Raw genomic sequence first — 144,179 nt, 5'->3', positions numbered from 1 at the left:
GCCTCTTCCTCAGTGGCAAATTTCCATCTAAGAATTAAGCCAGCATATGCTGTGTTTTGTTTAAGGAAGTTTTACAGTTGGCCTTTTGCTGCTGAGCTGTAACACTCCAATTTAGCTACCTGAAATATAACTGCATTGGTGTAAGTGATGTTTTCATTTCAACAATGCTTATTAATAAAAGACATTGTCATACGCTCTGAAAAACTGCTTGTAATTTGCTCCTTTTACCAGTTACCTTGATTTTTATAAATAATCAATTTAGACCTTTTTGATCAAATAAAGGCAACTTCTCCTTTTTGTATAAAAATTCTTTTGTTTTTGGTATGTAAATGGCTGGCCTTCATAAAGGCAGGGTACATGCTGTGCATGTAGAGTACTATTCTTTTGCAACTATTTTCAGTAATTATGCATAACTATTTTCTTTCCTTTTTCAGAAGTTGCAGCAGGATGAATGCAGCAAATTATAAGGTTATTTTAATCGTCTCTTAAATGCAAATTGAGTAGACCAACCTAGTCAGATATAAAGGCAGTTATCAGAGATGATACTTTCCTGTTAAAACTGTGTTAGATTCTTTTATTTCCCCAAATAACTCCCTTACAGGTTTCCCCCCTTATAATTATTCAGTCTAACCTAAAAGCCAGCCATTTGAAGTGATTGATCTAAAAAGCTCACAGTCCACAAACCTTTATTATAAATTGCATGCTTACTTATAGTCTGCCTTGTAACCTTTACTTCCTGTCCCTGTCCTAGCCTCAGGCTCTGAAAAGAGGAGTCATCTGCCATGCAAATCCTTAAATTTTCCAAATTAGCCTTCCAGTAACTTGTCATAATTTATTGAAAGTGTTTCCAACCCATAAACTTCACAAGGGCCATATAAAACCCAGTGTATTTATGTAGTTAACTAGCAGTACTGACAGTGAACATCCACAGGTACAAATCCTTCCAAAAAACAAAGAAAATCATCTGTGTCTGTGTTTAATTAGTTTTTAAATGGTTACTTAAAATTAACTTTCTTACCTTATAAACTCACATATTTAAAAGGATGCTTAAAAAAATATCTGGAGGTTAGAAAGTTCAAAAATTAATTTCTATATGTTATCCCACTATCTTACTACATGACCTGTTACTAGAAAAGTGCTACATTCACTTTTGATTTTTTAATAATTTACAAAGAAACAGCAGATCCAGACATCATAGGTATGCATCCCCTCTATGTGCTCTCTGCAATCCAGCCAAATAGTTTCCAGTATATGTATCACCTGCTGCCATGTTGTAAGCCTGGTTCTACTAATGTTTAAATGTTTTCTTAACACAACTAATCTCATGAACTTCAGTGGGCTACTCACATATCTCAAATTGAAAAATGTATAGAACTGGGAATAGTCAGGGCTTCACACTTCATCTTGCTTTAAACTGAAATATCATTGGCTGGGACAATACATGCCAATTAAACTCTGATGTGTCATATGTTCAGTATTGATAGTATATTTTGACTTAGTTTTGTAGCCTATAATGAGCATGATGAACTGTATAAACGAATAGAAATGAAAGTTTTACTTCTTAACTATAATGGGAAATTTTTTCTTACAAAAGGTAAAAGGTAGTATCAAATATCAATTTTCTTTATTTCTTAAAAGTCTAAGTGATCTGTGGTTGAATGGCTGGAATATAGAAAATGGATGGTTCACAGGAATAGAATTGTCCTAGCATGAGCATAAGTTTATCTGAGATATATAACAGAGAGTAGCTGAGAATGAAAAAAGAAAAATGATTGAAGAAATCAAGCACCAAAAACTCTGACATTAAAATTTTTAACCTCATTGTTCTGACTAGCATGTTTTTAATTAAGACTATTGCTTTCTTGTGTGATATTCATAGAATTTTTAAACTGGTTATGTATTAACAGTTTAAAAAGAGTATATAAGTCAAATGTGCATAGCTTTAACATATATATACACACACACACACACACATACATATATACTGTTTTTGTTGAGATGCCTACAAACTAATGTTTGATGTGGTTATCCCACTACATTCACACTCCCAAAGACCAATCTTTGCCCAAAATTACAACATAGACATTTCTACAGATAATAAGAAAATACTGTCATTTGAATAACTATGTTACTTGGTTTTTATTTGGCTTCTATTATTTTTAGGCTCAAATAGCTAATATAAGACAATATGTAAAATGGCACCAATGCTGCAAGTACTGGTGTGAATGGGGTGTCTTGCAGAGCTGGGGCCCTGATCAGCAGAATTACAGAATAACAGAATCATTAAGATTGGAAAAGATCTCCAAGATCATTGAGTCAACATCTGATTGAACACCTCCATGCCAACTAAACCACAGCACTAAGTGCCATGTCCAGTAATTTCTTGAACACCTCCAGGGAGAGTAACTCCACCTGGGCAGTCCACTGCAATGCTTGAAAACCCTTTCCATGAAGAAATTCTTCTTAATGTCCAAACTGAATCTCCTTTGGTGCAGCCTGAGGCTATGCTCTCTTGTCACTAGTTGACTGGGAGAAGAGACCGATGTCAACCTTGCCTCCTTTCCTCCAGGTTAAACAACTCCAACTCCCTCAGCTGCTCCTCATATGATTTAATCTCTAGACCCTTCATGAGCCTTGTTGCCCTTCTCTGGACATGCTCCAGCACCTCAGTGTCCTTCTTTGCTCCAAGAATGCACAGATTCCTCTTCTAAGTTCGGGAGAGAAGATGGTTATTCTTCCTCAGAACTGGCACAGCTCCAATAAAGAAATGTAATGCAATACACCTAGACCAGAGTTGTTTATTGACCTGTACTAAAGCATCACATGATATGTGTGGGATAACTGATGGTCTTTTCACAGCCATAAAGGAGCAGCAAAGGAGAAGACCCTCCACCATATCTGCAGCAAGAGCCTTGACTAAGCACAAAAAAAGATTCCCCAAACTGAAGTTGCTTTTTCACATCAGCGCATCTGAGAAATACCCTCTGCCATTTTGCACCAATACTGCATCAACCATATTGTCCTTCTTAAGAATGTGGTGCTAATAAACTAATATTTTATTTCTCTGCTGTTTTTTGTTATTGTCTAAAAGTTTCTGATCCGTGCAGATAGTTACCTGCAAGTAGAAGAAGACTACAGAAGTCACACAAGAGTGACTTGTTCATTTGTCTTATAATGCAGATAAGTTAAGAAAAAGCAATCTATTACACACAAACAATTAAAAATATTTCTAAGTTGCCCTTGGCAAGCAGGTGCAAGCAGGTGTGCACTTATCCCAAAGATAGCTTAAATTTATGTATGCTTTACCCCTAAAAATCTTGAGAGACAACCTAAACTCAGACTCCCCTTTTTGCAGGATTCCAGAGGTTTGCACTTACAAAGTCAAATTTGAATTGCAGATCTGTAGTACAACAATGATCTTTATTACTCTTCTTGCTGTTGGACTGTGTGTTTTGCATCTGATTGTGTTACTACAGTAGATTTAGAGATCCTCAACCTAGCAACATTTAGCTCAATGTGTGTAACTCCAGGCATTAGTTCAGGAAATTATTTATGTGAGTACATGGCAGGATACTCCTTAAACCTGTAATTAGTCTATTGAGAAGGTCTTCCAAGCTTTTTAGGTTGTTTCTTTTTTTTTTTTTAGATTAGCCTTTAAGTTTCTTTTAAAATTCTCCTTAAAATTCCAGTTCTTCATCAGCTTCACCATAACTTGATGATGTCTGTTCATACACATTTTCAGAAAAAAAAATTACTCATCGTAAGAAGTTAAATTGTACTAATTCTTACACCTTTCATTTTTGGCCAAAAACAGAGAAGGAAGCAATTATAAACACTCTGTTTGGTCATTTTATGATTGTCTACTACAGAGAGATAGCTAGATAGATGAAATAACTGCCCAAAGGGGCTGTGGTATCAGTCATGCACAGAAAAAAATAATGCAAGGGGTAGGCTGTAATGGTATTGCATGAGTAACTTGTCTTAATTTTAAGTATTAAGCTTCAGCCCTTCATATCAAGTTCTGGCCATGAGTACTTGTCCTGTAACTGTTGGTTTATTGTGACAACTTGAGACTTACCATGAGCATGTTGTACAAATTTTGCTTGAAATTCCTCTAGTACGTCTTTACAACTCCTTGAAATTCCATATAACTTGAAGTGATATTTCATTACATATCTGTCTCGTGGGTGAAGTTCATTCTGAAGGCTGAAATATGGTATTAGGACAGCATCCACGCATCTGGAAATCCTGAATCACTTTCTAGATAGGAAGATATGTAATTTCTATTAAATCAGACACTGCAAGTAAACAGTTTCAAATTTTTCTCCTGTAATTGCATATTTATAAACCATGCAGCAACTTCCATATAATCATCTAGATAAGCATCTAAAGAAGAGCAGATGAGATAAGCTATCAGCTGCTGTGGTTTTGATTTGACTAAACTGTGTCATATAAAACTGAAAGTAATCTTGTGAGCTATCTGCAGACAGTTCCTGCTCCTCTGAGGTTTACAGAACTGCCAGGAGGTGTGATCTGTATGCAGTTGGAGTGCAATGCCTCAGAGGCAGGTTCCCTACTCTTCTGTTGTGAATGCACAACAGAAATATTTTCTTTCCAACATTTTTATGGCATCTTGTAAACTGTTCATGTTTCAAAGACATGTTCATGTTTCAAAGGTCTTCTCATAGAAATTGTCCCCATGGATTTGGGTAAGGGTGGCCTCATATGTGTAGTCAGCCAGCGTGGCTGACGGAAGTGCTGCCTGGAGGTAGTTTGGAAGGTAAGCTCTCCGTGCTGGGGGTATCACTGCTCATCTGTTGGGAGGGCAAAGTGGACCTCAGGTTAGCTGCAACCAAGTTTATTAGATCAGCTGCAACACCATAAAAAAGACCTGAGTGTTTATCTGGCTGCTGGAGGGCTAGGAGGGAGAAAATTAAGTAATCCTACATCGAGAGTATTTGGTCATTCCCGGTCTGAGACTAAAGAAATGACAATTGAGGTGAACTCTAAAGCCAACAGAATAGATTCTGTGTATTCACAGTCAATCAAACCTTTCATTGTTTTAAAATTTGCTATGGTGAGATACGTCTCAGGTAAATTTTAGATATTACAGTGCACTGTTATTAATAGTTCTGCAGGTACTGCACAGTTAGAAATAAATGTACATAATTTAGGTGTACATAAATAATGTACACCTTGATTTGAGACCTGAAAAATATGGCTGTGATTCTTCTTTTTTCTTTTTTTTTTCTGGGAAGAGTGAGCTCTTCTTCATATTCTATGACTTTTTCCAATCCCAAAGAAGAGATGGCGTGCTCAAGAAAAGACTATTCTGTTCATCTGATTTAGTATTTAGCAAAATTTAACTTTCACCCTCCTGTATTGACATGTTCAAGTATAGCCTGTAGGGTTTGTTTTTTTCATCAGCTTCAGAAGACTTTCCAAATACAGTAACATCACTCAGATAATATTAGATTCTGAGCTTGTTATTAAGAATTATTAATATTAATATTTGAAAAGCTCTGGATGTTGATTCGGGTCCATATGGCGTATGATTAAAAGAGAACAGTTCCATTAAGTGTAATAAATGCTATGAAACTCAAACTGTCTGGATACTTGAAAATAGACATTCTTTAAATCAAGAGTATAAAATACACTACAACTATGACAGCAGTATCTGTAAATGGTTAACTGTCAATCCAAATGGCTTTGGTTTCCCTAAGTCCACACAAAACCAAATACTCTGGTTTGCTTTCTGTCACCACTGTGCTGACACTAATTTAGGAAATGCAATTTCTCCATTAGTATCATTCTGGGATATTTTTTTAATTATCTTGTTACTCAGCATCTCTTGTTCAATTGTAGAGAATATAATTTCCATTGTAGAAGTAGCAGATTAGATTGAATTGCCATGCTGTGAATAAATCATTCTGCACACATATGGCATTTCCATGTACCAGCTGATACTACTTCTTTTGTAAGAGCTGAAACTGGAATTTGCATTACAGCAGTGTTTCATTGTATTGAAGCAATGCATATTTTTATGCATATATATATACTTGCATAAGTAGTCGAGTTCACAGATTTGTATGAAAAGGAGTATTACTATACACAAAAATAAAAATCAACAGTACTTATCGAAAGTAATTTTTCTATGCACGGAACAACAAGAACAGTGTTCTTCAGGTAGCTCACTAGATGATGTCAAGCCTCAAACTTCTATAACATTTCAGGTAAATGCATTCACTGGGTACTGCAGCTCAGAAACCAGCCTCCGATGTTATTTTAGTATCATATGACGGTTCTACTGACACAAGTAACTGAACTCAAATGCATCCATAATAAATAACTGCTTCCATCTGTGGTCAAAAAGTAACATCTGGCACTGTAACATCACATAAATATTGGTTAGGTAAAAATTCATTATATATTTTAATGTAACATCTTTCTGCAGTATTTGCAGGTTATCCAATCTGGTTTACAATGTGCTGTAAATATTTACACACACACACATATACATTTATATGTGCTACATATACTGAGCTTTTAGCCATAGTTCCAATGGCTGCAGTTTGAAGGCAGTTCACCATTTCTCAATTTTCGTATTGCTGATTCAGTTAGAGAAGCAACAGTCACGATCTCCTGTAGTGTCCAATTCATGCAGTAAATACTATCTATAATCAAAAGGAAATGCTTTCTTCCAGAAGATGAACTTGACCTTTTTCTGCTGTGCTTCTAGACTTACATATAATTTTTAATTCCCTCAAAGCAGAACTGAACTGTTCTGTTGAGGCACTTGGTTTCTGTGTATGCTTGAATGGGGCTCTGAGCAACCTGGTCTAGTGGGAGGTGTCTCTGCCCATGGCAGGGGGGTTGGAGTTAGGTCATCTTTAAGGGTCCTTCCAACCCAAACAATTGTACAACTCTATGAACTTACAAGCACGTGGACTGTGTAGGAACAATGTAAATAAAATAAATGACAGCACAACACTGGCCTTGTTTATTCACCAGTTGAATTGAAAGGATGTAATACTAAAAATATTATTCCAGTTGTCCATAGAAATACCAAATGAAAGTCTAATCCTGACTGCAACAAGCAATAGTACAAACCAACTGAATCAAACAAAAAATCCACAAAGTCAGATTAGCTTTAGGAGTTCATTGAACTTATTTTTCCTGACAAATGTCCTCCTCTGTCCAACACCAACCCTGCAACACCAGAGGTCTCATGAGTAATAGAAGTTCATGTTACGTACGTGAAGCAGCTACCCAAGAATAGATGGGAAGTAACGCAGAATATTTATTTAAGACTTATAACAGCCAGTTACGATGGGAGTGACTGATAAACCTGCCTGAGCTTTTTTATTTTGTCATAGCTTCAATACTTAAAACAACAGGAGTATTTCAAAAGCAGTTTCAATGAGGTACTTAATTCTTACATACTTAGGATTTTAGCATGGGGGATGAGATGTGAATAAAACCTGTATGGTTTGGAATAAAAAGTTACTAAAGGTGAGCAAACGCAAAGGGAAAAAATGGAAGTAGAAAAGACACATAAAAGGTTGAAAATAAAGTCAAAGAAACAAAACATAGACAAAGAAGTGATATTAATAGCAAGCATTTCCTTTCTAAATGTTACTAAGGTGACAAAGAAGGCATTCAGTAAATAAGAAAGGAATATGTAGCTATTTCGACAACTGGATGATTGTAAAATTTTTACACCTCATTGTTGAACCTGAAACATTGCAGTTGCAACAACACTTTTCACAAGAACATTTCTGAGGCATACTCAAATCCTCTGATCAATATTATAGAGCCTGGAATCAACCCAAAATTTAGAAGCAGTTGTTTTAATATAATTTTATTTTGCTAACATTTTTAAGTGGGAGTGAATTTTGAAATCTGGAAAGGTGTTACGGTCATGAACTATCTTTCATGCATCATTTCCTCTTAAAACAAGGATGATGAGGAAGAGCAAAACCATCACAGGCTATCTGAGTGCTCTTTTAGAGTGTTTGGGTAATGCTATCAGGATGTCACTTCTGCTTCCTTCGGGGCCTAAAGGTTCCCAGGGTTGCCCTGGTCCTTTTCTTGATAGAACAGGTTGAGCACTGTCGTAGCTGGGCATGATTCCCCCCCCCTCCCCAGCAAACTGCGTATTTGTGGAAAAATAAGGTTTAATGTTACCAAAGGAACGCAGCAAGGCGGAACACGGGTGCTGCTGAGAAAAGGACTAAGGAGGGATCAAGCACTGCATCGATGACTACACAAAACCCAGAAAAATTTCTAACTCGTTTCTCTCCAAACAAAATACCAAATGTATTTCAATAATATACCAAATGCACTTTAATATCTGGTCGAGAAGAATAAACGGGGATGGGAGGGGAACCCTCATCACAATATCCTGCAACTCAGGAAGGTGTGCCAAGTCCCTCTGCTTCGCATTTCGTGGGCATCTTAATCCTGGGTCATCCAATTAAAGAAAACCTCCTTCGGCGGTTTTACGAGCGCAGCACATCAACTCCCTTTGTTTACACACTGGAACAAGATGTTCTTTCCTGTTCCGACAAGGGAAGGAGCTGAGGCGCTAACGCGCGATCGCTGCGAGCTGGCAGGGGCTGGGTTTGGTTCGGCACGTTTCGGTAGCGGGTCCAGACGGAGCGACGAGGGCACGGGCAAGCACCGCCGGGGCGACGCTGCCCCAGCCGTTAAGTAAAGCGCCAGCAAGGAGGTGCGCGCTCGGGAAGGGCCGGGCGCTCCTGTCGGGCTGGGTGTTGGTTACGTACGGCGGCGTGCCTGAGTCGGGGGCAGGGCAGTGAGGGGCGGATGGGCCGCACCGCCACCACCCCCTGCCGCCGGCCGGCGCTCCCAGCCCGCGTCCCTCGGGAGCCGCCGCGCCTGCCCGGCGCGGTGCACCAAACGGGATTGTTAAGCGCGGCGGCGGCGGACGGCCCACGCGCATCGCCTCTCCTGCCTCGCGCCCCCAGGCCCGCGGCCGCTCTCATGCGGAAGCTTCGGGGGCCGCGGCGCGCGCTTGGGGCGGTGGGGCGGCCGCCGCCGCCGCGGGGGGATGGTTGGGCGCGGGCGCGGTCCCCCCGCGTGAGCGTCAGAGGCATTGTTGTGAGCGCGCGGAGCATCCCTCAAAGCTGTCACATGCTGTGCCGGCCGCGCGGGGAGCCCTCCCCCCACACCTCCGCCTCCTCGCCTCTGCCTCACTCTCTTCGCCCTCCCGCCGCGGGGGCATCCATTGAGCTCGTGTCAACCGTATCATTGTCCGTGCGGAACCCCTCCGGGCGCCGCGCCCCCCCGCCCCTCCTGGTCCGCCCTACCCGGCCCCCCCCCGAACCACCATGAAGATGCAAACATGAAAGATGTCAAGATAGGAAGAAGAAGGACGCACCTGGCCGAGGCGCCCGCCTGGTAGGTGCCCGCGGCCAGCAGGCAGGCATTGTGTGTGTGATGTATACGTACGTTATGTGTGTTTGTGTGTTCGTGTGTGTGTGTGAGTTGTATGTTGGCGAGTGTATTGTGCGTGTGTGTGCCGGTTGCGAGCGCGTCCGCGCCGCCGCAAGCCGGCGCGCTGCCCGCCCGCCGCTCTTGTTGCCGGCGGTCCGGGGCCGCTGGGGACGGACGGGAGGGGGGGAGAGGTTAGAGAGCGAGAGAGAGTGTGTGAGAGCCAGACTGAGGGGAAGAGTGTGCGAGGGACTTCGAGCGAGAGGGACGATGAGGGAGAGCGAGCCGGGGTGTGTGTGCGAGGAGCGGGAAGGGGCGCGAGAGTGCCCGTGCGGGAGAGCGCGGTCGGCGGGAGGGTGCGGGTGCGAGTGCCGGGCTGAGCCCGGCTGGCGGTCCGTGCAGCCCGCGACTCTTCCTCCCGTCCCTGCCTGCCTGGAGAGGGGGAATAGCTGCGTCCCTTCCGCGGTGTGTGCGTGAGGAAATTCCTCTGTTCTTTTCTCTTCTGGTTTTTTTTTTGCGCGTGTGTGTAAATGCCTAGGGATTGTGCTTATCTCTGCGAAGTTCGTGCATAAGATATCCCAAGGAAATCCCTCCTTTTAATGTAGAGAAAAGTGAAATAGCCGGGAATGGCGTTTTTATCCCTTTAGTGCGGGCAGGAGGACCGGGGTGAGGGGCGTTAGACACAACTGTCCTGGGATTTCGCTTCACCCTCTCTACTTCTCTCACCGAGCCTGCAAATATCCAGGGCAGTCAAACCCGCTTTTGAAAAGGCTCCGTGGCTCTAGAGAGCTAGTCCATTCCCACTTCATTAAGAAACTGTCTCCCCTACCCTACTGTATCTGTTTTCATGATTCTGTATTACTGTTTGCTAAATGTAACAGAGCACATTGTTTATGTTGTTTTTCCGTTTCAGAGTATGTTCGGGTTCTCTCCGTTCTAGGAATTTTAAAACCAGTACTTATGCACAGTACAGCACGTATGGTTGTACACGTTCGTATGTGTGTCTTCTGCGAAGTTGGGATTGGTTCAGCTTCAGCCGAGTGTGTAGAAAGATGACGAGGCTGGAAAGACAGGCTACTGGTTACATTGCTTTTTGTATCTACACCAACTTTATCTTTTATTCACCTCTGATACAGACTGAATTGCTTAAGTAACGTGCCAGTACTAATGTTGCATCTCTTTCTGGTAATGGATAGTGATATCTTATTACTATTATTTGTTTAGTTAATTTGTGAAGCACTTTTCTGGTAAAAATGTTTTCACCTTGTTATATGAATTCCTAGATAGGAAGTTCAGCCTCTCTCCTATGTAAGTAATTATAAGGTATTAGACAGCCACTACCTATAGATGTCTCTGTAAGCTGTATCGAGGTATTCTCGTAGGCTTGGGCAGCGCTAAATTCTGATGTGGCTCACTGTACATCCCCCAACATTTTGTAAGAATGCAGCATTAGTGAAGATGTTCTGATATGGTGTCGCTACTGTCCGCATGTCTTCTCACGATCTTAACAGAAGTTTAACTGCAGTAAAACACTCACCTTTGCCAGAATAATTTTGGCAGCGGATGTTGCTACAGTACTCGTTTCTCTGTGCTTTAAACTGACATGTATTCAAAAATCTATAAAATACATCAATTGCTATCCTAACTTTACTCTTTCGAGTTGCTGCTGCAGTTATCACTGTAAGCTGTATTTTGTTTGACAAACACTCATAAAAGGACTTATTGTGTATCAAGTAAAATTGCTATTCCCATGTGGTGGAATACATGGAAAAGTTTAAAGCCTCTGGAGAACAAAGGCTGAGCCATTGCTTTGGAGAAGGGCTAAGACTCTTATTTCATGATGTCGCATTACCTCACATTTGCCACAGAAGAATCATGATTTGCTAAAATTAAGTAAAATGTAAGCTGATACAATGCTGTAAATAAGTGGTGGAGGTACACAAGGTCCACAGTGTGGTTTTGTCCAGCCTCTTGGGGTTGTCAAGTTCTGTAGAGCTTGCCCCAAGTCTGTTATGTAAATGTGTTGCTGCTCAGACCAACTTCAGTGTTGCACTGGGCTTTACTACTTTTGTGGTCATGTATGTTTGCAAATCACAATGAAAGATTGAAACCAAAATTGCTGCTCCTTACAGTGTTTTATGTTTGGACCCTGATGGTTCATTATGACTTTGTTTTCTTGGGGTACATCAATAAGGTGTTACTGCAAGGTTTGATTAAAATCAATTTCTTTTCACAGACAAGTAAACGATGAAGTGATTGATACCTACTCACAAAAAATGACTCATGAGTTACCTAGATCAATATGTTGTAAAACTGTATGCTGCTGAATTATTTTTAGGAAGAAGAGGGTGAATTAATACATACAGGAGCTGTACGAATATTTATGTGTTAATTTTTTACAAAAGCCCTTACATTACAACAATATTGAGCTTTCAAAGTGAAGTGCTGAAAAGTGTGAAATGACAGAGGTAACGTTGCTGGTACTGTTTTATTACTCTGTTGTGCACTTTAAATGCTGTACTTGCATGCTAGTTTCCCAAGCATTTTAAGTTCACTCACTAGAGCTGCTGAATTTTAATTTTATTTTCTTTGTTTGTTGTGAGGTGTCGTACTTAATTTTTATACACCTTTCAGACAGTGCTGAAGCAGATTTTTGTTTTATATTTCAATCGTACACACGCAGTTGCTATTGGCAGCACCCAGTAGCTTCCCAAATGCAAATGTTTCTATACTTGCAACATGCCTGTGAGGTTAAGTATTTTGACCTCTGCTTTACCCATGCCGAGTTGAGGCATGGAAAGATTAAGTACCTTACTCAAAGCTGTTCAGGAAATCTGTGGGAGAGGTAGTTATGGTACCAACAGCGTCTCTGTAGTAGTTCTGTTTCATAGTTGTAAAATCATCTTCCTTCTGTGGCTACACTTTTGCCTCATTCATTCTCTATTACTGCTTCTCTCACAGTAATTATGAGAGAAATTGATATGGTCATCTCTCTGTGTTCAATCTATATTGAAACTCATAATGCACCATGTAATAGTTATGGATAAAAAGTAGTACAAAAACTGGACTCGAGCCCGAAATCATTACACAGCGCTCCAATTCCCACATTCACAATGAAAAAAGCAGAAGTACTTCAGAAAAATATTGGCGGTCTTAAAATACATTGTAACTTGGAAGTGGTGAGGCTCCAAACTGATAGTGTTGTATTTACTAATTTTTAGTATTTGATTAAGGAGTCTTTGAAAGCTTAAGTTCCTGCAATGCAGTGTTTTTTCAAACTGTTCTCTTAATTTTTAAAACATAACCAGGAAAGGACTGCCCCAATTTTAATCTCTTGCTGTAAATACCACGTGTGTGATACAGGCAGTAAAGCAGGAACCACTGGCATGTCCTGTACCAGAACTTGTGTTTTATGGAAGAAGTCTCCTGCAGAGAGTTGAATCTTTCTGTCTGCGACATGCTGCTTTTTTCCTCATGCAAGTCTGCTTATCTTAGGGCAAGGCATAGCCGAGCTTACAAGCATTCCTGAGAAATGAACGCATGTGCGGGATCAATGGAATGGTGGCATACCACTAACAGTTCATGTTACAGAACCCATTTTGTAGAACGCACATTTTTATGGACAAAGTTGCAACCTGTCTTCGCAACCTGCCAAAGGGCATATCTTTGATGTAGACCCAATATGTCAACTTTGTACTTTGCAGCAGACTACAGCAGTGCTTATGTATGACAACGGCATTATCTCCATACGAGTTTTCTGCTCTTTGTATCTGATAGACTAAGATAGAACACTTAAAAGAACAAAAGAAAATCTTTCAAGGAAGGAGGAGAAACATCCTGTCTTTTAGTTGATCGTCATTTGATGTAACTGTATTGTTGTTTTCTGGTCATACATGGAACTCATTAAAATTGAAAAGAAACGTTAAACACTTGAGTAGCTACAGCAATTTGTAGTGATTCCTTTCAGTTGAAAAAACTTTTATACATTTAGTTTCACAAGAACTCTCTCAAGCTGTTACCTAAAGTCCTGAAATAGCGAATTCTGCCTCTTAATAATTCAATACCACAAAATTCTGCATAAAAAATAGTGAAATGAAAAATACTGAAAGGATACTATGCCACACAAGTGGCAAATAGGTTTTAAGTAGGTTGCAGTGATCCAACTTTTATTGTTTGACTTCTAGACACGATCCTTTTGTTATTTGTAGAAGGCGGAAAGAGGCCTGAACAAAATGAGTGGAGGCTGCTCACTTCGGGAATGCAGAGCTGAGAAGCACAGACCATCTGCCTACGAAGGGTGATAGTTTATGGCAACATTTTAAAAGGATTTTTCCTTTTCTGAATAGCTTACCCTTATTATTGCCCTTTCCTGTAAGTCGTATTTTGAAATGCAGTTCAGTCCAGTCTCTGCAACTAGCTGACAGTAAAGCTGAAGAAAATCCCAAGAGTGAGAACAGTAGTGCTTGTTTGGTTATTCATGTGTTGGATTGCCTCTCTAGTATTTTTGCTCTTCTCCAAATTTTGTTCTGAAAGAAAGGTTTTCTTGTGTTCTTGAAGACTTGTGTGATTTATGGTGCTATGAAGAGTCCTTGTGGTTCAGTTGACGTGCCTAGTGTTCATACCTAAATTCTGGTGTTTTTCGCAGTAGTCTCCTGACAGGATCCAGCTCTTAATTGAGGGCTATTCACTTGCTCTTGTAAACTTTAAGAAAATTATACTCATTAAATAAGCAAACTGATGCTGGAAAAAAAACATGAAAAACAACAAAAGCCCATTAGAATTGTTAGCTTGCATGCTACTGTTTAATGTGGCTGACTGTCCAAAAGCTGATTGTTGCTTCATCTGGTATGCTGAGATAGTGTAGTTGAAACAGATCGTATTGCGGTATGGAAATATTTTTGTACTACATCTTCATATTTGAAGACTGCAGATGAAACAAAAAAGTAAAAGAGTAACTTCTGTGTAGCTAGACTAGTGATGATAATCCCTTTGACTTTTATGTTAAGTCTTCACTTTTCTTACTATAAATAGCATCTTAAAGCATTGTGAGAAAGGAGCTTCGTGTATCTTTAAAAATGGGAGATTTGACGTAACCTTGTTTTATGGTATTAAGGATTTCTTTGTTGTTGACTTAACAGAGACCTACTATTATTTCCATATTTGTTCCAAGTTAATTCTTTTTCAGACATGCAGAAACATTGTGGCTTGGGAAGTTTTGATGGCCTTTCCCTTTGATCCACAATCAATGCTGCTTTGAAGAGCTATATTTTACTTTGGTTTGCTCTAGGGTTTCCTTCAGTTTGTTTTATTCAAAGTAATTTTTGCACTTGTTAGACAAGGTTGAACCTGAAGTTTTTTTTTCCTACCTTCTTGGTAGTTTTTTTTGTTAGTATGAAATAACACTATTAAAATAAAAAATATTAAACCCATGCTTTTTAAAAGGTGATCTACAAACAAAATAGGAATTTCATCTATTACAGCTCAGCTTTTGCATTTTTCTAGGGTAGATGGAGAAAAATGAGATTTTAACTCTTTGTCTTGAGACAGCCCTTTAATCCTTGGCATCACAGACCTTTAGGTGGGCAGGAACCTGACCCAGGAATGGAACCTGTTCTCAGTAATTTCACATTATTTCTATCAAAGCAGGGTTACATAGAATACCCTTACAGGAACCTAAATATGAGCATTCCTCAGTAGTGTGAAGGTGTTCTCAGTGCCTTTAGGTATGATTTAACGTTTAGTGAATGTTTCCAGTGTCATCTGACTTGCCTTTCTCTGTAGAAGAGCCAGTATTTTCCTGACATATGGCACGTTTCTGTTGAAGTAACTGATCTATTTTCTTCCAATAGATTTGGTCAGTTGCATGTGGAACCTGTGGAGCCACAGTGAAATAGTTTCCACTAACCACACCCTGCTCACCCTTCACAGCTAGGTTCCTTTGGATTTGCTAGCCCAGCTCACCACTTCCCTGGATCAAAACATGTCATTGCAGCATCCTAGTCTGGACTAGGTAGCATGCTGTCCTCAAGGTGAAAAGCCAGACTTAACTGTCCTTCCTGATGAAGCTTTTCTTTGTTCTTTATACTGTGATCAGCAGTCACTTGGAGAATCATTTGCTAAACTTGACCTCTTGGCTTTGGAGTAATAGGTTTTTTTTTCTTCTTTTTTTAATGTTGTAAACTTCAAGGTGTTTTCCCTTTTTTTGGGTATGATGATGATAATATTGGAATTCCCTGTAAATAGCAATAACTAAATAGAGGCCTCCTTTTGTGCTACCAAGACGTTGGAGAGGATGTGATTAGTGGAAGTTATTTCATTATGGTTCCATGGGTTCCACTAGAAACTGAGCAAATCCTCCTTCTGAGGAACTTGCAGACTGAAGGAATTAAATACCTTAGCATTCACTCTGGGTCAGCTTCAAATTTAAAGGCAGAATAATAGGCAGCACATCCTGGTACAGCCCATTTGCTCATCCTTTTAGTTCAGGTAGCAAATCCTAATGCTGCCCCAGTGCAACAGTTTGTTCATAAGTGACCCATTTAATCACTTGACAACTTTGAATTACAATTACCCTCCCCCCAGATCGTTGGTGTACTGTCCCTCTGAGGCTGCTCTGTTTTTGCAAAGTCCTGCTGGATAGTTTTCTGTTGCTGGAGTTGCTTTCTTGGGAGGAGATGTATTTGCTGGGAATGGAAAAACAGTAGAGAGGTGCCTGCTGATTACCCTGAAGCTAATCTTAGTTTGAAAGAATGACCTATGACTTTCAGAATGGTGGTAGTGCTTTAGCACAGGCATCATGAGTGTCAGGAGACAGTTAATAAGCCATCTGGCAGTGCATGATGCCTTCATGGAGCTTCTTTGGTGTCTCCACTGATTGTGATTAGGGGTGGCACTTAGTGTCGAAGGGGTCTAGAGCAGCTCCATCCACTTTGGTTCAAGCAAGTTCTGGTGTTTCTGACGTTGGAACAGGAATCTCTGGGTGATCTAATGTTTCCATCGTTTGACTGTTAACAGTTCAGCTCTTTCTAATCGCTTGAGCTCAACAGGACAAAATCTGTGTGGACTCTGGCCTGTAACTTTCCTCAATATTGGAGGACCTTTTACATGAGTTTTTTAAGATACGGGATCCAGCTGTTAGATTGCAGGTTATGACTGTCATGTGGCCTCCTGTACCTCAGGTGTCTGAAAAGACTTGCTTTGTAGTGCAACATTGAGTTTAGTTTTCTGTCTGACGGCATCTGCCAGGATCAGCAACCACAGTTCAGTCTATTGCTCTGGAATCATCAGACTCATCAGAGGGTTGGGCTATAGTTCTCTGTAGAAGACATTCCAGGTCATGTCCTAGATTATTATTCACGATTTTGGAGCGTCAGAATGTAAGTTATTTAAAAGGCACGTATTACATGCTCTGTTTTAAAACTTGTCTTCCTATATACATAGATTGGTCTATCCAAGCCTGTGATGATGAGAATCTTCTCACTGATTGTAGAGCTCAGCTTTAGAGATCATTATCCTGTGGATGACAGTTGCATCCTATAAAGCATAATCTGACTTAGAGATAACAACAGTTCCTAAACCTCTATGACTTCGAAAGTGTTCCTTGACAGACAAGATCTTGAGCTACTAGATTATTTGTTTCAGAGAGCTCAAAGCTGTTTTCTTTCTCTATTCTGATCTTGCCTAAGTATAGACAGGATCAGGAATTTAGTGAAGCAATCATTCTAGTCAGGGTTTGTTTGTTTTATCCTAGTTAACTTTCTGTGTAACTTGATGTCTAGAGAGGGAAGAGAGTCTTAACTAAAGTATATATCAAACATTGAAGGTCAAAGTTTTACTCCATTTCAGCTGACACTTAGAAGTCTAGAGAGCCTGCCTAACTGTGTAGTGGTTCACATAGGTGGTGAGATGCCTTGTAAAATGTCCAGAACTCTAATAAATCACAGTCAACTTTCATATTCCATATGATTTTTTCTTGTTTTTGTGATTTGAACCTTCTTTTTATATAAGATGAGGCTCTACCAGTATTGTATTGCCAAAATACTTAGCTTCATTCTTCATTAAGTGTTAACTTCCTGTTTTGATTATTTATCTTTCTGTACCATCAGTTGTAAGTGAACGTCTGTTATATCTGGTTTTGGATAAATGTTAATTTTTTTTATGCCTCAGAATTCTCAGTTATCCATCAGCTGCTGGCATTGCTGTATCAGAGAAGCAAGTGACATTCCATGTCACTCTGCCTGCCTGCCCATATTGCCTAGCAAGGGTAGTGGGAGAAGATAGACCCTTACTATCCATAGCCTGCTGTCATACTTCTGAAGCAAGACTCAGATAGGCAGCTATCTGAAAATCATGACGTTCCCTGATCATACCAACTTCTTGAACCTCATTTGACATTTCTGTCATTTAGAAATTCTAGACAGGTAAGACCAATGTGAACCTCTTTGGAATTTGGTTTCGAGAGTGAGAAAAGCATCTTAATTAGAGCGTTACTCTGATAATTATAGAAGGTAACGTTGGAAAGGGCCTGAAGGTCGCCTTGTCTGTTTAAACTTGAAAAGAACTCACACTAGTTACAGTTCTGTGAAATCAGTAATATTTCTTGGTAACTTACATTACCCATAGAAGCTATGACTTGTGTGGCCTTTGCCACAATCTGATCTTTTTTGTGAAAATTCACATTCTACTTAAAAAAAATGAGAGAACTAGGAAAATGAAATGATTATGAAAAGTTGTCCAATGGGTATGATTTAAAATTCAGATGCATTGCTAAGTCTTTTTTTCTGACAGTGACCAGATAGAAAACATCAATTTTCTTGTACAGATTGAGAATTCTGTGTCTGGTTAGTGGTTCTCATTCATATTCTCTGTTTATTTTGAGGCATTTTGGACTTAGACGCTTGATTTTTTTGGCAGTTTGATGTAGCAATGCTGCAGCAGGTTGTATCTAGAGCAGTAGTGCTTAATGCATTCTGATCTGTTTCATAATTTGTGTCATTCATAATGCAGATTTTTGAGACATCTTGCAAGCACTCATCTTCTATTTTGGGAAGAAAAAAAGTATAATAACTTAGTGAGGCTCACTGTCTATCTGTGGAACAAGCTCCATAATTCACTGTTGAAGAAATCTTCAAATAAGTTTATATTGAAGAGATGTTAATACCTTTTTATTACTGGTTTCAAGATGTTCCATGGCTCCACAGGTGTGTATCTTTCTGAAGATGTCAGGGACTACCAAGTGTTTGCCCAGATTGTTCTTGTATTGAGGTCTCTTGGTTTTAAAGTTTGGGTTGGTTTTTGTTTGTTTGTTTGTTTGTTTTTGGTCAAGAATAAGAAAAATAGCCGATTTTGCTACATTGACAATCCTTGTCCAACAGGTTGCTTGTCTTTTTTTTTTTTTTCCTGTTCCTGGGATGCTGTGCTGTCAAGTTGCGTTGCATTGCTAAACATCTCCTGTCTGTTAAGCACATGTCAGCAGAATGATTGGGCAGTTCAGCAAAAGCTTGGGTCCATCAGGCCAGATCATAGAAAACAAGAGGGCAGTGATACCGTAGAGCATGAGCTGCCTTTGATAGGTCTACTGATCTCTTGAAATAATGGTGGAGATTCTTGTGATGATTTCGTTTGCCCTGCCTTGTACATCTGTGCAGCTGGAGACTTTGAAATCAGATCACAGTACAACAGTGGCCTCCTGGGCAATAACTAAAGTGCTTTCTGCCAGGTATCCCAAAAGGAAATATTTGTTGGGAGGACAGAGTAAGGATTGAATATTTTGATATGACCCCTTGAATTCCTGACTTAGCAGACCCAATCTTTTCTACATACATACATATATATATATATTTTTTTTTTTTTCCAAGTATTGGGTTACAGGTCTGTAAAACTGACTTGGAGAATAGGCTACATTACTGGACATTTGATCTGCTCAGCATCCTTTGGGTAGACAGTTATTGATACCAAGAAGTGGATGCTGTTTCCACCTCTTGGGTAGGTCCAGTTTTGTGGTTGTTTTGTCTTGCCAGTCAAATTCTTCATGCTAAAATGCTGTTCCTCCAGTCAGTGTTGAGGGATCAGCTGGTACACTTCCAATTTCCCCTATCGCTTTTGGAATGAGAGCTACCCATCTGAATGGAATGTAAAGGATAACCAACCTTATGATTTTGTCTTGGATTGATGCTCCTTGTCTTTACTGAAAGTCTGTTAGTGAACTCTGTCACTTTTAGAGCATGGGATGGACACCCAAAGAGCAGACACTGAAAGAAAAAGGAATTACTGCTTTAAGCTAGCTTGAACACTGCAGTTATTTTATGAAGAAGGATCTTTCCTGCTCTTCATGAGACAGAGTTCTAACGACGGTGAGCCCTACTAAGTGGTTGTGATGTTAAAACATGCTCTGGTTTAGATTTGTAGAAGCACTTAAGAAGTAGAAGGCTGTGGCTTCTTAAAGTAAACTCGGAGATTTTTATCAATCTGTCTGTGCAAGTTACTGCATGCTTGTTATACACGCGTCAGGGATGATTGTTGCGTTTACTAAGTAACTCCATGGGAACTTCTCAGTACCTGTGCTATTTATTGGTCAGCTCTTCGCAGGAAATGTTTGATGTTAACTGTAACCATGGTGGCTTGTTAATTTAGCCTCTAGGTCCGCAGCAGCATTGGCACCTGAAGAGGAGACTTCAGAACTCGTATACTGCTGTATGGGGAGTTTTCCAGTGAAAGAGATTATAAATGTGGGATAAGTGAACAAACAGATGCATAACTGACTGAAGGGTGCAGGATATAGGGCAAGAGATAAGCAATAATACAATTGGGCAGAGTGAAAGGCCTTGAGGATAAAGTGAGTGTCTGAGCAACAATTTGAGCTATTGTGTTCCGTGGACTCCAAAACGGTGGTCTTTAAACTGCTCTGTGAACTACACAGTGAAACTCCAGTAGAAGCTGGGGAACTAGAAAAAATTAGAAGTAATAGAGTCCAAAAAGTTGATCAAAAATGTTTTGTATGAATTTTGAAAGATAGAAAAGCATTGTCTTACTGACTTAATCTGTTTAGAAAAAACAACTAACCAAAAAAACAATCCAAGATACTTTAGTAAAAGTAGATAAAATTGTAATAAAAACATTTTTTTTTCTTCAGGGACCTGTTAGATTTTTTTTTTGGTAGATTAATATTTAATTAAATAATTGTTATTTTGCGAAAAACGCCACTTCTGTCTCCATTAATTCATAGAGTTACCTACTTTGCTTGGAAATACTGTTTGATGCATTTTCAAAACATTCTCATCATACTGTACAGGTTGCCCAGAGAAGTTGTGAATGCCCAATACCTGGAAGTCTTCAAAGCCAGCTTGAATGGGCTTTGGGCAATGTGGTCTAGTAAAAGGTGTCCCTGCCCATGGCAGGGTCTTTGAAACTATATGATCTTTAAGGTCCCTTCCAACCCAAACCATTCTATGGTTCTATAATTCTCAGAGTCTTCAACACTTCCATTAAATAAAAAAAAAAACAAAACAAAAAATAAATATCAATCTGTGCAGTAAATTTTAACTGTCCTTAATGATGACAGACTCAGTTTCGTACTGTAGTTTTTTATGTACTAACTCATTATATTAGTGTCTGAGCTTGTAGGAGAAAGTTTCAAGCTATTTAAAGTAGTGTTAAGTAGACTGAAATAATGCTCCTGTCATCATTTTGAGCCAGATCTACAAAATAGGCTACCTAGATAAGTGAGGTTGGTATATATGCATGGTGGTTGGAAAATGGTTCTAAAGGAGCTACAAAGAGAATAAGAGGTTTAAGAAAATTAAAAAACCACTGCACCTGTTTGCTGTAATCAGCATTGTTGGAGCTGTTATGACAAGAAGCTTCATGTGTTAAAGTGTTGTTAAATTTTGGACTTAATTTTATAGAAAAATATGGGTGTGGAGGAGGAGGGAAGGGATCTGGGGAAAGCATTCTGAGATTTAATGTTCTGAAAAAAAATGAGGTTTTAAATGCTCCATGCATACATAATAATAGTTATGAAGCTTATTACTTTTAGTACTTGCATACATTTTTTGGGATTAGTAGAAGATAATGAAACTGGGTTTATGTCTGTTGGCATGTCATGTGGTGAAAAGAGTGTGTGCCTGGGTGATACTGATGTAATCCTAGGGAGAAAAATGACAGGACTGCATTGGGAAACTGAATAAAATGGAGATGTTGTAGCAATGAGAGGTAGAATAGCCAAGATACTAAGGGAGGAGAAAATCTGACCGACAATGAAAAAATGAGAAAAACCCTGACTTTCTCAGTTCAAGGATAAAATTGCATGTAATTTGTTTATTTATTAATTTTGCTACCATTTCACTTTATTAGATAATCAGCAAAAGTCCCCAAACCTTCATCTTTAAAGTTAGGATTTTTCTCAGGCTTTGGGAGTATAAGAATTGCAAGGAAACACCAAGATGGAAAAAAAAAAAATCTGTCTTCCCTCCTTTGTAAAAGACAGGGCCTTTGTCTTAGAAATGAAATATTATGTTTACATTATGTTGCATTCTGTTTATTTTTAGAACAAGTTACCCTATGGTCTAACTTAGCCAAAGGAGTATTGTTGAAATTATAGGTAATCCCTTTAAAATAATTGAAAAAAAAACAACCAACAGTTTGTCATCTGAAATATTTTCTCATTCGTTTGGTAGTAAAAACTATTGGAATTTGCAGAATTGTTTTCAATTTATATTGCCTAGGTTATTTCTAGAACAACAACAAAAAAAAAAACCCCTCTTGTTGGGGATTCTAGGTCTGAGGCTGTCTTGGGTGTAGTGACCGTGATATGATAGAGTTTTCATTTCTCAGTGAAGTAGGGAAGTGGGTCAACAAAACTTCTGCCTTGGACTTCCAGAGGGCACACTTCAACATGTTCAGGACACTGGTTCAGAGAGCCTCTTGGGAAACAGCCCTTAAATAACAAGGGGGTCCAGGAAGGCTGGATATACTTTAAGAAGGAAATCTTAAAGGTGCAGCAGCAGGCCATCCCTGTGTGCTGAAACATGAGTTGTTGGGGAAGAAGACTGGCCTGACTGAACAGGGAGCTTTTGCTGGAGCTTGGAGGAGGGGGTGGGGGAGAGTTTGTGACTTGGGAAATATGGGTAGGCAACTCAGAAAGAGTAGAAGGATGTCATTAGGTCTTGTAGAGAGAAAATTAGAATGGCGAAGGCTCAGCTGGAACTCTGTCTGGTCACTGCTGTGAAGGATAATATAAAGTGTTTTTATAAATACATTAACAACAAAAAGAGGGCCAAGGAAAATCTCCATCCTTTATTGAATGCAGAGGGGAATAGTGTAACCAAGGATGAGGAAAGGGCTAGAGTACTTAATGCCACCTTTTCCTCCATCTTTAACTGAAAGACTGGTTATCCTCAGGGCAGCCATTCCCCAGAGCTGGTAGACAGGGATGGGGAGCAGAATAGACCCCCTGCAATTCAGGAGGAAGTAGTTAGTGACCTGCTGTGCCATTTAGAGACTCAGAAGTCTATGGGTTCAGATGGGATCCACCTGAGGGTACTGATGGAGCCAGTGGAAGAGCTCACCAAGCCACTCTCCATCATTTATCATCAGGCCTGGTTAACCAGGGAGGTCCCAGAGGACTGGAATTTGGCCAACGTGGCGTCCTCCTGCAAGAAGGGTTGGAAGGAGGATCCAGGGAACTACAGGCCTGTCAGCTTGACCTTGGTTTTGGGGCAGGTTATGGAACAGATCATCTTGAATGCCATCTCGTAGCACGTACAGGACAACCAGGGGCTCAGGCCCAGCCAGCATGGCTTTAGGAATGTGAGGTCCTGCTTGACCAACCTGATCTTTTTTTATGACCTGGTGATGAGCCTAGTGCATGAGGGAAAGCCAGTGGATGTTATCTACCTGGATTTCAGTGAAGCCTTTGGTACTGTCTCTACAGTGTAGAACACATTCTTATGTAGAAACTGGCTGCTCATGGCTTGAATGTGTGTATTCCCCTGGTTAAAAAGTGGCTGAATGACCAGGTTCAGAGGGTGGTGGTGAATGGTGTTAAATCCAGCTGGTGTTCGGTCACCAGTGGTGTTACCCAGGGCTCAGTGTGGGGCCAGTCTTGTTTAACATGTTTATCAGTGATTTGGACAAAGGGATAAAGTGCATCCTCAGTTTGTAGATGACACCAAGTTGGGCAGGAGTGTTGATCTGCTGGGGGGCAGGAAGGCTCTGCACAGGGATCTGGACAGGCTGGATCAATGGGCTGAGGCCAATGGTATGATGTTCAACAAGGCCAAGTGCTGGGTCCTGCACTTTGGCCACAACAACCCCACACAGCACTACAGACTTGGGGCAGAGTGACTGAAAAGCTGCCTGGCAGAAAAGGACCTGTGGGTCCTGGTCGACAGCAATCTGAACATGAGCCAGCAGTGTGCCCAGGTGGCCGAGAAGACCAATGGCATCCTGGCCTGTATCAGCAATAGTGTGGCCAGCGGGACCAGGGCAGTGATTGTCCTCCCATACTCAGCAGTGGTGAGGCTTCACCTCAAGAACTGTATCCAGTTCTGGGCCCCTCACTTCAAAAAGGACATTGAAGTGCTGGAGGCGTGTCCAGAGAAGGACAACAGAGCTGGTGAAGGGTCTAGAAAGTAAGGCATATGAGGAGTGGCTGAGGGAGCTGGGGTTATTTAACCTGGAGAAAAAAAAGCTCGGGGGAATCCTTATCGCTCTCTGCAACTACCTGAAAGGAGGTTGTAGCCAGGTGGGGTTCGGTCTCTTCTCTCAAGTAATAAGTGACAGGACAAGAGGCCATGGCCTCAAGCTGTACCGGGGGAGGTTCAGATTGGACATCGGGAAGAATTTTTTCACTGAAAGCGTGGTTAAGCATTGGAACGGACTGTCCAAGGAGGTGGTGGATTCACCATCCCTGGAAGCATTCAAGAAACGACTGGACGTGGCTGTGGTTTAGTTGGCATGGTGGTGCTCACTCAAAGGTTGGACTCAGTAATCTTGGAGGTCTTTTCCAGCCTTAATGATACTGTAATTCTGTGATTATTTCAAAAGTACAGTGTTAGTTCAGTAGTTACACTGGAAGCCCAAGTCTTGGCAGTGTAATTTTTCCATACAGCTAAAGCATATGTTATTATCAACTTCTAAAACTTTAAATATAAAATTACATGCCTAAACCCCACAGACATTCAATTTATTTGCCAGTAGCATTTCCTAGGAGCTGACAATTTTTAGTGCTAGTTTGCTGAGGAGATGAAACTTTGGGAAAACTCAGATCCTCATGTGTACCTATGTTGTTTCACATAGAAAAAGAATAAAACCCATAGTGGAATATGCTGTATAACAACCATGTTTTACTTTTTCTTTGTTTGCTTTTCTTGCTTTACAGTCACCATTCCAACAGGTAACAGTTTATAGTGAGGGGTCTTGGGATAAGAAATGTGCTGTGGTGTTAAGGGCCCTTAAAAATAGAAGCTTGTCTTGGAACAGGAAGCCTAGCTTTATGAGAATTCTCGGTATTTATATTCCCTTATAAAACCCTCTGTGATTCCTCTCAGTTGACCAATTACTTTGTTGTGATTCTGGCATTCAGTGATGGTAGTTGCATTATGTGTGTGGCTAATGCCCGTCTTGCACTGTAACCTGGTCAGTGCTTGTCCAGCTTGACTTGAAGGGCTCAGCCAGTCTTGCAGCTCAAAATAATTCCTTCAAGTAGGGTCAGGAGTTTGGAACCTTCACAACAATTGCAGATATCCTGAATGTTTTCAGTTTGTACCCCCATGGGGGAAGACACGTTCTGTATTTTGTTTCAAGATCTGATTACAAACTGTAGGTTTAACAATCAGCATTTTTATCTCTTCACAAAATCTGGCTTTGAAGTCACTGTTCACTTTTCTTCTCTGTAGGCTGGGTGTCCTATTGAATTTGTACACCTGTGCCAAGTGATTGCTCCTATTGGTTTTAATCTCTAAGGGAAATCAGCATCCAGCTGGTAGACAGTTGTACTGATGAGGACCCATTGATTTTTCTCTCCTATCCACTTACCATCAATAAGAAATGTCCTTAGCTTTCACAATACTTTTTTCCTGCCATAATGTTGCCCTGTTACCTGTCTGGTCTCGCTGTCAGGACTGGTCTCATTTGCTGTTTGCGTTGAATGTAGATGTGATCAACAGCCTGATAAAAATGTTTAAGTCAATATTTGAGAAGCCTAGATAAAGATAACACTTTATAGTGAGAGCTTTTTAATAATGTGTCCTGTTTGATGTACACCAGTGGTAAAGAATTCTGGTTTTAACAAAAAGACCCTTTTATATCAAGAATATTTATGATTTAGCAGTATCCAGAAGAGATGCATTTAAGAAAATGCAGACAACTCGTGTGCCATTTCTGGAGAAAAATAATTATTCCCTTTTTAACAGAACTTTTGCTTATGATGTTGGTACTTTTTTTTTCCAGCACAGTATTATTTGAAGTATTTTCTTTCATAAGAAGAAGCAGGCAGCATGTAAACAAAATATTCTGTGTGTATTTCTCCAACGTGATAGGCTTTTGAAAGATTATTATCTTCAATTTAGGATGTTCAGATTATTTTACAAGGTTGCTGGGGAGAGGTGAGCATGTGACTTTTCTCAAATCTTGAGGAAAGCTGTTTGTACAGCTTATACAGAGCCATTATTTGTTCTTTATAATCTGCCTGTATTGTGACCAATGTTTCTTAGTAATAGTTGTTAAATAGTGTATTTTTTAAACCTTTAAACAGATGCTACCAAAAATTGCTATAAACAACCAATATGGACTTCAGTTCTCCAATAAAGGGTGTATTTAAGAGGACAAGTGTGGGTGGAGTTAGGTGATGAGATGGGGAAAAGGGCTGTGTGGAAAGACTGCTGAAAAGGACTGAACAAATAAATGACACAAAATGGATATGAGTTGTTGAGCTGCAAAATATTCTTCTGTTTTTGAAAATCTTAGATGACTAATTGTCAACCATGCCATATGTAAGTAAGTAATGTGGGCTTCCAAATTTGTGGCAATTAAAACTGCCTAGCATCCCACTCCTGCCCTGTATTTTATTCTGTATACGAGTCAGTACTGAAGACTAATCTCTTATGACATTAATCGTCTCATGAGGAGAGACAGAATAAATCACAGTAGCCCTTCCTCTCTTCACTCATGAAGATAAATGCCATAACACAATGGCTGATCTTTGTTATGACACTAACCATTATATATTTAACAGAGATAGCAAAATCTCACTGACAGCTAACAAAAGAATTCTCTCTTTACACATTCTATGAGAAGGCTGTATTTCTTTAGTTCAAAAACATGCCTTATCATATCTGTTCTCAGAGCAATTTAGGCAGTAGATCTGAATTGTGCCAGTGAACTCTATTCTGTACATCATGATGTCATGATTCAGACTAATAAAACCCGATGTGAAATAATTGTGCAAGCTTTGGAAGGAAATGGTGCGCAACACCCAAGGACTCTTAAGACTCTGCGCTTTTCTGTTGTCTCTTCTGACAAGAAACAATAGCTCTCCTATGTAAAATAAACAAACAAACGAGCATCCTTCCCCCCCCCGAAAAAAAATCAAAAATCAAACCAATACCGAAATCATAATTTTTCATTTTGTGGAGGTTTTGGTTTTCCGTTTTGCCTCCAGTATTTAAACAGGTGGGCTCAGGAAACTTAAAGAACTGAAAGTGCCTTTTTGCTGTGTCTGTGATTGCAAGGGACTTTTATTTTTTCCAGCTTTACCGCTTGCTGTACACCTCTTAGGAATTTCATTCCAGGTTTTGCATGCGTTAGATACATTCTGGTCTTTCTTTCTGGGATAAAATTACTAAGAAATATTCTTAGTTATTTTCTGCATCTCTATTTGCTTATTATTTTGAAGAGAGTATCACCCAATGAGTAAGGAACAATCCAGACAAACGAGTTGTGAAGTTTATGGACTTCCTTTGTGAGGTTAAGAGGATCAGTGTGACTTATACTGGCTGTTCACTTAAATATCAACATGTGCTGTAAATTTCATGAGTTAGTTTCATGCCATCTATCCCACAAAATTAAAGTGGAAGTATAATTTTTACAGTTTTATATTTGCTGTCATTAAATGTATTTTAGAAACATAAATGTATTTATGGTACATTAATGGAGTCAATGTCAGTTGCATTATGAAACTTCTCTTATGTTTTTAGTTGTATGAGTTTTACCAGGATGAAATACTCAAAACAGCCCAAACTAATATGTAAGAATATTTATGTAGAGTGCATAGTTTAAAATATTTTATTTGTATTCTATTTGCTCCTCTTTTTTCCTTTTTTTCTATTTTCTTTTTTGCCTTCTGGAAATCTTAGGTCTGTATCTTTAGGATACTGTCTAACAAGATAAGCTCTGATAGTAAAGCAGTGGCAAGAAAATCGACGCAACTGTCACCTCCTGTTAAATTTGGTACATTCAGAGAGTAGCCAGTAGGAATTTTATTTCTCACATTAAAAGTAGCCCTTACACATTATGTTTGCCTGAGGAAATTAAGCGATGAAAGCTTCTGAAATAAACACGTATTCGTTCTCTCTGTTGATTTTTCTGGGAAGTTTTACTCTTTGTAATTATTTTTTTTTTAATTTTTCCATGATGAAATGTAAGTTATACAGCAAACCTTTCAGAAAAAAATAATCTGTATCATCTTTCAGTAGAGAAAACAGCATATATGGAAGCAAATATGCTTGAGGTTTGATGTTACTTAGTATTTTGGGGGTTTTTTTTTCTTCCCTTGGTAGTGATGAATGTATTCACACTGGTGGTAGTTCTTTCTTCTGTTTTCTGTAATATAAAGGCAGCTGACAGGGCCCTCATGTCCATTCAGCTCCATTAGTTCCAGTCACCTAAGCATGGTCTCTGATTTATACAGGGGTAAGTGCCGAAGGAGAATTTTTATCCCTGCTGGAATCAGAGGCATTTCAAGATTGTGGCCTTTGTGATCACCGAATGAGTACAGTTTCAGTAATATTTTTGGGCAGCAGAGCCGTGTTTTGCTCATTGTTCCTTCTCTGGAATAATGATTCATAGTTTTAAACAGCTTTGACCCATGTTTTTCAGCTGGAGGCACTGATGAAACTTCTACTCTAAATTAAATAGTCCAAGAATATGGTCCACAAGCCACAGGAGGTTGACAACACAATTTGTCCTGTCAGCACCTAAGAGGTACAGTGTGCTGTTGACAAGGTATTCAGTGCTGACTACCTGGGCAGCACTTGCGTACCTGTGTGTGGGTTTTGGGGAACCCATGGCAGTGAACTGCATCTGTATGAATGTGCTCATGTTTGAGGAGGTAGAGGACATGGGAATATCCCAGTACAAACTGTGGTAAGGACTAGGGAAGAAAAGGTATTTTGGTAGGGATGTGGAAAGGTGGGAGATACGGAAGTTAGGGGTATTGCAACACCTCAGAAGATGAGAGTAGCACTTGGAGAGTAGGGAAATGCTGGGCTGAGGGAGAGGCAATGTAGTGTTGGAGTAGAATGCAAGAAGAGATATGTCTTGCAGGGCTAATCAGAAATCTTGAAACTGGACTGAGCCTGTCAGAACTGAGCTGTCATTCTGGGAATCTGGATGCTTGAACTGAAATCATCAGTGGTAATTCTGTTGCTAATAGTGGAACCCATACCGACATAGCAAGTTTGAAATCATGCTGGGGTATCTTTGATCCTGATCTTACAGAAATCTGATAGGATTCTGTGTGCTCACTAGGTTCATGCTGTTACAGTCACAGAGGTGTTTATGGGTCTGTGCTGACAGAGCCTTTAAGTGGAAGTTCCTGGTTACTTGGACAGGCTGATTGCATTAGCAAAGAGAGAGGTGCGAAGGTTTCCATTTGTTTCAGTATGTCAGAGCAGATCAATAAGTTGTTGTAAGTCAGTTGTTTAGGGTTGAAAACTTTACATTTTCTGGCTTGATCTTTGAGACCACTAGCAATGGCAAGATGTCACTGCTGTTAGAGCTTGTGCCTTTTAAAGGAATAGCCCGACTGTATGTTTAATTTAAACTGAATTTTAATCCAGTTCATTTTGAATTCAAAATGTCAAGTGTACAGTTTACCTGGAATTTCCAAAGCACTGTTGCTGCCTTTTTATCTGTTTGAAATATGACATTATAAATAAATTTTAAAAAGAACAATAAACGTGTTCAGACATCTCAGAACAAGCCTTAAATGATCCAGTTAAAGCAATGGCATAAACAAAGAAGTCGTTCAGCTTCTTTCTTGCTCTTTCCTTTCGTTCAGTGTTTTAGGAGATGATCATGCCTTACATATCTTACAGCAGGTTAGCAAAGCTAGACAGTTTCAGACCATCTTGTAAGCAAATTCTGAAGTAGAAATTCTCTTGCAGGAAATACTTTACCATTTGTTCCTTCTAGTTCCCATTGAAGTACTTCTGAGTGAAAGAGAGTTGGAGAAAATTATTTTATGAGTGTACTTTAAACCATTTAAAGTCTACGGGTCAGTAGCATTACCTCTGAAACTAAAAAAAGTGTGCACTAGCAAGTATGCACGTAACTGCTGTTAAAACTTAATATATTTCAGCAGGTTATGGAAATTTTGTGTTGCTTTCTTATTCATGTTACGTTTTTGTTCCTTTCCTTTTTTTACTTTTCTTGTTTATCTGTAGGTGTCACATGGATTACAAAGACAAATTCATAGTACGGGGCATACTATGAAAGACATGTCTTATGAAATGCACTTTCTTCTTCTTAGAATGTATAATTTCCTTATTGTAATTGCAACTGCTGAAAGACAAAAGTCCTACCAGAAGAATTATTATTCCCATTTCAGCTTCTTTTAATATTTTAGTATCTGGAAACTACTCTTTACCTTTCTCTTGATCACCATCAGCAATAGTTCTACTAATATCTATGTGAGAATTTGTGTTAAAATGGATCATAGTGCATCTTCCCTTTTTATCACCCCTCTTTTTCATTTATCTTGTACTCCTCCTTACTGTTTTCACCTCCTTATCCATCTCTATGCACTTCCTTTCTTCCCCCACTCTGTACCCTCCCCTCCTCTCTGAACCATTTACCCATCTTTCTTCACACAAAGGGCTTTGAACTTTTACCAGGCTGCTGATAATTCCCCAATGACTAAAGCTGTTAATCAAAAATGAACACAAAAGATTTTAGTGGGGCATTTCCCACAATAGAAATCAGTCCTCCTGTTAACCTCACATAAGCAGCTGGATAGGACAATGCTGGATTTTTTCCAGGACACTGTTCTTGTACCCTGTTTGATACTCCATCTTTCAATTCATTAATTTAGTAATGGGTGGCTAGAAAATATTTTATATTTTCTGCTTAGGAGAAGGAAAGTTATTTTTTTTGTTCTTCTAAATTCACCCTGCTGTCTTTGGGCAGTCAAGATTGTCCATTGTGCAGTTCAGCCTGACTCATATTTAGCTGATGAGTAGGAGCACTGGGAATAACTGTAGTCTTCCTCTTTCTTCTCCTCCTGAGTTAATTTAAATAATGTTTTAAGGAGAATAGCTTCAGTTTATGACTAGTGGCTCAGACTAGGTTTGACCAAGCAGATGTGATAAAATGATCCTGATCTTTGTCAGCTATCTGACCTTCAGATCCCTGCCAGCAGCTTCCAGAAACTGAATAAGCTTTGGCCCCTTCCAGATAACTATAGTCTGGTCACACAATCAGGATCATCAAGCCCACTAGACTGATCTGCCTGCTGCTTTTGGACCACAGCACAGTATCAGGCCACACTTGGTTCTTGTTTAGAAGAATTGTTTTCTGTCAGTGTAATAACTGATAGCTGCAGGCAAAGCTTCCCACTTTCTGCAGGAATGTTTATGGGTGGCAGGAGGGCTGATTCTCTGGTTTGCCTTTCTTCCCTCTGTCCTTCTGCTGTGTTCCCTCTACTGGTTAAAATGCAAATGATTGGACCGATTTTATTCAGGTAGTCAGTGTATATAAATTAGACGAACAATTCCATCACTTATATGGAGGTTCTCTTCCGATTCTGAGGGCAAACTGAGCATTCAGGATTTCTCTCTTATGCAAAGCTGAAAGTCTTGACTCTGTACTAGAGTTTTCTTGTTAGCAGTTCACTGGAAAGTGTTTTTCCCCTGGTGTGGCAACTGATCTTTTTTGAGCAGTTGTCAACACACAAAAGATGATAGATGCTATGGTGAGAAAAGGAATTTGTATTTTCTTCTTGTCCCATATAACTGACAGGACTTTTCCAATGAAACTGGGAATTCGTGTGTTTGTGGCATTTGTGTGATTATTTAATATGAAGTTGTGAGTTGATACTTGTAGGCGTCACAAATACAACAATTTGTCAGGCTGCTACCATTTGCTGGGAGGTTTGATTTCCACTGTGCTTGTTAGGATCTGAGCCATCTTCTCTTTGAACCATTAACCCAGGTTTGAATGAACACCAAGAATGTGTTCTGTGCAATGACTACTTCTGTTCTCTTTCAGATTGTCCTGATGGGTATCACATTATTTGTCCCAGTTATTTAGCGGCTGTCCCTTTTTAAGGCTGTGGTTGAATGGCAGGAATAAATAGAGCATATTTGATCCTCTGTGATAGAGGTTGCAGTCAGTGCAAACCATTCTTCTGTCATTGTCCTTCTTAACAAAATACATTGAAACAGTCATATTCTTCATGACAGTACTTTGGCATGCTTTAATTTCAGTGTTATTAGTCACTGCCCATATACGATATGAGTGTTGGTGGATGGAGTGGGAGGAAGGAGAAAGATATTTAAAACAGATTAGAGCTTTCTCCCCCGATGTGCATTAGTTTTTCTGACCAAGAAGCCTGTGAGCCTGTGACTTAACTACACTACTGCATTTTAGTATGTTACTTGCCTTAAGGCACAGTTAGTTATTCAGTTTGAATTTCTAATATTATTTTTAAAAGTCTTGGAAATGCAAAAGGGATTGCAGGCTTTTAGCAGTACTAATGGTGAGACACAGAGGCAAGATAGGCTAGTGTAATTATCAGTTCAGTGTATTCATTTGCTCACAGAATTTTAAAGAATACTCTGACGCTGTTTTCCGTAACTGAGGGAATAAAGTGATGTTATCATTGAAATGTTTTTACAAGTAATTATTTTTATTTTCTTACTGTGATAAACAGTGAACTTAAAACTGGGGGCGGGGGTGGAATAGAGATGAGGACAGACAGGATAGTGGGAGGGGCAGAAAAAACCCCCATCCTTACTTAGGTTCTCTGCTAAATTAATCTTCATTCTGATAAAGAAAACTTAATCATATGCAAAATAACACTATTTTCAATTTAAGCAGTGTTTGAATTGGAGAATTAATGCTTTTCCGTTAGGGTATGAACAGTTCTTCAAATAACAGGGTTTAAAGGGTTAGATGAACAGAATTTAATTCATGGGGTATATGAACTGCAGCCCACGCTACATGTCTGGCGTAAAGCAAGTCCACACAATGGGCAATTGTTTACCCCAGCACTTTCAGCCTGTCTAACATACTCTGCATTTCAGTTTGTCATTATACCCTGAATGTGTTCACTTCATTCTGTGGTATTTGAAATCTGCCCTGTGGGTTTCATTAAACTTTCTGTAGTGGTGTTACGCATCCTACTTGTTGCTTTCATTGTTGTTTGGTGATGATGATCTTCCCTATCCATATGTCTGGCCATTGTTTCCACAGCCAGTTCAGTGCAGCTTCCTCAGCACAAAGTGCTCTCCCTTCTCCCATTGTCCAGGACAGGGTGACTTCTGATGTTTGCGTAGCTTTATTGTTTCCTTACTGTTATTGTTGAACTCTCATGGTAATACTTGGCACTTTACTGACTTTATAGAGTAGGATGTGATGTCGTAGAGAAGGGGACAGGGCTACCCAAATTTTCTCAATTGCAGGGAGGAGCTGCCCAGGTGTGCTGAGGGGCCTGTACTCAGGAAGAGAAACAGGGAATCCTCCACAGTGAGTAACCCCACTTTCAAGTGCACACAGTTTCCTTCATAGCCGTGTCCAGTACAGTGTAGTATCCTCTTTTGTCCTTTCCAGTTTGCTCTCTGGAATGTTCCCAGTTTAGTTCTTTTTTTCCCTTTATTTTGGTATGTTCTCATTTTACCTTGTCCTTCTTCTTTGTCTTTTTTCTGAAGGTTAAAGTTTCCACTTTTGTTTCTTCACACCATTAATCTTTTCTCATCGTAGTCTTAATCTTTATACACATTGTCATTTTTCCAATGTGTCATTGTGCTTCTGTCACTAATACATCATATCATTTCTCTTCCCTTGCTGTGCAGTGGCCCTCTTCCCAGCCCTGTGTGCAGTTCCTTCTGTCCTTACTCATTGCTGTACTCTTACTCTTTCCTTTTCTCCTTTCAAATCACCTTTGGATTTTCCTTTCCTGATGGATCCCTTTTGAATCTTGCCTACTAATGTACATGAGATAAGCTCAGTTCAGCTCCCAGACCTTTCTAGTGCAGCCCTCACTTCTAATTTTCCTTTATGGAACTGAAAGATAAAGGATACAAAGCTCATCTCTAACAAAGAACTGAAGGATTTGGTAAACTGTGTTTTGGCTGCAAAAGAGAACAGGCAGTAAATCAGAACTGTAAAATGGCAGGAGAGGGCTGAGCTGGTCAAGTTGTAGTGAGTAGGGAGGCTTTGGTTTTAGGTGAGCTAGTTGAATTACAGCCCTGGCTAGCACCCTTCACAGCTTGATTTGCTGATAGGATGTGGTGATGTCTCTAGTTCCTAGTGGGCAGGAATCCATGTAGTAGTAGCTACTTTCACATTTGCCATCATTTGGTAACTACTAGAGAGAAGCTCAGGATAAATAGAATTGGACCAAACTGCTTTCATATTTGCACAGGGTAGAAATGCAAGTTCTGGCTGAGATACATGGTCAAGATGCTCTGGGAAGCTTGATTGCCGTGGCCTGTGCAGCACCTTTTACTGCTGATTGAAAGGTTTCATTTTCCAGGGCTGTCAGTCTGGCACGTCACATGAGCAAAAGAATGGCTGTTTGTTTAACAGCATAAAACTGATGGGGACAAAAAGGAAGTGGAAAATCAGAAAAATCCATTCAAGATGGTTCTGTCTGTAAAGAGGAGTGAGTTACTTTGGGCTCAATTGGAAAAGGCAAAGAAGTGGAAAACTGAACTGAACTGGAAAAATATACTGCACTCTGTCATGTAGCATCTTATGTGCTGTGACTGTTCTGACTGCTTCATTTTTCATTGTTTTTAGAAGCAAAAAGCATTTTAAAATTGAAACCTCACTGTGTCAATTCTCACAGTAGCTCCTGCTCTACAAATGGAAGGTTTTAGCCAATTTTTTTCGGAGGTCATGGTGAAACCTAAGTGTAGAATATTCAAATGACCTCAAATAGTTCTAAAGTAATAAAAACCAAAGAAAGTGCTAGTCTTTTTTATTATTATTATTTTTTCCCTTGGGTTTTTGTGGGTTTTTTTCCCCCTTGTGCCTGAAAGAAAATCTGTTGCTGTGTCATAAAATTAGTTGTGTATTTCAATTCTTGTATTTGGAACCTGGTAAGAATTTTTCCCAGGCAGATGTAGCAGATGATGTACAAAAACAGCAAGTAAATCTTTTTCTTGCTGCAGTTTTCTGGGTTGTATCTGGCCTTCCAACAGACAGAGGACTCCAGTCTCAACACTACCATTCCCTGCCTTTCACAAATGACTAGATAAAAACTGCATGATCATATAACCTTTCAGATTCACAGGACAGCTGTGTCTTGTCACTTACACATTTATTATTTCTTTCCAGGCATTGGAAAAGTACCCCAACTCACCCATGACTGCAAAACAAATATTGGAAGTCATTCAGAAAGAAGGGTTAAAAGAAACAAGGTCAGTGTTTATATGTTCTGTATTTTTGCTATATTTTTGAAAACCATCCAGGAGTGGTATATAATCTTTAAAAAACTTAAAAGTGCTGTCTGAATTGATTTCCAACTCCAAAGTGGGAAATATAGCTGGTAGGTTTATTAGTTCAAGGCTTTTAAAATGGTGGCTGGCTGGTTTAACTTTGTACCTTCCAAAAGGAGTCTGTGGGCCAGCTTAAGTCCAGTGGCTTTTCTTTACAAAGAGGGTGTGATCTGCTCAGACAGCCCAGTGCTACATCTCATTTTTGCTTAAGTACTGAAGCTTGACAGCTGGGTTACCTCTGCCACTGTGTGCATGGAGAAAGTGCAAGGTGAAGCTCGGCACACTTCTCCTCTCCCTTGGGTTTGTGGTCTGGCACTTAAATCACTGTTAGGACATGGTGGTGTTGCCTGTGGTTACAGGGGTTATGCTGATAAAGAACTGGGAATGGAAGGATAGGGGTGTTTGAACACTGGGAGCTTATCTGTGTGGCTGCAGAGGATGGATACAGCAACTGATAACTGATGCAGCAACTCCACTGCAGAGTTGCTTAATAACAGCATACTCTGGATGTAGATTTCAGCAATAATGATTAGGCTTTTAGGGGGAGAGATGGGTTATCCAGAACCTACAGAAATAAACAGTTGTCTTCCATAGACACCTGGTTCAGATGTGCACACAGCTTCTTGTTCTGAAAGGTGACTGTCTACTTGGTAGCTCCTGTAGTGACCTGCAAATAGAAACTTGAGCAGGAAGTAATAATAAGGAAAAATTGGTTGTTTGGTGGGGTTTCCTACAAGATGCACTTTCCTCTTCTCCAAATGTTATAGTAAAGTCTTTCTGTTTTAATAAATTGTTTTAATACCTGTTGCTGTATCAAACCAAAGGTAGAAATCTGCTTTTATTTTAATTATATCCTTCTAGTGTGTAACCTAAAGCCTAGGACAAGAGAACTTCAAATCTCATGTAAAGGTGAACCAGAAGTAAACATGGGACATATTTTTGCTGAATTCACTGTTGTTCCTAAGAAACAGAGCACTCTGTGTGATTGTTTGCACTGCATAATGGTGCACTACTTTGTTGGTAGCCTCATAACATTCTCATAATAGCTGTATTTTGGTAAAATTAAAAAAGAGGTGGTGTGCGAGATGAAGTTGAATTTACCACCTTTTACAGATTTAAGAAGTGCATTAGTTCCTGCCAAGAAACTGCTTCAAGCATATTTGGCAATGATGCCAAGGAAACAAGGGGATGAAAACTTTAGAAAATGAATGTCCAAATGTGTGTTATGCTGCAACGATTTGCATACAAGAACAAAAAAGCAAGAAAACACAATTTTGAAAATCTGTTTTACTAAGATACTGTTTCTTACAGCAGTGATTAGATTGCTTTCTTCTTCTTACGTCTTGTGATATGAGACAACTGCATGGGAGGGGCTCAAATGCCTGATAATAGCGCTTCTTTGTAATTTTAAAAATTCTTGTATCCGTGATCAGAACATGAATAAAATTTGGCGTGGAAAACCTATGGGAGGGAATGAAGGCAATGTTTTATGTTTTAAGTATAGAAAATGTCAAAGCCCTTTTTAATTGTTGCAGAATGGATAATAAGAGAAAGATTCCTTTAAAGAGGTTCAAAGCTAGAACTTCTTTCATTTCTTCAGTTACTAGGAAACAGAATTGCAGAGAAATGGGAAAGAAATTCAGATTTGTTATGATTTTTATTCATAGTATAATATGTGCAGATATGTGTGAATGTGTAGTAGATTGCAGGATGCTATATGTGGTCCTGAGTACCTACAAAACTGAGAAGGATAAATTCAATATTCTTTTCTCCATACTTGAAACATTCTACTATGTTATAGGCTTGGTGATCCTAAACTCCTTAGCCTAAATATTCTAAATTCTGCAGTTGTAAAATGAAAAAATGTTGATTCTGTACTGATTTTTTGGATTTGCATTTAACTTCTGATTTTATGTTAAGTTGTTTCTGCTGCATTTCAATATTGATTTGGCACAAACTTGCAAGGTTATCTTCTTGCCTAACTCTTAGTAGGATCCAGTAAGGTATTTGACTTCGTACATGTATTCATTGATTGGGCCTCAGTGTGTATGTAATGTTTTCACAGTACTTGAATTTAAAGTCTCCCGTTCAGTTCATCCTGCCTGCAATCTTTTTCGGTACCTTTTTGCCAGTGTGGTGCCTTTGCTTTTACTAAAGATGGTCTTTCCTGGTCTCTTTGCTGCAGCCAGCTAAGATGAGCAAGGGATGTAAATTTATGATGTGCAGTTACCTGGCCATAAGCAGCAGAATGGCATGAGTGTATTTTATTCTGTATTGATTTGTGTATTCTTCCAAGTCTGAACTTGTGCCAGGAATATGTTACTACTTTAATATACTTTACTTATTCCTTTATACTGATTATCATTGTCAGGAGAACCTTGGTAATTCTAAATGAAGTTCTTCAAAAATTCTCCTCTCTACTGTTCCATTTTTAGATGAATGAGATTAATTGGCTTAGTCATTTTTCATATCTATTGCAGCATTAATTAATCTAAAGCTTTTTGCTGTGGTAGTAAATCTGAAAAAATAATGTATGATTTTCAGCAATCTCATTGTCATTATGTATAATCTTTAAAAAGACACTGTCAGACTATACAGCCTCTTTTTTTCTGTTTGCCATAAAGACATCAAGTTGCATATTTATTTTTGTATTACTCAAATAATTAAATGCAAAAGGAGGAAAATTCCTGAGTTACAAAGCAGATATATGTTAGAAACAAAAATAAAAACTTCACTGATACATCCTGTGAGAGGTTATAGCCTACCTGGTTTTCTGTGTCTTTGAGGGGGTACTTGTTAAATACTTTTCCTGGTATGGTGGTTGATTGTAAAATGGTCGGCAGGTAGGTCTGCTACCTAGAAGGAAAAAAAAGTTTTAAGGCAAACATTTTGAGGATATAGAAAAAGCTGGTTTTCTTCTGTGAATGGTGGGGAGGAGGGGTGTTTATTTTACACTAACACCTGTGAACAGTGTCAGACCAACAGTCCTGGACATTGAAATCTCTTTACAAGGAAAACAGGCACCAGCTCACTTCAGTGCACAGTGCTCTGGATTTTCTATCCTAGAACCTGCTGTCCCCTTGTTTTGAAAACATTTCCCTCTCCTGTTGTAAATTTCTAGAGTTGCAACCTGGTGTGTATGCATCCAGGCATGGGATTTTGCTAGTGTACCATAGACTACTAGCCAGAGTATGATCCACTCTAGCCTCAGTGCTCCTTTTCACTGGCCTGCTGCCTCAATAGTTGTTCTCCATCTTGTATTTCTCCTGTTACTTGTTCCTGTTAAGGTCTAGAATTTCCATTACTGAATTTTGTTCAGGTTTTCTGCAGACCGTTTCTCTAACTCAATAAGATTGCTTTAACCATGTACTCTCATCTTTCAGCATGCTTGCAGCTCTTCCAAGTTTAGTGTCAACTGCTTATTAGAACTTGTTTCCTTTTGCAACATGACATATTTCTCTTTTTTGCTTATGGAAGTCCCATGAGAAACAATTTCCAAACAATCATTAAGTCAGGCTGTAGGTTGCCTGCTTGGGCTATAGGATACTTACTACTGCTTCTCTAGCTACGGGGTCTGCTGCTATGTCACAAATAATATTTTGATAGATTTGAAGTAACTTGTTCTTGACAGCTCTATGTATTACTCAACTTCTTATTTGCTAAATGCTTCTAAATAATTTTTATTCCATATTTGAGGGGAATTGAAATTCAGTTGTTGCACGTCTACTTCTTTGGACCAACCTTCTTTCATCCTTTTTTTTTTTTTTAAGCTATTCACTAAGTGTTTTCCAGCCATTTGGAATTACTGCTATCCTCTACAAATTCTCAAAAATGACTGTTGATAATTCTGAGACTGATCCAGTCAGCTTTAATTACCTATGGTGAATTTCAGCAGATTTAACTGATTTGAGAATATCTAATTTATTTATTTATCATCTAATCAGTTTTTCCCGTGTTTTTTCCTGGTGTTGATTTTAGCAACCTAATCATAGACACCTTTCTGATTAGGCATTAGCACCTCTGTTTTTGGTATAAGTGCTCAGTCATGGAAGAGCAAGCCAGCTTCCTATCTGTTAGTGTGCTTACACAAATGTGTTTATCCATGTTGTGTGAGTGAGTTTGCTGAAGTTTAATTTCCTAAAGCCAATTTTGGGTTTTTTTTGTATTCTCCCTTAATTTCCTAAAAATGAAGAATCATTCCTGCACGACCACTCAATGTTTTCAGCTGGCTCTTCCCCACGGGTTCAAGTCAAACCTAGTACTGCCTTCCTTTCTAACTGCTTTTTGCATCTTCTGTTCAAGGATTTTTTGTTCCTAACACAGGCTCAGAAACTTGCCAGATGCTTCTCTGTCTCTGTCTTTCTTTTCCCAGGAGATGCCTGTGTGGTCATAATGGGTATATTTAACTAGGTCATCATGTGTTTGAAAAATTTTTGCTGATTCTCACAGAAAAAAAAAAAAAGCTTCTCTCTAATTCTCTTAGTTTCTTGCTATATTAAACTCTGACCCAAGTATCATCCTTGGTTTTGTCCTTTTTTGTCATTACCTGGAAATTGCCTGGAAATCACCAGAAATAATCTATCTGTTCCTTTCTGTTTGGGGCACTGCACCTTCATGAAGAATAGGACCAATTGAGACTGCTTAAAATTATCAGGGAGACAAAAATAAGACAGAAGTTGGTATGAATTAGGTGTTTGGATTAAGGAAGAAAAGATTGACTATAGACATAGTGAGTCTTCAACTATATAAAAGATACGAAAGAGTGAGGAATGTTATCTTGAATGTCTGATATGGACAGAACAAGAAATAAGGCCTTTTAAAATTGTGGTAAGAGAAGATTCTGATTAGACAGTAGAAATTTTTTTTAAATTTTTTAATTGATTTCTGTCATGAATTGTGGGAGAGATGTGAGAGATCTCTACGTCTCTCCAAAGCCAATGTAGATACATGTCTGTCAGGAGTTATGCAGATTTGGTTGATCCTGCCCTGAACTAGAGGAATGAACTAGCATATCCCTTGATCCGCGGTTTTCTATGAAGTTTTTTAGATCAGTTTTCAGTACTTGGGCCGTACATATTGTTTGAGTCCTAGGGGAGAATATCCAGCCAAACTCTGATAAATGTTTGATGCTAATAACCCTAGATTATGTCTTGGCTTTCTGTAGTTCCTTTTGTCCTTTGCATGGTGAGGCTGGGAAATTGACTTGTCTGGATAAGATTAAAGCCAAGGTTTCTCAGTCCAAGTTAAAAGCCAATAAAATTTCAAAATGGGACAAGCACTGTTTAATTTCTTGGAGTACTACTTTAGCCCACAGCTATGCTAGCTATTTACTTTCCTCCTCCATTAGACTCAGGATTGTGACTGGAATGGGATAATTTCATAGTGGTTTTGCTGTTCAGCTTCAGCTAGAGTAACTGACCTCTGTATGGTCAAGTAACTTTGATTCTGTTCAGGTAATTCATAGAAGAGTTTAAAAGAAGTCCCTTTGTCTCATTCTGTTTTTCATTTTCCAATAAGAGTCTTAAACTTCTTTCTCTTGATGTTTCTTTGTTGATCTTAGTTTCAACTGTGGGAATCGAAGTCAGTCCTATCTCCTCATCATCAGTTTTTTCCTCTGCATGTTTTGTCTTTTGCTCCGCAAGACTAAGCTATCTATTGACTTATTGTTGTGACAGTAGTCTTTCAGAAGACTAAGAGGTGCTTGCCATTGGCACTGGCAATAGTGCTGTTTCTTCTCCACTCCACAGTGTTGATAATATTTATCATGAATGATATCATAACATATTAAGTCTTCTGAGCCTAGGAAAGCAGCAAAGTATGACGCTAATAATAGTCTCGAAGACACTCTTACTAGATTTACACACTTTTTACAGAAATATGAAACTAGTGGGTTAGCTAGAATTAAACGCACTTTGAACTGCTGAGTGGAGTCATCAGTGGAATAAAACACATGATCCGTGCAGGGTCTGTATTTAGCTTTGAAGTTAGAGGGGACTCCTGAAAATATTACCATCACTTTTGAATCCTTTGATCTTTCTGACAGTGTCTCTTTAAGCCTTTGCATACTTCATCCTTAGAGCTATTGACTTAAAAATAAAATCCCTTCTGAATGCTGCTGTTTCTGTAAATAGGCTAAATGAGCTGGCAACTGTCTTCTGTTGTTTATCATTTTAAAGTTCCTTGTTTTATTGTGTATGCATGTAGACAGAGAATTTTTTGCTTTCTTTCTCTGTAAAGTCATTCCAAGATGTCATTATGATTCATAATTAAGTCATAGTTTTTATCTTTCACTAAAAAAAAAAAGAAAAAAAGAAAATGCTCTCCAATTACCAAACACCCTTAAAAAATTAATTGAAAGAACCACAGTTTTTGTCTTAAGGCTCTGGTTGTTAATAGAAGAGCACGTACAGTTAAAAGGCTTCTGTGGTTGCATATGTCTGATAGAATTTATTTGGGAGCCTCTTCAGCTGAAGGGAGTGCATTGTTTTGTCTGAAGATAGTTATTCCCTGCAATGGACTGAAAGGAAGCCTTGATGGAAAGAGAGAGAGAAAGCTATTCAGATTCTTTTGCCTGGCATTATTAGGTTGATTTTCATGCATCTACAGATGTGGCTTTTGGCTGTAGAGTAGTGAAAGAAACAAGCTTTCAGTACAACCTGTCTTTCTGCATAAATTCACTTCAGACACCTCTTTGAAACGCACTTCTTCCCAGTGTAACAACAAACTGCCTAATTTGGTAGGCCGTTTTGATAGCAGCAATTTGCCAGCTGAAAATCTCAGGCTTGCTCCTTCTTGCTTAGGCATTCCCAGCATTGTTATGCACGGTGCAGTTTAGCCTGGTAAAAATTGGTGAATTTCCTATATTACTGCGTTCCAGCCTTGGCACTTTAACTTGCATAATCACACCCTTGCCACCTCTGTGGTAATTATTTCACGTTTTAGAGTGATGGAGCCCTAAAACAACTATGGTATTAGCTCAAGCCAAACGTCAGGGTTGTGAGTTCTGGACTCCATGTTGCTGCATTGTGATTACTGTTAGTTTAAAGCTAGCTTGCTTATGTCTGGACAGCAGTAATCCCACCTCTGTATTGATTTGGAAAACTAGTTTTGGATGCAAATTAAACAGGTGTAAAATAATAAAACCTCAAACGTTTTCCCTCAGCTAATGCAAAGATGACAGAATTTTTATTTATTAGTGATGGTGAATCTTCCATTATGTATATTATACAAGATACATTTCAATATAAGACATTTTACTACCTTGAATGTACTTTTTTTTTTTGCTTGACCCACCATTGACCTAATTTCTTCTCCATATTTCTAGTATTTTAGAAATTATCTGGGCTGTTGTGTTAGCTTCAATGCTGCTCTTCTTTCCTTCACAGGACAGTTGAATCTCTGTCTAGAGACTTTAATAAACAGTCCGGTAGAATCAGTCTACGTGTCAGCGTTTTTTATAAAATTACCTTTGTTTCATTTTGGTTCTTTTAAGTAACAGGTACCCCAGTTGTTACAGGCAGGCTAAAAATCATGCTTATGTCACAGATGAAAAGTCTTGTGTTAGTTTTATTAAGTGGTGGATTTAATTTTAGAAGTATTTCAGATGATAAATGACACAATGTGAATTGTAAGAACCTTTTGAGTATGACGCAGAATACTTTGGAGGATACTGCTCTTACTTTTAAGAATATTAATTGAGCATATGTAAAAAGAGAGTGGAGACAGAAGCAAAGTAATATTTATCAAAGCCAAATGCAGAGATATGAATATATCCTGGTCCTCTGCTCCTCCACTCCCAATATCTTGTCCAGTAAGGAGGTGTTGCCAGTGCAGTATCTACTAGTTCCCATCTATATGGAATCCCTTGTCCCAAGAGTTTCTGCAAGGTGAATCTTCACTCTTTCTCATACTGCATCTCCTATCCCATGGTCTCCAGTTATCCTAATCTGCTGTCATTCTTTTTCCATTACTTTGAGGACTCAAACTCCATGCTGTGTCCCTGCAATTTTCCTAAGTATTACAGTGTAGACATCCCAGTATTTATTTCATGTCCTGACTTGGGAGCAATCAAGTGTCCTTCTTTAGTTTGATTCTAGGACCAGTTATGAGTAAATAGAACAATTCCAGAATTTTATTATGACCTTCAATTGATGGTTTAAAACAGTTTAGAAAAGTTCATATAACTTCCTTTCTAGATTTCAGAACAGTTGATTCTCTTTTTTTTTTTTTAAGATTAACATGTTGCTGCTGTATTTTCATATGCATTTGTGCTCACGAAGTGTTCAGGACTTCAGTTTTCCATTTGGTACAATATTTCTCTGTGTTTGTGTGCTAAAACATACATTGTAACCACTTTTCCACCTCTCATGTAATAGGAAATAGTACTGTTTGATTTTTTTTTTTTAATTTTTTGAAAGATCTGCCAAAAACTTGTTTGCTTTACCTCTGATAGCAGTTCTGCAAAACACATCTGCAAAGATTGTGAAAACAGGAATCCAGTATGTGTGACACGCTTGCTTCCACAGTGCTATTAAAATATTTTTATTTTACTTGTGCAACCATTTAGATTTTTATTCCTTCCACACAAACCCAGTCTGTATATTCTCAAAGAATATTATGCTTGTGCACTGTATAAACCTTTGTTTTATTTCTTGATTGCTTTACTGGTAAGGAAGAGTGACTTGTAGGATTGTTAGATATTCAAGCTACAATAATTCAGAGGATATGTGAAAATTTTAAAAGTTCAGTTGTTTAACTGTAATAGGAAAAATTGTGGTGTTAGATTTTGTGATGTGATAAACATATTTCAAATTGTAAAGATCTGTATGGGGAAAAATATTTTATTTTTGAATGCATACCCAAGTCTTCTTTATGACAGCCTAATTTGCTGAAATTAAGATCTCCATAACGTGTTAAGGTAATGTTAAAGATATTCTTTTTTTAATACAAGTGTAAATCCAACAACTTAAATGTAACAAATAATGGATAGCAGTGCAGATGCTGATGATCTTAAAAGATTTACTGTTTATTTTGTACAGTCATGAAAACACTTCCTGTAAAGGACATTTTATTTTGAAGTAGGAGACATCAACGATTTCAGTGTTGTTTTTCATAGTGTAATGATTCTTTTATCAATATATTTTGATATTTAATGTAAGAGTTTGTTTTGTCTTTTTTTTATGTTGTGTCTCAGTGTAGACTGCTATGGAAAGAGACTGAAAAGCAATAATGTAGTTCAGGCTGATGAAAAGAGAAACCTTCTGCATTATAAATTGGTGTTACCATATGTGTAACATTATCCCAAAAGAGTGTATTGTGTCATATCTGTCTTCTCACATTTCTCCTAGACAGCGTAACTACGCTGTATGCTACAGATCTTTTTTCTTTAATGTTTCGGTATTTCAAAGAGTAATTCTGCTTTAAAAATAATGTCTCTCTTTCAGAGAGAGAGCAATTAAATAAAAATATCCTGAACACGTTCAAAACAGTTAGATACTCGCAGAAGTTACCTTATGAAAGTTTCACCAGATCTTCAGTGAAAGTTTTTTTGGTTGGTTTATTTGTTTGGGGTGGGGGCTTTGTTTTATTTGGTGGTTGTTTTGGTTTTTTTGTGTGTGTAGTATGTTTCCTATAGTATAGTGCTTTAAGACTGATTTCTTTTTTAAAAATGACTGAAGAGATGAGATCTTCCAGTCTACAGAGTGTTTTCTTATTCTTTTATCCAAAGTCTGCCTGCAGTTCCTATAAACTGAATCATGACTAGATTGAATACATTCTTCTATTTTACTTCCTTTATCAGATTGTTTTGCTAGCATCTTTTCGAGGAAAGCAAGGACATAGAAGAGCTTTCCAATAATAGTTGTCCATTGTTGTCCATATGCAAAATTTTCAAAAATATTTTGGGGAAACTGAGATTTGACAGCATGTGTTCTTCTTTCCATCATTGTTCTGAAATGAAGATCTGCCACTTATTAACATTATAGTACATAGGTACTTGTATTTTAAAATAAAAGTCAGAAGCAAGACCTGCAAGAGAGTTTAGTATCACTGTATGCTGATTAGGGGCAAAATGCAAGAATCTTTCTGAGTAGCCAGCAACCTTGTTCAGCTCTCTTGTGCTTGGAAAAGGCAAGAATAATCTCCTGTATTTACTTTAGATAGTATTTGGACAAATGCGATTCAACACATAAGCCTGTCAGGAGCAGCCGTATATATAAAAATTTCAAACACAGAAGAATACAGACACTTTAGCTAGAAGGAGTCACCTTTTGAATGTACACTCTGATAAAATATTCTTAGGAAAAGGGTTTAATCTGTTGAAGGCTTAAAACCTGCAGTCAAAATTGAAGTCTGGCTGGGAACTTGAAGACATGCCTTCATTTAATGGATTTATGAGCTTTTGTTGCACCATCTGAGTAACCTAAGAAGCTGCTTTTCCTTGCAGGTGTAAAATGAATTACTGTAGGTTTCAACTTGCTAGTTGCTGATTGAGATTTATTTGTTGGGGTTGAATTTTTTTGGCATTTCTGTTTTGTTCTCTGTATTTCTCTTTTGCATTGAAAAGTTAGTACTTAAGCCTATTATTTATTACTGCTTTGAATTTCATTTATCCCACAGCTGACTTTTGTCTTTATTTCTAAGCATTCTGTCTTAAGGGACATGCACAACATCCCACAAAATAGTATAATCTTCTTTATGCTATTTCTAGTATTCCATAGCAACTGAGGAAGAAAAATGAGCCTAAACTGAACACTACAACACAGGCAATTCATTACAGATTTTCCGCTTAGTATTCAGTAAATTGTCAAGTCCTTATTTTCATCATTAGCATATTTTTCACAGAACAGAAGCATAGCCATTTCTGGCAGACTGAATTAAATCTGTTTTACTTGAATGTGAAAGAAGAAAACATTGTCAGGCTTTCTATGAAAGCATAATTTTCTAGTAATAGTTTATTTTTCTGGAACAGTTTGCTGTGGATGTCTTTGTTTTTATAAAGACATGGGTGTATATGCTTCAGTTTACCTGTAATGAAACCATTTCTTAACTGAAGGGGAAAAAATACAGAAAAATCTAGGATTTTTCTTTTCTTTTGTTTTTTTTTTTCCTATTTGTACTGCATGAGCTGAAACATTTCCTAGTTCTCTTTTAGCTGTGCACTGGCACATTTAATTTAAAATTTTGAAGTACATTTTTTTAGAATCAAGACCCCCCAAAAAAACCCTCAGAATTTCACTGTCTAAGGACAATGAAAAAGATCAGGTATAACTGTTCAGAAAATTTGTTATGTACATGAATTTCTTTTCTATCTAAGTCCAGCTGATAGCAATTCCATTTTATTAATTTTGAGTCTCATAGGTAGTCCTAATTACTGTGAAATTAAATTACGTGCATGCTCTTCATTTCAAAACAGAATTTAAAAAGTACCTGAACATATTTTCTTTGCTTATGTACTGTCATGTTAAGAAGAACATGTTTTATTCAAGATTTTATTTTCTTTCAGCAATATAGAAAGCTCCTATCTTCTGTTTGTAATCCCAATAAACTCTGCATTTGTCAGTGAGTCTGTTTTATGATAGCTGTTTGCTAGAACCGGTAACTGTGTGGCTGGCAAATATTTTCAACATTAACAGAGAACAGGGAACCAAAACATATACTTCAAATCAAAGTATAAATAAAAGAACTTAAAATTTGTATGTATGAAACTTGTGTTTATGGGGTAGTATGTAAATACACCTGCAGACACAAATTCACCTCACTACTCATACACGTGCCCTTATATAAAGTTGTAAATCATAAAATTATTATACTCAAATGTGTCATTTGCTCAGTTGCTCCAGTAGCAAAGAGTATGGGAAAGAGCTCAAATGATCCCTAAGAACCGTTTTGCTGTCTGCCCTCAACAGCTAAAGAGAGGACAAATTGACTTTTTTCCCCTAATTTCTTTTGGTTTTCCTTGTATTTTATTATGAGGAAAGGAAAATGGGATCTCGTAGCTCTTTTTAGTAAATACTTCCTTCCAGCAAGAAAATACCAAGCAAACACAGCTGAGTAACCCTATTTAGGATCTTACAGCTTCTGTAGCTACTGCTGTATAGTTTGTGTTTCAATAAGCTTATGATATGTTTATTTGCTATCAGGAATCTGTCAAGATACACCATTCAGAGCTTCACTGGCAGGCTTTTATATTTAATTAGAAAATAAAACAAGTGTGGGATCCAGACAACTAATCTTTCTTGCAAATGTCCCCCATTACTTGCTATTCCTTCCTTTCTTTTTTTTTTTATGTTACCAGTACACCTGAAGTTATTGTCCTCTAGACTGGTAACTACTTTAGGTAACCATTATCAAATATGAAATCATTTTGTAAAAAATATGTGTCCCCTGCAGTAATCACAAAGATAAAAAACCTGACCTGTAAATGACAACAAGGAACTCTTTGGGAAGATATGAAGAATCAATGACAAGCAGGAAGTTGTTGTTTTGGTTTTGTTAGATTCAGTCCAGGAATCTTCTTGGCCAGTGAAGATTAAGCAGTCAAACTGTATTTATATTCTTAACTCTGTCCCCTTCATCCAAAACATAACACCACTAAACCCAATCCAACCATTAACCTTTCTCTATAGTAGTAGCTTAATGGTATAAATGTAAACTTTTGCATCAAAATGTCATTCAGTCAGATGATGTAATGAACTGTATAAACTAAAATAGTGTTGATACAAGATTATTTGTGCCTGAGCTACAGTCCACGAAGTAATGACATGATTTGTACTGTTAATTAATTTAATACTAAATGTATCATTTAATTCTTTATTAAAAACAGTTAGCAATTTGTGGTTAAGACTGTGGTTTTTTGTAAACCACATTATTTTTAGTTTCTTTGACTCTCTTAGGCATGTCTCAGCTTCTACATTCAGAGGGACTTTATTAATGACTTCAGGAGAATCAAGCTTCCTTTCAGATGGAATGATATGCCTATCAGGAATGGCCAGTCTAAAACTTTTAGCTATCAGTCCTATGTTTGCACAAAATATTTGATGGTTTCTACTGTTATAATTTTAAAATTTTGTGTGTGACATTTTGAAATTAGATTGTCTTTTACTTTTAAGTTAAATAGAAACTTAAATCTCTCAGTTCCAGACTTAAGGAGCTGTTTTAAGTCAAAAAAGAATAAGGAGATCTACTAATAGACTGAACTGCAACAGCTGGAGTGAGTTAAAACACAAAAATAAAAGTATCTGCTTGGTCCTTTGAGGGAAGGAAAGAAATTTTACTATGCTGTTTTGCCAAGTTAAACTCCCTAATGTACAACAAGTATAACTTAAAACATTTCATATCCACACAAATATTTTAATTTGACACAATAAAACAAATAATTTGTTGCTATATTGTTAAAGTTACAGGGCATACTGTGATTGCCCATTCTGCATTTATTTTCAGGTTTTTCTTACAGATGAGAGCCTTAACAAAAATATTTTAGGCACATAATTGGCATTTATTAGTCAACCAAGTTGTAGTAATTACATTTATTATAATGTTTAAGGTGAAATTATGGTCTTGCTTATACAACTGTTATTGTAGGAATAAGTATTACTAGAAAAGAGTAATTCATTGTTGGATCTAATCTTTATTTATTTGTGATTATTCTGAGCTTCCTTATTCTTTGTATCAGTTTGATTTTTCTACCTGTTTATTAGTAGAAAATGAGTAATTGAGTAAAACTTTCTCAAGTACTGAATTACTCTTCAAATACAAGAATATTGAGAAAAATCTTTTGTAAGGGAAGGAATGTTTATTTTTATTTGTTCATTCTCTTGCATGATACAATAGACTTCACAATTATTTTTTTCAATTGAATAAGAACTGAAGATGAAGAAGTAGGTCGTTCTCATATGTTCTGGCTTTCTCTTTTTGGATTGGGTGCGATGTTTTGGGTGTTAAACATGTTGCTTTTGCATAATTGTGCCAGAATTTGACATTTAGTTTCAAAATTCTAAATTCCTTCAGTTAGAAGTCATATCCTAATTGAAAACTGGGGAGAAAGAAAAAAAGAAACTGTGGGAATTTTCCTGAACTTTTGTGAAAGAGAAGGCATAAGACATGGTGCACTTTCTTTGGTTTTTAATAGAAATGAACAAAAATAGAATTAAATTTAGGGATTTCAGTTGTTCATGCTTCATAAAAAGGTTTATTATTATTATATTATACTTCTACTTTAAAAGAAGTATAATTCTTTTATCAGAATAAGATATGATAGGATGGAGGGGAGGGCAAGAGAGAAAAGTGGGAGAAGAACGAAGAGAGGAGAGAGAAAAAGAGAAGACAGAGAAGATGGGAAAGTAGGAGGATAAAGGAGAGAGGAAAGGGAAATGAAAAAAATGAAAAGAGAGGGAAAGGAGGAGAGGTGTACATAACACAGCACTGGCAGTGGGGGGCTGCAGGTTGGCCTCTGTGCAGACACAGCTGACTCCAACAACCCCACCACAAGACATAGCTGAGCCCAGCAACCAAGACAGTGGTGCCTCTGTGGTAACATATTTAAGGAAGGACAAAACCAGCACTCAGGCAGAGGAAGAGAATAAAAAAAGAATGTGTGGAACAGAAGTGTGAATGCCAAGGCCGGAGAAGAAGGAAGGGAGAAGGTGCCCTGGGCACCAGTGCAGAGGGGGGGCCCTTGCAGTCTGTGGAGGGCCACACCAGAGCAGATATCCTCACTGCAGCATGTGGAGAATACTATGCTGGGACATCTGGATATTTCCTGATGGAGGTGTTGCCCCTGGAGAGCCCAGACTGGAGCAGACAAAAAGCGTGAGGAGGAAGCAGCAGCAGAGAGAAGCTGCTGTGGACTGACTGTAACCCTCCATCCCTCAGCACCACTCAGTGTGGGGAAGGTAAAAGAATCGGGAATGAAAAAGGAACGTTGAGGCTGGAAGAGGGAAGCTTTTGTTTCTCTCTACCCAAATCTATTTTAATTGGCAATAAATTAATTTTCCTCAAGTCGAGTCTGTTTTGTCTCTTGTGGTAACTGGTAAGCAATCTGCCTGCCTTTATCTCAACCCACAAGTTTTTCATCCCCTTTCCTCTCAGATTCCTGTTGAGGAGGTGGGAGTGAATGGCTGGGTGGGCATTTGGCTTATGGCCAAAGCTAACCCACCACAAGAGGAAAGAAATAAAGGGAGAAAAAGAGAGAGGAAGAAACAAGGTAAAGAGAAAAGAAATGAGGAGGAAAAGAGGAAAGAAAGGAGAAGAAAATGAGAGAAATTAAAAAGAAGACAGAAAAAGTAAAATTGAGAAAAGAGAAAACAAAGAAGAAAGGAAAGAGAAAAGGTGAAAAAATGAAGAGAGGAAAGAAAAGGATAGAAAATACATACGGGAAAGAAAAGACAATAAAAATGAGAGAAAGAAAAGAAAGGAGAGAACAGGAGATGGAGAGGAGAACAGAGAGAGAGAGAAGATATAAAGGGAAAAAGAGAGAAATGTAAGGGGAAAGAAAAACAGAGAAATACAAGGTGGGAGAGAGAAAAAGAGAGAAAAAAGAGTAAGAAAGGAGAGAAATAGAGATGAGAGAGAAGGAAAAGAAAGAGAAAGGAAAGGACCAAAGAAAACGAGACAAAAGAAAATGAGAGGGGAAAAAATAATAAAAAGGAAACAAGTCCAAGCAAGTCCACTGTGGTTGAGAAATCTGTAACTGCACGCTGTTAGCAGTGAAGTAAAAATTTTTGTCTGACTGGAAGAGCTTGTATGTGGTAACCAAGACCCTTTTACTTTCCATCAAGTAAAAGCAGTAAAATCCCTATATTAAAATAACTTTGGTTTCAGCATTGCCATTCAATGAATAGATACATTCTTTCCAGGTAAAAATTTCCAAAGAAATTGTAATAAGCATTAAGAACTTTCTTCCTGAGTTGGACAATTGATTACTTAGGCAGGTGGATGGTGTGACTGAAATGGCACAGCATAGCAAGCTCTGGCAGCCCAACATGTTGGCATGCATCAATTTTTAGGAATGGGCAAAGTTAATATGCCAATTTAATTAGGATAACTCAGTAAGATTTTACTAGTGAGTATAAAGAAAGAAAAATTAATCACTCTAAGATCAGCATAGCAATTTGCTTTAATGCTGTTATTTCTATCGGGGAGAAATATTATTTAATAAAATAATGTCATATAACAGTCTGGTAGCTCAACATTGAGTAACATATTAAAGATGTAAAGATTTCTGATATGAAGAAAGAAATCCATAATTCTCATAAATTATAAACAGTTTTAAACTCTGTAGTGCTTAGTAGAGTACTTTGTACAGTACTTTGCTTGGCAATACTTTTCTATTATTTCCATAAATGGTTAAATCTTGCCATAATTTAAGTCATTTTACTGAAATATGCTTACCTTTTAAAATTTAATTCTAGTAGGTCTTAACAGTGTGTTGTGATTTGCCGCTTCTGTTTTCTTTTCATTACTGGGGGAAGGTAGAAGGAGATGTATGTACATCGGCACCTCTTCTAGTTTTATAAATTTAGTTGCAATTGGTTTTAATGGCAACAACTGGAAAACTTCACTGATATCGCTGAGAGAGCAGGGACATGACATTAGGCTTGAGCGGAGGAACATGTGGGGGTGTGGAGCTCCTTCAAGCTTGGTAATTCTGCTTTCCCTCAGCAGGGTGGTACCTCCGCCTCTCCCCTCCTCTGCGTCCAGATGTAGCAACCCAAGGGGTTATAGCTGAGGCGAGCCAGCTGCATCTGGCATGTAGGTTCGGGAGCGGCTGGAGGGAGCGCATTGTGTTAACTGACAAAAGGTGAAATACAGGCCTTGCGCTGAGAAGTCTGAAATGGGAACCAGTTGTGTCAGTCTGAGGCCATCCTTCTCCAGTTACTGTAAACCAATATTGTAGCCGAAATAATAATCCTGCTCTCACCAAGCTGCTTTTCCTGCTCTGGGCTGCCCATCTCCCTGGATGCTGGCACAAACATTCACATGGTTGTTTGGGGAAATAATCAAGTTCTAAATAAAGAAGAAAGGGGGGTTGGGGAAGAACACGTCATGGAGGCAGGAACACGTGGTCTGACTTAGAGGGAAGCCACTCAGATTGCTTCGTTAAGTGGCAGAGCTGGCAGAAAGTGATGTGAGCAAGTGAGTCTTGGTGCAAACCTTTTTGGTGAAAGCAGAAACTACTCTATGGCCTTACATACAGGTACAGAGATGCATTATTGCTGGTATAACTGCAGGGTGGTGTCTTGCAACCATTACAGCTGTGGTAACAGAAGTCCCTGCTGTGGATGATAAGAAAGGCTGGAAATTCTTCTAATCAGTCAGGGGAGGAGTGTGGCTGGTAGCTGTGACTGCATCAGGATTACATTCCTAGTATAGCATGATAAAGTAGGAATCCTACTCAGCCTTCTGAACTAGGCCTGGCTCGCAGTGGTTTTCTGGCAACACTTTGTCCAGCCGCCTTTTCCCTTTTTCGTTGTGCAACAGAGTTAATGAAGCCACTGTCAGATGCTGCATGGGCTTCCTCAGTGGGTGGTGCAGAGGCTCAGAAGTCCTGTTGTTCTTTTGCAGTATATTTTGTCGCTCTGTTGCAGACCTCCAGCAGAGGCAGCTAATCAGAGATTGAGCAGTTTGCAGCAGTTTCCAGGCTTCTTGAGCTTCCTGAGGAAACTTCAGGGAAAATCTTCTTGAAGCTCCGACTTCTAGGGACTTTGGTGGCATGCTGCAGCAGGTCAAGACCAACCTAAGGAGTCATTTGACTCTCTCAGTTCTGACAGTTTATGCTGGCTACTTGCTTCTCGTGGACTACCTACATAGTAGTCACAAGCTGACTGTGAATGGAGACTCATAGTATTGGGAAGTTGGAAAGTTATGACTTTGGACAATAGAAGGAAGCTTCTCTGCCTTCAGAGAAGGATAGGTGTAGTGCACTGGAAGGACATCAGCAAGATTGTCAACTGAGACTGATGTTTTTTACCTCTACTTTAGCAAGACCTTAGTATCTTCACAGTCAAATTGGTGAAATAGGAACTCAAGAAGTGAGTGGAGGGAAGTTTGCCTGGACTGCAGGCCCCAAAGTGTTTTGATCAAACATGCTAACTCTAGTTGATAACCAGTTACTAAGTGGTGTTGCTCAGACATTGATACTGAGGCTGTTACTGTTGAACACCTAAATATTTAGGTATTTAACAATACTATTAAACACCTAAGTAACGGGACAGATTCAGCATATTCAGCAAGTTTGGAGGAAGCAGTTGGTGTTCTGGAAGACTGGGCTGATGTTCAGAGGGATCAAGACAGCAGAGAATTGCGCTAAGAGGAACCTCATGAAACTCAAAAAAGGCAAGAGCAAACTTGTTCCTCTGGAACATAGCGATTAATGTAGTGGTATAGGTTGGGGGCTAACAGGCCAGGAATCAGCTTTACAGAAAATGACCTGGGAGTTGTGGTGGTTAACAAGGCATATAGTAGTCCATCAGTGTGCCCTTGCAACAAAGGGCGACCCCATGTTGGGCTGTATTAGCAGGAGCGTGGCCAGCAGGTCAAGTGAACTGATCCTTCCCCTTCAGCACTTGTGAGACCCCATTTGGAGAACCATGTCCAGTTTTGGGCCCCCTAGTCCGGGGAAGAGATTGATATATCAAAGTGAGTCCAGTGGAGGTTCACCAGGATGGCTGGAGGCTAGAGCATATGGTATATGAGGAAAGGCTGAGGGCTGGGCTTGTTCACAAAGGAGAAGAGAAGGCTCAGGGGGATCCCATGGCACTCCACAGCTCACTAATGGGAGGGTGTAGGAGAGACAGAGCCAGGCTTTTCTTGGAGATTGCATAATGACAGCATGAGAAGCAAAGAATTAGAGGCAGCAGACACAACATGTATCATGGAACATGAAACATGAAAAATTATGATTTGATACTAAGAAAAATACTTTCCCGGTGAGAGCAGTTAAGCACAGGAGGAAGGTTGTCCAGGGAGGCTGTGAAGTCTCCATTCTTGGAGATTGCACAAAACCTGAGTAGATGAGGCCTAGATCCAAGTGGCCCTGCTTTGAACAGAGGGTTGGATGTTGGACTAGATAACTTCTGGAAGTTATTCCCACTGTAAATTATGAATGTGTGAACCTTGGTGGAGCTGAATGTTCTTAAAAATAGCTGTAACTTTTTTTTTTGGGGGGGGGGGGGGCTGTACTTTTTGCATTTGACCGACCAGTTGTTTATCAATTACACACATGCACAAGATATTCTTAAAACTCCGCAGTGACAGTTGTGGAGACTGGCCAGTTAAAAAGCCAAATTAAACAAGAGAACTTGGGATAAATTCATAGAAGTCCCTTGTGTAGGATGATTAAATATTAGAGGCCAAAAGGCATTCAGTGATTACTGACTATGTCTTGTTTAGCATAGTCACTTTACTTTCCACCTTGACTTCTTTTTTTTTTTTTGAGGAGTAAGCTTCACCCACCTTGAAGCCAAGAATATTTGGAAGGGTGGGGTGTTTTTTTTCGTTTTATACATTGCACATTTTGTGGCAGTGTTTTTCTTGGGTTTAGTACATTTTTGACTGTAGTATAGTCATTACTTCATTTTTCTAAACATATGTATTTAAAGCCCACAGGGGTCTGTGAAATCTGATACTAAAATAAGACATCATATATATAAAACCCATGGTTTCTTTAAGAAAGCCATTTTTTAACCTCTACTCCAGAATTCCTTTAATGTGGCAAGAAGTCTTTTTTTTTACTGTCTTTATAGTTTTTTCCTTCATGGTGAACATTGATATTGGAGTAGAAAATGAAAAATGTACTAGTGCTTTTTAATGAAATCAGTTAAAACTATTAAAAGAAAAAAGAGAAAACCCCATACATTTTTGAATAGGAAGTAGCTGTCAGAAAGAACAGTGTTATTTGACCAGTATAAGAATTTGTTACACAAAAAAAATCAAATAGTTTCTTTTAAGTGATGTTGAATGAGGAGGGTGTTCTCAGTCCAGGGGACACCCTAGCTCTTGTGACTAACTGACACGTGCTGATTTCTTGTTCTTTTGGGGTAGTTTTCTTTCTGAAACATTTTTCTTTTGGGATGATTTCAAAAGGTACTCTTTAATCTTTGCCTATGTCTTTCAAAAACACGTTCAAAATGCCCTTTTTTGTTAGCATTGCTTTCTTTCTTGTATTATTTGTACGACATCTAATGAAACAGTACAGACTCAAAGTGCAGAGATACATTTACATATATCCTTTCTTTGAGATTTTTCTTCACAAAGAAGAAAAACCTGGGGTTTTCTCAGGTGTTAGGGAACACAGAAAAGTGTAAACAGTCTCTATAAAACTTGTATTCTCATTTCCTTTCTGGTCGAGGAATGCTTGTTGCCATATGTGAATATCATTTAATGAGGTGTAATGGTGTTTCAAGCATATTTTTCAGAACATTCAAGGTATTCAGGGAGACTTATGTAGAGGCATGAGTAAAGATAATCAACAAAAATAATGAGTAGGGGTATTTAAATTTTGGAAAAACTTGTCAGTATCTTTCAGTCTGTAGTGTATAATATGGGATTGATATGATAGATTTGTGTGGTTTTTATTCTTTCTTCTCAAATTTACCTGCTATACTGCTGGCATCTTGTTTTCAGACACATTGTAAATATTTTCAAGGGCAAATCCATCACAGTAGTTCTATAAAATTATGTTCAGGAACACTTAAATTTTATACAGATTCTGGAACTTTTTGTAAATAAAGGCTTTCTTCTGAGAAAAAAATGGTACAAAAAAAAAAAAAGAGAAAGCCTTGCTGGCTTAAGGAGTACTGAGATTTGTGATGAACTTTTGTTCCCAGGGCTTTTCATTTTATTGGTTTAGATTAGTCCTAATAAAGCTCCATTTTCACCACAGATGAACTCCATTTGTTGTGTTCTTCTGGAACATTACTGTGGCTATTGTCACCAGATTTGACACTATCAGAAGTTTTCTCAGGCTGCCAGCACCATGATAAAATATACTTTGCTCTAAATAACAAGAAGATTAATTTTCAGTGTTGTAGGGTATCAGAATTTCATCTACCCTGGCCTCAGACCACAGAGTGCTCTAAAGGTAAGGGTGGAAATGCCAGACTTGATTGAAATGTCTATGAAAGGCCCTTGCACAGAGCAGAAGGCAGGATCAAGTGTGTTTTCAATAATCTTTACCCCTGCAGAAAAAAAATAAAAATTAGATATACCATAGTGCTGCAAAACAGCTAAGAGGTGAAAAAAACCCTAAGTCTATGCCATCATTTGCAAATGTGAGCCAAACTCTTGGCTACTGAGAGGGAATTAGAATAAAAATGTATGGGTAGTCATGCATGAGAGCTTTGCTTTCCAAGAAACGTCTTACATTGTGTGATCAGTTAGTCACTTTTGACTGACTGTGGGTGAATGGAAACAGTTTGGCAAACCCTTCAGCAAAGAAATAATATAACATTTTCTTGCCAGAACCCCCTGTCTTTCTGTCACGTTCACCTGCAGTTTCATTCACTTGTCCCCCTTAGTTTTTCCATGATGACACATGGCTAGAGGTTTATTATGTTTGGTCTTTATTGTATGTGCCAATGCCATGTAATCACTGAAACAATGACTGTATGTAGATGTACAAAAGGCCCAGAGGGATATTGCTTCATGCAGGAGGATCCTAGAAGTAGTAGAAACGGGTCTTAAGGGTGGTGGCATAATCTCCAGTATTTGTTTGTTATGTATATCCTTCACACAAGACTTGGAAATAATTTTTGTGTGTCTCTCTTCCAAGGAGAGACAGCATTGTTTAATGCTTCAAAGGTGGTCTGATAAGAGACTGGGGACACCTGTTAGCTCTGTAAAAGGAGCTTCACTTCTAACTCCTTCCCTGATTCCAGTTTTGGTCAATTCAAAATGTAAAACTAGACTTAGATGAGTTTGTAAATGAGATTTCCTGCTAAGAATGGCAAAAAACCACCCAAAACCAAAAACCTTTTCATGATATCTAGCTTGAATTTAGGATCTATGTTGAGTTTCTTTACAGCATTGCTTCAGATTATTTTACATTTGAAGAACACTGAAAAGGTTTGGTTTCTTGGTGAGATATCAGTTCAGTCAGCTGTGATTCTAGCTGCTTATAACACCCTCACAAGCTGCAAAGGGCAGAGTTCTGGTTCATTACTAGGTTCTTCTGCTTTACATATTCCGCGTTCACTGCTTTGGTTAGCTTCAGTGAAAACTGCTAGCTTTTGAGATAGACATTGGGTATCTATGACATTACAGCATGTCTGTACTGGTCCTTGGTTTTTCCATCATACTAATAATAATCTTGCCTCTATCTTCATCTGATTTAGAAAAACAAGAAATCTATATGAGGGTTGATGTTGGAACAATGTTAGTAGTACATATAATGGGTCTTTTCCCCTACCATCTACTGGTAGTTGTTTACAGTCTGTGAGACTATAGGTGAATGAGCTGTGCTAGTCTGTCTTGTAGCCTGATAGCCTGGCTTATTTACCCTGCTCAAGAACAGTAGCCCTGTTGGTGATATCTGAAGTCTGAAAGTCAGGTACCACGTGTGAAGCATAAATAAGACCAGAGATGTAAAAATTTTCTTCATGGTGCTGCCGATATATGAACAAAACTGATGTTAATTTTGGCTAATATGGATAAAATTCATTAAAAATAAAAAATAGGTATGTTAAGGAATTTCTTTTAATCCTTTAAAATACATTTAAAGATCAAAATGTGAGTGCTTATAATAGGAATAAACCTTAAGTATAATTTATTCAAACTGTATAAATAGTATTCTACCTCTATGTACTTCAACTCCTGTAGAATTTTAGCAAGTGACTTAAGGCTTAAGACTTTATTTATTGTGACTTTATTTATTATTTTAGTGGTTAAGACTTCAGAACAGAAATAGTTTGGACAGTCACATCAACTGTAGGTATCAGGAGTATTTTCTGTAGTTCTCATTAAGTTCTGGCTTCTTTAAAATGAAGAAGCCAGTTGGAACCTCAAAAAGTAAAATGCTTTTTTTCTTGTTCAAATTTATGAATAAGTACTTTGTCTGAGAGGCTAAGATCTTTCAGCTCTACAGTTTCACTAGTCTATATATGTAGAAGTAGTAGATGGTTCCCTAGCTACCTACTACCCACATATTAAGACATGGTTTTATTGTTTAGTAAATTATATTGGATATGTGATATTTTGAAAAGTCTCCCTTTTTTCATGTTATATCCAGCACATCTAATATATTTTCATTCAGTATTCAAAAGCCAATCCCTTAATGAAATTACAGTTCCTTTCCAAAGATGATTTGACAGAAATAAGTGTACTTGTAATGATTTGGTAAATAAGATGTCATTGCTATTTTAACATCGGAAAATACAACTTGAATTAATTTCTGTACATTAAGTTAGATAATTGCTGAATGCATTTGTAGTCTCCAAATATCAAATAGTGAGATTACATTAAAGCTCTATTTGTTGGCTGATTGGGGTATTTTAATAATTTTAAGCAATGAACAAATTAACCTTGCAGTAGGAAAATAAGTGGGAAAAAATCAAAAGCAAGATTTTAATTGATTATTCAAATCAAGTTTTCTGTTTGATAATTTAAATTGGTTTAGTTTGGATTAACATGCTTAGTCTGTGATTTTGCTGTTGAGTGAAGGATGACTCTGAATGAAATTGTACCTGGAATACTGGTAGTGGGTTGACCTTGTCTGGACACCAAGTGCCCACCCAGCTGCTCTATCACTCCCCTTCCCAGTCGTAAAGGGAAGAGAGGGTGAGATGGAAAACAACTCGTGGGTTGGGATAAGGCAGTTTATTAAGGCAAAAGCAAAAACTTGTGTGCACAAAAGCAAAGTGAAAGATAACAAGGTTTATTCTCTACTTGCCACTTCCAAGAAGCAGGGCTTCAGCACACATAATGGTTCCTTAGCAGGCAGCCGTTGGAAACAATGAGTGCCCCCCTTCTTGCTTCTTTCCTTAGCTTTTTCCTTTCCTGTGGTTAGTTTGGCCTACTTGTGTCCCCTCCCAGAAGGAATGTTACAGTGCTGATGCTGTGCTCAGGAGTAGCCAAAAGACTGGTGTGTTATCAACATCATTCTAGCTACCAATGCAAAGCACAACACTGTGAGGGCTACTATGGGGAATTGAACTCCATCTCAGCCAGACCCAATACAAATATGTAGTCTGTATTTAACGTTGGCCGAGAAAGGAAATATACTGCTTGCAGTCTTCCTGTGTGTTTTGGGATTGCATGGCCAGGTTTTGGTAGTGGGGGGCTACAGGGGTGGCTTCTGTGAGAAGCTGCCAGAAGGTTCCCCCATGTCCTATAAAGCCAAAGCCAGCCAGCTCCAAGTCGAAACCCCCTGCTGGCCAGGCAGAGCCCATCGACAACAGTAGTAGTGCCTCTGGGATGACAGAGTTAAGAGGGGGGAAAAAGCTCTACACAACAGCAGTTGCAGCTGGAGTGAGGAGTGAGAATATATGAGAGAAACAATTCTACATACACCAGGGTCAGTGAAGAAGAAGGGGGAGGAGGTGCTCCAGGCACTGGAGCAGAGATTCTCCTGCAGCCCGTGGTGCAGAACCATGGTGAGGCAGCTGTCCCCCTGCAGCCCATGGAGGTCTGTGGTGGAGCAGAGATCCATCTGCAGCCTGTGGAGGACTCCACACTGGAGCAGGTGGATGCCCGAAGGAGGCTGTGACCCCATGAGAAGCCTGTGCTGGAGCAGGCTCCTTCCACAGTACCGTGCTAGAGCACATTTGCTGGCAGAACTTGCGATCCTGTGGGGGACCCATGACGGAGCAGCCTGTTCCTGAAAGACTGCACCCTGTGGAAGAGACCTACCCTGGAGCAGGGGAAGAGTGTGAGGAGTCCTTCCCCTGAGGAGGAAGGAGTACCAAAGAAAACATGGGATGAACTGATCATAGCCCCCGTTCCCCATCACCCCTGTGTTGCTGTGGGGGAGGTAAAGAAAATCATGAGTGAAGATAAGTCCAGGAAGAAGGGAGCGGTGGGGGGAAGGTGTTTTAAAGTTTTATTTCTCATTATCCTACTCTGATTTGATTGGTAATAAACTCAATTAATTTCCCCAAGTTGAGTCTGTTTTGCCCATGATGATAATTGCTGAGTGATCTCTCTCTGTCCTTTTCTTTCTGACCCATGAGCCTGTCCTTATATTTTCTCTCCCCTGCCCAGCTGAGGAGGGGAGTGATAGAGCAGCTTTGGTGGGCACATGATATCCAGCCGGGGTCAGCTGGCTGGTTTATTTAGACTAATTTGAAACTTTTATTGCTGAAAAAATTGCAAGTGGTTGGCAGGAAATCTTGCACTGATCAACATTGTCTTCTGTTTACCTGTGCTCTCTACTTCCCTCTGTGCCAAGGGAAGGATCCTGTGCCATTTGAATACAGTAAAATGGCCAGGTCTTCTTTTCAGTCCTCACTTTAGTGGACTTCTCCTGGGTATTCCTTCTGAGCTCCAGCTGGAAGATCTTACTGCAGCCCCAGCACTAACAGCTGCTGCAACACTGCCAGCTCAGTCAAGTATGGCTGTGGGAGGAGAGCAGCTCTAGACCAGTCAGCAGCAGTTTGCTATCTTCCTCATGTATAGGACAGCTGTCTTGTCTTGGTATAGCTGCCTAGGTTCCTGGTGGTTTTGTGTGGCATTCCCAAGCTAGGTCATGGCTACAATCTTGTAAGGCAAGTTGGGACATTTTGCTGGCACTTGACTGCAGGACCATGAGCACACAGCTCCTTGAAGATTGTGGAAAGCTTCTAAGAAGCAGCCAAAGATGGCTTCATCACACTTGGTGTATCTAGTGCTTCATGTAGTGCTCTGTGGAACACTTCAGCAAGCAATGCACGTATAGACATCTAGTCAATTTTCCAGCATTTCTAGGTGCTGTATATGTTGGGAAAAGTATACTTAGGGTATATTATTAGCCCAGTCTTGATAAGAATTTTGACTTATTGAAGAGATAAAGAATCATAGGTTGCAGTGCTGGATGCATGCTTGAGAGATCATTCGATGCAAACACTGGGACAGGTTCCCATCTCTGTACCAACCAGGACTGGTGTGTGTATGAGCTTCTCAGAAAGGTCTTTTTACAAACTCCCCTGCTCAGTTCTGGTGTTGATTAAAACATCAACAGCTACATTCACACTTTTAGACTATCTATGAACTTTCTTTTTCTTTCCCCAGTGACCATGAAGAACATTTATCTCAATTAACTTCAGCGACCTTTTACGTGTTTCTGGAAAATAACAATTTATGCCTTCTTTTACTTTTCCGTTTACTGTACCACACAAATGGGTTTTCTACAACCTTCCCTCATATGTTTTATTTTCTTTATCTGTTGTCACTCTGAAACTGGTGTAACTTATGTGCATTATAAACGTATTTTATTCTGTATGACTTTGAATCAGAAATTAGTTCTGAAGCCTTTTGGTTTTACTTTTTTCCAGCAGGGAGGAAAAATTGTTGCTCCCTTGTGACTGTTTATGTATCTCTATGAAATGAGCAGATGATTTCAAACAAATAAATACGGAACAAATTTGCAATACCTCGGTGGTCCTCTTACAGTGGTTGTCATAGATTTGGGAACATATCAGGAAGGAGAGGTTACACCACATATAGTGGGGCTGAGTGGTTGAAATGCTGCCTTGCTGCAGGACCTGAGGTGTTTTGCCTGCATAGTTTTGGGGAACTTTCACAGTCTGCCACACTATATTGCCTAGACAAGTTAGCTTTAGTCAATTTATTTTCCATATTTAAAATAATTTTTTACCAAGATTGTAATTTTTGTCTCTTGGCAAACAGTCTAGCAAAGACTGTTAAAATTAAGAGTATAACCATTGACATTTTCAGGGTTTTTCTGATGAAACTATGTGTTTGAGAAGTTCGCAATTTAAAAATAAGTAGTGTTTTTGCTGGTGTTTTTACAGATTTTTGTAGGATTTTGAGGAGGGTGGCAGAGGAGGAAATAACTGAAATGTGTGCTTCCCCTGCGTGTTTTTACAGAGTTTTGTGTGTGGAAACCGTAGTCTGGCATTTTGATTTAGGTAACACTGGCTGCGTGACCAGTAGAGGGAGCCCAGAATCACTAAATGTTGGAGAAATTTTTGACTGGGGGAGTTGGGGTAAAAAGCTTGCTTTGATAATGAACAGGAATTTTGAAAGGATGTGCTGAATACTAGTAACTCATAGTGATTTTGGGAAAGGAATTTATGGAACGTTGAAATGCCTGATGTTTTTTAAATGATAGAATTATGTTAGCAACTTTTATATTGGAAAGCTAATGAGTGTTGTATTTTGATTTTTTTTCTCTTTCCTATATTGCTGGTTGTTGTAACATCATAACATCACATCACCTTCACAGAAAGTAAGTAACTTTTCATTTTTTAAACCTATTTGAAAGTATGTGTTTGGGGGGGTACGCTGCTTGTATGTGTGTATAGATGTATATGCATATAAAATAAACAGACAAGCAGAAAAATACTGATCTTAAAGACATGCTGCTACAGATGGTAACTCCCATGTATGAATGACTTTTAGAATACCACAGTGGTTTAAAGCAGTCTCACCCAAAAGATGATAAATAGTATGAAAGTTCTGCATCTGAAGGCTGTAAATGGTAAACATATTTCTTGTGTGCAGACTGTGGCAATAAAACTTGCAGCATATCGGTTTGAAATATATTATGGCTCTTAAAATTCACAGATATCAAGTTGCAAAGTAGAATATTATTGTATCCAATTTCATTTGACTGAATCAAAGTTGAACTGATTTGGAGTGTTTCGAGAACTTAGGTCAAGCTGTGCCATTTTTGATATTCAGAGATACTCAGCCTTATATTTGGCAGGCCTCGACTGCTTTATTAATACCTGCCAGGAGCTGTGAGCAGAAGGAACATGTCCTCAGGCTGTAGGAGAATTTAGAAAGCATGCGATAAGTAGTACAGATCCCTCAGAAAGTGCTCTATGATTCAGACATCAGTCTGCATCATGGGATTTTTGCTGGCTTTTTGAACCATGGTCCTATGTGTTGTGATAGCATGTGTTGCAAGTATTTCCAGTATCAGTTGTGAGTAACATCTGGGAATTTTAATACAGTGTTTCAAGGATGCCAGTGCTGACAGAAGAAAGTCATTGGTTAACATGGGTCAACATAGCAGTGAAAAAGGGCAACATAGAACTTCAGTTTGATCTGCTAGCTCAAAATAAATAAATCCTACCTCACTGTGTCCAGATTATTATTTCGTTTCCACTTAAGTGTGTTATGTGTGGTTTGTTTTGTGCTTGTTATAGACATACCCAAGTGCAGTTTTCAAGAAGGGTAGGCATGGCCCTTTGGTTGCATGCCATTAGGAGTTGCAGATATCTGTAGGCAACAAGCATAGCAGTAGTTAAAGTACATCTTGGCTCAGTAGCCAATACGGGTTTCTTTGTAAGTCAAAGAGTAGTTTCTGTTGTCAACTTGCCAGTTGTCTAGACTTTGAAGATTAAGATATCTGCTGTGAGCACAGTAGTGGTCATGAGATGTTGCCAAATCCTCTATTTTGGGTTCATTCATCTTGTATCATTTTAATTGGTTAATGATATCTAAAAATAAGTTTGGATTCCAGAGTGTCTCTGTCAGAATAGAAGGATACAAATCGTGCATACATGTGCATGCAGTTTTGTTTCTCGTTGACATACTGAGTTTGTCTTCCACTGCAGAGTCAGCAAGTTCTTTCTATCGTGCAGAGAAAGTCTTGATCGGTAATAATGTTTCACTAAAAAGATCCAAGATTGAGAGAGTTGAAATTGCTTCACATTATGTATGTTAACATATGGAAGAGATTACGCAACTAACTGCTGTATTAAAAGCTTTGTGTCTTTTCTTGTCAAACATCATTGCAGTAAGGAAAATGTGTAAAGATAAGTATTCTAGATATTAAAAAAGTGTTTTAAGTAATCATTAAACTCAATGAACTCTCTTAATGTTTTCTGTCCCACTGCTAGCAGTATCATTTTATTTCTAATATAGTTAGGTTTGTATTTTGTTACAGTATTATATCAAAACCAGATGTGGTATTAATTTTATTTGCAGAGGGGAAAAAAGAAGCAAACAGACAAAAAAGACACTTCCCAGAATTTTCATATTGTGTGATTATATTTAGGATAGTCATAAAATAGATACTTGTTACATATCTGTTATGTTTATCAACAAGCAGCATTTTTACCTGAAATTTTTAATTTTAGAGTTAGTAATGTGATACATTAGATGACCTCTAGCAAATAAATTATAACAGACAGGACTTCCTGGCTTGAGGACACTTTATAGTTTAATTTTTACCGGAAGAGCAATTACCACACTATTGATCTTGCCATTAAAATAATACATGTACAATAAGGATAAATTTTGTTGTAATGAAGCCATGAAAATCAACAGAAAACATCACCATATAAAATATAAAAATTTCAGTCCAGTTTTGTTTATAGAAAAGAGATTGGACATGCAGTTTTCAACAAAGATTAGATGTTGTGTTATAATTCTGCAGAATAAAGAAGAGTACTTTCTGATGAACTTTGAAGCCCTGTTCCTGGCTTATAGTTGAGTATATAATTAATCCTGAAATACTTAGCAACACACTTAATTTAATGCACAGGCATTGTTCCACTTAACCAAGTGGAATATATTTACGTGGCTAAAGATAAGCGTGCGTGCAGACTAGGGACCCCAGGGAAGAAGCACAGTTTCAGATTCAGTCCCTGAGTACACTGTGTACAGTAGCCAGTAAATGGGGACAAAGATGTGATAGTACATCTATAAATCTTGTACTTTAATTTTTAAATTAAAATAAAATAATTTATGAATACTTCCTTGCCCACCATTTTTAGATCAACTTTTCAGAATAGTATGCGTCTAACTAGGGTTGGAAACGTACTTTCTTTTTCTGAGATGTAAGCATGCATATACTACAAAGACATCCCTGTCCAAATACTTCTTTTTTCTTAATGTGTTGTATTTCTTTTTTAAATACTCCTTTAATATGCATTCCACAGTGGTATTACAATTACTACCTTGAGTAGGTCAATCTCTTAATCTCTAAAACAACTCTAATTAGAAAAGATAATGCTTCATAAAAGGTACAAATGTGTTCATATTTATGTATAATAATGCATGCTGACCATGTTAAGCCAGAAGGTGGCTTTACTATATATTACTTTTAATTTTAAATGTGTTCTTTCTGGGCTCTTTATTATTCTTTTGTTGCCTTTCATCCTATGGGATGCAGCTGCCCTTGAACTTGGTACTGTTTTGATCATTCATGTGCAGCAACCACATTGTCTGTAACATTTTAAAACTGAGGCTTCGTGGTGTTATTTATGAAGTAATTTCACATAAATATTTGGACTTTGGTTCTCTCAGAATGTGGAACTGGTTGCTGTATGAAGAAAAGCATAATTATAATTCACAGACTTTTTGCCTCAAGCCTAGGGGACAGATGCATATGATTAAGTTTGAAACTGGCCTGTTATTGTAATGTAGATGTTTTCAGGGTTGAGAGAATTAAAAAAAAAAAAAAAAAGAGAGGGGGCAAAAAAAAATAAAAAGCCAGGCAAGCATGAGTTTAAAAAAATAGACTGAGGGAATAGTTTTGCAAGAGGCACTCAATCTTGGACTGCACAATTTTATTTTTCAGTGGAACCTCTCCATTAGCTTGCCTGAATGCAATGCTTCATACTAACACTCGTGTAGGTGATGGAACATTCTTCAAAATCCCTGGGAAATCAGGACTCTATGCTCTCAAAGTAAGTTTAAATTTTGTAAATGGAATGTACATATAGCTATTAATCCATTTTATGAATGTCTCAATAGATATAAAGGTAAACAGATTAGATTCTTTGGAGAGGAAATGACCTGATAGTCCTTCTAACTGCTTTCAGATGTCTTTTAAAAGGATTTATAATGAAAGTAAACATTGAATGTTTTATCCTAGAAAGCATATACATGTTCTTGAATTTGGCACATGGTATAAAAAACATGCAGCTTAGCTAAAATGCTGCTGTGTCAGAGTTGTTCACAGAAAGGCCTTTGTTTTATGAGCTGTGAGCTCAAGAGGATCATTGACTTTCTCATTAAGTAATTGTATTAATGTTTGATTTTTGAATAGTGAAAAATTATTTGCAAGTCTAATATAAATCAGCTTTTAATTTACAGGTTGCATGGTTGCTTTTGGGAAGGAATATAATTATAGTGATAGCATTTTGCCTTTATGCTATTTCTATTCCTTTTTGGTTTTGTTATTCTCTTTTGCTATGAACATGATGTTTTCTGTGGGTGGAATTTTTTTCTTGTTGTGTATGATCAAACTTAGAGGGGTTTCACAACAGGAGTGGAGGAATGTGAGGCAGAGATGAGAAACCAGTAAGTGAGATTATCTGCTTGGCAGTCTAAATGTAATCAACTAAAATTTTGGACTGAGGGGAAGGATCTGTTGTAATTTATGACAGATTTGGTATAAGGGTATAAAAATATAAAAGTATATAGATTTACCTGTTCCTGATAACTAAAAATTCTGTACCTGAAACTAAATTAATAGTTTTCAGGAGCTCTGTTTCCCAATTCACTAGAACAAATGCTGTTGTTTTTCTTTAAATCGGGAGAGATTCTTGGCACAATTCCAGGTATTCACAATCACTCCCATGCTTGAGCTCCAGGTTGCTTCAGCTATTTGAATTCAGGAAACAGGCAAAGACAGAAAAGAAACATTAAAGGATTTGTGTTTTGCTGCAGTGTTGTAGACACTCAGCTGGAAAACTAGGATTTTTAACAGCCAAACAAGTCTGTTTCTGTTAAAAAAAAAAAATAAAGAAGAAGAAAAAGTGGAAGATCTTGCATTTTATTTGACTTTTTTCTTTTTAAAATAGCATGTTATGAATTCACAAAACAGTTTTTTTGGTTTGCGGTTTTTTAATCAAGGTCTGTTTTTATGGCTCTCTTTAAAGTAACTCACAAGCATATTTCATTTTATTCTCTTTTTTTCTTTTTGAAATGTAAGCATGCGAGTACACTGCAGTAATCTATTTTCAGAGATGCAGCAGGATCATGATTGATTTTTTTTTCCTTGTTAATTTTAGTTTTCTTTTTCTTTTTTAACTGTAGAAAGAAGAATCAACATGCCCTACTGATGGAACATTGGATTTAGGATGTGAATCTGAGTTAGATGGCACTGAAATGGCTGAGACAAACAATAATAATGGAGAAGAAAATGGTGGTAGGTGTTTTAATTTCAGTATTAGAGGGCATGTTTTGGGAAAAGAAAAAAAGTATTGTTGAGATTTTTGTGGTGTGATTTCCAAGCAGTATAAGTAATGTTTTGTACTCAGTGGAACTGTTTTTGACTGACTCCCTCTCTTTTTTGGCCTTATAAAGAAATCAGGAACACTAAGTGCCTTTATTTAACTTAAGGTTTTAAAAGACAAAGAATAGTGCTTTGGGTGTGTTTTCAGTAGGTAATTTTTTGACTTACAATTTTTTCATTCTTGGACCCACAACTAAAAGAGTAATTTGTCTTTACTGGGTTTCAGACTTGCAGTTGTCAGATAGACATTTCACTGATTTCAGTGTGGACATGTGGGCTTGGTCCCTCAGTGGACTTCTGGGCAGAGGACAAAGGTTTGTATTTTTTTTGTTTCAGGCAGAGATTCTCCTGTGTGCCATCCTGACAAAGACATGTTGAAGTATCAAATGCTGTGATTTTTTTTTTCTCTAAAATAATGAGAAACCGAAGCATTGAAAGAACTTGAAAATTGCAACCTTAGAAATATTTTTTCTTTTTGAGAATTAATAATTGGTCATAAAGAAAATATTAGTCACCTAAAATTACTTGCAAGTAATAGAAGTGAATATTATTCTTATTACAACTAAACTCATAAAATGTTTATAAAGTGAATACTTTATTAAAAAAAAAATCAAACTTCCCAGGACCTCTGAAACCTTTCCTTAATCAGTTTTCTTCTGCTACCTGCCCACAACCTGTCCCACCACTGGACTGCAGCCTACTGTTTTGGTTCACTTGGTGTATGGTGAGAGGGTGCCCTGTTTACAACTAGGACATGAAAAGGCTCAGCTCATGTTGTTCTGCTACAGACTTGCTTTTTGATCTCGAGCAACTTACTTAGCTTCTATGCTGCACCTGTACAAGACCGATACTGCAATTTCAGTATTGGTCTCTAGCACCACTGGAAATCGCAAAGAGTTCAGGGATGGGAGTGCAAGACAGGTTGTTGTGGATCTATCTAGTAGTGAAGTTTTGAAGCTCTGTGGAAAACAAAAAAGTCAAGAATTATTAAATGGCTTCTGCGTCTTTATTTTCATTGATCTGTTATGCCTATCAGTTATCAAATTCTGCACGAGGAGTGGTTTTATGCTTATGTAGTGTATGCTGCATGTGTAAGTGAACTTACATGCTTGTTGTTCTTTAACAGTTCCTGTTTGATACTCAGAAAACTTGTTGATGTTGTTAATGTAGAGTTCCTCAAATTGCAGTGAGAATAGAACAGTAAAAAACAGTGGAAATACAGTTACAAATACAAAGCACAAGTTGATGTCACTTGTTACAAACAAATAAAAAATCGTGGCAAAAAACGGGCAATTATTTAGGATGTAAATAGGATGTCATAATTCCAGAAGTAGAAAATTGATGGGTTTTGACTGGGAGGAGGCTGTGTACTGTTTTCATAGTTTACAATAATAAAAATAATTCTAGCACTTGTGGTGACATAAAAGACAAGCTGCTAAAATTTTATGTTTTAGAATATTTGGAGTAGAGCATTAAATTACACCTAGATTGGTTTTAAAGCTGAGAACTTCCCCTGATGTAATCTTTAACAAATCTTGGAAAACTACAATATATTTAATTTTTTGCGAACAAGACATTTTAATTTTTTTTGGTCATGCAATGGGTGTATTAAAAAAGAATAAATGGGATGGCAATAGTGAGTCTGTATTGCATATAGAAAGGCCAGTGCTGGATGTGATCAATAGAAAATTAAAAGCTGCATATATTTCATAAATAGCATATCAGTCAGCTAATACAGAACAAAGTTTTGTCAAACATGTTTGATAATAGCTTTTCTTGAGACCAAAAGTTTTGTTGGTAAAGGTATCATTTATATACACATAGAATTCTGTAACTGATTTCATTTACAGTATAGGAGACTTGGCTTAAAAATAGGAACATGCCCAAGAAATACAGCCAGTTTTTAATGGATTGAAATTACAAATTGTTTAATCAGCAAAGACATAGAGATCACCATCCACACTAGGCATTTTTGCTCTTAAGGGTGTGATTTGACCACTCTGTTCAATATTTTTTGTCAGTACTTTCTGAACACTATAAAATCCTTCTTGCTTAAATTTATTGATAATAAATAATAATTTCAGGACTTCTCTTGATTGCCTTGTAAATTATTACAGTCAAACAGGGTGAGTTTTTTTAGACTTTAAAGTGAAGAAAAAGGTCACATTTGCACAGCAGAAATATATATTCAATAAATCAGTGTATCTGAAGAACATTTAAGGATCAAAATAGAAAATGAATTGAACATAAATGAGATGCTTTTGATAATTAGTCCAATGCAGTTCTTAGAGTATAACTCTGATAGTACTGATTAAAGCATATAGGCACAGCGTTTCCTTTGGGTATAACACTAGTTAAATGATTACTAGTGTATTGCATTCATTATAGCTGTAAGAAGAAATTAAGGAAAACAGGAAAGGATCTAGAAAAAACATATAAGAAGTCCTGAGTGAAAAAATACCTCCTTTGTACTGGGAAATTTAATATGGACAGTCTAATTAGTTTGTCAAAGATAAGATGATGACTTGTTAATATTTGAGGAAAGGTATTTCTGTGGAAAATATTTGATCTAACAGAGCAATTACACTTTTCACACTAAAGCTGGCATTTTTTCTCTTTCCAGGAAACCATTCTGTTGCATAAAAGTAGCATTTAATTCAGTGCAAAAAACACTTTATGAAATTCTCTGACTTTGATTTTAGAATATGTGTGATACATATGAGGATGGGCTTTGCTTGCACATTGAATTTTTAATTGCGCAATTGATTGCATTTTTATTTACTCATTTCCACTGTGATAGAGTCCCAAAGTCCCAAATCTGACAGAGTGATCAGAAATTGTTTAGCAAGTTTAAAAAATGCCTCTTTAAATGTAGCTGGAAGCAGAGGGTGAAACTGTAAGTGACAGCCTCAGTCTGTTTGTGGGCTTTTAAATGGTGGTCTTTCGGAATAAAAAGTACCAAGTGACACTCAAACACAGAAGAATCATATCCTCAGCAGGCACATTTTTCCCAGTACAAAGGCAGGCTACTGAACAATTTTATTAGCATAATAATATGAAAATTCCTAACAATTATAAACACATGATTTGGCAAAAGCTGTTACTCCACATCAGTATTGCTAAATGGACAAGTGGAATGGTCACACCTCCGGATTTTTCAAATGCTATGGAGACCTTTTCTTTCCCCACCTTATCCAAAGGAATATGTTAAAGAAACTCTTTACGGTACAGTTGATTTTGTTTGGAATGGGATTTCTAATAGAGGCTCTGTTGCAGTCTCATATCTTTAAAATTCCATTTCCTTCAAATACAGCAGTAGCATGTAAAGATGCTGTCGGTAAAAGAAGTAAAATCCCAATTATTGTTGCCTGGGAAAATGATGACTATAATATCCTTTTGCCCATCAATAGGATGTTCTGTTCTCAAAAAGCATTTGTCCCTGGGGTTTCCGAAGCCAGGGCTAATCCATCAGCCACGGAGCACAGTTGATTAGAAATTGTCTTGATGCAAACAGTGGAATGCACAACGATGTAACTGTGGAGGAGATAGCAATTCCTAGGGTAGCGTAACTTCCCACCCCAGCCCAAACACAGGTTCTGGTGTTTGCCCAAATATGAGCCACGTACATCTTCTCTGGAGACACTTTGGTTTTCAGCACTTCCTAGAACTGTATGTTCTTCAACTGTGATCATGGAATGGCAGAATTAATTTTCTAGGCAGTTTTCTTAGAGGTAGTTGACAAAATGACGGACAGCAGAGGATCAGATTTGTGCTGAATCCTGACATTTTGCTTGTAGCTACTGTGCTCCATACCTTGTGCTTTTTGGATTAGGAAACCCTAGGATAACTCTGTAGCGGGGAATGTGTATTCACCACTGTTTGAAACCTGAGTCCACATCTAAATGTTTAGTTTCTTTCCAGGAGTGGAATTTCTGACAATTCAGGGAAACCTGTTACCCTTACCATCTTGTTTCTTGGGAATAATATTGGATGATTCTACTGAAAATGTTTGTGACACACGTCTGGATATGGGATACAATCTTCTAAAAGCAGAAGAGCAATAATGGAGTAGCAGCTCGAATATAGAGTTTTGGATGATACATCAGCAAGAGATAGTTTTTCACTTTGCTTTAGATTTTTTTTGGTGTGTTTTTGTTTCATCTCCCTGCAGGTAACTATAAATAAAAATACAGTACCCAGGATCGAGTTTAACTTCTTTTGTTTCGTTGCCACTTGAGGGGAGTTGTAAGAATGAGAGAAAATACTGTGGAGCTTGAGGATCTTTCTCATCCGCTTTTTTTTTCCTGTACAGTAGTTAATGAGGCCTTAGAAATTGGTGGCTTAGTGATGACAGGCTGTATATTTTTAGCGGAAAATGCTGACTTCCTTTGGAATATGAATTCACAGTTTTCTATGCTTTGTGAAATGTTTGGGCTCAAAAACATGCTGTGAATATAGTGGGATTCAGTGCAAGCTACGAAGCTGATGTGGTATTTGGTGTCTTTTTCCGAAAAATACCATTCAATACTGTTAATCAATTCACAGTACAAGTTTTCAAAAAGAATATTGCAATCACAGTAGTACCCTTGATATATACATCTGGATTTGCTTGTTTTGGCGAACTCGTGCAATTAACTAACTCCCAAACTGGTTTTCATTTTCAAGAGCTGATGGCAACAGCCGAGTTCTGAATTGTTCAGATTTGGCAAGTTGGGCTCTAGAGATCAAAGAGTGATGGAGGTGAATTACTCGATACATCTGTGTTGGCAAAGTGTAACCATTTATGTCAATACAAGTATAGATCTGTGTCACACAAAGAAAATATTGAATTTTATGGGTATTTTAGAGAGAGATTTTATGTGTATGTTCTCCTAAGGGACTTCTCTGTGAAGTTTCGTATCTCCTGAGTGTGTGCATACATTTTATGCTTGAGGTAGACTCTAGTCTTCAGCATATGTTAACAATATTAATTTGTGTTTTGTAATGTGGCCGTTAGTAAACAATCCTTCTCATCTGCTGTGGTTTCTTTAACAAAGAAGGAAGTGAACTGCTGTTGATTTTGCTGGTTTGCTTTTAAATCAGTATAGTCTGACTAAAATTGGAATGAACTGTGCTCTTGATTTTGGGAAAATAAGCCCCTCACTGGACAGGAATTTCTCTGTCCATCTAGTTATATATGAATCTGTTTACAGTTATTCCGAATAACTTTCAGTGGCCAATTTCCTCTAAAAATTGTTTCTTTGAAGAAATGTGTCTTCTAATTTGTTTTACATAGGTGTCATTTCTTGGGCGGAGAAAGTAAAAGGTAATAAAACATTACAGAGATAGCCTATAAAATTTGAAATTCAAAGACAATATTGCTGATTTTTATAAATGATAGCCTTTCATAATAATTAAGAAAACTAGTCTTGGAAAAATGGAAGAGAGGAAGTTATTTTAAATGGAGTTTGGTGAAAACATTTTTAACATGCTCTTTTTTCTAAGTAATTCTAATTCTATCATTCATGTTAACAGTCTCTGAACACTCACTAAGGAGGTCTTATCTTCAGAAACCCAGCTGCTCTTCCAGCTCATAACCTAGCAGTTTATGGCTTAATAGTTGGTTTTTGCTTTATTCCTTCATTTGGTCCTGGCCCTTGAGGAAGCCGATTTAAAGAATGGAGCCTAATTATTCTCCACTAAATGGAAATGCCTCCTGTAGGCTTAAAACTGCTCTTGTTTCCTTTTTCTACTGTAGCAATAATGGTGAATCCTCTTTATTTGCTACCCAAATATTTTCCCTTTATCTGTCACATTCTTCCAGGTTTTTTTTTCCTCCCTAGCATCCAGTTTATTTTTAACATTCTTTTCTGATCTAGCTTTTCAAGTGAACAAGGATCTGATAATATTCATGGATCTTCACTGCTTATGGACAAACTAGTTGCAGCTTTCCAAATTCACATATATGTACAAAGAACACTGTCTCTTCTTGAATTTGTTTTTCTTTTACTGTGTTCTTTGGTCTCCATATCAGAAATGCCTGCTCTGTTCTTAAGGTATTGTTTTTTTCACTACGATCATCAATGTTCATTTCAAGCACTTACATGTTTTGCTGTCATATGAATGTCATTTTGAAATGAATGTTTGACCCATTCAGAGAAAAGCAGTTGGACTTCATCCATAGAAATTAATTAATAAATAAATACAATTTTCTGTGATCACAGGCATTTTAGTACAGTGATTTTTTGACACAGTTTGATTTAAATTACTAAGTAGCAAAACATTTCTTTAAAAGATTAAGTTTATTCATTGTCTCATATTTCTGTTTCATTTCCTACGGAAAAGTCATAAAAAATATCATGATTATCCTCTAAATAAAGCCTGTATGTCAATTTTGGTGTTATTTTTTTTGCTAACAAAGTTATAGACTGTATGTTATTAAGCAACTGTATAAATTAACAGAATGTATTTAGATTTTTAATGTTCATGTCTTCTACTTTTGGAAAATAGGCAATGACTTCTTTTATTTACTAGATGATTAGGTTTTATAGCCATGATTTGTATCAAGCTGGTTTTAAATTGGAAATTTAATTAAAACATAGAAAATAGCTACTTACTATTTAAAGCTACTAGATATGTGAAGAAAAAATATAATGTACAAAATAGATTTTAGAAAGGAAGTATCATTTTTTGTAAATAAATGAGGTTGACTTTTTCTTAAGCAGCAGATTTCAACCTCATATATCTATTTCTTTAATCATAGACTACAGGAAAAAGTTTGTGGGGTTTTTTGTTGTTTTTTTTTTCAAAGCTCTGAAGAAACTAGGTTTGGGTTGCCCTATAGAACCAGCCTGAAATGAGGTATTCCTTCTGTACCTGAAGAAGAGAATACAGTGATGGAAAGGTATTAATTTTTTCAGTGAGTTTCAGTGCCAGTTGCTTCACTCATTAGAACACTTCCTGTTCTGTTCCTTGGTTTAACTTTTTTTGTCAAAGCTTTAAACAAACAGAAGCAAAATAAACCAACACACTGGTAATATTTTTATGCAAAATTGAAGTAACAATAGAAATAAAATGTATAACCTCTAATAAATCGTGTCACAACTTAAAGGTTTATTTGTTAGAGGAGAAATGAGTGAAAGCACAAAACTAATATAGAGCTATGTTTATTTTTATTCCTGCTGTATGATGACTTTGACATTAATGGTTGTAGTGTTGAACATCATCAGTTAGTGTTGTCAAACCTCTTCAGGATGAACTTTATCACCAGAATAAATAGGGGAGACTCTTGGGTAACATCCTACATCACAGTAATGAAAATCAAAATTTCCCATTTGAGCAAGACTAATAGGAGTTGCAGTCATCCTGGAGAACAGGAATAGGATTTTCGTGACAGGTCATGTAGTATCTATCCTCTTTTAGGAGGAGCAGTTAAGTGTATAACAGTTTCCATTCTTTAAGCATTTTTAAGTTTCTTCTGTTCTCCTCTCCTTAGCTCGGGTTTGTGTGCTCACACTATTTATGGGGGTTTTTCTTCAGTTCTTTGACTCTCAGACTTTGACAGAAAACAATAAAAAAAAAATTCTTTTTGAAAGAGAAGACAGAAGCTGTGTAATTTGAAATGTCAAGTTTTTATTTTGGTAGGTATTCTTTGTCTCAGGAGCTTAGCGATTACAGTGATGTAGATTATATAAACCAGCTATTTGTTTTCTGCTGACACTTTGCTGCTCCTTTGAGTTGTCTTTTTTGATAGTAAGCTTTGCTCATCATGTGGAAAAGATTGATCCAAACCAGGTGATACTGTAACTCAGAAACTGTTTTGTGTTGCAGTTTCTTTGTGTATTTTGATAAATCTTTCAAGTACAAGGGAAAAAATGACAAATATCAGTTGTAAATCTTATGACAAAACAACATTTGTCTTATCTGCTAATGAAAATTTTTAATCTAATATTACAATTATAACACCAGTGCCATGGAGTGTGTTCTCTGTTACTGAAGCATTAATTATTTTTCTTTCAGTGTGAAAAAAAGTTTATCACATGCATCTTATGATGGCCATTAATTATTGATAACTAAATTGTCTTTATCTTTTTTTGCAAACACAAAGAAAAAAAATTACAGTATTTCTTCTATGAAACATTGCTAAAGGCAAGGGAGTTAGAAGGCTGCTTCAGGTGTCTGCTCATCCCAGTGAAGGATGGAGGAGAAAACAGACAAAAAAAAATCAGACTACATTATTTTTGGCACATGTCTGTACAGCTACTTTGACTGTCTTCAAACTATTCTGGTGGTGTGCAAAGTATGGTAAATCTTGGAAAACCATTTACTGCTGCAAAGCTTTATAAAGAAGGTATGTCAACACACAAACCAGCTTTAAGCAATGCTGGAAGGCAGACTTGAACTGAGTCAGCATAGGAGAATGGAAAAGACTTCTTCATTTCTGGATCCATGATAATGCTGGTTTAGCTGGGCAATCTTAGGACACCAGTGAGAGCAAGAGTAGTAATAATGCAAGGCATTAAGAGTGTGAAGGTTTCTACAGCTCTTTAGTTGAGCTTGCTGACTACTAATAGGATCCTCCAGCTATTTTTACAGCTTTCATATCTGTTTAAAAAAAAACCTGTTTAAAAAAAAATTAATTACATTTCCATTTATTTTTAACCAGGAGACTTTTTTCTGTGTCTCACACAACATTTATTCAAGAGGCTGTTCAATGCAAGCGCTGTAGTATTTGTCCATTAAAACATGTGTTATTTAGAAGACTGACAAGTATAACAGCATGTATTACCTGAGAGACCAGAATTCCTCTTTGCAGGAGATTCCAGTCTACCTGTTAAACAGGAAAGTGTGTGTTCTTAGCTTTACCAAGAAGTACATATAAAACAGATGAGTCTGTCTCCTAAGATGACATTACAAACTGGCATGAAGTTATATGTGTATAAATATTTCTAGAACCAAGGATCATCCGTGTCTCTTGTATAAATGCATATTTAGACACCTTACAATCCATTAAAAATGTGTTGGTGAGGAAGGTAATTTTTGTCCAGCTTCTATGTGAAATCCATAGTTAAACTATTTCAGTTACCGTTCAGGACCTGAAAGGCAAAATATGCAAGGCCTCCAGAACTGCATAGAAAGGGTATGATGAGGTACAAATATTTGTGAAGCATTGCATTTTACTTAGAATATGCGTGGATTTTCAGCTGATCTGGACCTCAAGATTAGCTGAATATTTTACACTGAGCTTTTTGTTTTCCAAGCATTTGCCTGTTTGGGGTTTTTTCCTGTCCTCGGGGCTCTTCAAGACATAGGGAAGATAACCCCCATAACAGTATTCTGATTTTTTGTTTCTTTTTATAAAGTTTGCCCAAAGCAGACATCTGAAGAAATGTCTTCCAATCGTGATTCAAGCCTTACTAATGCACCGGTGCAAAGCAAGCTAGTATCTTCCTTCCAGCAGCACACAAAGAAAGCACTTAAACAGGTAAGCTTGTATTGACTAATAATCAGTTGGCTTCCCTCTAGCATGTGTGTCATTCCTATATGCATAGGTTCTCAGCAGAATTTAAAGGATCTTCTGAGGATTTTTAGTGCTTTGTTTAGTGGTGTAATGCTGGGAGTTTTTTCTGGTTTCGTTTTCTTTTAACTGATGGGGCAGTCTTATTTGTTGTGAGTTTGATGGTTTTTCAAGTGCTTTTCGAGTAATCAGAATTGTTTATATTCTCACATCCCTACTTTTTCTGTGTAAGCATTTATGTTGGAAATTTTATACGAGGCTTAAACTAAATAAAAAAAAATATTTTGAGAGAAGTGCTGCTGATAGGTAAGAATCTAGGTATACTTGCTGTTCAGTTTTTCTTTACGGTCTGTTAAGTAATTTTTCTTTCATACTGTATTTGACACTACAGACTATAAAACTGGGGTAATTTTTTAAAAAAAAAACCCTTATGATTTGGATAATTTATGTTCCATAATAAGTAGTAAAGCTTGTAAAAGTAGCTGATTATTCAAAGTCAGCTATTAACTGAAAGCATAACAGTGTGAAAATTATTTTTGAACAGTGCTAAATTAGTTAAGCTTACAGCCAGGCAAATGAAAAACTAAAAACTAGGTATTAAAAAAAATAAAAATTATCATTATGTCTTCTCAATTCTGGGCTGCAACTTTTCTGAAGTGTTAGTATAATGAGATGATGATGTTTTAATTTTTCTCATAACTGCTCTCTTAGTTATGGTTAGTGGAGATCTAGTATTTCATGCGGTAGTTTATTGCCAAGTTCTTGATTTAGACTTAAGTTAAGCAAAACCTGTCCACATATCCTCTAAACACTTTAGTTTTTCATGCAGGCTGAGTTTAAATCCAGTAAAATTAATAGACCTTTATCATTCACAGAAGGTTATATTGTACTTAGAGGCTTTGAGGACTGGAAAGGATTATTAAATTGTGGTCTTATGTGTGTTTGGTCAGGAAAATTGAACAATGGTCACAAAACAGCTCGCTAACCATGAGAATAGTTGTGAAAAAGACAAGCTTCTTGGAAACTCTTCTATACAGGTCTTTTGTGATATGTGAAATTCCCTAAGGTCAAGGGAGCAGGCAAAGGGAAGGGCAAAGGAGAAAGGAGAAGACAAAAAGAGCAAAGCCACAAATGTTTGAACTTGTGTAATCATTTAAATTCTACCATTTGTCACTTAGCAGATAGATAGCATTGAGAATAATTTTTAAAAGGGCAAATTAGTCAGAATAGCTTAATTAATATAAAAAGTCATAACACTGATGTGAATCTTTGAAAACATTCCCTAAGGCTGAGGTTAGACCAACATCAGAAAGTTAAGTAATCGATAAAAAAAAATTAGTTTTAATTAGGTTGATGGTAATTAGATCCTGTACTTCAGAGTGTGAAAGTAGCATTACAGCTATCAGCAAAATGTTTACTCTGTACAATATTAGACAAATGGACATTTTTATGATGGAATAGTGGATTTTTGCTTTGTTCTCTGAAGTTTCAAGTGTTGGCTACTGCCATATATACACTGCAGATTTGATTTGTCGTTGTAGCGGAGGTGAATAAACTTTAGCAGTGATTTCCTTTATAAAATTGCTGTTGGAAATTTATTCTTTCACTTTCTAGTCTTTCTATTGCTTTTATGGATACACTGTAGCTAAAATTTGTACAAAGAACCTGTAGTACCTTTGAATACTGAAGCAGCTTTTTGACATTTTTATGCAAAACTCTTTCAACTGATACAAACTTACTGGTTCCATGCTAAAGTAACAGAGGATGAAGTATCATCACACTCTCAGCAAGTGCTTATGCTATATAGATGTATATATACTGTATGTATATATTGTGATGGGGTCTTCCTTAGCTATTGCTTTTTATCTATTACTAAACAATGCTCACAGAATGAAAACCTACAAGATAGTTTTCAGTTTCCTACTCAATTTATTTAAAACCAATGAGTTCTTAACATTACCTTGGTCTTGTGTGTGTTTCTTTTGTAACCATTAAAATTAAAGTGAGAGGGAAGTTCTGCTTGAAGATCTGAGCTGGAATTAGAAGATTTTCTCCACTGTTTATCTACTTATTAACCACTCTACTCATATATAATTCTCTTTAAATTATTATATGCTGGATTTACATATGATTTGATTTTTAGTGGATTTTAGAGATATATTCCTGGGCTTAGATTACACAGAGCAATCTCATGTTACCTTGAAACAGCTTTCATTTTAGAATGTTCTCGTGAATCAAATTAGTCACAACACTGCATTTCTTGAGCTATGCGAGGAGCTTGGAGGAAAGGGCATTTTCTGAGCCCTGACTCTTGGTCTTGATTTCTCTCAAGTAGCAGTGGATTTGGGGTACTTTGCAGGGGATAAGGAGGATTGCAGTTGCAGTGGACTTTCATAAGGTCTGTGTCGCAGATCAGACCTCGTCTCCTCACCTTTCAAAGGCTGGGCTGCCATTTTGGTATGGAAGCTTTCTAGCTTCACCACCTTCCATGGTGTCCTTGTTGGGAGAGAGATTTTGAGTGTTTTACCGCTGAGTGTGTTTCATGATTCTTTTTCATTTCTGAGGGAGTTTCAGTTTTCCTTTCGTGTAATGCTTACACTTTGCTCTGGGTGTAATGTCCAAAACATAGTTCTCATTCATGGAGTTTAGACAAAAGAGCCTATGGTGTAGAGCTGCCTTTTATGCTTGGCTTTCTGATGGCAGATTTTACATATTTCTGTTTCCCTTTTGCTAATGGAAGAGCTTGGGTATGTGTGCCCAGCTGTTGCTGATCTAATACCTTTGAAAAGAAGGCTTATGGCACACTGTCACATGCTGATTTCCTATCAATACTGATCAGTTCCATACTGATTTACCTCATTTTCACACTCGAGAGTTTTGGCATGCAGACCCATGTAAGGACCTCTTCCTGGGAAAGTACTGAACTACACCTGCATCTGCTAGCAGTGGTACATGGTCACACTACTGTGTGAATTATGCTTGCTCTGGACAAGGCTTACTCAAGTACGGACATCAAGGCATGGCATAGTATCTACATGCTCCTCTCTGGTCCAATTTCTGTTCCATTGACTTGAGGTGATACTTTTTTTGGAAGTCTTCACTATATACAGATTTGTCTATATCTATCAAGATGTTCTTGGAACATTTCTCAGAAGAAACGATCATACCTGCAAACTGGCCTCACATAGGTAACACTGAGAATGTGTGACTATCCAGGACATTGAGGTGGTATTAGTGTCTTTTGGACTCTGATAGCCAAATGTAAGAGCACCTTGTCCATCAGTGTACCAGTTGTTTCCTGGGTCAGTACCAAGAGAGGATAAAGAAGATACAATATAATGGTGTCTGGGTTGATAGTAGACCTCCCAGACATGGAAGAAAATACTGCCTCACTTTTGGCACTTTGGAATCAGCACCAAGAAAGGTACCCATAAATTTTCTGTTGGGAGAAGAGAAGGATACTTCATTCAGACTCAGGATCTGAATACAGACCAGGACATGTCTGAGACTGTGCTGGGCATCCAGATCTCTTTGTAGAGACAGAAACTCCAGAGACAGCAGCCAAGTGGGTTTGGGAGGAGAGAAGCTCAGGAATTAAGGGAATCAACACAAGGTATGTTACTGCCATGGTTTGTTTTGTTTTTCTTAACTTTGGGCTTTGTCTGCATGCTTGGTGGCTGGGTTCATATATGTGCCACTATTTGATTCATAAAGTGGGTAGATGCAGTTTTTTATTGAGAAGGAAGGCACCCATCCATATGATTTGTTCTTATAGTAGCAATGGCTACTTCACACCCCTTTTTTTTCCAGTGGATGCTGTCAGGCCCCAAGCAGTAAAAGAGCTATGGGGAAGTTATAGTTTGGCTCATGTGTTGCTTCAGAATTATAGGACAATAGACCTGTACAGCTCCAAATAACATTTCAGGCTGACTTTTCTACTGCAAGTGTCATAATTATTAGAAACCAACCTACAGCCTACAGGAGATTAAATTTTGGAGCAGAATGGTTAACACTGTAATTTAGCCCTGATTTACCCGATTCACAGAAGTCGTTTATCAAGATTTCTTTGTTTGTTTCTTTTTTTTGGACACAGGTGTCCAAGTGCCTAGGTTGGCACTGAAGGTAGAATCCTGATCTCCCATGATGCTGGTGTGAATTTGCTTTCCTGTCTTCAGCTCACACTGCTTATCTTGCTTTGAGAGAAGAACAAGAGCAAACTCACCAGTCTTGCTCCTTCCACACTCATTCTGTTAGGACTTCTTTTCTTGACTACAGCCAGACGCAGGCTATCTCAAAGCATTTTGCTGTCCATAGGAAGTAATCCTGTATGAGTCTGTCTTTGGTGTCTCTCCTTTGACTCATTTGAGCAACTACTCACTCACATGCTCTGACGTAAGCCTGATAGATTTGCCTGACCTCCTTTCCCTTCCTTGCCCCAAAGAAGCAAAGGTGACAGAGAGGATCATTATGATTTTTGTCCTTATCACTTAGAATTAAGTGCAGGGTGTCTTCCTGAAAGGCTCTGAAAATCCACTGAACTGAGAGATATTTTTTGTACTGAATTCCTTGTTATAGAGAGTTTGCTGCAGTTCCTCAGTGTCTCTGTTAACCATCTTCCTGTGTTTCATTTCAGATGCTACAAATTTACCAATGCCACAGTTGGAGAATTCTGGCTCCCTAGCTGAAGCATTTCATCAGATGTCTGGCAACATAAGTGGTGATTCTTGACAAATTTTCGTGTCAACAAATGGAAAAGAAGGAAAACATGTTGCTTTTTGACTTCTAGAGAGACATGGGAAGGGACAGTGGAATTTACAAAATGCATTCAGAAAAATGGAAGTTTGAAGATGATAAACTAAACTGATTTTCTGATTACCAAGACAAATCTAGGGAAGAGAACAGAGAAGCTATGGCAGGGAGACTGCATAATGGGGAGAAGAAGCTGGAAGAGCAAGAGTTCCAGCCGAAGCTGTTCAGGGAGTACATGCATTGCCCGAAGGCTGGCTGCACGGTATGTCCCCCTAAAGGTCCATATGCATGGGCAGCATGTACCAGCTGCTCAACACAGTGCTTTGGTAAGACGCAAGACAATATTTATGAGACTCTCTTCTGGGTCATCCCCTTGGTCCTCATCCCTTACCTGTGATGGAAAGAAAGGGACAGGAATCCACACAGTCCCTGCATTCTCTTTGTACTGCTTTTTAATAACTAGCTCCCAGTTGCTGGGGCACTCTGCTTGTTTGTTTCTCCTATGGGGTTGTTTGCATAGCATGCTTTTTACAGTGTTCCTGCACGTTTTCTGTTTTAATAAATGTATTTCACAGAATTTCTTAGTCTGAGAAATAACTAAGGAATTTTAAAGCAGCTTTAGAACAGTACCATGTTGAAGTGTAATTGCCCACCTACCTCACTGTAGGATAGTGTCCTTCACTTAAAATATGGCACAAGCATTACCTTTGGTTAAACCTACCGTTGCTACGTAATGGAATCCTCTTCCGAATTATGGATTGAAAGCTCTCACTTTCTTCTGTTCTGTAGCTGCTGTTGCTTTTTTCAAGTCTCAGATAATCAAGCTGGGGATAGCAGCCTAGTAGTAAGCATTGCATTTATCTGATCATGTTTTTCTTTAATAGCCTGAGGAACTATTTAAGATGTATTGGTTGTTGCGATTGCATTAATGGCAAATATAATCCAGTTAAGCTTTTCCAGTGATGTTACATGATTTTTCCATATAGTGGCAGTGAATGTTGAAGTGAGTATCTTCTCCTGGGCCATATGAAAAGAACAGCTTTTGATTTGAATAGTTTGTAACATGAATTTATACCCAGGTGACAATGAATCAGGCCTTGATTTTGAAGTGCATCCTAGAAATTGTTGGCCTTTTTGGGGGAAGACAGGAGTTGGAACAGCTCACAACTCTTCTTAGCTCGAGGAAGCCTCCTACAAAATGTTGACAAGCTGTTCTGAGAGCTGTAGAGTAGGTCCCCAGAAGGCTGTGTGCTCAGGATGCGTGTGCACGTGGCAGAACCCAAGCTGAAACAGGATGTCTGGCAGAAAGGCGTTACACTGCTTACATTGGTGCAATGTAAGTTCTCTGAGAGGTAATATGAGAAGTTTTTTTTGCTGGAGAATGGTAGTCTAGCCCTGAAGCCTCTGTTGTATGCTTTGGACCCTATACAGAGTACAATGGCAAATTTGACCTAATGGAAAACGTTGATTACTGTTTTAAGATTTTGTATTGACACTGCTATCTTTGTTTTAGTTTGATTTTAAACTGTGTTTTACAAACTGTTTCCTTACCTATATGTGCTTTGTTGTACCAAAAAACAGATTTCCCCACTTTTCAGCTGATAGATGGTATTAGTTTAATACTACACAAACAATTAAAAAAAACCACAACACTTCTCTTTGGAAAAAACGTTTGCTGGGTTGATGCATATGCCATCATCATTACCATTCACATACGAGTCAGAACAAATGTTGAACACATCACATTTTTTTTTTCCTTCTCTTGTTTCTGTGATTGGGAAAGCAACAAAAACGTTTACTTTGCAGTCATGATCTGCAGCAACTGTAGCTGTAACTGCATTATTTTAATCCTATAGAAAGGAGTGCTGGCTTGCAGGTGTACAGACATGCACATAAACACACACGTCTCTCTGTCTCTGCCCTGCAAACATGCAAGTTTTTAGTTCAGTGTTGGTTACTACACAGGTAAATGTTCATTGTTTATATATACTGTAGTCCTACAGAAAGACCCTGAACACTATTGGGACCTAAAGAACAAATATGCAACAAGAAATTCTTTGTATTCCAATTACAGACAGAAGTGTCACAAGGTAGAAGGATGGCATGAGGCTAGAAAAGATGCTTATTTGAGAAGTTATTAGCATTTATTTGAAAATAAACCCCAGGTCTCCAAACTTCCATCCTGGTGATTCCAATACTGCTCTTCATCTCCACATGTTCAGCTGTGTACACTTGGCATCATACCGATATGCTTGGGGTACAAGTCTGGTTGGAAGTGAATTTATTTGCTTTGGAAATGGCACTTTGTAGTTTTTTCCATAGGACACCTTTATTATGCTTTAATCTTATGTTCACATGCTTATAACCAAGTATTTTGAATGTACGTTTAATATAAGAATTAGTGTTATCCTGAAAATAATAATGTGTTTATTCTTCATGATTTTTTGGTGCTTACTGTTTTAGTTTAACTGTTCCGTCTATCCATGAAACAGGTTGCCACTGAGAAATTTTAATTTAACAGAGGCACGAGAAGGCTGTCGTAATTTTAAGGCTGTCTTAGTTTTACTAACAAAATGAGGATGAGAGAGATGATAAAGACTGAATTTTGTGGTGGTGTTAAGTGAATCAGTGATAAACTATAAATCTATTTTCATCTCTGTCAATTTGGGATCCATGACCATGATGTAGAGTTGTTATTTATTTTATGCAGTAGACTTTGCTCAGTGTATCATAGCTTGTGTTTTCACATTGCAGAAGAGAAGAATTCCATAACTTTACATTTCTGATCCATAATGTGTGAAATTTCAAAGGTTATGTTTCATGATACAAGTTTCAGAATGTAGACTTGACATTTATGGAACAAATAGAAATCTGGGACGATGTTGCTTAATGCAACCAAGTGTTACATGTCTTTGTTGTTAATAACTTAATTTTTAACCTTCTCAGCATGTCATGCATTTAAGCTCGAATGAAAGTGTTTTTCTGCATTAATGGTTTATCTGTGTACTGCATTTTTTCATTCTGAGTTGAAAAGATGTGGGAAAGAAAAATAATAAAAAAAATCCAAAGCAGCAGTGAAATCAGAGCATAGAGCTTGACATTTTGCTTCTTGTGGTCTTTTGGGGATGTATTTTGCCCCTCTCTCCAGTTACCTTTTAGGTCATATTGTTTCCTTTCATTCCTTCTTCAAAAATGACTTTATGCGTTCTTACTGAAGATAGTCAACCATTTTGTCACGTGGGTGAAGAACTCTTTGCTGTGTTAAGATCAATTAAAATGATATTATTTTTAAAGGCATATAATGGTATGCATGAAACCTCCAACACACTGCAATATTCCAGGGACAGAAACTCTGTGAAAAATTGAAGGATACTTGCCCTTGTCACCTCTTTATTAAAAAACTGCTTGGAATTAGAAGTTCACTGTTAATTTCATGGTGTTTTTCTTTTGCCATCTGTCTTCAGAGTTTATGTTTTCTTAATTTTCATATTTTTATTTTATTTTGAGTTCTTCGGATGAAAGTGAATTGATAGGTTACTTAAAGATTTTAGCAATAAAAATAATTTCATTAAACAAAATAATTATGCCAAGCCCTGTGTAATGACCATGGCAGTATTATTCAACAGATGGTCACAGGTTCATTTTTATGAATGGGAATATTGGGAATTCTTCATACTCATTATGTGCAAGAGATTCACAGATGTCCTTTGCAAATCTGCTTGTGAAAGGCTTGGATGTAAGTATTGTATTTTGGTGGTACTGTTAAGAGAACTTTTAATGTTTTGATTTGTATATCACATGAACTTTCATTTTTTTATCTTTTTTAATTTTTTTACTGTACAGTTAGGGTGGTAGTAATGTTTTACTTCAACGGTGATCAGTTCTAGGTATTTACAACTTGCACTTTTTTAACTCAAGAATTTAGCACAAAGTGATTGAATGCATTTGAAAGGTAAATATAGAGTCTCATTAAAGAAAAATATACTTTTAAGTAAACTATCATATGCACTATATGTGTTTTTCTCTAAATTTCCATGGAGAAAATGACACCTTACCATTTGTTAATATGATTGGCTGTTTCTTGCAGTTCTGTAGGAAGGCCAGCTAGGAGGTTGTATCTCTAATATGGATGAGATGCAAAAGGCATGTTGGTAAAAGAAGCCAGTGTAGTTTGTGTTAGTTACTGTTTTCGTATCTACAGTGAAATCTGGAACTTGGTTTTGGGGTTTTTTGGAATAAGTTACAACATTTCTCATGTTCTTTAGTGCTAGTTACAAATTTGACTCATTTACTTTGTGCTTATTCCCATCACCAGAAGAGCCAGAACTAGAGATTTATTTTATCATGGTGACTAGGAACGCACTAAATTAGCTTGGTGCACTAAAAGCTTAATATAGCAAAGCGTTTGGTGCATGTTTTACTTGGAGTAATCTCATTGACTTCCCAGCTAAGTAGAATCAATCTTGGGATACAAGATTCTTGTCTTATCCTACAGTTGTCTTGTATCCTAAAATTAATATCCCTCAGGCTAAGTGTAGAGAAGTTATATATTTGTCCTCAGTAGAGACTGTACAGAGAGTGTCCTCGGTTTATACTTAACTCCTTCTGGTGTTTGACTTTCCTTGTAACTAGGTGTCAGTCAGCAGTTTCTTCTGCTGCTGGGTTGCTTCTAGTGTTGTCTTGCAAAGACTTGTGTATCCAAAATTTCAGACCCTGCAGCTTCACATTCAAAGGAGAATTTAACACAAAATTGTGATTAGCTGGGCATGATATGTCCCACTAAACAGAATGTCTGCACAGAATCTCAGCCCTGCAAATCATATGTTAGATTATTTACTTGCTATTTTTGTACCCTCCTCTCATGCCTCATATCATTCCTTTGACAAATGAAAAGATAGGCATAGGGAAGATTATTTTTCTAATCTCAGTACACAGGATAATTCATTGACACTTTGTATTAGAAGTTTTACTTGCATTTTAGTGTCCACGTGGTTTGTTGTGGTTTTTTTTTTCATTCTACAGCCTGTCTTTTAGGTATATATAGCTTTACTGTCAGCTTGAGCCATCCCATAGAGACTGATTTACATACTTAACTATGGGCCTAGTGTGCTAATGGGTTCCTTGCGTTTTGAAACTGGAGGAGATGGGGGACTGGCAGTGAAACAATTGACGTTAGGGGAAAAGAAACCCTGAAAAACAAATGTGTGTCCAAGGGAAATGGTGTCTTTAAGGTTTGTGCTTGACCCTCATGTACTGAGGAGCTTAGCCTGTAGCTTGGGAAGTGGGCTATGCCTCAAAGTAAATAGTTCTGGTAGCTACGTTTGTCTGCTTCCAACTGTGTTCCCTGGTTTTATGGCTCTGACTGTCCAGGGAGTGTCTTGCATTAGTGCTCTGTGAGCATGGGGTGGCTTTAAAATGCCAGATGAGTTGCAGAAATGTGTGCTTAAGGTCCACAAGGGGCCTTCCTGTAACACAAAAGAAGGTAAGTGGTGCACCTGACAAAGACTGGGTACCACTCCCCTCACTCCAGCAGTACGTGTGTCACCTGAGGTGTACAAATGCTGGCTGCCTGTCACTGGTGGAGGATACACTGTTGTTTACTTTCTCTCCTCTATGAGAGTTCAGTCTAAAGCATTGAAAATCAACTGTGAGGCTTTACAAAAAAAATCTGCCTTTGTCACAGTGGCTGTATAAATCATTAAAATAATATTTTCTTATGGATGCTGGCAACAAGGCTATGGACCCTTGGTAGAGGTGGAAATTGCCTTAGAATGTCAGAAGGAGGCTGGTGGAGAATATGGAGCATCATTTGGGCTCTAACCATTTGCCTAGGGAGGATGACACTGAGGACAGATATTTCTTTGCTTTGCTTTTCATCGGGCAAATAAGGCTGTGGGGCACAATGATATGAAGTATGGGTTGTGGTTATATTGGTGTGTGGTTAGTGCAGACATTGCCTTTCTTTTCAGTTAATTTTTAGTGAACTGTTTGCTACTGTCTCAGTGGTTTTACTGTTAATTAAGAATCACCTGGTTTGACAGGACTGCACTGAGGGTCATTTTTGGAAATGTGGGGAATTTTTCAGAAATGTTAACATTTTAGAATTTTCTGTCTGTAAGTCTGGCTATGCTTGCTCAAGACCAATATGAATTTTCTATTTTAAAAATGTTTGAAGTACGGGCTGTTCTTTATGTACGGGCTGTTTGTTTCTTTGGTTCAGCGCAGATCTGACCAGCTTCTTCTCTTTGTTTGCTTTCAAGTGTTCTAATTTGCTTTTTATTGCACAGTGCTTATGTGTCTTTTAAGAAGTACTATAAAAGGGGTTAATCGATGAAATAGCTTCTGTGTGGCTTGGTGTATTTTGTATTGTATAGTGTGTTATTTAGAGGAATAGACCAATATCGATTTCTTTCTTTTTAGGTTGTTGGGGTTTTTTTCTATTATTTAACTATGTGAACATTTTGGAAAGATATTACAGATTCATTAAAGTTACAGACTTAAATCTTGTAAGGCATCAGTCATACATGCTCATAAACCTATAGGGATAATTCATATTAAATATGTTCCTTGTTCATATAGTATTACTCTAATAAATCACCCTCAAGATCATAACACAAATCACAATTGTAAAAAGAGAGTACACAGTAAGATTGGAGAAAAATAGACAGGAGAATAGGAGAGATCTATATTAAGCCCAGCCCATTCTGATTAATTCCAGAATTTTAATGCTTGCAGTTGTATTAATTGGCAGGTATTCATATTTGTGTGTTTTAAGATCTTTTGAATGAGATATCATTTTCCATGTAAAATAGTCTGATGGCTATTTGCTATTTCTAATCTTTAAATATTTTGTCTTACATTATCAACCCTGTATTCAATACATTTATGAAACACAAAGCACTCCCATTTTTAGAGATTTATTCGTGTATCATTTTTCCCCAGATTTGCCAGAACACCATCATGTTCGTGTTCTGAAGGTTAATGCCCAAAGTCAAACAGACAGAAGCCAAATGCTGCAAGGTTTCCAAGATTAGGACTGATTCCCTTCACGAAAATAAATGATTCCTGCCATGTTCAGTGATTTTGTGCAGCACTACTCACGGCTGAGTGAGTGCATCAATACTGTAGTCCTTACATGCTGTACATACTGATGACACTCCGTGTTAACTTGATTGACTGAGCAGTATACTGGAGAGGATGCACCTGCGAGAGATGTGCAGACATATATATTTTTATTCTGGTTTTGAAGCATTTTGGGTTTACTTTTTTTTTTTGGAAGTCTTAGTTTCAGATTCCATGGGTTATCACATTGTGCTGTTAAGGTAGAGCAAACAGTTATGTGCTTCTTTGTTGTGAAAACTGGGTTGGAAAATGTTCTAAGGTGCATCTTCTTTCTCTTTATAAAAAAAGGAAAAAAAGCCTGATTTTATATTTTAAAGGAAAATGACATAAAGAGGACAAGTATGAAGTCTGGCAAGTCAGTAGCTATGTAAATTATGCTTATTTTAAGGGATTCAGTTTAATGGTAGAGAAATGTCTTGTGTAATTTACTTATAAGCATTATTTTTTTGTTACAGTTCTATGTTTTGTTATCATTTTTGTAGGCTTTAAGACAGCAGCAGAAAAGAAGAAATGGAGTCTCAATGATGGTAAACAAGACTGTTCCTCGTGTTGTTTTGACACCATTAAAGGTGTCTGATGAGCAGTCGGATTCACCTTCAGGTAAATAGCTAAAGGACCGTTTGCAAGATCAACTCTAGTCACAGAGCCTTCCTCTGAATCAGCTGTGTAGCATACAGAATTTGGAATTGCTGAAATAATATTTCCACTGGGTGGCTTTGTTTAATGTCTTTATTTCCTTATCAAATCTGATGTCTTGAGGATGAAGATTTTTCTTTAATAAAGAACTGAAGGCACACAGTAAAATGACAATTGGTAATAGCAACAGCTTTAAAGGAATGCAAAGTAACATTTTGTTTGGCTCTGGAGCTCTAATGGAGGACCACATGCTGGTATTCAATGCCATAAAAAGGGGAGGAGGGGGGGAAAAAAGGCAAGCTTCTCTGTGAATGTGAATTTGTGTCTCAATTCTGCATTGCAATACTCGAATCCTTTTGTTAGCTTTTCTTGTTCTGATACTATGCTTATCACTGCAGCATAACCTTGACCTTTAGCTCTGGTGGTTAAGTTGCTTCATTTTAAGAGATTTCTGTGTCTATGTTTAACACAAACTGACAATTGTATTTCCAAGCATATCCCTTCTATAAATGTTTCTTCACAAAGAAATTATGTTTTTTCAGCTTTAGATTGCTTTGCTGCCCCATAACTTGAGGTTAAAATATTCTTAAGGGTACCTCTTGGGCATTATAGAACTATGTTATTTTTATTAGATCAGTGAACATTTTTATTGACTGCAGTGTTCAGTAAACTTAGGTTTTCAGCACTTAATTGATTTATTGAGCTTTTACTTCCATTTCCTCTGATGATAAGGAATCATATTGTTACCAGAAAGTTATATTGCCTTTCAGCAAGTAGCTGTCAATTTTTTTTAATCCTATTTCTGTTTTGTTTACGGTGTGGGGGGTTCTGGGGGGATGTTGGTAAAAGTGCAAAAGCATCATGTTTGAGGGATTTTATTTTTTCTAAGGATCTGAATCTAAAAATGGTGAAGCAGATGGTTCTGATAAAGAGATGAAACATGGGCAAAAGTCTCCAACTGGAAAACAAACAAGCCAGCACTTAAAGAGGTTAAAAAAATCTGGTTTAGGTGAGTAGGAGTAAAATAAATATCTTACTTGTAATACTGATATTTTTCTAAACTCTGTGTTCTCTTTAAAATATTTATTTTTCTGGTTTATCTGTCCCTTTTTCAAACTCAGCAGCTTACCCTCTCTCAAGAAGACATCTTTCTGGCTACCCGGAAAGTCCATGGTCTTTTTTTTTACTTCCAGAATGATTTTCTGTAGTTGCTTTTTAAAGTCTGACAGACCTAAGCAACTGCAGGCAGAGAGGTGATTTAGCAATTAGGTTCTGATTGCCATGTAAGGATTTTGTGGGAGATAGGGGCGGGGTGCAGCAGATATTCTTTCTTCATGGTAAATTTGCTTGCCATCTATTATGCATTTATTCCCAAAGATAATAGCATATTGGCTAACATGCTTACCCTATTAGAAGTTAACCTTCTCTTCTTTCATTTGCATTATTTCATGTCATATAGAGATTTAGCATATAATTTTTGGTTGATTCTCCTTCTTTGGATGATTTATTTCTTCAGTTGGATCTGTAATTATTTTGAAGCTACATCTCTTCAGAAAACTGTAGATAGAGTTTCTGGTTTTACTTTCAGTGGTTTTTTAGCAAGATTCATGGATGGTGTTCTGTAATTAACAAAGAATTTTCTCTGAAGAGATGCTAAGAGTAAATTTGCAACTCCATGTGATAGGCAGATTTTCCTGCTCTGCATGAAATTTAATTGGAAAAGTTCCCTAGGGAGCATAAAATGTAGCATTCACTAAGACTCTTGTCTTGGCTGAAGTCAAGTTGAATAATGACATAACTGTTTCTTTATCTTTTCAAAGTCCTTTTTGCATTCAGCAGACTGCTGAATCATTTAGAGAAGTATTTGCAATGTGGCCATGTTGGAAAAGTTAGCAAACAAGTTCTTTGTAGTGATTATATCATCCTAAAAGTTATCTTATGCCTCTCTTTGTGGTGATAAGATTGTTCTTCTTCATTAATCATCGAGTCTAGTCCTATTTTTATATATAATCATCCTGTAAAATCCAAGGTACTTATTTTACTTCCAAAATACCATAGGTGAGTTTTTAAATATGTTATTGCCAGTTACTGGCAAACTGTTTCCCATAAGCCGTATTGTATCACAGCCTCCCATGAAAGTGCACTTTGGTTTCATACATGATCTTTCTGCAGGTTATTAACCAGTTCCATATAGATAGCTAATTCTTTATGTTGACCCAATGGCATTATTCAAAACTGACAATACTCCTTCAGTATTACAGCTTTTGCTATGCAAAGTTATGTTTAACTTTAGATGATTTCCTGTAACTTTCCTCGACATTTAAGACTGAGATACATAATTTCAAGTCCTTCCTCCCCATCTCCAGATATTACCTCAATTGTTGCCTTATGATATCAAATGTAGAGTGAATTAATTAGGTTTTTTATGGATTTCAGAAAAAAAATCCGTTGGCATTTTGGGACACCACACATGGAATGCAGGGCGTTTTGTAAAGTTTTAAGGGTCACTGTTCTTGTACCTGCTGAAATATATCTCTTATGACATGATATTTCTTGAGATGCTAAAAGAACAGCTGTTAAGCATCTTTGAGAATAGGTGCAGCATCCTGTATAGTGCACAATTCAGTTCCAGATATTCACTGATCTGCCCAACATTCACTACATGTGAGCTCTGATTAAATATGATGAGTTTTTTCCCCTTTTGGTTAACAGATTCTGCCAAATATGTGATTTCTGTCCTTTTCCTGTTTTCATTTTTATACTTTGATTTAGAACCATGGTGATCCCATCTCTTCATAGTTAATTCTCTGTTTTGGAGACTAATCTCTCTTTTTTTTTTTTAAGACTGCAAGCCTGAGTTTCTCATCTTACAGATTCTATTTCTGATCTGGACAGTGATACCCCTGAACTCTAATAGCAGCTATATAAGGATTCAAAGTGTCTTTCTCTGTGGAAAACAACATAAAAATCGTTGGCATGTGTTTTGTCATAAACTCCTCTCAGAGTTATGATTAGTGCTGAAGTAGTGGCATACTTCCATGCTCCTCCCAAACACTTCACTAAATCTGATTACAAACTTGAGACCTGCTAAATTAGCCATAGGAAGGGTGCAGGAGAGAGAATTTGTTCTTGTTGTTCTGAACAGATTTTGAGGTCTTTTTTTTTAAAATATGACTATGCTGGGCATCCACAGTTTGCTACTGGCCTAGAAATAATACACGTATTTCTTCTGCAAGTTGATAAAACCTCCACAATAGTCTGTAAGTGGTAGCAGGTCAAATAAATAAGGAAATGTGTGACCCAGGCAAATAGAGTTAGTTTTCACTTTCTGGCTTGGGCATTTCATGCTGTTAAAATACCTGCCACTCAAAGATGCTACTGACTTTGCAGCCATATAACTTGTTTTAGCTTGGATTATCTCTATGTGTATGTCTTTCCATAGGATATGAAGCATTAGCTGGTGAAAATGTTGCTCTAATTTGGAGTCACTTAGAAGATGGAGATATGTATTTTGTATTTATTAAAGAATAGAATATACATACAGGCAATAAAATTGGATACATCATACTACTTGTGTTACGCTTGTGTTCTTTTTGCATATATATTTAGTGGGTGGAACAGATGGTGAGGACAGTTTATTGTGGTGCATTCATGAAAATGAGCACTTCTTCCATACAATTGTTCTGTGTAACAGGGCACTCATTTGTAATGGAGTCTCTGCTGTACTGAAATACTGTATGTTGTAAATACATGTTGGAAAAGGTTATCCTGTGCTGGGTACACAGTGCCTGATCTCATTCAGTTAGTATTGTCTGCTGAAAAAATAAAGGAAATTGCAAGAATGTTTGTGGGAGGCTGTGACTGAAAAGGAGCTTTTAGAATTTACAAATCTGCATTTTCTTTCATTTGTACATTTTGTGGGTGGTGATACAGCCTTTCAGGAAAGAGACCACCATAGGTCTTCAAAGAAATCTAACACATACTTGCATTCTTATTAATAATGTTACTGTTAAGTAGCTTGTAGCATTTGAGACATTACTAATAATCAGTGTGCCCAAATTCCCCCATTTGTAAAACATCTATTCTTCACTAACATGTCAGTTGTAATCTTTGTTGAGAGGTCCTGTGTTAATGCCAAGTGCCATCATTGCTCATAGTAGAATAGTCTTTCACTTGTTTTTTAAGAGATTCTGCTGGGGTTTGTGTATTTTCTAGTTAAGACCTGTTTTGTTGCATCTTTGAAATATTGGAAAGTACAACAGACCAAAACCTGAAGGGGTTTCGTGGGAGGGGTAGAAGCTTTTGAGTTTTTCCAGCCACTTGGACTCCACTTTTTCCTTTGCCTCATTGAGTATCGTAATATGTTAAGACTGAAAGGAATAAAAAGGATTGTAGCAATGTGGCTATATATATGTACACACAGACACCTTGAAGCAAGTAGCAGTAGTTGCTCTTTAAGAAGCTTTAAAAAGCATCTTCTAAATATTAACCTAGAAATAATAACAAAATCAGATCTCCAGTTACAGGGCAAAATCAGATATACACCTGTCATTTCTGACGGGTATTTGTCTGACATATTCTTAACGATTTCCACTGATGGAGACTGTATTGTCTCCCTGCTTATCTAATCGAGTGTCTCCTTTTCCTTGGTGGTTAAATGCTTTCTTTTCCCAGTATCTTAACAGATATATTTCTTAGTGTGCAAGAGTTTAATCTCATTGCTTTTGCTATCCACTGTGTACAGTAAGACATTATTCTGTAACCCTGTGCATCAGGTATATATGTATTTCACCTTTCTTCTACTGAGTCTTTATCTTATTCCTGGGTTTGTACTGTTCCTCACAGACCATTTTCGAAACCTCTCATAATTTCCACTGCCTTCTGTGTGTTGATCATTTTAGATCATCATTTCTTGTGAAAATTCTGAAAAATGCATGTTTTCAGACTCTGATTTAACACATTAAATATTCTAATCTCTTTGATTACTGTCTATTCATACAGGTAGTTTTTAGCAGGTGCTATGGGACACTGCAGATGTGGAGCATGGCAAAAGAGAAGCTGTCCATAATGATTGATTCACATCAACCTTGTCAGGCAGCCTTTTGCTTGAAAATAGATGCTTATAATTATTGTTGATGACGTGACAGGAGTGTTTTCTACTGTTGAGTTGGTCTCTTGAGCTGAAAGTATGAATATGTCAACTGTGATGCTAACTGAAACATGGATCATATAAGACCCATAGAGAAATCCAGGGAATATAAAAGAAACTGTTAAGACACCTAGAAAAGGTTGTGTTACCCTTCTCAGAGTACCGTTTCTCTGGAGCTTACTATATTATACAATAAAAGCTAAAAACTTGTTCTTGCTCTCTTCCTTTATTTATGTTTAAAGTTTTTTCTGTTTATTTACTCCAGGACATTTGAAATGGACCAAAGCTGAGGATATTGACATAGAAACACCGGGATCTATTCTAGTGAACACTAACCTGAGGGCTTTAATAAATAAACACACCTTTGCTTCTTTACCTCAGCATTTTCAACAATACCTCCTGCTTTTGCTTCCAGAAGTAGACAGGCAGGTAAGTAGCATCATGCAATATTTCTTTCTTTAATGAGACTTTTTTATGGTGTGTTTTTATAGGCTGATTTGATTGACTAGGAATTGTTCCAGGAAAGAATAAGGAGAAAGTTTCCATACTCTCTTAGGTAAAACTGTTAGATGTGGAATGACTGTAAAGTTTATCTTTAAGCATCAACCAGCTCCTGCTTCTTTTCTTCCTGAAAACTCTGCAACTCCCTGATTTGCCTAAATGGAAACTGGCCAGCAGATTTTCCAACTTGCCAGATCTCTTAATTAGCTTTTCTACGTATGGTGTTGAAGATAAACTTTTCATTTTCAAGACTTTATTTACGTTGAGTCTCTTTTCACCTGTTATCTTCCTTGGCACTCTGTCAATAATGTCCAGATCTGTATTAGTTCTTTTAGCTTCTTCTCATCCTCCTCACCTTTTATGCAGGTGTGTGTATGCTCTCTCAACCCCAATGCACTGAATCCATTGATTCACACCTTTTGTAAGGAATTTCTTCTCCAGAGCTTATGGCTGTTGGTTCATACAGGTCATTAATCAGTTCTGTTGAGGAAAATGATTTGGAGAATTAACAGGCTGGAAATAAAATTTCAATTTCATGATATTTCCTACAATGTTTGTCCTTCCTGCATTTGTGGGTCACATTGCAGGGTTTCTTAGAGCAAGAAAAAAAGACTTTCCAGCATGTGTAGTAGTTAAAATAGCAAAGAGAGCACAAAACCATTTTATTTACTCACTTGCCTCACTTAGGGATTTAAACACTTACCAGTTTCAGTGGGAAATACTCATGTACTTAATTCAGACTCATTAACTTACCCAAATAGAGAATTATATTTTTAGCAGATGGTCACTATCCCTCTTTTTATGTAATAACAGAGAATGCGGGTCACTTAAATGACTAATTAAAACCTGCATCTTAATTCAGTATTTCATTTCAGTATTGCAGGTTTCATTCTTAAACTGTTAGTAGTTAGCCTACCACCAATGCAGGTGAAAGCAGTGCAGTATGAGACCAAAAGAGGAAGAAAAATTGTATTGATGTACATTTACTCAGCCTCTTATCAAATTAGATACTGTATGATCTGGGCTGTAGTTGTGCACTTAATAACAGAATGTTTGAGCGGGAACATTAAAACCAGAGCCATAGGAGAAACGATGTAAATGTAAATGTATTTATTCTCAAGCTCCCACAGTGCAGTCAAAATCAGTATTAACAAATTTTAAGAGAACTTTTTTCTCTGCTGTGAAACAGATTTTAACGTAGTGCCCAGGAAATATTTTCCTGATAGTTTTTGTTTTTTTCTTCTTTTTCTAGTTAATTCATCAGAAGAGATTAAAAAAAAATAATAATTACTAGGTAAAATCATGTTTTCTCTCCACCCATCAAAAATCCCAATGATCCAAAATTACATTTCAAGTACAGTTTTTACTTTAAAGTTTATTTTTTAAAAATAGAGACTCTAGAACTCACAAGCCCCTTACCTTCTTATCAGTGTTCTTACAGCAGAGGTTTTTGGCAAGGAAATCAAGAGAATATTTGAGTTTAAACATTCCTCACTAGTTAAAAGCAATGCATTTCTTTTTAACTTTTATTTTAGAAAGCGTTCACAGAATGCATATAATATGTTATTGCAGAGGCCCAACACTACATAATTGGACACTGTTACTTTGCAAGCAAACTAATCATAAAAAGCAGTTGTGATAAGACATTTTCAGATGTCCTCCTGTCTGTCATCTCCTCAGAGCATTCTTTTGGTTTATGTAGCATACCATGTTTTCACGTGCATTTGGAAGGCAGAAGTCAGCATTCATCTCTGGAAATTTAATGGAAATGTTTTGCCTCTAAGAGTGATAGTTTGAAAATTGTTTTCTGGTGGAGAGTGGAATAGCCCTGAACTCTCACTTTGCAGAAGTCTTATTAGAGAAAGAAATGCATCTCTTAATATCTGAGAATATGCCCTTGGCTCAGGAATAAAATGAGAAGGAGAGGGTATTCTAGCCTGGGAACTCTGGTGGGAGTCTCTGCTGTTGGTCACTCTGACTGGACAAGGCAAGGGTATTCAGTTTTTCTCTTTTATTTCTACTGTCTAAATCAACAGTAGGCAAGCAAAAGCAGTGCAAAACTATTCTTTGAGTTAGCTGCCCATCTCTGGGCAAATCTTCAGTTTCATTGGTTTTTCTTGTCCTTTTCTTGTTTTGTCTGAGAATTCTTATTTCTGCTCCTCTGGCTCTAAAGTGTTTCCTCCCTGTGTGCTGCTCTGCAGTTGGCTGCTGTTGTCTTCCCCAGAGAAGGCTGCATTTCTGTGTTGTCATGTGGATATAGTATGTGAAGTACTGTAATAAATGGCACTATAAAAATGTAATAGAGTTATGCTATTTGTGTATATATAGTGATCTGTGAAATAAATTACTAATGAAGTGCAGTCTCATTTAGGCTTTATTACTGCTCCACATAGAAAAACCCTATGATGAATGATTCTTTGTCGTTTCTGTCATAAACACCATTTTTCTGGGCAGTATAACTCCTCCTCCTTAAATAGTACTGAGCCGAAACTTGTCATGCATGTGTCAGTTTGAATAAGCATTTTTAGAAACCATTAGTTAAGGGAGTTGAGGTTTTCTATTTTTTTGTGTGGAAGTGTTTATTATAAATAAATGACTTCTGTCTCAACCCTGATGAGTCTAATGTGTTCAGAAAAAGTTTAGGACCAAGTTAGGGGCTTACTGGGATGTGTTTTCTGGTCTTTCTTTTGTTTTCAAGTTTTGTAGTTGCTATCAGGGAGCCATTGGAGTCCATGGAACAAAAAGCCTTAGAAAAGATGTCCCAGAATGGAAGAAGTTGAGAACAACTCTGCTCATGTTGGTGCTGTCATTTTTTTGACAAAGAGGAAGTGCATGATCATTGTCTTTTTTTTTTTCCTTGGGAAAACATAAATTCATTCATTATTCACAATGGAAATTGATTTCAGCTTGTATATTAGTTTATATTCTATTTGAGTAGCAATGAGGCTTGTGTGTAAGAAAATGCCTGTAAAAGAAATTGGAGAAAGTTGGCAGTTATGGTAGATACATTTTATCAAGGATTTTATTTGTTTTCATTTGGATTCAGATTGAATTAGTATGTAAACATTGTTCAAATCATAGAATCATAGAACATCCTGCATTGGAAGGGACCCACAAGGATCAAGTCCAGGCACAGGACAGTCCCAAGAATCACACCATGTACCTGAGGTCCAAACACTTCTTGATCTCTGGATGGCTTGGTGCTGTGACCACTTCCCTGGGGAGCCTCTGCCAAAGTCCAGCCACCCTCTGGGTGAAGAATCTTTCCCTAATATCCAACCTAAACCTTCCCTGACACAGCTTCATGCTGTTCTGTTGGGTACTGTCACTGGTCACCAGAGAGAAAAGCTCAGCACCTGAGAAGCAGGAATGTCCTAGACTTGTCTGTTTAGCAGACTAGTCCAAAATCTTGCATCACTACATACTGGGAACCTCATGACTGAAATCTGAACATCCAGATTTTCAGCTTTTTTGATCTGTATGGACTCAAAGACTCAAAAACCTTGAAGCTCAGCTGATACAGAAGCCTGTTGGGTGATCCCACAGGAGACCGAGGTGACTGAACTGTAAATATAGAAAAAGTGCAGGTATAGAAACTACATGGAAAGCAAAGTCTCTTCACAAAAGATTTCAGTTGTCACAAGTTCCAGCAAAGTATTTTTCTGCTCTAATTAGAACATTCTACACCTAAAGAACAATGGAATTTTCATCAAAGAATACCTGCTTCTAACATTGATACATAAAGCAAGCGATAGTTACATGTAACAGAAGCCTTCTTGACCACATCTCAGCAAATACTCATCTTCAAAGCAGGAAGTTTGTCTCTGTATCTAGATTGATATACAATATCAATGCCTCTTTAAATATTAATTAAACAATTAATTAATATTGTGCAAGGATGAAGTAACAGGTCTGTACAACGGGTTGCTGAAGAGGAATGGCAATATCGTGTCTACACCAGCTTTCCTTGTTGGTGCTACTGGGAAGTCACATTCCTGCTATTATCACTGGGATATGGGCAAAAGGAAGGGAAAAACACGCATCTAGTAAGCTTCCAGGAAGAGAAGTACTGCCCCATCTGAATAGTAGCAGAAAGCTGAAATTATTTTACTAATCCTTAGAGAGCTAAAGAAAATGTTCTTTCCTGAATGCTGTGAAAAAAATGTGTCTTTCCGGACTCTACAAATGCTTAACACAATTTCTGATCTTTGAGAATTTAACTCCCTGTTCTATATTTTCTATTCTGGTAATACTGGGATCTTCTGAGCCTCTTGTGATTTGTACCTTCCCTGCCCTTTCACATAGGATGGGAATTTCTTCCTACAAAAACTTCAAAGCCTCCTCGGACATGTGTGTTAGGTGGCAGTGCCATTTTATCTGACCAAACCTATTCAGGAAGAGCATTTAAAACACTAGAGGAAATTCTAGTAATACTTACATTTTGTCCTAGCTTTACTTGTTTAATGAAAGAAATTTAGCAATATTTTATCTACAGTTTATAGATAGTCAAGTTAGTTACTTAAATTATAAACTTCAATATTATTAAGGAATTACTTAAGCCATGTAGTATTGCATAAGCATCTGTGAATATTTTAAGTTTGTAGTAAGTCTACTAAAAAGAAAAGTGTGATGTACAAATCAAAGGATTCTAAAATGGGTCAAACACCACCTTAATCTCTTTCTTTTAATTTCTAAATCGATGAATCCCAAAATAATTACTCTCTTTTGGTTCGGTGCCAGTATTGCCATGCAATAGAGAATAACATCACAGCATCCTTTTATTTTAAGGTTGGTGCAGGTTCTGTGTTTCCATCTTGCCTGTTCAATTTAGGTTGGTGCTTGCACTCCCAGTTTAATTCTGTCACTTTGCAAAGATTCCCTCTCACCTTGCATTGAAAAAAGGTACAGGGTGATGTCAGTTAGTGATATACTCTGTTCTGTTTAAAATAGTAAGAAGTAATTTTGGGGAGGTTATCTACAGAATTCCACTTCAAAACCTCTTTGCTTTCATGTAGTATGAATCAGCTTAATATCGTTCCTACCATTTGAGCAATGATGGCAAAAGGTAACCATTGTTTTCGATGTGCACGAATTACTCATACTCCTAAGCACATCAGTTTGAATTCTACAGTGGAGAGCGGGTAATGAATAATACAAAATATTCTTGTGTTTGTAAAAGACAAGGAGAGAGGTCTGGTATCTGACATTCTGAACATTTAGTATTTAGTATCTCACTGTATATTAGTTTTATATTAAAAGAGAGTAAGCGAAGCTTGATTTTCACGGTTCCTTTCCCGTAGCAGTGTAACCATCTTCCTGTGTGCTTTATTAACTTCATCAGTGCTTGAGGATTATATTTGCCATTGGTCTTTACCATAATTTCCTTTATAAAAGGACCAACTGCAGAAATAAATGCTGTGTGTATTATGTGCTCCCAGGTTTATTTTATGTTTCTATCCATGGAATTATTGTGTAGCGGTAGCTAATGGTTACCTTATCTTACTTAGCTGCCTTTTTTGCTAATGCTACAACCTTTTAGCTGTGTCCTTTTCAATTCTCTATCATCAGTAGCTTTCAAATATTTATTATTATGTTCCTGTAAATGTTTGAGTTTTACACTGAAATAGTTTTAAGGTTATGACAAAAGCAATTAGTTCAGAGGAGAACATTTGCAGTTGAAGGTTAAATGCAACATATGTCTTCTGCACCTAAGCATATTTAAAAAGCTGTTAAATTGGCACCCCTGTGTGTGCAGTAACTGAAGATCATTTTATGTCACATTTCTCCCTTTAACTGACATTTTTTTCCTTTGGTTTTGCTGGTTAATGTGGACAGCATGGTGTCATGGTAATGTGCTTTGTTTCCACAGCTTTATTAAGGTAGTTTTAATGCAGGTATCTTATAGACTAGATGACAAAATTCCAAAGCATTTAAACTGCCTTTTCAATAAGACTCTGGGGCTCTGATTCTTGAGCTGAGCTAGCCAAGGGTGTTCAGACAGGTTTACTACCCCCAGCTGGCCCTGTTGTCCTTGTGCAGCAAGTTAATACCTTTTTTCCTAACACAGCTGTGTGGATGGTGTATGTGCACATTTCACAGTCATGCATTAACGACAAATATCAGTTTCACTTTACATGAGTTGAAAGCTGAAATGATTTTACTTCAAAATTCTAGTTGTCTTTACCTACACGAATATTCTTTTAGCTTCCCTAGGCAGTCCAGTAAGGAAGGCTCACAGCAATTGCATTGCAATCTGGCTGCTCTGATTGATGTGGTAATGGAATTCTTGTTTGCTTGTTTGCAGTAATCCCTAGAGGTCCCCCTCAGTATCACTATGTCTACATATGTGAATAGGAAGCTTTACATTTTTGATTAAGTGTCATGTTTTTGTATTTGGTCACTGTATTTCAGAAGTGTGAATCAGTGTTTTCCACCATGCCGCATCCACGTTGTGGAAGTTCATGTTTGATTTCTGAAGCCCTAGTTACAAGCTGTTGTCACACTTAAGGCATGTCTCACCTTTACAAACAAATTTTGCCGAGGTGTTAGCAGAACTATTGCATTTACTTTTGTCTGTAGCGAGGCTCAAGTCAGTTGGAACATCTAGTAGGACATAGCAATGGTGCTGTGCCCACTGAAAGCTAAAAAATACAAGAGCCACAGCCATCTCTGCAGCATCCTTTTCCATAAGTCCTTCTGATGTGTGAGGGGCCCTGCAGTCAAAGTTGTTCTTCCGATGCAAACTAGTAAAGCTTTTGTTCCCCTCTCCTTCCCTCTTAGTTTTATAAAGTACGGTGCACAGCTGTTAGTGCTTAAAAAAAAAAAGAGGACCTTGAATGCAATGCAAGTTTCCTTTATGTTTGACAGAATTATTAGCACTTTAACAAGAGAACTGATAAAACACCTTTGTTCCAGTGGGAAAGTACTTACATAAGTGCCTTTTTAAAAGACTGTTCTAGGAGCTATGTTGCGAGAGTTTAACTAATATGTGGACATAAATGGTAAATTATATGGACACAAGGGACTGACATGCTTCAAGTTATGTAGGTATTAAGGGTTCATTGCAGTGCTGCAGTGTGTAGTGTTTCAACTATTCTGCCCTAACAAAGTGCTAATAATTAAGTGATATGAATTGGTCTGCAGTGCCTCCAGTGTTGCCACTGTAGGACTGCACTGGCATTAGATTTCTTAATGTTCTGAATCTGAAGACAGCCAAGGACTTGAAACAGGATATTGGATGCAGGTGCAGCAAAAGAAAGATCAAGACATGATCCATCTGTGCTTCTGCACCAATATCTCTTCACCCTTGCTCTCACCCTCTCTCTGCCTCTCCCCTTGCCGTTCTCCCCTCCTCTTTCTCCCTTTTCCATTATATTTATTTTGCTTAAATAAAAAAGGGAAAAAGAAGCTGACCCTTTTTTCCTAATTATTTCAGAAAATTACTATTCCTTGTCTTTGAATTATTTAAACTCAAATTTCCTTTAGCTTGTTCTCATGACAAGGGCATGCAGCCATTTTTTTGCATAGAAGGGTAGTGTTTTCTAATGCCTAGAGAAAAGGGATTGACTGCAGGATTTTCATTTATGACACTCATCAAAAATGACTAACTAATTTTAGATGCTTCCATGTAACTTCCTCTCACCTTCTGCTCTTCAGGCTCAAAGGTGTATGTCATTCATTTTTATTAAAAGTTAGCCAAATAGACCCTGACTGCTTACATCCCTTTTGCTGTACCTTCCCCAGCATATGAACATTCTTGGATAATTTAATAATGTTTTACTTTCTCATAATCTCCAGTCATCTTTTTTTAAACAAGTTCCATAGATACAATCCATATATGTTTTTCTATTTTGTTTTGGGGTTTTTTTTACCCCAAGGTAAAAAGGCCTATGTGCCTTTTCTGGTACTTTATAAATGTTTACTGTTTGCATTGTATTCTGACATACTTGGGATCAGGACTTCTATGAAAGATCTATGAGAAAGAAGATTTTTAATTGTTATTCCAAGAATTTGAATGCACTTAGAAGGTACTGTTTGCTGCATGTTCTGATTTTCCTTCTATATTTCTTGGGTTTTGCTTCATTTTAAAACATGCTTTATCTTTTCATTTTGCCAGATTTATTACCCGCCTTAAATTCTTCATTTAATTTCTTGCATCTGAGCTCAAACAGATTGGATTCTATTGTCTTTTTTGACACTACAGTGTATTGGAACGAATATAGCTATCCCGCTTGTCTTCTTGATTTAGATAAGGTCTAAATTAACAAGTCACATTTCATTTTGAAAACATATGTTTGCAATTCTTCAGTCTTACTTGGCATATTTCCCACTTTAGTGAAGATGTAAAATGCCTTTTGTTTTTTCTCTAAAAGATGCTTCTTCATTTTCTCTTCTTGTCTGAAGCAATTATTCCTGTAGTAGTAGATATTTTCTTTTTCATCCTTTGATGTTTAACTTTTGAGTTTAGTCTGGTTATTTTTTAAAGGACCAAAGCAATACTCAGAATTACTTTCACCATCTGTCTTCATTTCATATTTGAAGACAAACTGTTAATGTTATGTTGATGATCAGTTGGGAATGATGAGAGCTTTTCCTATAAGGACTGATAACCTCCTAATCAGAACTAAATAAAATTAGGCATTTTCTGGGGCAGGTTATACTTTACTGCGAAGAGGGGAGACCCACGGAAGAGAGCTGAACGTGAACACTCAAGTTGTATTACATCAGAATTGCTGTGAAAGCCATAGTGTGAGCTGGTATCTTTCCATTCCACCTACCCAAAGCAGAATTTGTGGTAACTGAGTTTATTGTTCTGGCAGCAATTCTTAAGTCAGATCCATGTGTTGCTGTCTGCTGTATTCTGTAGTGTCGGATGTATCTCTTACCATTCATTTACTTCTCATTGTTACTGTGACTATTTTGTGTTCACAACAGCAAAAAGGTCCTGATAATTGCACCTTGTCAGAAGCATTTTCCTTATACACCTATTTATATAGTTTCTACTCAGAAACTCTTCCACTGTTTGCTTTGGTAACTCTTTTAAGAAAAGATAGATTTTTCATCAGTCATTGCACTGTGTGTAAACGTCTGCATGCATTTTTCTGTTTGAGATGAATGTTCCTTATCTTCAGGCAAAGAAACAGTTGCTATCCTTTTGTCTCTGTGGGCTTTTGCAAGTCCTGTCTGTTTTTTTTTAAATATTCTGTGCCTTCGACTGCATTACTTCTTCCACATTCCTACCATCTGTGTTCTCAAGACCTGAAATCATCAATGTTTTGTATTAAACTTGGTAATTACTAAGTCCTTAACTATTCATTCCTCTCCTTTTTTTGCTTTTCTCCAATATTACGCTGTGCCTTTCTCTGCACGTTTCTCTTTCCTTTTATGTATATCAGAACCGTTGACAAACCTTTGCCTCTCTTGAGACAAAAGACAGACCAGGAAGAAAAGAGGACTGATTGTTGCCCTTAAGGGAATTAGCATATAGAATCATAGAATCGATTGGGTTGGAAAAGACCTCCAAGATCATCGAGTCCAACCTCTTCTGTAAGGTGGATTACAGTCTGGTTCAGATCTTAGTGGTCAGGGTCAAAGAAGAGGTGAGTGACATGAATGCCATTGTGATGGGAGTTTTACAGACCATCCAGTCTAACTCAGCACTGGTAAGACCACACCTAGAGCGCCTTGTCCAGTTCTAGGACTTAGCCTACAGAAGAGAAGGATCAGGGGCTGTCTTACCAATGTGTATAAATACCAGAAGAAAGGATGTGACAGGACCAGAGGCAGTGGGCTCAAACCAAAAGACAGGAGGTTCCCTATGGAGTAAAACTTTTTTTAGTAAGGGCACAGGCTGCCTAGAGAGGTTGTGGGTTCTCCATCCTTGGACGTATTAAAAACTAGCTGATTTTCATTCCCATCTGAAGTGTATTATTACAGTTCAATAACACAGACATGTTAATACTTTCAGTGTGATTCTTTCAGGTCTTGGAGATTAATGAAAGGCCTGTGCTTTAGGTTATCTGTCACACCTTCAGGTACTTCCTGTGGACTCTTGAGCTCTGTATTTTTGTGGCCATTTCCCTTACCGTGTGAGGTTTACCCAAGAGTTCAGAAGTAATCCAGTATTGAGGAGTTCTATAATAAGGCAGTCTAAGCTAGACATTGAAGCTTAATGATGGCAGTGGGGCTGCTCATGTGCCACCTGGAGTATTGTGTCCAACTCTGGTCACCCCAGCATAAGAATGATGTGGACCTGTTGGAGCAAGTCCAGATTAGGGCTATGAAGATAATCAGAGTGATGGAGCACCTCTCCTCTGAAGACAGGCTGAGAGAGTTGGAGTTGCTCATCCTGGAGAAGAGAAGGCTCTGAGGGGACCTTAGATCAGCCTTACAGTACTTAAAGGGGAGCTACAAGAGAGCTGGAGAGGGACTTTTTAAAAGTGTGAGGGGGAATGGCTTCAAACTGAAAAGGGGTAGGTTTAGATTAGGTAATAGCTTACATATTAGGAAGAAATTCTTCACTTATGAGGATGGTGAGTCACTGGAAGAGGTTGACCAGAGATGATGTGGATGCCTCATCCCTGTAAGTGTTCAAGGCTAGATCAGATGGGTTTTAGAACAACTTGGTCTAGTGGAAGGTCCCTGCCTATGGCAGGGAGTTTGGAACTAGATGATCTTTTAAGGTCGCTTCCAATCCAAACCATTCTGTGATTCTATGATTTAGTGTAGGAAAGCATACACTGTTTTGCACTGGAAATTATGTGGGTTGTTCCATTGCTAGTTTCTAAATAAAATTTGTAAAGAAAATACAGTCGCAGAAACATCTGTTCAACCTTTAAGCAACAATAGCAAGGATGCTGCACTAAAGAAAACACTGTTTCATTAAAAAAATAGTTTTAAGTCATCGTCTTGAATATTAAGCATGGCCAGCTCACTTCAGAAGCTGTGGAAAGAATCCAGAGAAGGGCGCCAAAACTTGCATGAGCCATAAAAATTTCTAAAGAAAAATTACTGGATTTTAGCTTTTTAATCTATCAGAACAAAATTAAAAGTGAAGAGCATCAACTTTAATACAGTCAACTTCTGTATTTCATACAATAGGCAAACTAATCCATGGAAGTCTTTTGCATCGTAAAAGTTAGCATTGATTGCTGGCACGGTTTAACTGATATAAGTAGAAGGTGGATGCATGTATATGAGTAGTAGCCACAGTTATATCAAACAGACTGAAATATTTATGGAAAATAAAAATCCCTTTTTTCAGTCTTATGCCTGCTAAGCTAAATAGAAATAGAAATATTTTATTTGATAGCTCTTCTAGTAATTTGCTATTATGTGGTCTTTTACAAGCCTTATCTACATGATCTGTTCCTTGCAGTTATCAAGGGTTAGTTCCACCACTACTTTGATGTGATAGTGTTACCATATGGTACCACTCAGATATGACTAGATGCTGAAAAATATAGCATCCTTGCTTAGCATAAAGTTGTGTAGCAGAAACACTATCAGCAGAAACGCAGCCATTGTTTAACAGAACTTATGGATTTTTTGTGACAACTACAGATGCTTTTCCTTTTCTTACCCAAGTGCTTTCACACTCATTCTGTATTATAGACTTGCCAGCTGTTAGAGCATCCTTTAGTTTGGTCCCATTTATCACAATCTCTTTGAATAGTAGTTGTATAAGTGGAAAAATTACTTTTAGATAGATAGTGGCATACTTGAACAGTCAGTAGTATTCTATAGAAAATGGAGAAACTTCCTCAATTATTTTCATACTAGAAATACATGCAAGTTCATTTAAAAGTATTTTTCAGGTGGATATAAGTTTAGTTTTATAATTGCCAACTATTACTTTGCAGTGAGGGCTCTAGCTGTGGAGAACTCCTTGACATAATTGGTTGCCAGGTCATCAGCCGAAGTATTGAATAGGATAATGATTGTTTTGCATTATTATAGAGAATTTAGGCTTTTATAAGTGCAAGCAGATCTTGTTAGAGTTTCTGAAGACTGTGTCAGTCAGAACGTGAACAGTCCAGAGACTAACAAGGGCAGATGTAGTAATAAGTTCTGTTCCACTTTATAGTACCTCATCCATTTTATGATGGAAAACATTGGTACGGAGAAAGTATATGGCCTTATAATACTGCTCTCTGCAGCCATTCTGTATTTCCCAATGAGAATTTCTGTTTCTTGGGCTTAATGAGAAGTCTGTTCTGCAGGGATGCCACACTTAGCCTCAAGGCAGAAAGTATCTGCCTTGACTTTTAGCATGCCTTAACCTGTCAATTGCTAGAAAGAAAGATGATGAGTGAGTAAGGATCCTTCCAGCCACCATGAAGCATAACTGGTGGTGGATACAATGGGTCTGTGTTTGAGAACAATGGTTCCAGAAACTGAGAGAGTGTGTCCGCAGTACAAGAAGAGCCAGAAGACAGCATAGTGCTCTGTGCTGTGACATCCATTTAAGATATTTTGAAACTAGTTGTAATCTAAGGTTTTAATTGCATGCAGCAAGCTAAGCCATTATGTTATGAAATCACAGTGTTTCTGAAGGCCATTCTGTCCAAATGAGAGGTTGTTTCAGATATGAATCATGAGCTGTGGTCAGTTGCACTAGATTGCACAGGCTGACTCCATTGGAAAGGTATTTAAGAGACTAGAGGCCTGGAAGCCAGAATGCAAAGACTAACTTAAGCACCTGTCTTTGAAAATGGAGGCTGGCAATTGGTCAGAAGAAAAATGCATGTAACAGTTTTCTTTTTAATGATGATGCAATAGGTGGAAATTTGATATGCCATCCTTTAGCTTTGTAAACTGTGAAACACTCTTATTACTAATTTATTTTTAAATTTCTTTACCATCTTTTATATCTTGACATAGAAAATATACCAAGGAAAATTTATCTAGTCTTCTCTACACTAAGACAGAATCAACAATGTCTGCTTGTCTTTAAATTGTCTAAAAGGTTTTTTGGCTGTTCACTGATGAAGAATTCACAGCCTCTCTGAAGTCTAGTGCTTCATTGTTTTCACTGTTAGAAAGTTTTTTCCTCAGGGTCTGATCTGAATCTCTGTTGCTGCAATTCTGTCTGTTACTCTTTGTTCAGTTTGGCATCTGAGTTTACCATGTCCCTGTTTCTTTTTCTTTAGAAGCTGCCCTTATTAATATGGTCTTTGTAGATTTAGGACCTTAAATCTGTTCTCAGTCTCATTTATCTCCTTTGCATTTTATACCGGTTCTGAGTTGCAGCAGTCAGAATTGAACATATTACTACAGCTCAAGTGATAAGTAACACCAAGAGGAGCAAAACTAATTTTTGTGTGTTTACACAGTGCTCCTGTTTGTAACTTACTGTGTTGTGCTCACCTTCTTTGCAGTTTTACAGCAAGGTTGACATATATTCAGTTTGTGATCAGCGCATGTGCTCATAAGCTATAAATGCTTTTCCACAGAAGGATTGCATAGACACTTCGTTTCTTCACTTTGTAATTCTCTAGTTATATATTACTACAAGTCTGAAATGTTGCATTTGCCACTGCTGCAATGCCCTGCTTATCCCTAATGTTTTCAAAGGGATTCACAAAACCATCAAGAAAATTCTGAATTTAAGTTCTACATTTCAGTGTACTCAATCACTCTCTGACTTATGTTATTTGCCAATTACTTCCATCTTTTTATGATGCCTCTGAAATACAGCCTCCCAGTTGATAATAAATAAGCAATAGTTCCCTAAGTTCTGAGTAGTTCTGTGGTAACCAAATTACAATTTCTGTATCCTGGTTTTGCCTAACAAAATGTTATGCATTGTTACAGTCAAGATATAAAACTTGTGCTGCTTCTCTTCTATCACAAGGGCTTTTATGCTGTCAGAGAGAAAACAGACTGATTTGACATGACCTATTCTTGACAAATCTGTGTTGGCTGTTGCTCAACTCCTGATTAACTTCCAGGCAGTTGTGTATAGTGTTATATCTTACATGGTTGGCAGGGCTGGATTAACAGTTGGACTCGATGATCTTAAAGGTCTTTTCCAACCTAAATGGTCCTATGATTCTATCTTGTGCTTTAACCATTTCACCATTTAACCATTTCACATATTTTCTGGAGCGTGAAGACAAGGGGAAGAAGCAAGATACTTAAACATAGGCTTCTTGTGTCAACTGAGATACACTGTGGTATGTAGTCTACTACCCAACTTTTCTTAAAAATGTTATAGGTCCCCTGTAGATTCTGAGTCAAGTCTGCCCAGAATGTGCCTAGGGCATCTCAAAAAAGAATTGCTTGTCTGTGTGTAGGCCATGGAGTTCTTCTAAAGCTTGCTAAATCTGTAAGTCCTTAGCTGCACTTATACCCTTCTTTAGACACAGGTGATACATGTGTGTTATATATGTATAACTAGCATGTATAATTTTGTATTTGTCCACTTCACTACTTTAAAATCCATTTTTTAACAGTTCTGAAATAGATTCATATCTGGCATTTTAACAGGCTAGTCCATCAAGCCCAGATGATTTGAATGCATTTAAGTAGTATTTATTCAGCTCCTTGCTTGTTCAAGGTCAGTTCTTGCCCTTTTGCAATTGATACTCATTGTTTTAAGCACCGCAATCCGGTAGATTTGTGGTGAAGATGTGTGCAAAAAAAAGGGAGTATGAACATTAGCTTTTGTCTTTGTATCCCTCTAGTTTTTCCATTGTGTTGCATAGTGGACTTTTTCTTTCATAATCTTCTTACTCCTAATGTACTTATAGAATTGCTTCATCTGGAGTCGGATGTGTCCCCTTCCAACTGTGTCTAATTTTGGCCCATTATACCATGCTCTGCTGTGGTATTCTTGCTTAGTAGGTTGACCGGGTTTCCATTCTCTGCATGCTGTGAGGTCGACAGTGAGGTCCTAACTAAGACAATGTGGTCTTATTGTACAATCTCCATTAGTCCTTCACAGGAGGTTTTACGCTCCATGTGGTCAGCATTGTTTATTTAAAGAACTATGAGGGTTTTTTAACTCCTTTTTCACTAGCACCACATTCTTGGGGATTCTTCCAACTAATTGTGCATTTATGAAAGTATGCCTACTTGAAAGACTTTTTTTTTTTAATTTTGTCATAATTTCTTCTTTCTTTTTTTTCCCCAAACAAGCTTTAGTCTTTTATATTGCTATCAGTCATATGAATTATCAGATCTCCATTTTGCCAATTAAGGCAAAACGTTGATTGTCAACTAAACCTTCCAAGTCCTCCTACGTACCATTTGTAGTTCTTGCATTAGTATTCAATCATCAAAGACTGAGATAAATGTACTGCTTTCATCACATTAGCCTCTTCTTTAACCCATCCTTTTATAAATAAACTTGTTTTGACAGTGGTCCACAGAATAGGATTTATTGTATTTGATTTGCCCATACTATGGGGCTGTGTATATAAGTACAGTGTTCAAATTTTGGAGAAATTAGCAAGTTTGTTTTTTAGAGCATGTTCCTTTCCTCTCTGATGGCCATTTTCCATCTTTGCTTACCTATTGCCATATCTCTAAACTTTGGGGCATCACCACATGGGTGAAGATGCCAAAGCCATTCTGCCCATAGCACCTATTAAATCACCACTTCATTACAGAATCACAGGACATGCTGAGTTGGAAGGGACCCACAAGGATTATTGAGTCCAACTGCTGACCCTGCACAGGACTGTCCCCAGGAGTCACACCATGTGCCTGAGAGTATCATCCAAATGCTTCTTGAACTTTACCAGGCTTGTTGCTGTGACCGCTTCCCAGGGGAGCCTGTTCCAGTGGTCAGCCACCCTTGGGGTGAAGAACCTTTTTCTAATATCCAACCTAAACCTCCCCTGACACAACTTCAGGCCATTCCCTCAGGTCCTGTCACTGGTCACCACAGAGAAGAGATCAGCATCTGCCCCTCCTCTTTTCTTCACAAGGAAGTTGTAGACTGCAAGGAGTCTTCCCTCAGTCTCGTCTTCTCCAGGCTGAACAGACCAAGTGACTTCAGTCTCTCCTCATACAGCTTCCCCTCAAGGCACTTCACCATCTTTGTTGCCCTCCTTTGGACACTCTCTAGTGACTTAATATCTTTATTATATTGCAGAGACCAAAACTGCACACAATATTCAAGGTGAGGCTGCACCAGTGCAGAGTAGAGTAGGACAATCACCCAGTATATTATATCTACTGATAAAATTATCAACAGATCCCTAGGTTCCATGATGATTCCTAGAGTCTCCTGGTCACTTCTGATCCACTCCATTTCTGGCAGTATTCTTAAAGTGAAGGTAGAGGGCCATCATAAACAATGACATTGCTAGATTTTGCAGCCATCATGCCTACCAACACCTTCATGAGGTTCATCAGATGGTCTCTGTTGTCCTCGTTCCCTCATTTCAGATGATACGGATTGAGTCAATACACGAACAAAGACCCTTAAGAGCTGTTTTTCTCACTGCAAAGTGGATGCCAGTCAGCTCAATAGTCTTCTAGGCCCCATTGACTGCATCAACTAGATCTCTACTGATGGTCATAGGGAATTAGAAACCTGGGTCACACCTAGATATTTACATTACTTATTTTAATGTTAAGCAGAATGCCAGACAGGAATACCACAACCCTCCATTACTATCTAAGTTACATTTTTAGAGAGCTGTAGCGCCTAGGCCAGTATGCCTTTGATGCTAACACAAATAGCAAATTTGCTTAATAGCAAATATTCATCTTTGTCATCAAACAATAGTTGTAAAGTGGGAGTTTGGATATTGTTTTCATTATGATTGCTAGCAGTCACCCCTTCTATTCACTTTCTCAAAGAATCCCAGAAGCACTGATGGCCTGAAGTGGCCTAAAACCACTGATCACAGGTAGCAAGCACCCAGTTTTGGTGCTGTACACAGATATTTGATAGTATCACCTGGGGACTTGCTTGTGAATTGGTGTTGTGTTCTAAGCCTGGCTGACAACAAAGCCCTACACAGCTGCTCGCTCTCTTCACTGCAATAGGATGAGGGAGAGAAGTGGAAGAGTAAACATGAGAAAACTCATGGATTGATATAAAGACAACTTAATTGGTAAAGCAAAAGCTACACACCAGCAAAGTAAGCCCAGGAATTTATTCACCGTTTCTCATGGGCAGGCAGGTAATCAGCCATACCCAGGAAAGCCAGGCTTCATCGTGCATGGTGGTGACTTGGGAAGACAAACATTATCATGCCAAACATCACCCCCTTCTTCCTTTTCCCCCCAGCTTTATATGCTGTGCATGACACCACTTGGTATGGAATATCCCTTTCATCAGCTGGGGGCCAGCTGTCCCAGCTGTATCCCCTCCCAGCTCCTTGTGCATCCCCAGCCTGCTTGTTGGTAGGGTAGGATGAGGAGCAGAAAAAGCCTTGACACTGTACAAGCCCTGCTCAGCAATAACAAGAGCATACCTGTGTTATCAGCACTATTCTGGTTACAGATCCAAAGCATAGCCACATACCAGCTATTATGGAGAAAATTAGCTGTAGCCCAGACAAAACCAGCACAAATGGGCTAACCTTCACTTCCTGTTTTCCATTACATATAGTTTCAGAAGCCTTGAAAAAGTCTTGGGCCAAAGGTCAGTGTTTCCTAATAAGGTAGTTAATAGCTACAAACAGTTATTGCTTACAACTGTATTTGGGTGCCTAAAGTAATCTGAGTAAGTATACTGACTACTTTAAAAAGTAGGAACCTTGAAAGAGAAGGCAGTTCCCTCCTGTTACAGCATGAACACCTGGCTTGGTGTTAAGCACTTTGAGATCTGATTTTTTGTTCACAAAGACACTGTGGCATGAAGGAATAATTAATGCATCAGACTTCATGATCACGAGTAGGAAGTGGTGAAAATTTATAGGATCAACAAACACAAATTTGGACATGGTTGGCATAACAAATTTAATGGGTGTGTATGAAAAGCACAAATATCAGTCAGCAAAGTGTGTGTTCCAAAGTAATCCCAGGGTTTACAGTAGTCAGTAATAGGGAACATCCAATTGGTAAAAGGTCATGCATATAGAGGCATGCATTGTGTTTTGCAACTGTTCTAGAGCTTACTATCACTTCTTATTAGATCTGATAGCAGTTTTTAATCCTTCATGGATTTTGTGGATCAGGATAGCATCTGGTACACTACAAACTTATCTGTTGATGTTCTCTGTGGATTTAGGTTGTAAGTGGGTGTTTCATGCTGACTAGCTTAAGTAGCAAATATAGAGGCCCTAATTAGGAGTCTGATCTTCTTTATGCTTTCTTTACTGTTAGTGGAAAAAGTAGCTCTTCTAGAGTGATGATGCAGAGTACCTAAATTAAATGTTTATTTCTGTCTACTTGGATTCAAACAGTTCTGCTTCTTGGAGAGAGTTCTTCTTAGTATTGGAGGGTTTTAGGGGAAAACATAGATACTGGTCTTCCCTGTCACCTGTGAACTTTTGCTCTATGATCGTCAAGAGTAATATGAGCCAGGCCTGGTGTGTTGTCTGTCTAGCTCTCACAATGTTTGCTTTTGGAAAGTCAGTCACTAAGGTTGCATCTTCAGATGCTACATTTGCACTGTACATGCATCACAGGTCAGTTTGATTCTGGTGCCCAGTACTGCGGAATCGCATTTGTTACAAATTCATGTTACAAATGGCAGTGGTGTCTCTCCATTCACATAAATAAAATGTCATTTTTCCTGTGTGTGATATAGACACTGCTGAATTTTTCATTTTTAATATTTTGGAAGCTTTAATGCAAAAGCAGCAAAATGTATTTTCTCAAATCTTCCCTTTTTTTGCAAATAATTTATTTTACATACCTTTGGGAAAGTATGTGAATTATAGGATTGTTCTTCACCCAAGATAAAATATAGCGTTAGTAGCAGTTTGTGGAAAGTGTATAAAAAATGAGTGGAACTGTACACTTCATTTAGATGCATCTTCACTTCTCTTGCCTTTTTTTTTTTTTAATTTTTGCTTTGGTTTTGTTTCGTATTTTCATTGTAAGGCTGAGAGAATTGGGATTGTTGGACCTGTAAGAAAGATGGGGACAAACCTTTTAGCCTGTTGCTATAGACCAAGGGGTAATGGAAAGGAAGGAGGGTCAATTTAGATTAGATATAAGAAAGAGTCTTTTTTATGAAGAAGGTGTTAAAACACTGGAAAGGGTTGCCCATAGGGATGACCCCATCCCTGGAAACTTTGAAGGTCAGTTTGGATGAGGCTCTCAGACACCTGATTGTGAATGTGGCCCTGTGATAGTTAAATATGTCCCTGCTCATTGCATCGGGATTGAACTACATGACCTTTAAAAGGTCCCTTCCAACTCAAACTGTGCTATGATTCTAGTCAAATTGGCATGATGTTCACATAAACTTTCATGTAGGAAATATACTACGCAGGAACTGCCTACAGAGGATCATTAGAAGTCTAATAAATACATTGGGAGAATTTTGAATCGTTTGAAAGAGAGAAATAATAGCTTTGCTAATTCCTTGTCTTTTAAGATTCTAGCCAAGATCAGATAACCTACCAGTACACATCTATGCAGTACTTGCTGTATCCCTATAAAACTGCCAGTATGTGTCTTCAGGTTGAGCTATAAGAATAATCCCTGCCTTATTTTCAGAAGAGACTTTTCAGTGAAACTTGGAGGAGAATAATGGAAGTAGTTTTTCTAGAAAGGTTACTTGGTTCCTTTTGATAAGAATGTTTGACATTTGCTCTGTGATGAAAACAGATGCTGGAGTTTAGCAGACATGTTTTGGAATTGGGTATTTTTTTGTTTGCTCTCAATAAAAAGAAGAACTTTTAAAAGCTATTGTGAATTCTGCATAGAAGTACTAATTAGAAAACGTAATTCTGGCATTGTGCTTAATCAGAGAAAAAAGAAACGTAAAGCTCAACAGAATAAAACATAAACTTTCCAAGAAATTTTTGTTGTTCCAGGTCATTAATACACTTTCTCTGTTGGACAGCAGTTTTTAAATACCATAAAAATTAACAGTGTATTTAAGAACTGCTTTATTGGCATGTTTCTTCAAATTCTAATTTAGAGCTAGTGGTTAATTGTGCTATTTCTGTCATCAGAGCTTAGAGAAGTGAACACACCCCTGGGCTTCAAAATTTTCAATTTCCACTTTAACTTTTTGACTTTAGGTGAAAATGCATTCTCCAGGTGAGGAAAAAAAAAGAAGGTTTCAATAGAGGTTGTTAGCTAATATTGTAGAAGGATGACCTCGTAGTCCTTCCAAGTTTAACAGAGCATAAAAACATCAGCCTGGTGTCGCGTGACTAGAGTATTGAGAAGAGGGATGAAATATCCTTGTTAGTTTTGTAGTTTCTGATAGAGTCTTTAAACACAACAGATGTAAAATTGCTTGGGTTTTGTCTGTTCAAACTTGTTCAGATTGGTTTTCCCTGTGTAGAAATCTTTAAATGAATCAAAAATAGCCAAAGGACTGAACTTCTTGTTGGTTTAGTTTAGGTTGTTTCCCTCCTTTGGTAGTGGATCTGCTTTCTGCTTAGTGCTTTTTTCTTCTTATAACATTTGGAAAATTTCTGTTTCGTTCACTTAATCTCTTTGGCTATTTTGAGTTCCTTTATGATTTTTGTCATTGTCCTTTTCTCTTTGAGCTTTAACTGATTGAGCAAATTCTTCCTGCTCCATTCCCAGCAAACATTTTCTTTGATCTCAAATTTCTGAGCAAGTTTGGCGAAGTCACTGGGACTGGACAATTCTTTATTTCCGTCATTTTTTCCATTGGTATCTATATGTGCACCAAATCTAGATAATGATGACTAGTTTCATGCATCCCTCCATAGTGTTTAAGCCTGAAATGATTCTTTCATGTCATGTTAAAATAGATCATTGAAAGCTTCTCCTCTAATTAGTGTGTTTCTACCTTCTTTATCATTAGATGCTCTTATGTCTAGATTTCGGTTGTTCCAGCTACATAAATCTTCCATAGGTTATGTGGTCCCATATACACAGGTCTCAAAAAGGTCTTCCTCTGCCGGTTCATCAGAGGCAATGTCTATGATGAAGTCAAGCAGTGACTTTTTGTTGAGTTTGTTGTTCTTACATTTCTTAACTTAAGCATCCTTAGCATCATCTTTTCAGTCTTGTAACATAGTTCCCCAGTACTTGTAAGCTGCTGCAGTCAATATCTATAAGTGGTCAGTGCAGTGTGCATCCATTTTCTGATACAGTTCACAAATGTACTGTTGTTCCATTGTTAGCTGACCTATAGTATTTTTCCTTCTTAGGTAACCCACTTCAGTCTTCTAATTCTCCCTTTTTACTATTCTTCAGGGAGCTTTTTTTCCCGCCTTTTTTTGTTTCACAGGTACTTCCTACTTGGCATTTTTTTCTGGTCCACAAGAACTAATGAGCTTTGTCCATGAACTTGCTAACATTTGCCTTCTGCTCTGAAGTTCCAGCCTGTGTTTTTATCTCAGGTGATCTAGTTCACATTTGAATTTGTTTGAACATCTTTCTAACATTTACCTTGAGGTTCACCGTTTGTTTTCCAAACTTCTTAAGAAATTTGCACACAGACACCTGGAACTTTTCTTCCCAAGTATATTAGCCAGCAAAAATGAAAGGTGGACTACTCTTCCTGCAAAGCTTGCTTTTCTCATGTTACAACAGGGTTACAATGAAGATAATACTGTTCTTCTTGTATTCACATGTTAATATAACTTGGCAATCTTCATAATGCTCTTGACTTACACATCCTGGTGAAATAACTCAGTCAGACTTGGCTGCAGTTTCATACAATGTTCAATGCACTCTGATATTGGATTGCTGCTGAAAAGTGGCATTCTGTTTCCACCTCTCGTGGTACATTCAAACTTTCTATGAGATCTAATGGTCATATGACCTTAGGATAAGTTGGATCATCTTTCTCATTTAACAGAAAATCATTGTATACTATTTATTACTTTCTTATGACATTTATTGATCTGGCTAGTGATATGGCTACACTATTTGCCATCAGCTGAGCCATAGCATTTCAGAGCATTTCAGAAGGTCCATGCCTTGCAGAGATAGCCTGCAGTTAAATATGGTTAAATATGATAATAAAAGAATTTCATGTCTGTATGACTCTTCTGCAAGACACAGATAGGCTTAGAGACAAAATCTTTAATTTACTGAAGGTTGGAGTATAACCTATGTTGACAAGGGGGTGTTTCTATTTCATGTCCTTTTGTATTGAATCTGAAGGTAGCTTGAACACCTTTCTTTGAGGACCAAAGAATTGTTTATTTAGTAATTTGTGATTCTTTTCTTTGTAACTTCTCATCTGACATTTTTAGGAAATTGTGTAAGTGCTGGTTTTGATCATCTACTGGTTTGCTTGTTCAAGTGCAAGAGGCACACTGGCATTTAAAAATCTCACTTTAGTATATTAATTCTGGAATTTAATATTTCTGGCAAAGTTGATTTGTGCACAAAGAAGATAATGTGTCATGCCATTATGATTTATACAATACATAAATGTTCCTTCTGGCCTTTCTCACCTCACTGGTTTTATTTTCTTGCTGCTTCTGCTGCATGTTTCCCTGTTTCTTTCCAGTTTTTCTCTAGTTTGAGCATTAGTCATAGCCTACTTGTGATTAATATGCATGTGTTCCACAACCCACATCATGAGAAGTGTAGAAATGTTTTATATCCACCCCACTTAAATGCAAATTCTATGATGTGTTGGCAAAACAATGCCATATAGCAGGAAATCACCAGCAGCAGTGCTGTAGGTTCATATCCTGCTCAGGGACCCTAGTACCATACACATACTGTTTTCCTGCTGTAATGAAATTCCTTTAGCACTGTCAGCTTTTTAGAGTCCATGCTTTTCACTATTTCTCTGTTTACTACTTCACATATTTCTGGTTTACTCTTCTGAGATAATTGTGGGACGGGATGTCAACTAGGCAGTAAGTAAAAACTATTCTCAAATAAGGGCCTGTGTTATCAGTGAAGTATAGAGCTCAGCAAGGGAGCTACAGCAAAATATCATTTAATGTTTCTGGCACGTCTGCATCTTTCTGGCTCCTGTGTGAAACAAGCACTGAGAATTAGGGGATATTACTTAGCTAAACCATCTGTTAATATGCTGGAAAATGTGCTGGTTTTTACTGCTAGATTACAAATACTGATGTCAAACATTTATCTCTTAGTTACCTTGACAGATGTAAAATAGTGAGAGTGTTTGTTCTAGTAACATTACTTCTTCTACCATTTTCTCTTTCTCTTTTTTATTTGCTAGTTTGTTTTTATTGTTCATTTATTATGCTAGAGGTGATACCTACTGCTAATTTGTTTTATATAATTACTTTTTCCAGTTATTAGAATTCCTTCAGTAACCAGATATATCCGCAGAAACCTGAAAATAATGCATTAATTTTTTTGGTAGAAGAAAACACAATAGTTGGATTGCTTTTAAAAGTTACTGTAGAAAATACTGTGATTAATGCTTTTAATGTTGTCTTACCATTGAATGTTTGACAGATGTAGAAAATAAAAATAATTATAACGTTCTTCCACAGTTTTCACTTTTGATGCATATAAAATTTTCTGTATAGCTCTTTTCAGTTTCAGTGCTGAGTTTATATCAGTTCTGGTGCTAAGGATACCTGTCATCCATTCTTTGGCCACTCCAGCTTATTAGTGAGGATGAGTGTTTAGGTTTATTTAGAAACAGCAAAGTTAGTCTTCATTGCATTTAATAAGTTTGTTTTGTACCATGTTACAGACAGATGCACAAGTATATAACAATCTTGATTTTTGATTGTGTACGATGCCTCTAGACATAGGCTCAAGACAGAGGTCTGTTATTAAAACATATCAATCAGTTGTAAATTGAGTTATCATCAGTAACACTTAATGACTGAAGAGAGCGAGTTGATGCTGGATTAGTTCACTTCCATTTACAGTGGTGACTATAATGAAAATGGCGTTTTAGTAGTAGTCATTTTCTTTGTTATTCCCACTCCCTATCCCTCCCCATTTCCCCTAATTGAAACTCTGTTTTGATGTAATCTTAGCTGATGCTATTTCTGACAATATCTTCTGCTACCATCGGCTTATTTTCTAGATGGGAAGTGATGGAGTTTTGCGCCTCAGTAGTTCTGCTCTAAATAATGAATTCTTTGCATATGCAGCACAAGGGTGGAAACAGCGATTGGCAGAAGGTAACTATTTGCTTTTTCTCAGGTTTACCCAAGGTTAATTGTTTTTATGAAGAATGTATCTTTTTTCTACATTTGAGAAATACTTTTCGAATGGAAAGTGTAATACACCAGTAATTCAGCAAAAGAAAAATTGCTGATTCCATTTTGAATTTAGAGTACATTTTTACAGCTTGCTGTAGCAGCTCATTTTGACAGTTTAAAAAAACCCCAAGCATTTTTATCACTGTCAGCCTTGGAAACATAAACCCATGCAACTAAATCCCACAAATGTACTTTTGAACTACTGATGTTATATGGTAAATTAAATCTTTCTGTGTCACGCTCACTTTTGTTTTTCATTATTTTCATTTGACATTGTTGGATGACTGTAAGAGAAATCACTGTATGTCATCTTTGTATCTGTAATCTATCATGACCCATATTAAGCTAATCCTTGACAACTTTTATTCAATATGTTAGTATTTGTTTTTTAGGAGAATTTACACCAGAAATGCAGTTGCGCATCAGACAAGAGATTGAAAAGGAAAAGAAAACAGAACCTTGGAAAGAAAAATTCTTTGAACGGTTTTATGGTGAAAAGTAAGTATTGAAGCAAATAAAATGATTTTTTTTTATTTCTTTAGGAGGAAATGAAAACATAATTCTATGCTTCACATAACACAGTCATATGCAGTAAAACTCAATAAAGCAGTTATCAAGGGCAGTCATTCCCCAGTATAAGAAGTTGTGGGTAGAATTATAGTTCTGTATATATAGAATATATACACTTGCATTACAATTGCGTTTTTAAAGAGTCATACTCATCCATAAAAATTCATTCCAAAGAGAACTTAAGACACAAGACCCAAGCATGTGAGAATTTTTTAATTATCTTTTAAAATGCAGCGTTAGGGCTATTCTTCCCTCCTGCGAAATATAAATACAGCTTCCACAGAGGAGAAGATGATATTTCTGTAACAGGTTTTTATTTTATTTTTTCTTAGCTAGTTGCAAAGTTTCTAAAATCAAATAGTGTTTTTTATTTTTTCACTGAGATGGCCCGTTGACTGGAGAAGAATATATGACATAGAAGAAATATTGACTAGAGATAAATGAAAGTGACTTTGACTAATATAATTTTAGAAGTTAGATGCAAAGAATAAATAAATATTTAACTGACTAAAATTAATTATAGTATCACTCCAGGTGCAAAACTGGGGTGAGTCAGCAAAATTTCATTGATGAAGATACAGAGATGGCATTCTGCAGCAGCTGAAGATTCAGTTCTTATATTTGGCAGTTTTAAAAAAAAAATTTAAGGAGATTCACTTCTTCCTAAAATTCAAGAATTTTCCTTTTAAAAACTGTTTGGAAAGTTAATTCATCAATACTTAGAATTACATATCTGTTTTTAAAAATATTAAGAATTTGATTAGAAATTATAAACTAGTTACTTAAAGGGAATTTTATTTTATTTATTTTCAAGTGTGTTTTAATTATATCACGGAACCACAGAATGGATGAGGTTGGGAGAGACCACAGTGGGTCATCTGGTCCAACCTCTCTGCTCAAGCAGCGTCATCCTAGAGTTCATTGAACAGGATTGCATCCAGGTAGTTCTTGTGTATCTCCAGTGAGGGAGACTCCACAACCTCTCTGGGCAATCTGTTCCAGTGCTTGGTAACGCACACAGGAAAGAAGTTCTTTCTCATATTCAAGTGGAACTTCCTGTACATGAGTTTCTGCCCATTGCCTCTTGTCCTGCTGCTTGGCATCAGTGAGAAGAGCTTGGCTCCATCCTCTCGTCACCATCCCTTCAGATACTTTTAGACATTGATGCAGTCCAGGCTGAACAGGCCCAGCTCCATCAGCCTTTCCTCATAAGAGAGATACTCCAGTCCCTCAGTCACTTTTGTTACCCTTCACTGGAACTGCTCCACGAGCTTGATGTCTTTCTTGTACTGAGAACTGGACACAGTTCTCCAGATGTCGTCTCACTAGGGCTGAGTAGAAGGGCAGGATCACCTCTCTTGACTTGCAGGCAATGCTCTTCCGAATGCACCCCGGGATACATTGGCCTTCTTGGCCACGAGGACACACTGCTGGCTCATGGACAGCTTGCTGTCCACCAGGACCTACAGATCCTTCTCCACAGAACTGGTTTCCAGCAGATTGGCCCCTAGCCTGTACACCAATACAGGTGTATTTTCCTTTGCTGAATTTCAGGAGGTTCCTCTCTGCCCATCTCTCTAACCTGTCAAAGACTGCAGGGACTCCAGTGTGTCTGCCACTCCTCACAGCTTTGTGTCATCAGTGAACTTGCTGAGGAGGCATCTACCCCTTCATCTAAGTCACTGATGAATAAGTTAAACAATACTGGGCCCAGTACTGAACCTTGGGGGACACCGCTAGTGACAGGCCTCCAAATGCACCCTGTACCACTCATTACAACAAGTGATTAACTTAAAGATTAAACCATTAACTAAAATGTTTCTGCAGTAAAAATGCTAGTTCTCACAATCCACTGGGAAATGTAGTGAAAACAAGGCAAAAAATGGACAGATCCATTTTAATATTTTATTTTGCACATCCTTGCTAGGTGCTTCCCCTCACTGTGAATACTATTTCTACACCACTTTACATGTAATGGAAATTCTAGAGTCTTAATGTGGCGGACTTCCTTACTGTAAAGTGCTTAATTTCTTCTAAACAGCTTTGAGACCTCAGGTTAGTCCAGTTGTTGATCTCTTTAGTATCAAAAAATATTAATTAGGTTTTCAGATAAGGAACATAACAGCCTTTCATTCTGCTTGTCAAGAGAAGAGTTAGTTACCAACCTTTCATGGAGGAAAGGGCTATGTAAGGTATTGGCATAGGGCTTTCCACAAGAAGTTTGTTACCATCAGCACAGGAGCACCTCAGTCTAGCTGAAGCTTGTTCCTCAGTCACAAACGACTGTCACATGCACGGAGAAGAATGCTCAGAATTCTGCAGAGCCAGCAGTCCTGCCGTGCTGGCTGAATGCTGGACACTATAATGGTTGGCAGATAATTACTCAGTCTGTGGTCATACATGTCCTTTGGGTTGATAGGTTTCTGACATCAACATTGTTATGCAAAATGTCATATTGCACATAATTTACATTTTGACTGAAAGTATTGAATCTGGTCCTGCCTGCCCTTTTCCCTGCTTGTTTCACTTGCATTCTTCTGCCTGGATGTTATGTAGGCAGATCTGCTTTACTGGTTTAAGTACTTTTTCTCATTGTTTATTGACTGAATGGTAGCTTTTGCTGAAGTTTCCACCTTGTTTAAGTTCATGGGGTGTCCTGTGCAGGGCCAGGTGTTGGACTCAGTGATCCTTGTGGATCCCTTCCAACTCAGGATATCCTACAATTCTATAATTCCCTCACCTTTTTTGCTTTCTTTTTAAACTAGCTTTCAGTATGCCTGGGCTTTGTCCCTCTTCGGCTCTGTTGATTTGACTGAACTAGCAGTATTTGTAAGCTTCCTGACCTATTTCTCACATGCACTGTCTGCAAAATTAATCTCTCTTACAGACTAACTTGCTCAGTTTACAATCAGTGTATTTTTGCTCTGACCTTAGAGTTAATTTGATCTTCCAATGTTCCATAAGTAAATTCAGTTTTCACCTTATCCTTACAGAAGGGCCATTAATAGATGTAGAATCTTTGTAAACATTCTTATACACTCCATAGTTCATGGCATTCACAGACTTTAGAGTGCCTGTTCCCTTGTAGCATTGCTTCTCGTGTTTGCTCTTATCTTTACCTTGGCAGTTTATCATGGTTCTGTCAGTTGTAGTTCACTTCCATCCATTTTTGTTCTCTTTCTACTTCCTCATGTTCGTTCATTTTTCCTCTCTCTGACTTTCTTCAAAATACAAAAACTTTATTCTGCAGTCATTTATCTAAGATCAGCTGATGCATGTGCCAGAAATCCAAAGTCTTCTTGTTTGTTGCCTCAAGACTGCAAGGGTTATATTCTGTTGTCTCAATATGATATTTCTTTCCTCATTTTTGAGAGTTATATTTCAGGATAGTACTACCAGCTCACTGAATCAAAGCTTTAATTTGAGGTAGACATTCTCTAAATTTTGTTGCTGATTTAATCCTTCCCTTTTTTTTTTTTCTGTTTTGTTGTGTTTTGAGGGTTTTCTCTCCAATACTGCTTATCACAGCATTAGAATATCAGCATCCATATATCTTTGAGTAGGTGTCTGGGGTTTTTTTATTAGATGACTGAGTGCCCTCACTCTATCAGTTGAATCCTGTCCTTAGCACTTCCACTGAGGGCTGCTTACTGCTGTCCTCACATTTTTGCGGTGACTTGCAAACTTTAGGTGTCTTTTTCTCTAAGGAAGAAGGCAGATCAGCTGTTTATTTTGCAATTTGAGATTGCCTTAAACATGCTGATCTTGAGACTTCTTCTTTAGAAAACCTTTTTCTTCACTGCAGTGTCTTCTTCAACATAGTAGTATTTCCAATACTGAAAAAAACTATTAAGATTCAGTACATCTTCTGATGGCCTTAATCCTGCTTTATCTTATTATTCTTACAATTCTTTATCTTCAGTATGTTTTCGTGTAGTGTCCGTGTGACAGTTGCATTCACCTTTATCCTGTCCTTCATTCCTTTGCTGATTTTCAATCCCTAAAGATAACTATCAGGCAATATCTTTTCATGATATAAGCCAGCTAGAGAAAATAGACTACTGATTCAGTTTTTAGTAATGCAGTGGATTCATTTTCCCTTCTCGTTTTCCTGAGATAACTTTTGCCTCCTTAACACAAGGAGTTTTAGGAGAAGGTACTCACCTAAACCTAGATAAACTTAACTTTACTCACCTAAACTTATAACCTTAACTTAGACTATATGGGGAACCTATAGGCTATAGAGAAGAAAGACACATCTTCTGAAATACATTCAATATGGGAAAGGTGAATTTGCTTCTCTGAATTTCTCTCTAGAGGATCATTCCTCAGCATATTCATGGCATAGGAATACTGTTCATGTTAAGTGACTAGTAACAGGCAATACTAATAATTACTCTGATAGTGCTTTTGGGATGCCAATTCCAGGCTGAGTTTGGGGATTTTGTGTTTACAGCTGTCACTGTAATACATCTGTTCAGTATTTTTAAAATGCGCAACTGGAGATTTTGGTATTTCACCTGTTTATTCTGTACTTTCATATGCACAGGCCTTTGTGATCTCTCTATCCTCTAGCTGCACCTTAACAAGCCATCTTGCTTCCATAAGTTCTGAATGTCTCTTATGCTTGCTTATTTCCATTTATTCTTTACTTTTTGATTAAAATGATAACAGGGAACTGTTTATTAGATTAGAAGATCTTAAGACGGTGAAATTTCTTTTAAGGCTTCCAACCAAGCTTTTGTGTATTTCGTGTTACTGTGGAATTGCTGAGGCATAAAGTCTGCTTGGAAAATCTTACTAAAAATGCTGAACGCCTGTACTCCCACTGGCCTTAGAAGGAAATGAGGATGCCAGAACACATACATTTTTTAAAGTAACCATTTTTTCAGCTCTTGTCTTTAGATTTGTTTTGGGTTTTTGTGGAATTTGTAATTCTGCTGAAGTAATAAAACTTTTTAAACTAATATTTTCAGGACCAAAGGTAAGAAAATCTTAAGAATTATACTAGGAATGGTTCCTTTGCAGTTCATACCTGAAAATTAATGCGTAGATTATAAATATGTGTCTTTTTAGCTTCTGGAGACTAAACTTCTATTATATTGCTGGCTGTGTCAACCCTAAAAGCAGGTGTAGGAGGGAAAAAGAGATTTCCTTTAGAACTGTTACTGCTAGAAGAAGATACAGTGGTGCATTTACTCTGAAATGCATGCTGTATTAGTGTTGCACTGCTGTGCTGATATTAAAAAAAACAACAAAACAAAACCAAACAAACACAGGAATTTAAGCAGAGTATAAATAGTGCTGAATCTGTGTAGCTTGCTTTTTTGTTTTCATTTTGTTTGCTTATTTTAAAAATATTCATATTTTTTAACACTTGTAAGAAAATCTGGTTATTTAGGTTCCCAAAATATATAAAACCATATGTAAATTAGTCAGCCACCACTTAAGCAAACCACTGTTTTAAACTAGAAAATATGTCTTTTTTGTAAACAAGAGATGTGGGTAGTAAAGGTGGTCCTATACTTTTATCCTGTTTTCTGTGCTGAAAATACTTCTCTTTATTTGTGTGTTTTTATTTAGATTGGGAATGTCAAGAGGGGAATCAATGAAACTCACTGCAGTGCAGAACAATGATGAAGATGAAAGCAATTCTTTGTGTGGATCTTCTGGCACACCTGGTCCTTCTAAGCAGGCAACCTTTGAGGATCAGGAGGAGAAAGGTGCTAAAATTCCACCTGTACCAGAGAGAGATTATAGTCCATCTCTTGGTAGTATGGAACAGGTTCCTGTTAAGGATTTAACGGCAGACTCTGAGGATATACTGATACCTGAAGAGTCAATCATTCAGGAGGAAATTGCTGAAGAGGTCGAGACAAGTATTTGTGAATGCCAAGAGGAGAACCATAAACCAGAACAGGAGTTTTCTGAGGAGTCCGTAAGTCCAACTGGCACAAATGAGGAAACAGAAGCAGTAAAGCTTGCAGACAGCACTGAGTCCTGTGTCATGATGAATGATGTAACTGATACTGTATCTCACATTGAAATTAAAGTGGAGTTGAAGTCAGAATGCCCTCAGGAAGAGATGTCAGTTGTGATAGATCAGCTGGAGGATTGCATATCACCAGCACAATCAGTTTCACCCACAAACTCTGTCAGCGGTACAGCAGAGAAGGTTTCTGAGTCTGCAAAAGAGCTAATTGTGCCAGAAATGCAAAATGCTGCTCTGGAAGCCTCCTTGTTCACTGGTGGAGGCATTGCAGTGGATATGGAGCTTCACAGTGACCCTGAGGAACAGTTGTCTGAGAATGCTTGTATTTCTGAAACTTCCTTTTCCTCTGGAAGTCCAGAAGTTTGTGTTGCCTCTCCTGGAGGAGACACTCAGTCGACTTCAGAGGAACCCTGTACTCCGGCATCTCTTGAAACAGCTTGTTCGTCTGAAGGGTCCAGTACTGAAAACATTGAAGGTGATATTCAGCAAAAGGCCAGTGATGAAAATTTGCACACACCTTTAATGTCGGAAATCTCTCCAATGTCCACCTCACCGGTAACTTCGGAAGCATCTCTGATGTCAAATTTACCTTTAACATCAGAGGCATCACCAGCTTCTAATTTACCTTTAACATCAGAAACATCTCCAATGTCTGATTTGCCTTTAACATCAGAAACATCTTCAGTGTCTTCTGTTCTTCTAACTTCTGAAACATTTGTGACAAATAGTTTGCCTCTTCCATCAGAGACATCTCCAGTTTCCAATACCCCAAGCAATGAAAGACTTACTCTGCAACAAAGGCAATCACCATGTTTGTTGGAAGACTCCCTTCCCACTTTGAAAGAGGAAAGCTCTGCCGTTACTAAGGTGGTTCAAGAAGAGAAACTTGTTCAGCCAAAGCAACATCAGAGTGCTCCTGAAAATATGAAAGTTTGTCCATTAGCAATTATACCTGATACTTTAGTATTGGAAGAACCCCAAAGCAAAAACCTTGGCCATCAGCCATGTAAGTCACATTCTGAAATTGAGAAATCCTACATTGCATCCATCCCAGAACACACGCCTCCAGAGGTGATCAAAAGTAAAAATCACAGTGTTCAGCAAAGAGGTGACAAGAAAGGTACACTCTTGCCTTCAGAGGTATCTGTCTTATCAGAAGGATCAGTTGGCAAAAATATCGAATTGCTTCCATCAAAGCCACATGATAAACTATATACCTCATCTCTAGAGAAAACTACATTCCCTGAAGTGTGCAGAAATAAATCTCACAAGCTAACAGGCAGTGCCCAAAGTCGCCTAGAGAGTTTGCATTCTTCCAAGTCATTAGAACCCACAAAATCACCAGAAGCAAGGAGTGAAAGTAGAGACCCAGAGATCCCAAAGAGGAAAACAGCAGAACAGCACAGTTTTGGAATCTGCAAAGAGAAGAGAGCTAGAATAGATGATGATCAGCCTAACCGTAGTGCTTCATCAACAAGTCCGTCTGATAAAGAACAGCCACCTAGAGAGGAACCCCGAGTTCCACCCCTTAAGGTAAAGTAATGAAAAAAACAGCATACTTGGGAAATAAAGGGTTATTATCTCCCTCCTAACTGCATGCAGACACAGTGAATGATGTATTTTTTATGAAGGTATAAGGTCTGTTAGTACTGATGGTTTTGCTAATTTACTATTACCTTTCTACCATGCCAAATTACTTCTGATACAAATGTATCTATAGTTGTTCAGTCAGGGTCTTCGTTACAAAATTGATTTTCTGTGCAAGAAAGTTTTCCAGGATCTATGGCTTAATCTAATTCAAGAGCTTCCCATCATTCACAGGGCGCTCCTTGTTTTTCTAATTGCCCAGCTGTATTATCTGCTTGTTCCGCTGTGGGTGTCTTCTTCTGCAAGCATGAATAACAAATGTTACCTTTACCAATACTTTTAAAAACAACCAGCACCTTAATCCAGCAAGAGAACCCAAATTCAGAGTAGTCGAAGATCCCTTTGCAAGCCCAGGGATTGGGGTAGGCCGAAATATAAGATTTTCCTGTAGAATTAACTGGAAACAGAGACCTAACTAGCAGGGGAAAGTGATTGATCTGAGTATAGGTATCTGTTAATGACAAAGCAAAAGGTGAAAAAAAAACAAACCAAAAAAAAACCAACAAACATTTTCATGTGTAACGTTCTGCTGTATAAGAAAGCATATTACAGTTGAAAGTGTTTTTTTCCTAACAGAGAATTCTATAGATTTAATTACATATAGGCTCAGTGTTTTGACCCTTTCAGTTTTGCACATGATGACATCAGCCAAGGTTAAGATCCAGTTTCCTGAAGTTAAGCCACTGACTTTGCAATACTAGTTCCTGATTATTCAGAAATGCCCTTTTCTGCATTTATTTTTAACTGCTGCAGTCACTGAACATTGTTAATATGGCCGGAGGGCAAATAGGCTAACTGTTTTAATCACTAGTGCAGAAGCATATTTCATATAATTTATTTTTATGAGCAGTGATGAAATTGGAAGTTAGCCCTGCTCTGAGTTTAGTGATATTCTTTCATATTTGGAAGGTGTCTATCTAACCTAATAATTTCTAAGAATTCTCTAAGCACAAAGGAAAATAGATCACTAGGGAATAAAAAAAGGTCATGACTATAATAATAATAAAAATAATCAAGCATTTAGAGCTCTAGCAGTTTTGGCAGTGCAAAGTGGAAACTAAAAAGAGTTGCTGCTGAAACAGAAAGCAAAATGTTTTGAAGAATTTTGAACAATCAATTCTAGTATGTTTTTTCTGTAACAAATATTTGGCTCTTGTGTCATCTCACCAACAAACCCCTATCCTTTGTCACTAAAAGAGGAGAAAGAACCCCAGTTCTTCTAAGTCATTCTGCTATATGGCTGTCACTTCCCATCATATCTCATGACTACTTTTTCTACAAATACTGCCTAGTTTTCTTCTCAGTTCTTTCAGAAGGTAAGCCACTGCATTAACTGCTAAGTCCAATTGCTGCAGACAGCAAGTAAGCATATGTCCATTTTAAGAAATTAATTTTTTTTTTGCCAACCTTTTATTCTGAGAGTGTATGAGTTACAAAATGGTCCCGAGACTCTTAATCTCTAATCCTGAAAACAGATGTGACTAATAGGAAACATCCTAATAAGTCCAGTGATTTTACGGGTTATTATTTTGCTTAAACTGCTCGGTCTTTAAAATTTTAATATTTTGGGTTTAATATTTATAGGTTTGAGGATTTCATTTTTGAAGTGGAGTAGTGTAGGAGTTATCCTAGGGATGTACTAAAGCGAGTCTCTTAAAATTGCAAGTGAGGAAGGGAAAGGTGTATCCTTTAGTGACTCACTTCTTCTATAGCACTGCTCTAAAGTCCTCTGGGATGGAACTTGGAAAACAGGCTCAGTGGAGACACCACTACATCCTGTCTGAAGGCAGGATTTGTTGTGTGGTGTATGTAAGCCAAACACAGCCTATTTCTAGTATCCTAATCATTGGAGACCAAGGAGAAAAGCACTATACATGGTCATTATTTTTTCAGACATTTGCAGGAAGTGCTTAGTCGTTGGCTCTTTTCCAGTACCACTACACGAGGCTTGTTGACCTTCTCAGTTAGGTGCACTACATATAAAACAGGTCTGACAAATTGTATCAGATAAGCGTCGTGTTGTTAGCCTGTTCAATCTTTCTTCCTGTCAGAAGGATCAATATGAGAAGGCTAATACAGGTGTCAGTTATTCATGCTGTAGGATGATAGAATATCGAAGCATAAATATCATTAATTTTTAGCATTTTTCTGTCAAGCTGCACCGAACGGTAATTCCCTTCATTACCTTTCTCTGACCCTTTAAAACACAACTGTTTGTTTTAGTGAATCAATGATCTCATTAAAATTACTGGTTTTTTTTTTTTCTTCCTTTAGATTCAGCTTTCAAAAGTTGGACCACCTTTTATCATCAAGAGCCAACCTGTTTCTAAACCAGAACCTCGAGTTTCCCCAAGTACATCGGTCAGCAGTGGGAGGAACACTGGGGCTAGGACTCTGGCAGATATCAAAGCAAGAGCTCAGCAAGCAAGAGCCCAAAGAGAAGCTGCAGCTGCAGCAGCCGTGGCAGCAGCTGCGAGCATAGTCTCTGGAGCAATGGGGACCCCATGCGAAGGTGGAAAGACAAGAACACTGGCACACATCAAGGAGCAAACAAAGGCCAAGCTATTTGCAAAGCATCAAGCCAGAGCTCATTTACTCCAGACTAATAAAGAATCAAAGTCACAATTCAGCTCAAAGGAAAGTACCTCATCTCTGGAGATACCAATGTCTACTGACACGAAGATTGAAGGTTCTACTGGTGTCATTATAGTTAATCCTAACTGCAGGTCCCCTAGCAACAAGTCTGCTCATCACCGTGAGACCACCACTTTATTGCAGCAGTCCCTTAACACAGCTACATTACCAGAAACTGCTACTGAGATATCTGTGCACAGTTCTGATGAAAATATACCTGTGCCACAATTATGTGAGAAAATTATTTCATCTACCTCTACTGAAAGTAACAGTGTGCCAGTGCTTTATAATAAAAGTTCAGTCTCTGTGTGTGTTTGCAGCACTGCTATGTCTGGAGCAATTAAAGAACTTTCTTTTGCAAGTTCTGTTGATAAATCCTCTGTGTTAATGTCTGTTGACAGCGCAAACACAGCAGTTTCAGCTTGTAATATAAATATGCTGAAAACCATCCAAGGGGCTGATACTCCATGCATAGCTGTTGGACCAAAATGTATTGATAATAGTAATGTCCCAGTCTCCATAGACAACACAGTCTTACCAAATGCCATCGATGACAAAAGGTTGCCGCTACCAAGTAGCAGTGTGAATAACACAGTCTCCAGTCATTATGCCACTGTGCCAGCTTCATCTATTGCAAATAATTTGCCAAACCATCTCTCTGGTAGTTCTGTACTGATTCCTCCGGTGGGGACTACCAGCAGGTTTCCTTCTGATAAGATAGCCATAACCGGGTGTAACGAGCAGAGCACTGTCTCCATTCACACTACCGTCAGGTCAGCTTTAAGTTGCAGTGAGGCCATTGCAGTAGCAGATTCTGTTGCAAGGCCACCCATTTCCATGTTTGCTGGTAACATGGTGACAATAAGCTCTTATGATAATGCTACTAAACTGAATGCTGATCTCATAGAAAAAAGCTCTGGAGCACGAAACCGGATGGATCTCCCTGGTAAATCTCAACCAGTGAGTTTTACGCAAACTGCCATGAATAGGTCTATACCTTGCAAAGTCATTGTTGACCACACCACAAATCAGAATTCCAGTCTGTCGCTTTCTTCTTCTATTGAAAACACAGAAAACAGCATTGACCTGCAGAGCAGACCTGTAAGGACAGAAGCTGCCTTACAAAGTATAGCCTGTCCTCAGGTGTCTGTCATAAGTAGGCCTGAAGTGGTCCCTAATGAAAACCTTGAGCACAGTTCCAGCTTTATCGCCATTACAGCAAAGCAAGACAGCAAGAACTTGCAGGCGGGTTGTTCAAGTCTTCGAGAAGTGCCTCTTGCTCCTCAAGATAAATTAATTGAGGTGGTTACTCCCAACCAAGGTTTTGCTGAGCAATTAAGAGGTCCTTCAGCATTGAAAAATGAAGGAAATGCTGCCTGTGCCAATCAATACAATGCCAACAACAGAATTTGTTGGCGTGATGAAGAGGCAATGAATACAGACCAGCCAGTGGTCAGCCATCTTTCCTCTGGTAAGCATAAGGAATATGCAGACCAAAACTGCTTGAAAAATGTCAAAACTGAACCTTCCAGTTACACACAAATGTCAGAACTGCAATCCAGGAGTCTTTTGACGAGCATTGCTGTTCCTGTTAAATCAGAAACTAATGAGTCTGACAAATGCTTCAGGATGGACACCGAGGATTTTACAGGACCTGAAATGCGTGCCCAGACTGCAGAAATAAACACGAGTGTGCAGCCACCTCAAACATCCAAGACATCCATTGCAGACTCCATGGAAGACTCCCTCTCCCTGACAACAGAAACCCTAAAGAGAGTTACGAGTGCCGGGGGCTCTAGCTGTCGCTTGTCGTCAGTGGAGGCCAACAATCCCTTAGTGACACAGTTACTGCAAGGCAATCTGCCTTTAGAGAAAGTGCTGCCGCAGCCCAGATCAGGAGCCAAACTAGAAATTAATAGGCTTCCATTGCCTTTGCAAACTACCTCAGTATGTAAAACAGCAGTGTCCGAGAGAAATATTGTTGAACATGCTTCCAACTCTCCTAATCCAGATGGTAAAGGATTTCCAGCAGGCAGCATAGCCCCACTACAAATCAGAAAGCGTGAAAACCATCCGAAAAAGAGGATGGCCAGGACTATAGGGGAACATGCTCAAATTAAATGCGAGCCTGGGAAGGTGTCAATGGACACAGATGTTAAAGTGGCTCCCTGTGTAATTAATTCCAGCATGAATCAGCTAGGGCACGGACAGCCATTTAAGCAGGAGTGGCTGAACAAGCACGCCATTCAGAGCCGAATTGCTCACAGTCCAGAGATCAAGCAGCCGAAGAGGCCGTTGCCTTCATGCAGTTTCCAGCAGAGCTTATTTCACATTGATAAAAATGGCAGCTTTCACACAGAAGCTAGTACCTCACATAGACAGCATTTTTACCAAATGTCCATGGCTGCAAGAGGCCCCATTCCCACGGCAGCTTTGTTGCAAACTACTTCAAAAGGCCCACCTGGCTGCAACACATTTGCTTTTAGCAGACACCTTGAACAGAAGGGCTTGGGAGACATGAATATTTCTACAGCAGCTCACCAGCTGAGGCTAGGAAGTGTATTTTCCCCTAATATTCAGATTAAGGAAGGTGATGACATTGCCAGTGCCTCTCAAACTCTCCAGAGTAAAACATTAGTGCATCCCCCTGCTCCCCCTCCACCCCTACCACCTCCTCCCCCTCCTCACCCAAATGCAGAAGTCCCCTCTGATCAAAAACAACCGACAGTTACTATGGAAACCACTAAAAGACTTAGTTGGCCTCAGCCAGCAAGCATCTGTAGCAATATAAAATCTGAACCTATTTCTTTTGAGGAAGGTTTAAGCAGCAGCTGCGAACTGGGCATGAAACAAGCTTCCTATGATCAGAACGAAGTGAAAGAACAGTTAAAAGCATTTGCATTAAAAAATGCAGATTTCTCTTCCTATTTACTTTCTGAGCCACAGAAGCCTTTTACCCAACTTGCTGCTCAGAAAATACAAGTGCAGCACCCACAGCAGCAGCAGCAGCAGCAGCTCTGTGGAAATTATCCTACAATACACTTCGGTAGCACAAGCTTCAAAAGGGCAGCATCTGCAATTGAGAAATCGATTGGGATTTTAGGAAGTGGCTCCAACACTGCCACAGGCCTGTCTAACCAGAATGCGCAGATCCCGGTTCAGAAATTTGCTGACAGCAGCAATGCTGATGAACTGGAACTGAAATGCTCTTGCAGGCTGAAAGCCATGATCGTGTGCAAAGGCTGCGGAGCCTTCTGTCATGATGACTGCATAGGGCCTTCCAAACTGTGTGTAGCTTGTCTAGTTGTGCGGTAGGAGCTGAATCAAAGATGCAGTATCCCTTATCAACGTGGGAGAGCAGGACAAAGGAACAGAGAAATTGAAACAGCTTAGGCCACTAATGGTTTGCAATTAGTGGATTGATTTTTTTTTTTAATTTTTTTGTTTGTTTGTTTTCTTCTATGTGGTGCTTTCAGAATTTAGTTGTTTCTACCTGAGTGCCATTTTCTGGGAAGAAGAGGAAACCTGTAGAAGTAGTTAAAAAAAAGATAACCTTGTTACTGAAGCTTCTATGAGCTCTTGCTGTGCTAAAAAAAAAAACAAAAAAAAGAAAAAGGCATTAATGCATGTCATTGTAGCTTCTATTTATTTGCACAAAGTGCAGCACATTTTTTTCTCCACTTTTTGATGGTTGATACAAGCTGCAGGTTAAAGATCAGTGGCAGAATAGCACTGTAAGAAGTGGAGTAACTATGCAGAATGAATAACACACTGAATAGCAACTGTTTTGAGAGGGGTAGTGGCAAGGTGCGGGGTATCGGTCATCGTAGCTTCAAAGTCAGTTTGCAGTTTTTCTGCTGATAAGATTGTTTTCTTCAATTGACTTTCATTATAGTCACTTCACGTAAAAAAAAAAAAATTAAAAGAGGAATTTAGATTTTTAGAGGAGTTTCTTTATGTGCCTGCCAAGGACTATGGAACTCAAATGTTACTCGTCATCTCTTGTTGATTCCTTGAGAAAGATTTGTATATGCAATGGGTTAGTGGGACCAACACTGGAATCACATGGGCTTCAGTAGAGTCTGGAGAAAGTAATTTCTCTCCTGGAGATTATAAACCTGTTTTCTCTTCCTGTTTCCCACTCAAATGGTCTTTATTTGTATTTCTCTGTCTAATCTGTTCACTAGGTTTATCAGTCCCAAATATATATATATATGTATGTGTATATATATATATATGAGATCAGACTTATGTAATTGATTCTTGAGGTTTTAGCCTTTCTGTGGCCTAAAAATGATGGATACTTCTGATTAATAACAAGGAAAGACTTTATTTGCATGTTGGTTGAATGTTACAATGTCAGTTCTTTTTCCTCTTATGTGAGTTACTCTATTTAAATAACATCTCAGAGTTCTGCCATTTAAAGTAATTCTTAGAATTATTTACAACACTGACTTTTTTTTTCTCAAAGGTATTCAGACCCTTTTAGAAATTTGGAAGCAAAATGTATTTTTAAAAGGGATACTGCATCTTTAAAGTAACTTTCAGTATTTATCCAGTACTGTATTTACATTCAGGACTATAGCTGCATTCCAGATGCGCTAGCCACCATAACAGCAGAGAAGAAAAATGGTGATTTTGGGGCCCTATTCACTTAAAAGGAAAATATTATAAAGGGATAAAGCACATGCAGTTGCTGGGAAGATGAAAACACCTTGGGTTTGTTTTAATCTCACTTCAAGAACAGAAAACGTGGAGTGCAAGTCATCCATCTGCCAATATGTGGTTGGGTCTGCCCAAATGTCAGCATCAGAGATAAATGGGGGTTTTTGCCATTACAGTAGAACCTCACTAATCCAAAGACCTTAGGGCCTGCTCACAAAAACTGATTTTCCTTCCACGGTTTTAAGAAAACAGTGTAGTAAGAACGTGTAAGATGTAATGCTGCTTGGATTTCATCATGCATTTACTGTTGCATTCTAAAGTATTGATGTGAATGGTAGAACTGCATTTAGGAAATGAAAAGTATCCTACATTTTACACTACCCTTTTTTATCTGTCTATTACATCCTTACTCATCAGCTGTAACCAGTCTCCTTGGTTCATGTGTGTATTAGTGAGGTTCTACTGAATGGAGGAACCATATTTATTTTCTTGTGGGACCATTTTCACAAACATGATAAATGCTGTTTATTGTCTTAAAAGTGAGCTGGAATATCTACAACATACATTCCTGTCATAGGAAGCTCTATGGTGCACCTTGATGTTCTCTTTTATTGTAATTAGCAACATATCAATATTATTTTTGACACTGTGTAGTACAAAGGCCATTTGTAATAACTAACAAATTTGTTGCTGATACAATAATATATTTTTTCTATACAAAAGTGCTCCTTAATATGACATGTGAACTAAGGAATGGCTTCTCAGCACTTTCAGGTCTTCTGGTAGGAAAATAAACCAGCCAAGCAAAAACATAAAGTAACGTATGAAAACTAGTCCAGCTGCTGGCAAAACAGCAACTGGGAAATACTCATGACTAAGCATGAGTGTAGTCAGTTAATACATATCAAATTCATATATGAGGAGCCTTTGTATCAGAATTGTATTGCATTGTATTTATACTTGGTAGAGGTAGGATACTTCTATTTAAAAAAAAAAAAAGAGCAACCAGTCTTAGACTTCTATTTACCTATGTTTATATAAGCCTGCTGGGAATCCTTATTTCTAGCTCAGGTTTTCCTGTCCACAGCACATAAGTCAATATTTGTTTGTATTTGCATCTTGAAGTAGTTCTTGTATTGACTGACATAATACAGAAATAAATTGCGACCACAAAATAGTTTTATTTTGTTCAAAGGGTAAGAGTGTGACTAATATGGTAGGTGAGTCATTCACATCATATTGTCATTTTTGTATCAGGATTGCAACTTGCATGTGTGAGGTCATGATACAATGTTATTTAAAATGGCATTGGACTGGATGGTGCTATGTTATATTACTCAACCAACCAAACTCTGCCACAGTGCAGTTCCACTCCTTTCATTCTTGAGTCATTGGAGTTGCACCAGGAATAAATTTAGCCAGTTAGTCAGCAACAGTGGTAAAGTTTTCTTACAGATTAGGTTTAGGATATTATAATACTCAAAAGCAAACACAGTGATATGGAAGCCTGACTGAATCCTAGTGTGACTGAAAACCTTACTTGGAATCGAGTATCACACAAATGCATAGGGGAGAGTTACCCCAGGTCTTCAAAAAGAACCCAATCACATTTAGAGGTTTATTTTAAATGACTTCTTGAGGGTTTTTTGTTTAATTGTTCAGGTTTCAAGCTCGATGTCATGTTTTCTAATGGCCATGCAGTTTGCACCGTGGGGTTTTAATAGTTTATGCACTGAAAAGTGGTGAAAGAATTACTTAAGAACACACTGCTCTATGTTTGTGTGTACATACATATGTGTCCCAGTGTCCATCATGTATAATTTACCTTTTTTTTAAGTTCCAAATTTTTTCCCCCACTCCTACCCCTGGAGCAGCACTTTTGGGTGAGAGGGAGAAACACTTTTTTCTTTCCTCCCTCTTTATTGTTTTAATTGCATACCTGTGAGATATGCAGATAATGTTAGGGCATTTGCAGTGAGTGTGTGTCTGTTTTTCTGTTCTGAAATAATTTTTCAAGCAGAAACTCCCTTTGAAATAATGTTAAAAAAATAATTAAGAAATTATGAACTGGATGCTCCCTCTTTGCATTTTATTTATCTGTTGAGATCTAGTACATGAAATAGCATTTAAAAGACAAAAATAAAGGTTGAGCCATAAAGTGAAAGGTATATTCTCTGTGCTATAGACTTTCTTCTTGAGGGTGGTGCATGTTGTCAGGGTAAGCTACAGAACGTGCAGATGGTTTTTCAGGGCCCTACAATTCCTTGCACAGTTTTTAAGCTGGTGCATATGGTGCTTTATAATGCAATTTCTGAAGTAAAATTACCTTATGCTGCACCCCCTTCCCCTTATGAACACACGCACAATTTCAGAATCGTTATTGTAGCCTCTGGTTTAGCAGTTTCTCCAAGGTGTGGTGAAGTACCAGGATAAACACTCAAGATGAGCTGAGAAGTGTCACAGAAAGGGATCATTTTAGCTGACACACCTGAAGGGCCCTGTTCTGAACACTGAATGGCTTCTGCAGTCTCCTGGCAGCAGCGCAGCAGTTCATCTGCTGTGGCTCTGCAGAACACTGAGGGGGAGGCAATGAAATATTCAGTGGATTTATCATGGACCTGTGTAGCTAAATGTTTCTGAATCTATGAAATCCTGTTGTCTTCAGTCATCATGCTTTGTCACTGTAAAACCAACAAAAAGTAAAAAAAAAGCATTTTTTAGTCTAATTTAAGGAGCTGCTTCTTTTATAGCACATAATATTTCGCTTTGTACTATATTTGATAGTTAAAGAATAATTTAGTCCGTAGAATAACTTTGTTGTATTTGTACTGTTCATGAATGTTACAAGAAAAGTGCTTTACTTTGTTGCCATAATTCTCTTGTACTGCTGTAAAATATTTTTTCTGCTTTACGGAAACTTAACTCGATTCACATTTTCAGTACAGGGTTTTTTGTGTGTATGTATTTTTTTTGTCAGTATTCTGAATGTTTACATCTGTTCAACATTAGCCATTCTATGCCTTTATAGGGCAGTATTACTCCTGCAGTATAACAGCAATGTGAAATCCACTCATACCTAACATGCATGAGAAATACAGATTTATTGGGGAGATCCCTAATGTGCATAGATATTTTTTCTATCCGCATTCAATGAAGTAAGTACCCTCCTTCAGTCCTCTACCAAAGAAAATATTATTCCCACAGGACATGCTTGGAAAGTGGTTCTCTGAGTCTTCAGAAGGGGGTGTAGTTGGTTTCAGCAAGATTGCTACAGTTTAATGCTGTTATGCTTTGCTTTGTTACCCCACCAGATGTGACTGGGTGAAACAAGCATTTTAGCAATTTTTTTATTTCCAGACAGTGTTTTGTTTAGAATTCAGGGATCATGCTTTCTTTAATGGTGCTGTTTGTTTTTTGGTTTTTTTTTAAGAAAACAACCTTTTGTTGCCTACAGAAATGACCATTCACAAAACCATAAATTAAATGAAATAATTTGTCTTCATAACTTTTCTCCCTTTCCTTTCCCCCTTCCCTATCCCTTGAAAATAACAACTTGGGCTTCAATATTAAAATATTCTGGAAAAAAAAAATAAAGAGATAAAATAATATTTGTCATTTGTTTATTTATTTTATGTTCAGTGCCTTAGGCAGAAGATCCTGCTTGTGCACATCCATTGTATGTACAGGTTGATGAACTAGAAATGTGCGAGAAAAATCAGCCCTTTGTAAAGGATTTTTCAATTATGATGATGTAAGACATAGTTTGAATGACTTCTGATGTAATTCAAGTATTAATCTTATACTAGTAAAATAAAACTAGGTGTTGTATATTAAGTTGTTGTAAGTAGAATAGTTTGTGTATGAAAGTGATTATATTGCTTTGTATAGTTAATGCTGGGTGTAATTTGGTACTTTACCTCTGTCTGCAACCCCAACCAGAACACACTTAACAGCAACCATTCCAGCATACACCCCCCTTATTTGTCATCCCCACAGCAGAAGAAATTAAATGTCAACGGTACATGAAAGGTAACCAGTCCAAGTTATATTCCTCAAAGCAGTTATCTTTTCAGGTCTGGAAGGCCTTCCTAAAATGGAAATTCAGTAGCCATTATATTAAAAAAAAAAAGTCAATATTTTCATCCTGTTACTCTTAAAAGAGAGCTTTGAGTGCTGTGGTACAGGGGGAACAACAAACAGCTTTTTCACAGGCTTGCTCAGAAATATCAGAACTAAACACCATCTTTTGTCCAGCCTCCTGTCACTTTTATTTCAGATGTGATACCATCTGAGGGTCTTGTTAGCAGCAGATGACAGTCCTGTCGGCCAAAATCTGTCCAAATGCAGAAAGAAGACATTACCAACCTCTGTAGTTTATAATCCAATGACCTTTTTTTCATTTCCAATACCCACCTGGCAATTATTTATCTTAGTTTGTTCTGCTTAGAATTTTAGAATTCTTTGTTTATTTTTTTTGGCATGAGCCTGTGCTGAAGCAGGGACCAGCTCTGCTTCTGATAGTAACAGCTTCTATTATTATTTTATTGTTCATCTAAGCAACGTAATGCAAATCAATTTGTTAAATCTGTACTAGCTAAATACTCACTTTTGTCCTTTCCCTTCTTTTTTGCTTTTTAAAACCTGTGAAGTGTTTTTGCACATTTTTATTGGATCTTGAAAAATAAGTATTCAGTTTTTCTGTGGTGTTTGCTAAGGACCTTGTAAGTATTAATAAGTTAAGCCTTGTGATTGCTTTTAGGTCTGTGTTTTGTCTCTCCCTGGGTCAGCCCAGCCTTATCCTGGCAGTTCAGCCAGCAGATGGCATCAGGAGAAAACATGCTGCTGTGCTTTCCCTATTCCTGTCCCTCAGCAGGAGCACATGGCACAGAGAAAGGCAGCCACGAATGCTGTGGGTTTCTGGGTTTGTCTTCCTTCTCTGGGGAGGTTTAGCTGTAGTGAAAAAAGCCTTCCTTCCTCCCCAGTCCTGGAACTTGGCTTGCAGTAGACATGATGCCCTGAAGCTCACATCATCCTTTCCTGCACTTGGCATTGTCTGAGTTGTGCAGTCTGGAATTGAAGTATTGATACACTGGAAAAAATTCCTCCCCAGGCCAGAGCCAGAGCTTTTTTTTTTTGTCTCCTGCAGTTTCCTTTGTTACCCATGGATGAAGACAGACAGCAACAAAGCTCTTCGTATCAAGGTGCTTCACAGATATATATGAAGGTAGTACCACTGCTTGGTGTGCAGTGGATGTGCTGTTATCAAGCCTGACCTTTTTTGGATGACAGGACTTGCAGTGCAAGGACCACCAGATTGCAATCATAGAATGGTTTAGGTTGCAAGGGATAAAGACCATCCAATTCCAACTCCCTGCCATGGGCAGGAACACCTTCCACTAGAACAGGTTGCTTGCAGCCCCATCCAACCTGGCCTTGAAAGTTTCCAGGGACAGGGCATCTGCAGCTTCTCTGAGCAACCTGTTCCAGTGCCTCACCACCTTCAGTCAAGGGTTTTTTTACTAACATCTAGTGTAAACCAGCCCTCTTTCAGTTTTAAAACCTTGGAGTACCACCACCTTGGAGACAGCTTTCCATGACAAGGAAGGTGGACAGTCACAGACACTGATACCTGCTGGTATCTGCTCGTGGAGGCAGAGGACATTATTAGTATGGCGGGTTTTTTGTCCAAACTGAGCTAGGCATAGAAATAAAGCCACATTTTGAGGTAATTCAGACACCTGGACATTGGCAAATCCATAGCAGGCACTGATGAGAGAAGTTTGTTATATCTCTTTTAAATGACAGCCATTTACTTTAAAGTACTGAAGGTTCATGCTTGCAGCCTGGGATGTGCCTATTGATTCACCACCAGTGATGAAATCAACAGTTGTTTCACATATTCTTAGGGGGAAAATACCTGGATTATACTTTTTGGAAGTGGATGATTTGGAAGAGGATTACCTTGGATAAATGTGAGTTTCTGTGTACAGGTCACATTTCTATAGCCCTTCTCCTCTGTGTCCTTTGTCCCAGTCTTGTAGAGCTTAATTCAACCGTCAGGGTCTTATCTCCATGTCTTTCCAACAAAAAGCTAAGAGCTTTCTTCCAGTATCTTTGAGCATCCTCCTGTATGCATCTGCCACCAGAGCAGAGAATAGTTTAATATCCCACATAGGAAAAACACATCCGAAAATAAGCTGGTTATATTGGATAATTGACTTATATTAATAAGAAGTCATGCTATAGTGAGTGAATAAATGTTGATATCAACATAAAGGAGAAGATTACTAGGGTGTTTTTTTTACATATTGGTCCTTGCTGTAGTCTTATTTGCTTCTGATTCTTTCCCAGCTGCTGAGATCTGTTCAGCAAATCACATTTTCATGCCCCTTGATTGTGAATTCTCAGCCTCACACCCATCATACAGAATCTTTGCTACTGCTGTATGCATTTCAGGCATTTAAAGTAGCAAATCCGGGCAATGGTGGAGAGACTTGTACTCAGTGCCTCACCCTTTACTCTTTGCTTCTGCATTCTGCAGAGAAGGATGGAGTCTCTAGGGAAAATAATAGAATTAACTGTGAAAATGCAATATTCATAATATGTGTTCCTTGACTTCCTTTAGGTTATTGAGTGGAAAAGTCCATGCCTCAGTTTTTTTAGTGACTGTGAGCAGGAGCTGACCCATACAAGTTAGAATAGACCATAGTCCTGGATTCCATCCAGGAGTGAACATTCACAGTTCAAAAAGTCCAAAGTGTCCTCAGAATATTAGGAAAACAGAATGAACAAAGATAGAATCATAGAATTGTTAAGGTTGGAAAAGGTTGGAAGATATCTCTAAGATTTTCAAATCCAACTCTCAACTGCAAAGAAGCGTGGATAAAGAGGTAGCATGAGACTGGAGAAAAAGAAACTTAGTTACATTTTTTGGAACAAGCAATCCTGCCAATTGTTTTAAATTTTCAGTATCTATAGAATTGCAAACATCTTTTACAGCTCTAAACTGGGAGAGAAATAGAAATATTTAAGGAAAAACAGGTCCTTGGCTAGTTGATAGCATAAAATTACAAAAAATTCATGGATAGTTTCTTAAAAATTGCATTTGAAGGTATTTTTCTGGTTATAAATTTAAAAGTTGCTGTGTGCTCAACATTTTTCAAATTAAGAGTCTTTGTTTTGATTTCCTAAAATAGGAATTTCAAAACCTTACTTTAGTTTCCTGATTATAAAATTCCTTGCTTGCATTGCCACACAAATCTGATTTACGATCTTCGCTGTGTAGGAAAGCTCAAAAAGTAATCTAGAAAAATATTTGGTGTCACCTACTGCAGTTAAGTATTCTGGGTGGGGGGAAATCTGCATTTTTCTTTTTAGTTCCTTCAAAATTAAATGAAAGGGCAGGGAAAATAGCCATGTGATTCAAGGGAATTTTTAGAGCGTTACTGGATTTAAAGCACAGACCTTCATTCTGCATCTTCTAAATTTTCAGAGAAATAAAATCAAGACCTTTATGAAGTGTGTAGGTGACAGTAAAGAGAAATTATATGTACAGTAGTGCCAGTGGTACTTGAATATTGAATTAAAAAGGATTTATATACACTTGGGCAGAAAATGAAGTAACACTTGGGAGGAATAGAAAGAAATACATGTGAGGTGTCAGTCACAAGGAGTCCTTCTCTCTGGCATCTAATGATTGTGACATGTTTATGAAATAAAAAGATTATATTTAAGGACTACTGGAGCAGAGCAGAGCATTAAGAAAGTAGGCTATAAAGTACATTTAAACTAGGATTAAATATTAGATAATTTCTTCTGCTGCAAAAAAAGAAGGCTGATTTCATTCATATAATTTAGAACCTGAAAAATAGGATTGCCAGAAATCTGAAAGCCGACTTTTCTGTGAGTAGTCTCACATTGCTGGTGGTGGTAGTGGTGGTGAAGGTCTGCTTCACCCACCTTGCAGGGCCTTCACTCAAGGAGACAGTTTGTTTCAGTGCTTCACTGTTCATAAAATTAGAGAGCTTATCCTAATGTTTAACCCAAATCTTCCTTGCTGTTGTTTAAGCCCATTCAGTCTTATCTACACTTCACAGGCACAGAAAATAACTTCTTCCTTTCCTCTTTACAGCAGTCTATTAGATAACTAGGCTGTCATTTGTGTCTCTTGCTTTTTCATTGTTTAAGCTAAAGAATGCTAATATTCATCCTGTTTTTATAGATCATGTTTTCCAGCCTCTTATTGTTTTCATTGATCTTCTGTGGACTCCCTCCAGTTAGTTCAAATCCTTTCTTCTGTTCAGTTCCCAAGAGTGAATGTGTTGTCTCAGCTGGGCTCGAGCGGACAGGTGGGACTGGTCTGCATACCTCAGAGGCTAAAACTGTGCCCTGTGTCCCAGGTTAGTGTTTGGTTCATCCATGGCCTATATGACTTGGGTTCAGTTTGGTCCCAGTAACCCCTGCATCCTTCCCAGTAAAACTGCTTCTAGCTGCTTCTTCCCTGTACTGTATTAGAAGAATTATTTCTAAGTGTAAAATATTCTGTTTATCAGTGCTTAGTGATATCTTAAGCTTTTAAACCATAAGCTGAACTTGTCCAAATCATCTCAAATTCCAGTCTTATCTGTCAACAAGATTACAGTTTTTCCTAGGGAGTTATCATCTGCAAATTCAGAAAAGAGGACCACACTATCCCAGGATAATTCCTATTGAAGGGCCCTCATTAGGTCATCGAGCCCAGTGTTCCACTCAGAACTCACTGCCCCATTACTCATCTCATTAGCTAAAATGCTGGAAGGAACTGGAACCATGCCAGAATGGACTCTTCTGTGGTCACTGCTATGTGAGAATGGTTTTCCACCCACTTTGACTGACTGGGTAACAGTTTTGCCTAGACCATATTTTTCCAGTTTACTTATGAAAATATCATGAAAGTAATGATAAAAACATTACTGAAATCGAAATATGAGATCTGCTGCTCCTCAGTCCACATTGCGT

General features: G+C 37.9%; 2 protein-coding genes across 5 annotated transcripts in view; one reads left to right on the top strand and one right to left on the bottom strand.

Moving 5' to 3' along the window:
- The window catches only part of CCDC178 (coiled-coil domain containing 178), a 175,719-nt gene extending 170,753 nt beyond the window's left edge, over positions 1–4,966 (bottom strand). Inside the window, 1 exon segment of the mRNA XM_029959377.1 lies at positions 4,948–4,966. Within this exon segment, the coding sequence (XP_029815237.1) occupies positions 4,948–4,966 (19 nt within the window).
- Positions 4,967–35,234: 30,268 nt separating this feature from the next.
- Positions 35,235–138,975, top strand: ASXL3 (ASXL transcriptional regulator 3). 4 transcript variants are annotated; one of them, XM_018080567.2, is made up of 12 exons: positions 35,235–35,315; positions 35,652–35,654; positions 66,079–66,187; positions 67,542–67,653; positions 77,082–77,203; positions 89,590–89,707; positions 90,633–90,752; positions 95,158–95,321; positions 119,497–119,593; positions 120,067–120,172; positions 125,828–127,769; positions 130,158–138,975. In XM_018080567.2, the coding sequence occupies exons 1-12, from the start codon at positions 35,260–35,262 to the stop codon at positions 133,830–133,832; spliced, it is 6,624 nt and encodes a 2,207-aa protein (XP_017936056.1). In that variant the 5' UTR covers positions 35,235–35,259; the 3' UTR covers positions 133,833–138,975. The 4 variants fall into 4 exon arrangements, with proteins under 4 accessions (XP_017936056.1, XP_017936076.1, XP_017936064.1 ...); XM_018080587.2 differs by lacking the exons at positions 35,235–35,315; positions 35,652–35,654; positions 66,079–66,187; positions 67,542–67,653 and adding an exon at positions 74,547–74,623; XM_018080575.2 differs by lacking the exons at positions 35,235–35,315; positions 35,652–35,654; positions 66,079–66,187; positions 67,542–67,653 and adding an exon at positions 81,870–82,247 and having other exon boundaries at positions 77,125–77,203.
- Positions 138,976–144,179: the final 5,204 nt, after the last annotated feature.

This window comes from Manacus vitellinus, unplaced genomic scaffold (genome assembly GCF_001715985.3).
Source record: "Manacus vitellinus isolate BGI_N305 unplaced genomic scaffold, ASM171598v3 scaffold_1_pilon, whole genome shotgun sequence".
Lineage (NCBI taxonomy): Eukaryota > Metazoa > Chordata > Aves > Passeriformes > Pipridae > Manacus > Manacus vitellinus.
This window is presented reverse-complemented; position numbering and strand designations above follow the sequence as displayed.

Bases quoted from the DNA above. Each gene is read 5' to 3' on its own strand.
- ASXL3 (XM_018080567.2), top strand. From the start codon at position 35,260: ATGACTGCAAAACAAATATTGGAAGTCATTCAGAAAGAAGGGTTAAAA. The intron at 95,322-119,496 runs GTAAGTAGCATC...CTTATTTTCTAG, and splicing joins TTCCAGAAGTAGACAGGCAG to ATGGGAAGTGATGGAGTTTT. The intron at 120,173-125,827 runs GTAAGTATTGAA...GTTTTTATTTAG, and splicing joins GAACGGTTTTATGGTGAAAA to ATTGGGAATGTCAAGAGGGG.